Genomic DNA, 142,933 nt, shown 5'->3' on the forward strand with positions numbered 1-142,933 from the left:
TTAGGCCCTGGAAAGGGGCTCTGAGGTCTACCTGGAGCTTTCTCTTCTCCAGGCTGAACAACCCCAACTCTCTCTCAGTTGATCTTCATTGGAGAGATGCTCCAGCCCTTGAATCATATTTGTGGCCTCCCCTGGACTTGCTCCATTTAATTGCCAGAGCAAAGGTCTGAGGGAATGCATGTGGAAATTTAAACTGTAGCACAGCTATCAGTCAAATAGGGAAACATGGAGAGAAAGTGGCCCGTGACGTGTTTAATACCGAGAGCGCTTTCTACACATGGTGCTTCAAGGAAATGGTTTGTAAGAGTACAACTAATCCCACCTGCCAGTGTGTGTCCTTGCAAGTGTTAGCACAGCAAAACCAGAGCCAGAACATAAAGATGAAGGACACTTCAGTATTAAAAACTATTTTTAACATGAGGTAAATTACGTTCCCTGAGATCATTTTTTAATCTTAAATATTTTACCCTATGTGAAAGAGTCACTGCAAAGAAAAACAAGATTTATGGCTGTATGGCAGGACGAATTGTAGTGGTACATGAAGAGATTGTGTTACCAGAGATATGAGTTTAAAATGCTTCAGGAACATGGGCAGGACTGTGCTTGAGTTTTCATGTAGCCAGACTGACATCTTGTGGTTTGTGCAGGACATCTGAACGTGCATCTGAGGGGAATTAACTTGTACTTCGTTAGAGCATTGTAAAGTGACACACTTTTCTTTCAGCAGAACAGTGTGTGGCTCCTCACTGTATCAAGGGTTGCAGCCAGGAAATTTAGAATCATAGAATCACGGAATACCTTGAGTTGGAAGGGGCCCACAAGGATCATCGAGTCCAACTCCTGGTCCTGCACAGGACACCCCGAGAGTCACATTGTGTGTCTAAGGGTACTGAATGTCTCCTGCACTTGCAGTGTTAATTCTTGCAGAAATGGAGGAAAACTGGGGCTCCTGTTATGACCTGAGTTGCTAATGCCATAAAAGCTGTGCACGCTTCCAAACAACAATTCAAAGCAAGAGCATGCCTAAAGCTGCCAAGTATCCAAAGTCATCATCGCCCTCTCTCTCCATGGAGGATGAAGAAGGAGTGAGACCTGTCTCCTAACCCAACACACTTGGGCTGACCCAAACTAAGGGACAAATGTCCCAAAAATCCTTGCAAGACCCTGCAATCCTGATGTCTGGGCAAACGTTCGTGCTCAGGCTTCCCACACCCAGGCGCTGAGAGCTCAGTGTGGGTGTAGTCCCCCGAAGACAAGTGGCACAAGCAGAGCATTCTGCCAACAAAAGCTGGACTTCTTTCCTCCTTATTTTTAACACGAGAATAGAAAGGGAGGAATTAAGGTCACCAGGCTCGAAGAGGTGTTTCTGAGGGCAGACTGGAGCCACATGCCCAAGCACATCAAATTACTCCGGCTGAAGTTACAGGGAATCAGCAGCTTGAGCTGGCCTGGAGCAACAAACTCAGCCAAGTCTCCCACACAGCTCCACTCCTGCACCTCCAGCACAGCCTGGATGCAACATCCTTGCTGCCCCAGCTGGGATCTGCTCTTCATCAACACCTGACATTCACACCAAACTGTAGTTTAATAGCTATCCCTAAACACATAAAGCTCACTAATAAAAATGGACTGGGAGCTATTTGGTTACAGTTACTGTGGCATCTGTAGGCAGGACTAGAAGTTCACATCTCTTGAGCCCCAAGTTGTTCCCATCCTTCCCAGCTCTGTTCCCAAGCCATTTCTCAGCTTCTTTGTATTTTGAACAAACTCTACTATAAAATGTCCCAAGTCCTCCCACAGGAAAGGCAAAGAATGGGAAACCTGTCCCTCAGCATATTCCCTTCTTTATCCCACGAAGACGATTCAAACTTCTGGCCCCCAAAAGGGGCAGATATTTAAAAGCAGGGCATTTAAAGGCAGAGCTGGAGGGCTGTGTGGGTGAGGGGGTACCATGTCTGCATGAGCTCTCCCAGCTCTGCCCTCTCTTCCCAAAGTACTTCTTTCCCAAGAGAAAGAAGAGTAGCTCGCTTTGTTTCTTATTTCCCATTTTTCTTTATAATAAGCCCTTAAAACACAAGCATTTTATAGAGACTGAGAGATTCACCCATCACTATTGTGAGGCAGTGGGCAGTGTTTGGAGATCTCTGAACTTCTGTAAAATCCAGACCAGCTACCCCAGCCAAAGCTGGCAGCACTGGAGCTGCTAAAGCCAAGACAAGGTCACGCTCACAGCACTTCATACCAGGGCTTGAAGCTGCATAGATCAGTTTTAAATGGGATAAATACTCCTGGAAGCATTATTGAAGCTGCTGGGAACTACAGATGCAAGCACAGCAAGGTTTTCAGGGTGAGACAACATCTTGCATTAGACCCACTGATAAAACTGGAATAAACAGGCACAAAGCCGAAACCCTTCTCTCCCAAAAGGGCTTGTGTGTCCTAAATCTTGTCTGATTTTTCCCACATGTATGAACTAGCCCAACAGAGGATCATATTTCTCTCTAGAAACCTTCCCTCAGCCAGGAGCGACCATCACATCCGAAGGGTAAGTGCTGGTGGCACCAACACAGCTCAAGGCCTGCCCCAGATCTGAAGAAGCAGACAAGCCAGCAGCCATGTATTTGTAGCTCTTTTTCAGGAAGATGACTACACGTAAGGCCTCTGCCCTTCTTCCTCTTGCAGTGTTTTCAGTTACTGTGACAGGGAATAGAATCTCTCACCACAGGCACCATCTTGCCTCATTAGGGGAGTCTGTGGTAAAGCTTTGTCTTCTTCGTCTCCCTTGTTAAATGTTACAGCACCATGTGGTAGAGATCATCGTTCTTAGCTGTCCAAACCCATTCTATAATTATCTGCAGAAAGACAATGCTACTGAGAAGTGGCCTCATCAGCAAAGTCAGGGCTTGCACCTTCTCCAGGAGGAAAACAGTCCAAGGAGGAGGACAAAGGCTGGTAAATGTGAGCTTTTCTGGCTCTCAGGGCTTCAGGAAGGGGTTTAGACAGGCTTTGCAGCCTCTGAGATGTAAGCTCATGGCTGCTGTGTCCAATAATGTTGTGCAGCATCGCCTAAGTGAAATTTATGTTTCTTTTGAGCTACCATGAGCTGTAACAGACACCCTAAGTGACAGCACACTGGATTTTTGATCAATGGCTCATCCAAACAGGTGAGGTTCTCCTTTTTCTTGTACTGTAAATGTGCACAGATTTCTCCTCAGGTGGACTTGCAGGCCTTAATATCACATTGGGCCTGGACAAGCGAAGAGGCAAAATGAGGATCTTCAGCTTCCTCTGGCACCAAAATACTTTGTGTTCTTGGAGAGGTCCACCAGCAGTCAGCATCACCTCCGTGCACCTGAAGGAAATCCTCTGAGGGCTGAATTCTTTACAAGCAAAGCCTCAGAGGTAAGACCCAGCCTCCTCTACACTTCCCAGGTAAGTGCTGCTGGTATTTATTTGAGTTGGTTTCCAGCAGCACTCACGTGGAGTTAATTATGCAGCCCACACTGCTGTTAATTACAGTCAAACCTAATCCTCCACTTGAAGCACACCCAAAACGTTACCCCACGGAACTGCAGCTTTGCAGTTCTTGCACTTCATTTTATGCAGTTTCCCTTATGCTAGCCTGGATGGATTTTCATTCTCTGCCCAGGAGCATTCCAATCCCTCCAGTAGCAAACAATAAATGAATCTTAGGAGGCTCTAGTGTACTCAGGAGGCTCTGGTGAACCTATGAAAAGAGGCAATTTATTTCTGAACTTGGCACTAGGCACAGCATGCCTTGTAAGTGTCAATTTGTGTATGTGTGAGCATCTGACACTACTCAGCAGCACATGGCTGAGGCCAAGAATTTGACTGACTGACTGATTTGCAAGCCTAAAAATATTCTCTTTTACCAATATCCACTTTTTTGTGCTGATTTGCATCCTAGCAAAACCCTAGCAGGCAGTGTTTCATGGGACTGTGGGATGACCTGCCATAAGCAGTGTGATGACACAGTTTGCACCACTGCAGACTTTGATTTTTCACTGTCTGTACTAAATCTGCTGGAATCAGAGACATTTTAATATCTTTTACTGTTTTGTCTTCATTTACACGCAGTGCCCAAAGGGCCACTGGCAAGCAGAGATGGCAAAATAAGTCAAATGCATTGTTTTTACTACTGTAGTTCCTACCGTGGGCCCAGTTCTCCTCCCATTGACGTCAACAGTAAATCTTCCAATGGATTCAGTGAGAGCCAAAAATCTCTGGTCACACCCTGTTATGTTTTATACCAGCAGTACTGTGGGCTCCAGCTTCAAATCCTAGGATTTATTACAATGTGGGAAACACGGGGGACTTTAAAAGAGGGTTTGATGATAAATGTGTGCATTTACGTGGCAAGCTGCTTCACTTGTCATTGGAGCATGACAAAGGTGAGTGCCAAAAGAAAATCTTCAGAAATACCAAGAAAAAAACCCAAAATTTCTAACTTTTCTTATAACAACATGATAATAGTGCACTATGATAAAGCAGTACAACACCCAAACGAAACCTTAAGTTTGCAGCTTGGATACACCAATTTTTCTATTTCATCAGTGCTCTTGAGCTGGTGACTCTCACTGCTGCCTTATCACTTCCAATTTCACCCACTGAGCCTCCTAATTTCTCTCTTTATTGTTCATGTTCCTTTCTTTTCCTAGTTCTGTCAGCCTTTTTCCTTCATTTTATGTACTCTTGTCTGCTCACTTCTTTCCTTCTGTGTTTGCTGCTTCTCAAAGCCCACTCTGTTATGAAGGACCCCAGCTTCACACCTGTAAACTGTTTTCTCTCTATTGTCAGCTTTTGTACTTTTTCAAGACCAAAATCACATACTGCTTTCAGGACTGCTCCTTCTCCCTCCACCTTCTTGATTCAGCTTTGCTTCCTCTTCCTTAGCACTTCGACATGTCCCCCCTAAATTAATTGGCTTTCACAGACACCTTCTCCTACACGAGAGTTCAGCCTGCCTTGTCTGAGGGACCTGCAGGCCACAGATCTATGCTGATCAGACCCTTCCTTGTCTCCATTACCCTTCTCTGGACACTCTCCAATGTTCTTCTTGTAGTGAGGGACCCAAAACTGAACCCAGAATTGCAGGTCTGGCCTCACCAGTGCCCAGCACAAGGGACCAAGCACTGCCCAGGTCCTGCTGGCTACACTATTTCTGATCCAGGCCAGGATGCCATTGGCAAGGCACAGACGGGACAATACAACACGGGAGAGGCTCAGGAGAGGAAATGATCTCCACAGGCTCTCCTCCCTGATGAAAGCAGAGCTGGTCTCTGAAATTTGCCTGCACTTAACACAGTATAAGCCAGGAGGTAAACGAGATGTACAAGCTCTCTGGAGAATGCCAGGTCTGTTTGGGAAGCAGCTCTGGGAAGCAGCATCTGAGCATTTGAGGGCTGGGATGTGAAGCCTTCCATCAATGGCTTGTAGCACTGGTTACAAACTGGAGCTGTCACATCCTCTGGAAGCTGATGAGCCAAGCTGCCAACAGCCTTTCAGATCTCACTGTGCTGCTGAAAACACGCTGGAATCTGTGCTTCTGGGGGCCTGAAGCATCATCTTTGGTGGCCCTGAGGCATCTGTACCACCTTAGAGCCAGCAGAGTCAGCTTGTGGATAAAATGTGTGTGGGTTAGTGCAGCCTGAAATTTCTTAAGCTGTGTGAAACGTTATTCTTTATTATTTGGTACTCTTTTACTGATGGAGTTATGCCTGATCCATGCTCTTTTTGTCTTCTCCATTTTTTTTTCTTCTTTTTTTCTGAAAGATCTGCGATCTGCTCATACATAAGCAGACAAGGCAGGCCGCAAAGCAGGGAAAAGGGAGACTGGATTAATGTTGCACAGTGATACCTCAGCACACATCACACTTCAAACTCCTCACCTTCAAGGGATGGCTCCAACAAGTAAACCAAGCCTACAAAAAGGGTTGTATCTAGATTTCAGGTGCTGAGCAATGAGGAGTAAGATGATGTCACATTTTTTGTGGGGCTGCAAACTGTAGGGGACAGTCTGCAAGGTGGCACTCAGCATATCCCATACCCCATTTTCCTGACAGACTACTCTGTGACACTAAAGAAAAATTATGTCCCTCGAGGAGAAGCTGCAGAATCCACCTTCCCATGTGTTAAATACTCGTGCAAATGCTGGCAGGATGTTTAAGGGCATCATTAGTGGAAGTCAGTGTTCAGTCCAGGCAGACTCCTCCAGCAGGGAGGCTGGACCAGCTGACCTCCAGTAGTCCCTTCCAACCTGACCCATTCTGTGATCCTGGGATTTGCAAGAGCCTGAGGATGCAGGAAACACTCGCTTAAAATGCTGTGCAATATCCCTTGCGTTCAGTGATCCAGAAAGTGAAACTTCCTGTACACAGACCAGAATAATCTGTGGCTTTTGAGGAGCAACATCCTGCAGGTCAGGAAAAATCCCAATACCACATAGACCAACCTGCTGCCTGGAAGGAAACACTCTCAGGACAACCACCTCTGAAACACGAATTTTGCAATTTCTGCATGATCATCATCATGCTTTTAACAGGTCCTCTGGAACACTCGACAGAATAAAGGTTATTTGGCATTATAGAGGTGTATAGCCAGACTAGCAAACTTAGTTATTGGTATCCCATTCTTTGGACCACCCCACCTTAGCTCTGAATTACATGCAATTGCAACTCTAACGTGAAACAAGAGCTGCACGTGTGCTCTGGCAAGCAGGTCTGTAAAATTCATATATTTCTGCTGATAATAAGAGCCATAATACCTTTTTCTTCCTGAAGTAGGTATTTATTCTTATTTCTGCCCCTTGTGAGTACTGCAAAGCCACATCCATTAAGGAACAATGAGTTCTGCTCTGCATCATGTTTCCATATGTTCTACTGTTCTGCATCATGAGTTAAAGGATTTCTGCTCTGCCTCACGTATCAATATGTTCCAAATCCAAGGCCATAATCCTGTCTCTCCAGACAGCCTCTGCAAGACAAGGAATGAAAAAGATTAACCAGAAACAGAATCTGAAGAATGTGTGCTTGCATAAATGCAATACAAGACACAGTTTGGCTGGTAGGAAGTTATCGTGACAAGAAGAAGTCGAGGAGAATGCAGCTTGAATTTTGAGAAGATCAGAAGCCTGCAGAGCTGGAAGATGGACAAATATGTCTTGTGGACTCCACAAAATGCCATAAAAGCTGCTGTTACATAGGCATGAAACGATATCATGCCATATTTTCTTGCTGTTGTTCAGGGTATGAGCTCAGAAATGCAGAAGGACTTTCACCAAGTATTTTGTATTTACTTTTTTTCCTTCTGGTAAAAAAAATCCCAGAGAATGGAGGAAGAACAATTCTGATTGTGCATCTAAATGTTTTAATTGCTCTTTCAATGTAAGGGAATAAATTCACACTTTCACAGTTGCAGGTTTTGGAGCAGAGATTTTTTTTCTGCATGGCTGAGCTTTTAGGACAGCAGCACATCTGAAAACCCACTGCAGATGGATACCAGCAGTGGGCAGAGCTGGAAAACTGCATTTGAATGGGTCATGTATAGCCTTACTACTGGCACAACATCAGTCCCATGAGAAAGTCAGAAAAATAAACCAGAGTGTTAATAAAAGATGCAAAAATAGTAGAAGAGAGGACAAGCACTATCCCAAATGCTGTGTTGACCCTAAGGCCAGCTCCTCCATTAGGGACTCTTCAGTTTCATGTCAGTGAGGGCAGTGGAGGAGCGGGAGAAGTAAATATTTATTTGTATTATTTACATCGCTTTCTTTATTAATGAAAACAGTAGGAAACCAGAATAGACACCCTTCAGCTTATGGCTACTGCAAGCAGACTATAAATGGCAATAAACATTGAGTTAGAGGCTTAGTCAGGGGATTTTATGGCAGATGCTCAGTGCAGGAGACACTTCAAACTCTTCACAGTCCTGGAGATGTAGAGTTCCCAGCTCCCACCCCGAGAGTAAAGATTTGCTGGTTTTTACAAGCTAATCAAACCATGGCAGTTTTTTATAAAGATAGCACAGCAACAGGGTAAATTATGTGGAAGTTTTCTTCTGCAAGTAACCACAAATTGCTACACACTACGAGTAACCACAAATTTTAAGTGCCATTTGCAAGTACTTAGAGTACCAGGAGTTCCTTAGACTAAAGAGCACTGAAATATTGAGTCATACATGCTCAAAAATCATCTTTTGCAAAAAAGGAAAAGTAGTTTTTGGATTCAGCCTACAGACACTTAATGTTTTATTATACTTTAATCAAAGCCCAATTAGTCATAAGATAAATTTAAACAGACTTCAGCAATAAAATGTCTGTCTCGGGCTTGTCTTACGCAACTGAAGAGCAAAAGAAGAAGGGTTTTTTAATGGAAAACAGTTTTGTTTGAGTTAAAGAACATTTATAAAATCAGCTGCCAAATCACAGTCTTTGCAAAGGAAAAATATTTTAATTGGCTTTCAACTTTTTCCTGATGAGGCAAATTTGTTATCTTTTCCATCTGTGCACCTAAAAGCATCCTCTGACTGGAAGGAGTTCTTCAGGTACTATGTGAGTGCTGTCATTATTATTCTTAGCATAATATCTGGACTATTGTGGTAGTTCTATAAAATGTTTTCCTGATAGCACACAAATCTTGTCAGCAAATGCACTCCAGTCTGCTCTCAGCTGGTGCATAGTAAAGATAAATAACTAAAGAATTCTACATGTGACTTCACCCAATATCCTTGGTAAACTATTTATTATGTCTGGGGCTATACAATGCCCTGTCTCCCACTCTCCACTTTACACAATTTAGTGATTAATGGTTAAAAAAGGCAAAAGCCCTGCCAGTTTGAACAAAAAGTCCTGGGGACTTGATACAGCTGGGCACGGTTCCAAATTGGAGGAGGCGCCAGTAAACCAGTGCAGAATGTTACTGATCTGCTCCAGCCACGAGAGATCAGGATTTCAGCTTGGAGAAGCTACACAGAGTCAAACACAGTCAGCAGCCAGCTCAGGAGTCGTCAGGATGCCCCTGGATGTTGAGGATCCAGGTCTGGTCCAGTGTCACAGCTTGCTCTGAGGACGCCCTCTGATGGTAGGGGAGATATTGTACTCACAGGGATCCTCTGCTCTGTGTGTCCCTTCTGTCCCTGGGTGTCCCTGGCTGCAGGGAGGGCTCCAAGCAGGGGCCAGGCTCTGCTCCAGGGGCCTAGCAAAGGCACCAGAGAAACGGGCAGGGACTGATCCCAGGAGTTCCCCCTGCACAGGAAGAAGAACTTCTTCTCTGGGCAGTGCCCAGCCCTGAACAGAGACCAGAGAGACTGTGGAGTCTCCCCCTGGGGATATTCTAGAGCTGTGTGCACACACTGCTGTGCCCTGTGCTCTGGGATGGAGCAGGAAGGTGGCACCAGATGAGCCACTGTGGTCCCTTCCAGCCTGACCCATCCTGGAATTCTGTAGGCATCATTTTCTAGGGCCCAATTCAGCAAAAAGCCCAATTCTAGGCCCAATTCAGCAAAAAGTCTCTTGCACGTGGTTAATACGAGCTTGCTGAAAGTTCCTCTGTGCGACCCAAGGCAAAGCTACTCAGTTGGGACAGGGAATAACCCCTCTCTTCAGCAGGAGACATGTAATAAACTGCAGGCAAGGTCTAAGACACTACATCTGCAGAGTTTTCTTTGACCAGTGTGAGATGAACACTTAGTTTGCAAAAACTCTTCTCTTGCACATATGAGCGAAATATGGAACTTCTTTGCAGTCTTCCATGCGCTGCAAATGAGAGGTGGGCCAGAATTCTTGCAGAACAGAATCATAATTCAGAGATATTGAGATTGGCCAGAAAATCTTATGACTGGCACTGCCTAAATCAGGTGCTTAATTTTGCAACTTGATGTCTTAGGATTTTTATAAATAACAGGAAAGGCTTTAGGGAGCTTGTTTAGTTGATTTGGACTTTTTTCCATTTTCATAAGAAATATGAAATACAAACTCCTTTTTTGTATCCCTGCAGAAATTCCTGCCTGTTCAAGCTGCTGCTAAATTCTTGACCCACCTAGGTATATCCTGGTTTCAAATTTCCCTCACCAATCCTGAAACCAAGCCTGGCCAAAAAAACCCAACACAACTTTGTCTTTTGTTATGAAGTGTTCCACTCCACCTCAATCAGAGTGCAGAGCCATCACAGCACTCAGAGAAAGCAGTGCAATGTGCAGGCAGAAACAGGGAAAAAAGCAGTGCTGGAACAGTGAGAAGAGCAGGCAGCTCTCCAGAGACAGGGAAAGGAATAACTTAAAAACCACAAATGTAAGTACAGTCTTTCCCGGAAGACAGAGCTCAAAACCAGAACAAGTAAAGGCACTTTATGTTGGAAAGCCCTATTCTGTGCAAATTCTGTTGTGATTTTATGATCTGCTATTCAGGGGTTGTCAATCCCTTGTTTTGGTAGGGTGACAAAAACAAAGGACAAGGGATGAAGTAGAAAGGGAAGAGCAGGCATAAAAATTAGAAGAAAGGTCACTCCAAGGAACTGGGTGTGCATGTGGGACTGCAGAAATCAGCAAGCAAAGCAGCACAGGAGGCACAAGTCAGAGCCACTGGTGCTGAGGCCCCTATCAGTGATGTATTAATGAGCTAAAAGGGCTGTGAGTTGGCTGAGCTTTCTTAACTGAGGAGCTCACTGCCCAAGAAGCCTGGTCTAGAGTGGAATCTCTCCCTGGCAGCTCTGGCAGAGGAAGTAGGTTCAAAGCCCATGAGAGAGGGTGTGATAACCCTGTGCCCTGGTTATCAGGTGCCTGGATGAAAGGAAGGTGGCACCAGCACTGCCAAGAAGTCCATCTCCACAAGTTCTACAAGCTGACTCCTGCTTTTCATTAGTTGTTGCTAGAGGTGATCCAGGTAGGAACATGTTGCTACAATTCTGCTGAGATTTCTGCAGAACACCTTCTGGGGCTTTTTCAGGTTAGAAAACAAATCACAGAACTTCACGTTCAACACAACTCAAGCCATGCTGGCTTCTGAGTTTTCACTTTTTTACTGAACTGTGCACTCCAGTACAATCCCTCTACCCTGGAATGAAACTCTCAGAGGAAGGCCAGCTCTCTCTTTGTACAGCCACTCAGGAGGCAAGTTCACACTGCACCTGAAACAATCAGCATCACTGTTCCCTCCTCGCTTCAGGAGACTGTAATTTGCCTCCTGTACATCCATCTGCATACAAACATGTGTGGTTTGGCCCTGATCAAGGTCTGGAGAGAACCTTTTCCCTCAGCAAAAACCCAGATCAGCTCTACTCAGAAATATGTGGATGAAGCACTCAAAAGGCTGAATAAACAAAAACATTCTTCTTGCAGATTTGAGGCAGAACAACTTGGCAATATATTTTTGGTGGAATTTAAATCTTAAGCTACTCCTGGAATTCTTACAGCACTACCAATTAAATCCACGAGTCAATAAATAGCAAATTGTTTCTATTAATTAAACACTACAGGTCACTCTGTTGGTATCCTCGCTCTAAAGAACTGTACAAAAACGTTTTGCTTTGGATATTTTTTTTGAAGCTTGTTTTCCAAGGTAAGCAATCAACTGTTAACAAATCCAAACAGCATTTAAAAATAAAATTGAAGAAAAGCAAAGAAACTCTCTTATTAAAAAATAAAAGAATGCCGAGGTATGTAGAGGAACGTCCCTACTTTAAATAAATTCAATAATTAAAATAGAATCATAGAAAGGGGTTCTGAGCTCCCAGAGCATGCAGCCAGGGCATGTCCAGCCTCTCATCCACCTGCAGATATTTTTCAGTTACCCATTTTCAAACAGAGCGAACCCTCAATTTATTTTAAATTAACATTGTTACTTTAGCTCCTCTTAAATTCCTAGGAGTTTTCTCCTGAGTTTAATGAGCTTAGCAGTGCTTTTACAGAGTAAGTGTTTAACATGTGCTGACCATACAACCAGCAGGATAAGTTCCACTGGAGAAAATTATTTCAAGCTCCATAAATCAGAAGAGAATTTACAATGTTCTCCTCTAATTGCTGGGAATAGTTTGAACGCAAGAGGAGAACAAAAATACATGAAAATAAAAAGCATGTTTTAATATATTGCAAACAAAAAAATCTACTGTATTATTGTAGTGACATCAATTCACTCTCTACTGAGTGCCAGGGGAGTCCTAAATTCAGATGTCACATGTGGTAGTTACTGCAAGTTCACTGAGCCAACTGGGTAAAAAGGAATGGGAAAATAAGGAAGAGCCTCTTACAGCACACTTGCACAGCCCCAATGTCCAGATCAGAAATAAAATTATCAGACTTCTTACAGCCCGTCAGAAATTCTTTCCTATAAGAATGCATGTAAAAGCCCTATAAAGGTGAAGGCTCTGGGATTTAAAGAGATTCATGAAGAATGTTTCCTGTAAGGCCAAGATAAACTACAAAATAAATGCATGCATGAGAATGAAAAATCTGCTGAAGCAGCACAGCATCACTGGAATAGATACAACACCCCATCTTAAAACAATAATTGCATCTAGAAGCTTATCCAGAAGTTAAACCTTAAGCCCCAAATAAGCCTGATTGTAATATGAACAAAATAAATTTTCAGGCCAGGAGTGTGGTGGAGAAATAAATCTCCATGGCTTACAGGTGTTAAAAATCAAAAGAACATTCAGCATCCAAGGCTTTTGTTTGGAAATCCATCATGGGCCAAAGCTCTGCATTTTTTATGGATTCATTTACTACTCATTTTGCAATCACTTGCTGCACGCCACATGATTCTGTGAAATCAGCTAACTAATTATAACGTGCTGAACTGGACATACCCAGACCCAGCACAAATCCTGCTCTGCTCATTTTAAACTAAAATTTGGAAAACAGAAACCTGCATTTCTGAGAGACATCAGGGGACTTCCAAGCGCAAATCTAGAGTTTCCAGACGTGAGAATGCAAAGCCTGCCTGTTTTTTGAGATGTCTTAATTATGTCATCAGTGTCTCAGAGGTCACATGCATAAACATTGCCTGGTGGAGCATGGCCAGCAGGTTGTGTTCCTAAGGAAGTGGAACATGAGGTCAAAGGGATCAGGATCCGTGGCATAAATGTGTGTGGGGTTTGCACAGTGCTTGCGTCCTCCTGGCTCCTGTCTGCCTCTGATCGGTGCAGTAATGTCTGCTCATAAATAACATCGTGTGTGGCTCAAAAAGGCCAACGAACCTTCCTGAAACTCCTCTGTCTGCTGCTGGGACAGGATGCACCAGAACCACACTGGTTGCCCAGGCACCTGGATGATGAAAAGAAATCTTCCAGAAATAGGAGGAGGATGCTGGAAGCACAAGACCCAACGTCTGCTGGCAAAGGTGACAGCGAGTGATCTCTGTATCAGACAGAGCTGAGAGGAGCAAGAAGATCAGGAAAATGCCTTGTGACTTGGCAATTACACTTTGTAACATTTGTGCTCTCGACTCTCTGCCCATTTGCCAAAAATATGTCTAAGAAGAAAATGCAGCCTGGCTCTTTTCCCTTGGTGACCATCGGTCCTCTGATGGGGGGTGGGGAGGGAGGTGGCTGGGGGAACACCAGAGCCATTTAAGGAGTGAATTTTGTGAAGGATACACATGGGAAAAAGCAAATGGAAACTGCTGAGAGTGTGGGAACACACTGGTCCCTACTGGTCCTGTCTCTAAGGCAGCAGAAGCAGTGCCCAGTGCATTATTTCCATAAATTCATGCTACTTTAAGCATCAACATAATCTAGTGGAAGGCATCATTGCCCATGGCAGGGGGGTTGGAACCAGCTTATATTTAAGATCTTTTCCAGCCCAAATCATCCTGTGATTTTATCATTCTATGGTAACTTCAACTACTAGAAGATATAATTGCAGTGACTAGGTTTGTAACAAGTGGGATTGTCTTTTAGGAGACAGGGATAATTCTCCAGGTGAATTCATCATTTTTACCCATCACATTTTCTCTGTTCAAATGTTCTGCCAAACAAAGCATCAGGATGTCTGGTGGTACAGTTTGAGGATGTGTGGGTTACTGTGCCAGCTTAAAGGCCAATACTATTAAAGGGATAATATCTCTTTATTGTGCAGAAGAACAGGACAGTTCATTTAGGGAAATGCCTGTTGAATCTGGAATTCTGAGTCTTGCAATGCACCAATTTTTGCTTCAGAAACAACCAACTAGACATATGATCATGCAATTCTACATTTCCTTTTCTTCTTCTTCTTATTTGATTTTTTTTTTTAAATGGAAACCTGTTGGCACAGCTTTTCAGTCATAGCTAATGAGCACAACCGCAGTGGGCTGTAAATAAAGAATCACATTTGAGATGTAAAAGGAAAAAAAAACTTGGTCTTGTGACTTCAAAACATCAGTTTCCTTTTTTCTTCTAAACATTAACAAGTTCTTACATATTAATCCATATGTGTGATGTTTGGGGCTTCTTAAAGCATGTGCCCTTTTGGTTTGTCTGGCTACTAATATTGTCATTAATCATGAAACACTATTGTAAAAGATACCCAAAACAATTTCTTCCTTTAAATTCCAGGAAAAATCTTATGAGCACTTACTCTTCTTCAGACAGGGAATCACCATGAACTATAAAAATCCATAGAAAGGACTTATTTAAAGAATAATTCTAGGAGTACTGGTTTACTGATACTAAGATGAGAGTGAAAACACAGTCATTTCCAGGGCATAGCAAGAATTAAAACAGGCCTTCCCCTAGCAAGTAACAGATGTAAGTTGTTTTAGGCCTTGAAGGGACAATTGAAATTCATCCATTAATGTCTAAAGAAAAATGTTACCATTTTTTTCAAATGTTCCAGCTCACTTAACATGTGTTACTTATCTGTTTCCCTTCCACAGACCTCATTCTGTGACTGCTGAGATCCAACGATGGCAACCAGAAACCACAACAACTGTCCAGTCACAAGGTCCTTTTTCACAATTTCATGCTGTTTTACCTGGGCGTTTGAAAGCACTTGGAAAGCGCCAGCTCTGTTGTAGGTGCAATGCTCAGATAAAAACGGAGGGGATATTAAAACAACTGGAAAACTGTTGAGTTTTCTCCCATTCACCATTAACAGCTGCTCAGGAAAAAGCTCAGCTCCCTTTCCTGAAGACTGCAGGAACAGAATTCCCAATATCTGACACTGTGAAGCAGTAAAAGTTGTTTCACACTCACCTATCCTAATGGATATGTAGGAAAACCATATTTAGTAGAAATTAACTTTTATAATCTATTTAAATAAAGAAATATTCTGCACCATCAGAGCTGTCAGAACTTCCAGGGGTGTGGGATAAACCAGGTGCTGTGGGTATGTGGATAGAGGACTGGAGAAAGTGAGCAAAGCAATGGGGTAAGTCCCCAGACCATGAAGGAATTCTCTCTCTATACACTTCAGTGTGGCTAAAGCTGGCCTTGTTTGATTAAAAACGATCAGGTTGAGCAATCCTTTGGCTCCACGGCTTTTGGAACACAGGGTGCATGAGGGGCAGGAGGATTCTGAGCCCTCACTGGTCAAATCCAGCACCGCTGTTTGCTGTTACAAGAGCACCTTCTACTGCCTGTGCTCTGGCATTGTGTTAGGAATGCTGGAGCTTAACAGAGCTCCCACTGAACTCATCAGTGCCCTCCTAAAAAAATTTCAAGGATGGTCTCGTGTATAGACTGGCAAAGGAAATTATGCAGATTTCAGACTACTTGTATTTTTAAAACTATTCTCTGAGCTTCAATTAAAAATCTCATATATTTCCATGCTTATACTCTCTGACCCATGCAGATGCTTTTTCCCTGCACTCATGTCAAATTTCTAGGTCTTATTTCAGTTCAGGCATAACTGTTGGGACTATTTCCAGTTTTGCTGGAGTGGAGGGTCACATAGCTCACAAACCACCCATTAATAAAACAGCAATTTTAATTACAGTATGTTTCCAGCGTCGAGGCATTTGAATTCCACGTTCTCAAGGAACAACAGTGTCCTGCCAAATTATACACTACAGGAACTATAAACATTGTTTAGCAAAATGCTACTACAACCATCAGATACAATTAGTCACTACAGATTTATCTGCCAGGGAATACTGGAACTTTTCCTTTCTGTTTTTATTTTTCCTTCTCCTTTTTTTTTTTCCTTGGTCCTGTATTCTTGATAAATCTGCCCAAATTAATATTGAATGTCCTCACCTAAATATCTCTTTCAGGGGAAAAATATCCATTCATGAGCTGCATCTGAACTATTACCCTAATCAATTCAGTTGCAACGTGACACCAGAAAGAAGCTCTGACCTTAACAAACCTTATGGACACCAAAAAGGGATGACTCAGCAATTGAATGGAGAAACAGAAATCATCCATTAAATCACTGAGTGGTGACAATCTTTTTTGTGTTAGTAACCTAGTTCTCCACTAATGGAATGGATGGAATCATTGCCACTGAAAAAACCAGTGTATTGTGGGTTCAGACCTCCCTCTCTGCCAGTTTATTTGCAGATAGCCTACTCATTTTTTTTTAAGGAAAAATCGAAACAATCTTGAAAAATCTAACCCAGTACTCTGTTCCAAACAGTTCCTATTTCAGACATGCTATGCAAAAAACCTCCACAAAAACTCAGACAGCTTAAAAACTAATATGAGTGGCCACATGCAAACAAATAGAGATTTTTTGTTCTCTTAGAAGACCCCCTTGGGACTGGCACTGCACTACATCTAAATGATGGTTGCTTTGTTCTGTCCTCTCAGAAGGTAAGGCTTCCAGGAGCTGATCCATGAACGTGCATATTAACCATGTGCATAAGTGCTTGGAATTCATCATATTGTTCAACTAGGATACAAAATGTGTATATACTGCTCTCATGCCTTTGTTTAGCAGTCTCACACTCTACATGAGAAGGCTAAAAAAAAAATTTTTCAGAGATGAATACTCAGCAGAAATCATAGCACCTCATTTTTGCATATTTTCCCTAGCAAAAATTCAGCCCAGTTTAGCTTTTCTCCCTTTTCTAGGAGTGTCTGGATAACATCAAATGCTTGCAGTTAGGCTAATGTTGTTCTTGTGTGAGTGGAATCATTTTGACATCATGCTAGACTTGGCCTCAGTTTTGGGTACATACCAGTGGGGACAGGTGGAATTTCCATAATAACTCTTGTCTCCTTGGCTGTGTTATAAAGCTAACCTGTGGAATCCGAACAGATGAAGCGAAAGTGTGCTGAGGTAAATTTTATTTTATATTGTAAAACTGTATTCATATTGAACTTCTTAATTATTGAGTATATATATCTTCAATCTTACAGACAACACTAGTTTTACCAGTTTTCATGAATAGATCACAAAATAGTGATCTGCTTTTATAACACTTATTTATTGTGCCACTTTCTGAAATTATGTTGTGGGGTCTCAGTCTGTTTTTGCCCCCCGTGTGTTTGGGCATTGTGAGTTGATAACTGTAGCATGTTTGTACTACAAACCATGCTCTGAACAAGGGCTTCAATCTGTTCAAGTTTCCTCATGTGAAAGGAATGTTGGCAGGGCTAGAGAGAAAAAAGAAACCCTTTGAAAAAAAATCGTCCTGCACGAAGAAAGGAAGTTTTCTGCCCAGTAAATGTGATGTGACTAGAGCAGAAGGAGTGATTGTTTTCCTCATGTTCTGGCACATATAGAGTGAATCAGGTGTGATTGTGTTTAATCTTGATCTACTCCAACAGGTTGCTGCTGTTACTGTGCATTTCTCACCCCATTGCTGTTTGCTTTCAGTAAATTATCTTAACCCTCAGTCTCTGCCTTTGTCCCTCTCTAGCAGGAGGGAGCAGGGAGGAAGGGCAGGGGCTTATTGGAGTCGAATTTCCAGCTGGTGTTAAACACCACAGTGCCCAAAGTGGCAGACACGACAACAATCTTTCACTGCAGGACACATTCCACGGAGTTATCTTATTTCTTTGGAGGAAACAAGGAGCCACTGGCTTGAACTGAAAAGAAAGCTGTTTGGAATAGGCATTTTGAAAAGCCCTTTCTAACTTTAAGTGTAGATGTGCAATAGATTGCCTAGAAAACTCTGCAGGCTTTATCACAGATATCTTTACGGACATATCAGGAATGACCACAGTGGCTTTGGTCCTTCCTCGCATGGGAGAAAGGACAGTCCAAACTCCTCAGGTGGATGAAAGTGGGTGGAACGGTAAATTTGAGCATTTTCTCTATTTTCTCACAAGAAAACAGGTCAGAGAAGACCCCTCTAGAGGCCTGTCCAAGACTCAGCTGTGTCAGGCGCTCCATATAGCTTTGATTCAGGCCAGCAGTGTGTGCAGCCCATCCTCACTTCTCCCCCAACTCTCTGTGGACCCCGAATTTGCAGTTTGTGAACCAAAGAGAGTCCGAATCTGTCCTTCCCTGTGCCACAGCAGTGACAGACTTGCTCTCCCACCATCAGGAGGGGAAGGCTGGTCTCTGCCCTGGATGGATGTTGCTTGCTAATTTTGGGAGATCAGAAAATGAAACACTTCCTTCCACGCCTTCCATGTCTTCCATGTCCTGCAAGACAAAGCGTTGTAATGGGAATATCCTCACACTTCTGCCCTGTTCTTCTGCTCTTGTCCACAGTCAGGGATATGGATTGGATTTGATCCAGGGTGTGCCTTCAGGCATGGCCAGAGGCCTCTTGCCAGGTAGCAATGCCCTGCTGCCTTCATCCAGATGGAACTTAACTGTCCTGTCTGGAGCAGACTGCTGAACATCATCATTAACAAAGCAGAAAAATACCGACATCAAGATCTCCACACAAAATGCTTTTATTGCAGAGATATCCACTAACTTTATTGCAGGGATTTTTTTGAATTTTGGAGTATATTAATTTAGTCCCTCTTCTTCCTTTACATGCACATTAGCCATTTTAACTAATAGTTTTTTGTTGCAAAGTGAGGCATTCTAAAGTTAAAGAATATATCTATCTACTAACCTGAGGTCTTCATTAGTATATTCCTTTTCTGGCAGAAAAAAAGAGAGAAATCTCTGATGAGATACCAAAACCATGTATTTCATTGTTGATAGCTCTCCATTCCTCAAAATATTTTTAAGCTGGCTGTTGGTAATCAATAATTAAATATTTGAGGATGCTTGCCTCAGGTATGGGATATTGAGACAGAGCTGGAATAGTATTGAGTGATGAGCCATCCATAACTTTTTGCCCTTAGTTAAGTCATCAATGTTTATTACCCGCACGCTGACATTTATAAAAATACCAATCATATTGCAATGTCAGTGTGACACTAGAACCAATATTTGAAAAAAGAATTTTTAGATAAACTTCATGTTAGTGAAATGCCAGGAGGTCAAAAGAGATATGGAGAACAAAATCTTTCAGTTCGTGTCACAGATCAGCTGAAAAAATAAAGTCCTGTTATTTTCATATTTTCTTAATAAGTTCTTTCAGTCTCCCTTAAAATCTTCCTTCTTCCTCCCCTGCACTGCAAGATACTAAATTTACACTAAAATTAGTGTTTTGACCAACTCCTGAACGTCTCCTTTTATCTCAGTAAAATCCTCTTAGAACTAGAGAAAAACCAAATTGTTTGTACATTTTTGTTATGAAAATGTAGTAGGGAAACTATCAATAAAATGTTCACTTTGTAAAGACTTTACTGGATTTTTGGATACAGCTTATGTTAATGCAAATAGTTCTAATGGAAAGTTTACAAAGTTATTTATAGTGTGGGAAGATGACTTCTTATTGTCATTAAAAAATGCACAACAGTCTTCATGACGTCTTTAAAAAGCATTTTGGTGCCTTTTATTCTCTTGGGAAAACCACTCCTTCACTTGCTCCATCCACATCTGCATAGAGTCAGGAATTGCCCTGAAAATAAAACATTTAGGAGGTGTTTTATTCTTTGTCCTCAGGTATTTGCCTCTCCAGACTGGCAGACATGGGAATGCTGGGAAGACATTGTGATTAATTGTTTATGGGGGAAATAAATTCCTGACATTTTTCATGGGTTATCTCCACTGTTGGTTAAAATACAGCATTTCCAAGGTTTTCATATGATTCCCCTTAGCCAGAATGCTGCTGGGAGGCAATGCAGAGCCTAAGCTGGTAAATAACTGGGACAAGAAAGTCACAAAAAATGGAAGAAGATGGATCTGCCAAGGCCTTCAAAGCCTTTAGTTTTCAAGGAAAAGTGTTATTGCTTAAATAAATTCTACAGACATTAACTGACATGGCTAAAATATTCTAGGATGTCTTCCTACTCAAACTTCTTGTTTGTTCATTTTCAGAAGGAAGAAGTTGTTTAGTTAGATCTGAATTTAACAGTAAGACCTCTGATACAGTGAAGTATTTATGTCTGATTTCAGTCATGGGGTTTGTGTCATTTCTTTTTTTTTTTTTTTTTTTTTTTTCCCCAGAACTGCCAGTTCAAACAACTGTAGAAAGGAGGATCATATCACCTATTTTTCTTCCTATTTGTTTCTGAATCTGGAGCTCTGATGAAATTCTTGGTGCTAGAAAAGGTAACTCTGGTTTGTTCACCATCATCAGGTGAATAAATATCACATCCTTAGCACAGTGAAGAAAAAAGTCTTCAGGAATGAACACCAACATCAGTATTAACTAGAAACATCTCATTTTCTAATTATAACTCTACATATGGTTTTTTGTAAGGTCTTAGGCAAACCCTCTGCCTCATCATCTCCCTCTGCAAGCTGTAGCTAAGTGCAAGAATTAATTATGTGACCCGTGGGTAGTGAAAAAGGCTTGATGAGCCAAAACCTTCCCACTCATTTCATACCTTCAGAAAAGCATTGTTCTGATTTGCACCACTTCCAGCACAAGGAGGATGGATGGTACTTGGAAGAATTGCATCAAGGCAAAATATTGTACTTGGCATTTAAATTCAAAGTTGATGGCAGTTTCAGGAATGCCTGACCCTGATAGTCAATGCCAAGGGCTACATTTTTTGTATTCTGTAATTCTCTTCAATAACTGCTCCAAGACTCATACAGAGAGAGCAGTGCACAGTCAGGGCTGTTACTAATTCTTTGATCAAAATCAGATGATTTGCCTTTCCAATTTTTTTAAAGTTCCAAAGCTGTTCTTGCTTTGGTTTTTGCTGTAAGAGTTTTGATGCAAAGCACAACTTACATGTTTGCCCCAGCTCCTGAGGCTTGGACATGTGTGAGCAATAACAATCAAGATGCAGTAAATTTTCTGAGGATTAATGCCTGGCTGGGAGGAGATGAAGGTCAGCAGCACAGCCAAGGATCATTAACCCAAGCTGGTCACTAGTCTCAAGAAATTACTTCATACCAAGGTCAGTATTGTTACTTTAAGCTGGCAATGAAAAAGCATGGCTGTATGAATTTTTATTTGATAGGTTTCATGGTAATATCTAGCATATTTTAGAAAAAATTAATTTCACTTGGGAGAATTACCTTAACTAATTACACCAGCCCAGCTCCCAGTGATTGATTATTTTTGCTTCCTTTAACACATGTACCGTCATGTTTTTCTTCCATGTGTGATTGCCGTGAACCTATTAAAGAGTGACCTTATTTGTGTATCTATTTACAAGTTTCTGTTCCCTTCCCAAATTTTCACTCCTAGAGCTTACTTACATCTCTCTCTAAATATTTGACTGAACATCTACTCAGGGTATTACATTTCAAAGCGATGTTTCCAAAGGCTGTTGTTTGCAAAGTGAGGCTATAATAGATTTACTCCCTTCAGAAGCAGTACTCCACCTTAGTACTCCCTTTTCCCTTTCCTGAATTAGGTCCCAAAAAGCCCCCAAGATGCTGGCAGCCCTTGTGTTTAGGCACCAAAAGTGCCAAGGAGCTCAAATATCCCCCCCGATCTTCTGGCATATTCCAAAGTACCACTGATATAGGTGACAGCTGATGAAAACCTTTGCAGACTCACCAAAAAAGGAAAAAATGCAATTCATCTTACACAAAACAAGAACTGTTTAGATCTTTCTAAAGCAAAGAGCATTTTTATTGTTTTCTTTGTTTGTTCTATGTTTCTTCTTGCTAGGAAATTTGTCCCTGTGAGTTGCTCCTCAACTTCTCAGCCTTTGCAATTCAAATCCCTCTTTGCTTCCAGATGGGGACTTGCTGCTGAAAGGGACAAAAATCTTTTGAGTTCAGCCCTCCAAGTTTACATGCAGCAGATGCAGATCTCCAGAGCTTTGTCTCAACTCACCATCACATCACAAAATATTTTCCAACATTTCTTGCAACCTTGAACCCCACACTAAGAGACCAAAGTGATGGAATAGGACTGACAAGGATCCATCACAGCAATTTTCCTGGATTCAGCTGAGGTCAACCTGCAGTGCTTTGGAGCATGGCTCACCAACCAGGCACCTTGAAGGTTTCAATTCTAAATCACGTCATTCATTCTTACTGACATATGTTATGTCTCTACTTGTAACATATTTTTAGTATTTCCTTTAAAATATATTAACAGGTGTGAGTGTGAAAACCGCACAACTTAAGGAGCCTGTTGTTGCTGGACAAAGACTCCGTTTGGGTGTAGTCCAATGAAAATGTTACAAGCCAAAAATAAATAAGCTTCATAAATCTCACATTCTGATTGTAGATCAGCCTAACTCAGCCAGGAATATGCTAATCTTCAGGTTCCTTCCCACAATATATTCAGTTTCTTCTTTCAGTTGCGCTTTTCTGTGTCTTCTTCTATTACTTTTCCTTAAAAAAAGCTAAGAAAAGTAATTTGAGTCTTGATATAAAGTTATGGACAGCCATAGAAAACACGGCCTCTCATCCACAGTCCCTTGCACTCAGATTATATTGGTGGCAGTTTGCTTCTGTCTTGTACTGCCATAAAATCCCTCATTATGGGCCAAATTTTGCTGTTCTGTTTTTGACTGAACAATGTATGATTTCAGAATGTCATTATGAAGAACATTTCAAGGGTTGTTTTGAAGCAAAAACCCTTTAAAATATCTCTTTATTAGGTTTTCATACTAAAATACAGACAGGGAAATACAGACAGGGAAATACAGACAGGGAAAACCTTTTTTGTCTTTAATTTTATGAGCTCCCAAGAATTCACTCAGAGTTTCAATTTCTTCCTTTCATACAATGTAATTTTCAACATTCACTATTTTAAAAGCTTCAATCACTTTTTATTCTAACTCTTCCCTTGTCTCCCATCCTAATCTATTCTCCAGAAAGTCAGAGTCTTTTCCTGGCTTCAACAGCTTTCCATCACCTATTTAGGAGCTTCTTTACAAAACCAGGACACAAAAAATATTATATATATATATATATATAAAATATATACATCATTGAGTAACAGATATTACATAAAATAGGATTTTTATTTATAGCCATTACAGATATCTGTATGCTTATATACTTCAAAATCAATATATATAATAGTAGAATAATATTTCCAGTTTTATTTCCTCTCCTGCTAACCTGACTGTGACATTGCTGTTTCTCTGTACAGGCCTGGATAGAACTTACTTTCTTGTGAGTTCCTGGGGAAATCACACATCTTTCCTGCCCACTGAAGGAGGAAATGTTGGTAACCAGTTATAAAAGAAAGCTCCACTACGACCCTGCTGCTTCAGGTGCTGTGGTTTAAAATGCATATGAAAACCAAAGGACTTGGTCATCGGTGACCTAAAAACCCCAATTCCATTTTTGCCATTAGCAGCAAGTTTTTCCCAGGCTTCTGGCCTAAATCCAGTTAAAACAACTATATATGACTACTTACTAAACATTCCTTTCTGCTCAGTTGATTATGGCATTATTCACTTTCTCTTCTGAAGTGCTGAAATACTTTTGTGCACTATTAAAAATTCCCTGCCTTTCCCCTGAGGCAGCTGCATTTCAGCATTGGAGTGATGTAATAATTCCTTCAAGAGCTGGCAATTGGTTTTTAAAGCTTAACATGCACTCTGGGATCTTCTCAGGAAGGGCTGTAAACAAGTGTCCAGCACTCCTGCTCTCGAATATGTCATCCCTGGACCTCTCCTGAGCAGGTCGAATAATCCCACAGCCATGCCATGAGGTATTGCAGCAATGATGTAAGGGCAAGGATTTTCATCAGTCAGGAGGAAAGCAAGGAAGTGAAAAGAGATTGGAGCTATTCACCTGAGCAAAAAACCAGTGTGTAAAACCCAGCACTGATTCACCTGACAGTATCTGTGGAGAATGGGGAGTTTTATTGGAATATAAACTCCATGTTTTGGCTTTTGGTACGTTAGGGAACTCAGAAGGGTAGAAAGAGTAATTGGGAAATGTGACACTTGAAAAAAGTAGTTAATTATCCAAAGACTAGAAATTAGTAACATCCAAGTGGTTTTAACATCAACAGCAGCAAGAGCTCTTCGCTTAATAGCCAGGAAAGCAGTAAAAAGATGATATTTTTTTGGCCTTAGTTTAATGATGAGCCATTATTCAAGTATGCCAAGGTCAGAAGGGAATGAAAATATTTGATTGAGGTAAGAGATGGAAGCAAGAGAATGAATGAGAGCAGGAATAGGCTTCAAAGCTTATTGGTTAAATAACCATCTCAAGCATGATATTGTGTCGAAAAGAAATAGGGTAAAAGACTGATCACTAAAAAAGCTAAGTCTTAGAAGCTATAACATATAATATAAAATAAGAATTATTAAAATTTGAAGTGTTCAAGGCAAGGTTGGACAGGGCTTGGAGTAAGCTGGGTTAGTGGAAGGTGACCCATTTTACAGTTCTACATTTCTATTGAAGATATTAAATACTAGAGCAAAAAGGTCTGGACGTGTTCAAGAGGAGAAGAAAGAAAGGAGCAGGACCTCTGTACTACTGACCTGGGACAACAATTAAAAATAACAGCTGAGTGATTTTGGCCGTGTGGCAGAGGCAGGACAGCTGGCTACATTACTGCAGTGTCTGTCTCCATTTTTAAACACCAAAAATTAATCTACTTAGACTCCCATGCAGCTGGAGATGTCATGCTATATGGAAAAGTATGAACTAAGCTGGAATTGGCAGCAGGAGCATGAAGTGAACAGAAAACTGAATATAAGTTAGTCATACACCATACTGAAAAGGAACAGTGACAGATTCAAAGTTTATGCTGGTGATTCCCTGAAATATCAGTCCTGGGGCTGATTTTGCTTAGTGTTTTTATGAGGATCCTTGGCATCACTGTGATGACAACAAGAAATCAGGAGACATTAATTTAAAATGAAATTATCAGAATGTGAGCAATAGGCATGCAAAAAGGGAACTCTTAGAACCAATAAAATGCTACAGAATTCTCACTTTGCGGTCAGTAATTTGGAAATTATTGAGGAAAACTTAGGAAAACCATCTGATCACAAAAAGGTGAAAAACATTTCTGCAAAGCAAGTGCAGCTGTGATCCTGGGATGTACCATGAAAGTTCCAAAAGAGATAATGAGGCTTGTCAATTCTCCAAAGCATCAGTAAGGCATTATCTGTAATATTTTGTACCAGTCACATTCAGGGTGAAGTCAGACTTGAACCTAAATGCAGAAAGTCTAGAAGTGTGTTAAGAGAAATGAAAATAATGTCTTGTGACAGGAAACTTTTAAGAGCATGTTTTATTTAGCCAAGCAGAACAAGGGCTGACGAGGGCAAAACTACTCTTTGCCTACAAATCCACCAAGAAAATCTGTGAAAAGAATTGCTTAAGTTTACATACTTGCCAGAAGAGTGAGTATAAAACCTATCCCCTCTGTATTTAGGCCATGAACTACAGGGTTTCTAATTATTAGAGCACCAAAGTGTTATCTTCTAATTAGAAATAATGATGGCAAGAAAATTATCTACTTTTAGGAAGATACTCGCTCAGTTGAAGAAAGAATTTATGAGGTTTCTTGCAGCCTTCTCTTAGCAGTTCTGTCTTTGCAGTTATGCTGGTGGCTCCAGTTCCTCAAATGCAGCAAAACAGGAGAATTCACAGGTCCTGCACAGGCCTAGGTCTCTTCCAGGAAATGCATCTGTGAAATGTTTGAGAATTTTACAGAGGAAGCCTTTGAGGGCTGACAGGAAATCATGGGTTAAGGATTCTGTATGAGAGACATGGCACTGAATTACAAATGGGATGAAGCCATACAGCATAGTGTAAACAAATGGTTATGATTCCTGTCAAGACCAATTTTTCATCTCCATAAAGCCCAGTTTAATAACATGGCACAGGCACTGCTGAAAAATGGGAATATCAGCTTTCCAACAATTTCCCAAAATTGAAATAGAATCTGTTTTGGCAAAAACATTACAGTCGTCTACCAAGAAAAACATTTTAGGTAGGTCGTTATATAAGCAGTAAAAATAAATGTTTTATAAAATTCACCCACAAGGACTTAGAAGTATTAAAAAAAAAACCCCACCAATAATAATTAACCAGATTTCATGAAGTATGAAACAGCCCAAAATAATAACCAGTACAGCTGAAGAAGGTGAAGTCATTTCTCCTACTGCACTCCAAAGCTTGACCACCTGGATAGATTAAAAAAATATATCCGAAGAATTAATTTTCCTAATATGGGCACAATGCAAAATTCTGTCTTCTAACATGACTTCATTTGGCCAAAGGAATGGAATTTTATGCAAGCTTAATATGTTTTACAAGTACTTGTTTCTCTGGCACAGCAGCAAATCTTTGGGAAGGCAGATGAAATGGAGCATCTACTATGTTTCCTTTGGAGCTAAAAAAACCTGGTATTGTGTCCTGAAGAGAAAGTAACATTTTAAATTAAAAGGTAATATTAGTACAAGATCAGGGCCATGAATAAATTTACTCTGGAAACTGACATTTTCTGAACTTCTGAGTTTCTAGAATTGCTTTTTTTAGATAGTGGAGCCTATTTTAAGATAAAGCTTGGTAGTTTCATTTCCATGACAGGACAAAAACAATCCTTGAGTTAAAACCTCATCTTTAGATCTGTGAATAATAATCTCTGAATATCTGATTGCACTGATTTGGTTAACATCACCTTTTTCCTTCATTGACCTAGACAGTCACCTCATTCAAAATTTGAGTCTTCAGTGCATTAATAACCCAACACAGATATTTAATGGGGATATTTCATGGGAATTAGAATCTGCTCAGTTCTTTCTTCTGCTTTTGATCAGAATTTTTTGGGGTTTTGTTGTGTAGAGAAAATTATTAATCTCATCTGTGCCCTGAAATTTTTCCTCAATTCTTAATTTTGCAGAGCCTCATTTTTGTTAGAGCACTGCCTCCAGCTCTGGAGTCCCAGCACAGCAAGGACCTGGAGCTGTTGGAGAGTCCAGAGCAGACACCAGGATGATCAGAGGGCTGGAGAAGCTCCGCTGGGAGGAAAGGCTGGGAGAATTGGGATTATTCAGCCTGGAAAAGGCTTCGGGATGATCTAATTGCAGCCTTCCAGTACCTGAAGGAGCCTGCAAGAAGGATGGAGACAGTTTACAAGGGCCTGGAGTGACAGGACAGGGAATGGCTTCAAATGGACAGAGAGCAGGTTTAGAGTGAATATTCTTTATGGAGTGAGGGTGGGGAGGCCCTGGCACAGGCTGCCCAGAGAAGCTGTGACTGCCCCTGAATCCCTGGAAGCGTCCAGGGCCAGGGTGGACACTGGGACTTGGAGCAACCTGGGATAGAGGAAGGTGTCCCTGCCCATGGCAGGGTGCAATAGGATGAGCTTTAAGGTCCCTTCCACCCCAAAGCATTCCGGGGTTCTGTGACTCTGAAGTTCACAGGGTCGATATATAAAGATGCTGTCGAGTGTTGCTGGCTAAGAATCACAGAAATGTAGTCTTTTTATGACAAGAAAATAGAGCTTTTTTGGTTAAGGGTTTCCCCCGTGCGTTTCAGAACCTTCCTCAGCACCTCCTTCCCTTGGGTTTGTGCTGACTCCCTGTGGCCGTTCTCGTGATGGAAACCCCATTCGTGCAGCCGACGCCGACATGAGGAGCGGGAGCAGCAGCGCCCTCCCTGTCCGCCCTCAGGGGCCCCCGCGGGGGGACCGCTGGGCACGCTGACACACTGACGGTGTTTAACACACTGTCAATGTGACCAGATGCCACCACACCTGCCGGAATTTTAGGGCCAGCACATCTGAGCGCCACCGAGCAACGCTGAGGAGGGGCGGGCACATCGCGCCCTGTTCCTCCCCTTGTCCCTCCCCTTCCCCCGGATGCGGGCCCGGGCGGGCCGGGATGGCGCTGCCCACCCCGCGGTACGGGCACCTGGGCCCGCGGGGTCCCTTTCGGGACGTGTACGAGCCGGCCGAGGACACCTTCCTGCTGCTCGATGCGCTGGAGCGGGACGCGGGCAGCCTGCGGGAGGCTCGGTACGGCTGGGCAGGCAGGGGAGCCGGGGAGGGGTGAGCTGAGGGGGGATTGCTGTCACAGGGGCGTCAGAGCCATTAGAGAGCGTCCAGAGGGGCTGCGGAGATGGGGAAGGGCTGCAGGGGAAGCCGTGTGAGGAGGGGCTGAGGGCGCTTGGCTTCTTGAGCCTGGAGAAGAGGAAACCTCATCGCTGCCTGCAGCTTCGTCATGAGAGGCAGCGGAGGAGCCAGCACTGATCCTGCTCTCTGTGACCTGAGGGAACGGCCCGAAGCTGTGTCAGGAAGGGTTAGGGTGGATATCAGGAAAAGGTTCTTCTCCCAGAGGCTGCTGGGGCACTGGAAAAGGATCCCCAGGGAATGGTCGCAGCACCAGCCTGACAGAGCTCAAGAAGTGTTTGGACAGCGCTGCCAGGGATGCACGGGGTGGGACTGTTGGGGTGTCTGTGCAGGGCCAGGGGTTGGACTGGATGATCCCTGTGCATCCCTCCCAGCTCAGGATAGTCTATGATTCTGTACTTTAGCTTGTTTGGGAGGACAGCGTGATCTGTAACACTGTTTTCACCAATTCTGTATCTGTCTCAGTGCTCTTGTATGTTACAAACAAAAGTCATCCAGAGTTTTCTCTCTTTAGAGTCGAGATCTGCCTTGAAATAGGATCTGGATCTGGTGTGGTTTCAACATTTCTGGCTTCTTCCATCCTTGGACCCAGTGCACTGTACATGTAAGTATAACAGCACCTAAACTGTTGCATGAAATAATAAAGGATGCTTAGCCCTCTCATATATATTTCTCATTTTCACATTTTAAAAACTATTCTTTTCTCAATTCTGTAGATACACAAATCAAAGCAAAGAGAGTCTGTTGAGCATTTCTGAGATTATGGTGCAGCCTGAATTATTTACTTCGGGTTCTGTAACAAATAAGTAGTGCTGTGACTAGAAATCCATTTTCCCATTTCTCAGACAAATTGCTAAGCCTACACTTGTGTTTGCTCGGTGGAATCCTTGTGGGTCCCTTTTAACTCAGAGTATTCTGTGATTCTATAAATTAGGTTGTGGTTCATAGGGTTAAACTTCCAGGTACAGTAGCCTACAGCTTACACTTTGTAATATTTCCCTTTTAGATGCACAGATATCAACCCCATGGCAGCTTACTGTACCCAGGAGACAGCTCTGCTTAACAATGTTCACCTGCAGCCTGTCATTACTGACTTGGTAAGAGAGATGTTTCAATAGTATCCCCTTCATAGTTTGTGTAATTTTTTATACTTACTGGAGATCATGGAGTCACACAATAGTTAGGGTTGGAAGGGACCTCCGGACATCACCCCCTGCCAAGGCAAAAAAACCCCAGCAAACTACTTAAGCTCTAAAATTCAAAATTAAGCTCTGAACATTTATTGAATTACTTTAAAAAAAAATCTGTAGATATAGTTTGGAAAATCCTGGATAAGGAATTCTGTAGTGGCCTGACATTATAGACCTTTGTCTAAAGTTATGCAGTTCTTGGTTCTCAGCCTTTTCTGATTTAATGAGAACTTACATATATTGTTACTTTTGATTTCTCACAACATTTGATATGGAGAAAAGATAATTTTCTCATCTCTTTAATCCTGAATATATATGTTTATAAAAGATTATATAGATAGGCAACAATAAATGGGATTTAAAATGGCTGACCAACTGCACTATGTAACTGCATTTTTACAAAATATTTGCATTCTTCATGTTTCCAAAAAGAAACTCCACACAAAAGAATCATCAACTTCACCTACAGGTCAAAGGATTATCTCCAAGGTTAAATGGGAAGGTTGATCTACTGCTGTTTAACCCACCATATGTGGTAACACCTTCTGAAGAGGTAGGAAAAATTTGAAATACATAGTAAAAATGGTATTGCTACTGTCACTTGTTGGGACAGTTCAATCATTTGGTATTATGACAGTCTTTGCTTTCCTTCTTGCTAGGTGAAAAGCCGTGGAATAGAGGCATCCTGGGCTGGTGGCAAACAGGGCAGAGAAGTAATGGATAGAGTTTTCCCATTAGTACCAGACCTGCTTTCACCAGGAGGATTATTCTACTTGGTAACAATTAAAGAAAATAATCCAGGTGATCACTGCCCTAGGATATTGAAATGTGCCAAACCAGGTTTAACATGGTATAAATCAAAATGCTGATCACAGCTAGACCCAAAATGCAAGCACATTTATCAAAACTAAGAACTCCCCAAGCTAGTTTGGAAAATGAAAGTGTGTAGGACCCCAGCAACTCTGCAAGAGTTCAGTTCCAAGTCTGAATGGTGAGTTAATTAAGCCTAAACTAATTAATGAAACCAGGCCAATTCTTTCTTATGGAAGAAAATGGTGGTGTTAACCTAAAAGGCTTAGTTGGAAATGTGATTTTCATTTTACAGGTGTAGAGAAAAGATTTGGATTTGTTCCTTCTGATCTAATGCTTAATGGCCACAAGTGATCATGTAATGTCAAGATTATTGTTCACACCTGATTTATTAGGCAGCTTTTGTGAGAAGGTGCTACAAATGTCACTTTCTCCTATGGTTTAGCTTCATACAGAATTCTAGCAAAATACTAAACTTCAGTTTGTAAATTATGAGCTTTATTTGTTCTTGGTGGGAGATTATTTTGCATAAAAATTCCTGTCTGAAAGGGTAAGAGGACAGTTTATAAACTTTGCTTTACAGCTTGAGGGATTACCTTAGAACTGTCTTTTATAAGCAATTTCTACTCATTTATAAACAGTGCACTTTCCATTACAGATGAAATTCTGGAAACAATGAAGAAAAGTGGCTTGAAAGGCACACGAGTACTTTCCAGGCAAGCAGGACAAGAGATGCTGACTATCCTTAGATTTAGGAAGTCTTGATAACTTCTCTTCACCTTCCAGGTAGTAGGCATGAAGAAGATTGAACACAGAGTTGTCAGCTGGGAAACACTGAAGTGAATGCAATCTGCCCTCTATTAATGGCAGAAACCTATTCATATAAGCAAAACATCAAGAAAGAAATGAACCCCAAAACTGAACTAGGGAACAAAATATCAATGGGTTCATAATGATCTAATATCCTCTGACATAACCAATCCCACACACCAAACAGAGTCTCACTTTTACATGCCATGCACATGTATCACTTTTAATTTGTAGTCTTCAGTTGTCATTGGTCAGAATCATGGTCATTTTACATCATCAACATTCACAACAAACTGCAAGTTTGCAAGCAGTAATATTAAGATATCCTTCTGTTGGCCTAGAAAGTTCTTTCCTCTCCCAGGATCAGCATTCTCAGCACAGATTACTTTGGCCATGGTTAAGAACCAGAGTCTTCCACCTCCCTCTGACCTTCAAAGAAGAAGAAAGAGCCTGGTTAAAATACACAGATGGTCAGAGTTCACCACAAAAGCATTTGGTGGAAGTTTGGATCAATGCACAGATGGAAATACAGTGGCACTTGTTACAATGCAAAATGTGAAGACAGAATTAAGAGCTGTTTCATTTGTTCTCACATACCTGTTTGATACTTTGCTGCTGTACTATTCAGGGTACTGAACTTCTCATCTCTCCCAACATACAAAGATATTGCAGCAGCAGGTAAGGAGGATTCTCCAGTTCTTCCTTGTAATGAGCACAACAGTTCTGCAACTCATTAAACACCTTCCCCGAACTTCAGAGAAGGCTCCTCAAGGAATGTTGGAAAATTTTATTTTAGTAATTGTACATATGTATATCACCACTGGGATTTTTTTGAGGAATGTAATTTTGCAAATAGAAATTGAATTATATTCCTTTTCACTTCTTTTCCCCCCATTTTAAAGAAGCAGTAATGTAGTTTTTCTGGTGTACACCTGTGGGTTTTCTGGGGCTCTCGTTGTTTTGTCTCTGGATAGCTCTGCAACATACAAAGCTTAAATAAGTTGGCTTCAACTCCCAGCTTACTTTTGATCAAAATAAAACCCAAACAAGATTGGAAAAACTTAGGGATAAAATGGATGTACACTGAAAAAAAATATTTCCATCATGGTTCTGTAGAGACTGATTTGCAAGAGTTTTCTCTCTGATGCTCCCATAAACATCATTTTGGTATTTGTAGTAATTTGTATCATTTTAGCAGTGCTTTATCAGTGTTGACCAATTCATCAGTGGATGTATCTGAGATGTTTGAACAGCAGTTGAGTGCATCCATTGCAGCAGCTCTAAGCTTTTTTGTAGGATTTCCTTCCTTTCCATGGTAACACTTATGTCTCCTGGACGACAGCAGCCAAGAAGAACTTGAAACAAAATAATCTCATTAAACAAAAGAAAATAAAAATTATATTAGGAGTATACTGGGCAAATACAGTCCTCACATCAGTCCAAATTAGCAGACCCTCTTACTCAAAAACTGCTGCAGACCCTTTATAGGAAGAGCCTTTGGCCATGATGCAAAATGTATTTGGTCCTCAGGTGCTGGAGTTCTTATCTGCACAGTTACTGAGTATTTCTCAATTATTATCATTATCATCCTCTTCAATTAAATTAGGAGGCTCTGCTATGGTAATAAAGTAAGACATATTATCTCCAGGGTGCACTGAGCACTGCTTTGGTTTCTGTTCTCCACATGTAATGTTTAATAGCTATAGACAGGTTTAATTATGAGGCCACATCTTATTGTAAACTTAATTGCTCTGAGCCAGCATTACCAGAAGAATGTTCAGGAATATCCTTTTTATCAGCATGACTGGAGAGACCTTTATTCTCTAGGGATTGGAAAGAGAAGATGGTCTTGGGGGTTTAAGAAACATCTTTTTTCCTTCTCTGACTCCTGGGTCCCCTCAGTGCAATGAACAAAGCTGCAGATTTTTTTGATTTTTGAAAGATGCTCCTGCAAGTGAGACTTTGATTTTACAAGAAGCAATATAGCAGAGAGGAGAGATGCACAGCAGGTTTTTAAAACTTGTTCACTGCTTCTGTATGATTAATTCAACATTAATGAGCTAAGAAGCTGAAAAACACTATTCACAAGCTGGTAGATGTCAAACACATCTGAATTGTCTCAATTTGCATTAATGCCTTAATTTATAATAATCTGTAATATAAGGGATGATTGTTTCTGCTGCTTGTTCTCAGCATCTTCATAAGGAGAAGTAATTTGTATTTTGTGTGTTGCGTTTTCAGCATGTCCTTAAGACTTTTTCCCCCTAAATATTTTTAAGACGTTGAAGCACTTAGCTGAACCTTCCCAAAAACCTCTGCCCATGCAAAGTTTCTTCATAAAGTTAGAACCAAACTGAAGTCAAACAGGAATTTTGTATATAGCAATTATCACTTCTGCTTAAAATGCAAATGCCTACCAAAGTCTAAATTACCAGGTTTTTTTTCCCAGAGTAATATTTTGGAGAAAACAAAAGAGAACAACTTTCTGAAATGTTATGTTTGGATTTCTTTTTTTCTATCAAAATTTTTGTGTTTGGATTGAGTGCATGATGATCAGGACAATAATACTGATGTTTGTGAGGAACTGAAAAAGCTGACAAAAATTCCAATCCAGCCTATATGCAAAATATTTATGGAAGAAAACTTGAGTGTAACTGCACACACAGCAGGGCTCCACTTGAGCCAAAACACTCCTACCACAAATTGCATTTTTGTGCAGTGAAGACACCTGATGGCTGCATCCACAGCCAGCTCAGAGAGAAAAATTGGTTATTCAGGGAAGTTATTCTCTTGTTGAGACTTAACTACCACCTTGAGCCATTCTATTTTTATTATATCATTAAGATACAAATGAGATATTTTCGATCTCCAAATGGTAATTTAGATTTTTTAATTCTGTTTTTAACTCAGTCCATGGATTTGAGGCACTGCAAGAGTCTAGTTTTGCTTTAAAAGCATATTTCAAGGGATAGTAAATGGTAAATAAATATAAAATTAGTATTTGTCAAAGGAAGGAATGAGAGTTCTAATCCTAAATTAGGAAAGGGAATTGGCAGAAAAAGATGTCACCAGCTGGGCACTGATTTGCACTGCCTGTAGTAACTCAGTAACTTTGCAGAACCCTAACAGCCCCCAGGTATTGAAAAAACCTCATTCAGTGCAATTGAATTTAAAGAACCAATTCAATTTAAACATAACAACTAGCACAGTTCTCTGTGTTGGATACTATTATTTTGGAGGAAGAGGCTCCAAAAACACAGGGTGAAATTCAGACCTGAGTATTGCTATAGGGAGAAACTGTCTTCACCGGATGCAGTCCCCTTTCTCATGCCTGTTGCTACTTTACTGAATGCAAGTGAAAAGAAAAAATCCCAACCATAATCTATGCAATGTTCTTTCTGTCCCACCTCAGTTTTTCTTCTGACAAGACCAAAGTTCTATTTCGGGGCTGCATTTTTCCTGTTTGCAGGAAACCACAGAGTGAGACACAGCATTCTGAGAGTGGGCTGCAGGAAGTCTGCTGAAAATTACCTTTTAATACTGCATGAAGGAGGTTTTAGTGCCTTAAAGGAGCAGCAGCGTTTCAGTGTCCCATCAGCTCCTTTTCTGTCACTGGTGATCACAGAGCTCTCAGGATTTGCTGCTGCACCAGCCAAGGTGGCCCCTGCAGCCCATTCCAGGCCTTACTCCTGTCATTCCCTGTTAAAAGAGGGATCAGCTCCTTCATTTCAATACAAGTCCTTTCCTCCTTCAGAACATGAGATTGTCTGCATCTCCCTGCTTTTCCCTCAGCAATTTCAGTTTCAGGAGATGAGCTGAGCCTTGCTGAACCAAAGCACACATCTTGAGCCAGGTTCTGAACTGTAGGCTGAGCTTGGGTGCTCTCACAAGGGGGGGGGGTCAGTTCATTCAATCCAGAGCTGGGTAAAGCTCCACTCGGGGGTTTGCTGTCTGTAAAACACTTCCCTTAGGGCAACCATGGGTATTGTAGCTGTTGGATTTATCTTGAGGTAATGACAGGCTTCAGAAAGAAGGGGAGGGAGGAAGCAATTTAAAACTAATTATAGAAGAATTAAGGTGAGAAGGTCTCAATTACTGCGGTGAAATCCAATGCTGAATTTGAGAGCTATTTTGTACACTGGAGGACAGATAAAAAACCACTTGAGGCAAACCAATATACATACCCCTCCTAAGAACCTCTAAAGCCCCTAATTACTTTTCTTCCAGCTCTGAACAGAACTACTGAACAGTATCTTCAGCTGAGCTGCAGTAGCTCCTGTATCCCAACTCTCATCCTGCACTTTCTGCTTCTACCTGAGATGTGCTCCCTGCTGTTGGATATGAAAGAGGAGGTCTCTACCACCACATGAGCCACAAATTCCAAACCCCTTGTAAAAAAGTGGTGGGATGAGAAAAAAAAAAGCAGAACTGCCACAGGCTGTCTGTTCTCCAGCCTGTGCAAATAACAAATGTCAAACCTAATTATCAATATCACTGTGGCTTGAAAGTTATGTGTACTTGATCCTACTGCATCCTGGATATGGGTTGAACTGCCTTGATTCAGTTAAAAAAGTAAAATGTCACCATAAAAATGTAGCATAGCCGAATTACTTTAAATATTTGCTTCACCTGGTTCTGCATCAGCTTCCACACAAATCCTTACTGATGTATTGATTTTGCAAGTGTGCACATGCTGTTTCATACAGGAATTGTCCACACAAGAAAACTTTACAAAGGGTATGTTTATTCTGCTTTTCCACTTCACAACAAAAAGCACTTATCTTAATGTGCTGTGACCTGGAAATGACTGAAAATGAGAAAGTAATGATTCATAAATTCATCAGTCAAGAGGTTGCCTGAATTTATCATTGATCCATTATGAGATGTCAAGACAAGTCAGAATTCAGGAATATAAATGTGTAAACAATCAAACCCACACTTGATGATAATTTTTGATGGGTTGATGTTATTTGCTCAATTTTCATGAAGTCCCCAAGGGAGAGGGATCAAACTGTGACCTTTTTGGATTCTTCCACATTGCAGAAGCCCTTCCTGAAAAGATCTGAGGCCTTGGACAGCTGCAAGAACCTGTACCTACAAATCGTTTACTGAAGTGTCAAAATGCACAGTGATCGTTCCACCTGGTGTTCACTTGGAGCAGAAGGCATCCTTAGGGAATTTCTGTCACCATGAAGAAAATTCAGGAATTGACAGGAAACAGAAGATTTGTACAACCAGTCCTGAAACAGACTTCAGTGTCATTGCACAGATAAATCAACCAGCTGCTTCAATATTTGATACAACCTTAAGCTACAAGAGCAGCTCCTTAATTTTTCCTGTCCCCATCCATTTCTTCTGTCTTACATTACACCACACTGTGTGAACTACCACATGTTCTTGATGCACTTGATTGGTAAAATAAGAGATCATGCATAAATTCTATAAAAAAGGAATACCTTTATTTCTTTTAAAGAGACCGTTTTTTCATTACCAAGTGAAAACTTTACAATGTAAAGTATTTCTCTTCAGTATTGTTTTAATATAAAAACTTAAATCACTTACTCTGGTCTTACTGTTCCTACAGGAAGTCTTGTGGCACTGCAGGACCCAGATATCTTCAGCCTCACTCTAGTACCTAATCTTAAGTTCATTACTTTTTTTTTTTAAATAAAACCATTTCTGTGGCCACTCACCATCAACAAAACATCCCTACCACCAAAACAAAAATAAAGCATCTTCATTAGACCGAAAGAGACTAAACTCTAATAGCACTATTACAGTGAGAAGCTTTGTTAAAATAAAAATATTTTGAAAGTTAGACACGACTTTAAAATTGTACAAAGACAACAAGCACTCAAATTACACAAAGTAGCAGTGAGTACAATGTGAATGCAACAACAGTGAGCCTTGCCTCTCTTTATATGTAAATATAAATAGAGATTATCCTTGCCAAACTTCCAGCTTTTTTTTCCTTTTTCCTGAAAACCAGCTCATTATGCTGCAAAACCTAACAGGGAGCATCTCACTCTTCAGCTCAACAGAATTGCTTAGAGGGGCTCTGGCTCAAAACAGCCCTTCTATCATGAGAATATCCCATACTTTGCAGAACAAGTTTCTCTCTCTGTTGAAAAACAGATTTCCCTTTCATTATGCTGAATGCTTCACCTTCCCATGGGACCTGCCAAATTACAGGCTTCAAAATGATTAAAAATTTTGAAGCTTGCTCATGTTTTTTCAAGAACATGCAAGCTGAAACTATCATGGTGTGTCCATGTAAGGAGTCAAACAACAAAGAATGCTCCTGTTTGTATTTTACTCTTTGCAAGTGTTGTTTCAAGGAAAACACTTGGCAGTAATTTTAGCTAATTTGGCTAAATTTAAGTATTGGTTAGAGAAGAAGATATCTCTTCTTTTAATTATTTTACTATTACATTTAGAGTCCAAATATATTCATAAAGCCACCTGACAAAAAGTATCCCTTAGAGCTTGTCCCTACATATGGATGTAAAGTGAAAAGCAGACATCATCCTCCCTTTACTTCTGAGAGTTTTCTTCTTTATAGGAAATACATTCTTGCACAAGAAATTAAACCCCCACGGAGACTGTTCAAACAACTTCACCACAGCCTCTAAACTAGGATTTAGTTATTACTTAGCTTTAGATAGATGAGAAAACTACTGCTGTAAATCTTCCCTGAGATCAACAGCAGTTAAAAGAAAGTTGTTTTATCCAACTGCAGCCATACTGGCAAAATGATGCTCTGAATGTGAATGTTTGCAGGACTCTTGTTTCATGACAGAATGCAACCCCTTCCTCTTATTTTCTCTGAAAGATGATTTGGGTTATGTTCATGATTCTAAACTCACTTACTCATTATTCTTTCTAGATTACATGGAAGTGCTTTCTTTTTCATAGTTTTACTCCATTATTAAAGTTTGTTGCAATGGGTCAAGATCATGATTTCCAAAAAAGCTTGAAAAGTGTTGTGGCTTCATTTTTAAATGAAAACATCCTATTATTAAGACAGCAGTGTCCTGCAAACTGAGTTCATTACACTTGCCAACTTTTTAATGTAAAACTGTAAATCTGAAAGTAACCTGATTTTTTTTTTAGTTATGCAAGAGCCTATTTAATGTTCCCATGAAGCATTTCAAAATGTCTATCAGTTTGTCAGTCAAGGGAAGAACATACAGCATCAAATCCTGTATAAAATCATTATGCATGCAGCCTGGAAAATCCCATGTTAGCAAAAACTGAGTGAAGTAGCCCAAATTCCTACCTTTTAATCATCCCATTTCTCTAGCTGTTTTTGTTTTCTCAATATGCCATTATTTTCCATTTGCTTCAATTCTAAGATAGCACTGCTAAGGTTTCAAAAAAGACTAAAAATTAAAGCACGTTGTTTCACTGTAAGGAAACAGCAGCTGTGAGAAAATACCTTCAGTTCTTGTCAGGACAGAAAAGGCTATTGGCAGTTTACTTTTCACTTGGCTTCAGAAGATTTATTAAACAGTTCTAGCCCAAGGCAGTTAAGGATTTTAAGCTAAACCCAAGCTTGTGCAATAAAAAATGATACTAGGAAGGCATATCTTGATCTCTAGGATTAGATTAAAAAATTGCTACTGTTATTTCTGTCTGAAGTCCTAGACCAGCAGTGGGCTGAGCACCCCTGGACTGGTGCACATGGATAAGAAACCACCTGCTTCTTAGCTTTGTCCATTTATTCCAGCAGGTTTCATTGCAGGAGGCTGCAGGACATGGAACACAAGTGCATTTCTGCAGAGCTAATTGCACAAAAGCCCAGTTGTTACTAAGTACGTAAGTCTCTCTCAGCCCAGCAAAGGAGACTGCTCTAGATACAGCTGGGGAAATAGCTCCAAACCCAAAATAACCTGGTCATTTTGTCTCTTTTCAGCAATTCCTTGGTATTGCTGTAAATAAACTGCTGTGAAACTCTACTGGGGAAAGGAAGCTGGACAACTGGCTCCACCCTTGGGAGTTAAAGCATTCTTATGCCATTGTACCCATTGAGAAGGAGGATTCCTGTGCTCCCAGGAGATGCTTGGCACCTCTGAACCCAGAGCATCTCCAGGAGATCTAGAGCAGGCAGAGGTCAGTTGTATTCCAGCACTTTGCACAATACTCCCTCATTTCCTTCAAAACCTTCATAGAACACTTGCATGAGGTGAACTATTTGTCATCATAATTTGGAATAGCTCAGTAAGAGTTTACTAGGTTTTTGGAGAGGGTAACATTATTGAAATTCTTCAATTTCCCATTTTAATTTTTGCCAGTCCAATAGATGTGGCCATGGCACAGAGTAAGAAATACAGCCCGTGTCTGTAATTCCAGTATAAGTTCAAAGTGTATGTGCCTTCCTACTTGTGCTTACAAGTACTGAAAAGCCTTTGCAGTAACTGCTTTAAAAACTGTTTTAATCCCTTTACGTCCCTTGACTGAAAGGCTGATGACAAGGCCAGAGGTGCAAAGGACCTTCAGGGAGAGATGGAGCAGCCTCTTCTCCTGTGCACAATGAAAATCCTTCCCATCTCCTCAATTTAGTGCCTCTGTCATCCCCAGTTTAGATTTAGCTTAGTCCTGTTAGTAGGAAAAAGGCATTAATCCTCTCTGCTAAGGACTTGGTCCAGCATAAGTTTCCCTTGACAGCAACTGCACTGCAAACCACACTCGGTTACTGGTTTGTCTACTCAGCTTTCAAATATTGGCACTGAAATGGAAGGAGGCATGTGAAATCAAGACAAGGGAACAATGATTTTAGAAAAGCAGACATGGCAAACCTGCAGAACTCCCAGCCTTATGAGAATAGTGGAGTTCAGAGGTCAGTACAAGAGACTGGCTGGTTAAGCTGGATAATGAATACATCCACAGTTGCACCAAACAGCATAAGAGTGTTCTAGAAGAAAAATGTTTCCTGTTTCAAAACGTAAACCAAGCTTGAATAGAAAGTTGCAATAGTCCTCCCCCAACAGAGCAGTGATACTTTAACTAACCATCCTAGAGCTTCTTGCATTTCACAGGTGCAGCACCTCTTCTTGGTCACTCAGGGACAGGATACCGGACAAAGCAATCCACTGCCATGATTAGCAATCCCTACCACACCATCTTCTTGGATGCACTGTGAAGTGGGGTCCTCCATTCAAGTGCCTTTTTCTCAGCCTCAGTTACAGCTGGATTGAACAGAGATCAGGTGTATGCCAGGGATGCTCCCTACATTCCTCACGAGCTCTACATCAATGTAGCTCTGAAGTCCACAGCAGGGTTAGCAACAATCTGTGGCACACCACTAAGTTCAGGAGCAGATTGTCATTTCTACAAGAATACAAAATAGCTTGTAAAATCAATATGTAACACTGTATATATGCATGAATATAAAAATAAACCACACCATCAATATGTAAAACTTCACGACAAGGATGAAAACAGTTCTCTTCTCAACGGTCTTCAGTGTTGATGAGCTGGTTCTCATTGTCATAGCCATCAGGCAGATATGCTTTCCTCAGCTGCTCCGACTTGGGTATGGAGCTGCCGTTCTTAACGTAGCGGGACAGGAAGGCTCGCACAGAGGGGTGATCAGCCTTCTCCAGGGGGATATTGGCTTCCAGGCACATTTTCACAAAGTCCTGGATCACGCTGCTTTTCTCTGTCTGGGCAGTGCTGTTGCACTGGAGGGAGGCAGTCAGAGTCCTTTGCTTCTTCCTGACGTTCTGCTCCTCAAACTCTGCCTTCCTCTTGGTGTGCGTTTTGGACTTGAGGTGGTCGTTGATGGCGGATTTGCGGACGTGGTTCAGCACCACGTTGCAGGAGGTGCAGAAGAGCTTCCCCCCGTCCTCGTGCAGCTCGCTGCCGAACTCCGTCACGCGGTCCTGCGGCGTCACGTACAGAGCAGTCTTGGAGCGGTTCCGCGACGGAGCCGACTTCACCCCAAAGCGCTCCATCGCTGCCTCCGAGCAGGCAAAGCTGGGAAACAAAGCAATGATTACATTCAATATCCAGCCTAGCGCCTACTGACACCTAAAATATAATTAAGACACATTCGTGGCACTATTATTGAAAGGCTCTTAATTTAGAATTCCAGAGAAATTGGGAAGAGGAATTTCCTTGTGGGTCAGAGTAAAACACTTGTAAGTTTCTCAACAGAACCCTCAAAATTCAATCTGTTCATCACTTAAAGTCAAACAAAAAGGGTTTTTGCTTTTCTTGAAGACTTTTATGTTGTGTTGAGTCAGTATTTTTCGTTTCCATCTTGAAAATGTGTATTTTGTCCGTAGCAAGCAAGAAAACCATTACTGTCACTTATAAAAGCCAGTAACCCCCAACATAAAAAAAAACCCAAACCAAAACCAAACCAAAGCTTTGCCAGCACTTGTTTGGAAACAGCCCTGGTTTTTAAACCACAACTATTAGATTGAACCTAAACTTGGAGCTTAGAGCAAATAATTTTGTCACTGCAATTACTGCTGGAAGAGCCTAATGGGAACATAAAATTGCATATATTGCAATGTAAAACAAGAAACTGTATTTTCAAAGAGGACCACAACCATGAGAGCTGGACACTTTTTAACATCACTCTTAACTAGACCATGTCACCAAAGCAAGGAATAACCCAGTCAAGTGCACTGAAATAAAACAGGACCTGTGTCCTTTTGTTGATGAGGTATGGGGTAGCTACTGCAAATCTCAGCTAAGGTAATTTATCTCCTTTTTAAAGGAAAGTTGAAGTGAAGTAATAGCTCTGTTCAGGTTTGAGGTTTTCTGAGCAAAACGAATGGTCATCACAGTAACTACCCATTTCCTTAAAAAAAAAAAACCCAAAAGGCAACAAATGTTTCTTCTAAGTATCCAGATATACTCCGGATACACTTCACTGTACTTGTTTTCTTTTGTTATTCAGTTTGCTGTTGCAACATCTTCAAAAAAAAAAAAAAAATATTAAATACAGTTTCTGCTGTCCAGAATGTCTTTTGCCTGCCCTGGAACTAAAGGAATAGAGAATTCTGTTTTCAACATAGTCTTTTTTTCTTAAGCCATTGCTACATGAAGAGATTACAGTCTTCTACAAAAGAAGGAAACAAAGATCCTGGTATTAGCTACCTTCCTAGTGATATTTTTTCGCTCTCACTGCTACTTTTCAGAACTCTAAGTCTTTGACTGATGCAAGTTAAACAATCTTTATCCAGCATCAATGTAACTTTCTGCATTCTTTTTGTTGCTTTATACATGAGTTTCCTAAGCAACCATTTCCTGAAATCAAGCAGAAAACCAGTCTTAACCCAACACAAACTTGTTGCTTCGGCTCCTGAAAGGCCAAAAACACCCCCACCCCACCAAACTAGCTGTTTGCAGTTCTACTGCAGCAAAATTCCTGGGGATTCTGAGAACAACACAACACAACACAAGATTTCTGGTAGGCCTTTTTTTTGGGGTGTCAAGTTTTGGCGTGGGTTGCTCGCTGAGGGCTGCTGCCTGCCCCACCTCGGGGTGCCCGGCGCACCCGGATCCGCTCTCCGGGACACTCCCGGCGAGGCGGCGGCCTCGGGGGCCTGGACTGCGAGCACTGTCACCGCACCCCGGCCCTGCTGCCAGCCCCACGAGCCGCTCGGGCGAGGAGCACAACAAGTCTGGCTCTCCAAGCACCGGGCGGGCTCCGCCCGGTAGCCAGCACCAGAACTCGATGCGTTCCTTGCCCGGGTTTGTTCCCCGGGCCGCCGGCGCCCTGTGCCCCGCGCGGGTTGAACGCGCCCCTCCCCGGCCCGGGGGGCTGCGCAGAGCCCGGCCCGGCACACCCCAGGCCCCGCAGCTGCGGCCCTTCCCCGCACCGCGGGTGTTTCCCTGGGAGGCCCCGCAGCCCCCTCCTCACTCCCGGGTGCGCGCAGGCCCCGTGCCGGCCGCCATTACCCGCAGCGGCCGCGCCACCGCCCGGCCCGGGGCCGCCCCGGGGCTGCGCCGCCGCCCGCTCCGCGCTGGGCCCCGCCGGGCCGGACGCGCCGCTCCGCCGCAGACACACGGCCCCGCCCACCCCGCCGGACCGCCCCCGCTGCTCACCGCCCCGCCCAGCGCCGGAAGTCGCTCGCTGATTGGTTCGGCGCGGAGATGGGCGGTGCTTTTGCCCAATTAAAATTGGGGGGAGGGCGTGAGAGCGCTGATGGAGGCGTGCACCGGCCAGTCAGAGCGCGGGCGGCGGCGCGCAGCGGACGGGGGCTCGGGCGGGCGGCAGCGGAGGGGGGCGTGACAGACGGGGCAAGCAGCCAATGGAAAGGCGGGGCTGAAGTAACGGCGAGACTTTTTCACCAATCGCAGGGCGCTTATGCCGAGGGGCGGAGCCAGAGGTGAGAGCGGCGTTGATGGGCAGGGCAGACGGGCCAATTGGAGCGCGACGCGGCGGGGGCGTGGCCGGACGCGCGGCGGCGCGGCGGGGGTGGCCCTTCCGGCGCGGCGGGGCGGGGCGGGGGCGCTCGGTACGCGCGGGGCGGCGGGGCCGCCATGGCGGAAGACGAGAGCGACCAGGAGTCGGAGCGGCTCAGCGAGGAGCTGGAGGCGCTGGCGGCGCCAGGGCTTCCGGCCGGGCTGCCCGCTCTTCTCCGCAGCCAGTACTACTGCCGCCGCTTTTGCCAGGTGGGCGCCGCGGCGCGGGGGGCAGCGCCGGGGGCAGCGGCGGCGGGAGCCGGGCCGGGCCCGCCGGGCCGCGAGGAGCGGGGTGCGGGGCGCGGCCCGGGCCGCGGCGCTGCCGGGGGAGCGGGGGCCGGGCCGGGCGCGCAGGGAGGCTCCCGGAGGAGAGAGAAGGGAGGGGAAGGCGGCTCCCGGTGCGAGGCCGGAGCGGGCAGGGAGAGCCGGGGGCGGCTGCGGGAACACGCGTGGTGCGGCCGGTGCTGCGGACAGAGCAATTCCGGGTGGCTTCGCCTGGGTGGCGGAGGGAGGCAGAGAGAGAAGAAGGGCCTCGGGAACAGTTCCCGTCTCGCTGACCGAATTAGACCAGGGTGTTTTATAATTTTTTTTCTCCTTTGGAAAGCAGTGTTGTCTTGATGTGGGTCCGGAATTGTTGTGCTCCTCGCAAGCCCTTTAGGTGTGTCTTGCAAAGTAACAAGCACCAACAGGTTGCTTTTCCTGATTGCTTCCATCAGCAGGTGTGGATGGAACGATAGTTACCTTTGGTGTATCCCAGCCACGCCACTTGCTGCTTCCCGAAACACAGCCCAGAGGTCATTTTATATAGAATTGCTTCATTTTATCAACTTTTTGACTTACCTCACCACTACGATTGTCTTCTGCCATCCAAAGAAATGTGCTGCCATGTTGTCACTTTGTTCCTGTTTTAATATTCAGTCAAACACTCTGTTTGAAATATTATTTACTGTTATATGTGCTTATAGTAATCTCGGGGGGTGTTGTGTTCACTAAGCCCGTAGGTTGCTTCTTGAGGCTGTTGATCCATTTATGTTTTTTCTGTTTCATGATTTCTCAAGACTTAGGTACTTGAAAAAAATTGTGGAGCCAGTAAAAGGGGAAAAGAATGTTTTTGAAAGTATGGCATTTTCTACTACTGTCAGGAATGACAATCATGTTTGGTTACATTGACTGGTTGGCAAGACGTTTACTTCTGCTCAACACTGAGGGCTTTGTCTTAAATTTTTTTCTCTGTGCTTACTGTATGTTGAATTTATTGTGTTAAGGAGGGAGTGCAGGCAGGATGATAGCTTCATATACTGATGCCAATGCCAGGGAAGGTAGGAATTAGTAGGAAACAGAAGATGATAAGAGCAGGGGAAGAATTTTACTGTGAAAAGAGTTGTGATACAACTATTTTATGTGGTATGTATCTAGTATTGACTTCTGCAGTTTCTTTTGTGCAGAAAGGTTGCCAAGTCCTCTCCCCTACTTTGAGTTGATGAACTCTCCACATAAGCAGCCAATGTTCTGAGTGTGTAAAGGGCTCTGCTCCTTTTCTCTTCAACTTTCTTTTTAACAATGTGCAACATAAATAATCCTGATGAGAGTAAGTTAATATATTAACAATTTGTCTCCAGGGATTTTTTTTTTTTTTTTTTTTTTTGCTTGTTTTGTGTAAATTTGGCCTGGTGTGAACAGCAGTCATGTGTTCACTCAATGTAATCAGTATTTTGTTTAAGCATGTTTTTTAGTAATGGGTTTTTCTACTGTTTTAACTACACAAACACAAGATCTTTAGGGGGGTGTACTGGTGTGAAAAGCCTGTTGCTGTGTGACATTTATGGATTGACAACAAATGCAGTTGTATGTGCTCCACACGAGCTCATTATCCCTCATGGGATTGACAGTGTGTAATTATACACATAATACATATTTGTACTTTTCTATCCAGATCTTCTGAAGGATGTATTTGGCTGCTGTGCAGACTGAGCCTTTCTGCCTCACTCCACTTTGCTCTGATAACACAGTTTTGCTTGTCTTAATACTCATTTGGACTTTCCAAAACTCCTCCTTTGCCTCCTGCTCTCCTGTCTTTTTGTCGGAAGTGCAGTAGGAGTTGTAGAAATAGTTGCGTAGCGATGGTGCCTGGAGTTTGGACTGCCCAAAAGAAACATTGTTATTTTCAGAATAACAGCCTATCAAAACACATGGCCGTGCTTCAGGCATGGTGCTGAAGCTTGCTGTCTCCTGAAAATAACACTTTTTGGATTGCTTGTAGTTAAGCTGGTGAAGTCTGTGAGCATCACTCAGTAAGAACTATCGGAGAAATGAAGCAAGGTGTAAATAAAGCCTTTTTCAGTCTGTAGATCAGTTTTCTGTAGACAGAAAATCTTACTGATCTTTAAGAGAGTGGCTGGGACCTTGAAAAGCATTGGTGTGCACATCTTTAGTCCTTGAATTATGTTAGAAAGGTAAAAAACCTGCTGTAAACAGCCAGATCCAGTTCTCTTGAGACCTGGAGCATTGTAGCTCAACTTCACTTTTGGATTGATTAAGTACCAGTTAAAAAAGATGAGATGTCAGGATTATGAGGGCATTTTCCATAAATTTATGGGTAGTCACAATTCAGTGATACAAGATGAAGTTGGAATGTGCCATCTTGAAGCCCATGTGTAGTTTTGGGATCTGTGTCTTGTAGGTGTTCAGGGTCATAGAGAGTTGTTACAGCCTGAGTCTTTCAAGGCAAAATGGAATGAAATGTTTTCTTGGAATGTTGTTTGAGATTGATGACATGGGCGAAGCAAAAATCAAGATGCCTGTGGCTGGAAGGGAAAAAAGACAGTTGGAAGATGAGTCAAGTGCCCAGCTTATACATCTCACCAGCTGTTTCTGTGTTACTTACTACAATTTGCTGATGTGGCTTTTCTTCTTATTTGTGAAGTTCCAAACCCACTTGGATGTTGGGAAAAGCAAATCTGCTGCTCCCAGCTTTGGCAGGCAAAAGAACAGTGCATCTGTAACTACTTTGTAAGTTAAAGAAATTTGAAAGGTGGTACCTTGAAGAAACTCCCTCAGCCTAAACATTTGGAAGAGTTTCAGCTTGTGTTTGTGTGCAGAATTTGAATTTTTTCTGTGAGGTTTCTCAGGAACCAGAGCCATTGAGAGGTCCCTGTGACACTGAAATACAAATGGGGGTGGGCAGCAGAAATAGAGGAGATGGTGACTTTTTTGGTCTGAGAATGAAAGGGAATATTTTTTAATTAGAAGGATGAATTTCCAAGTTTACTTGATTTAAAAACAAGCTGGAAAATGGATATAGCTTCCTTCATTGCACTGGAAGTGGGTACAATTTTACTAACTAGAAAAAGAAATTCATTTCTGTTTCAAGGTATGTTCTCATAACATTAAATGCTATCAAAACATTACAAGTTGCTTCCAGCATTTCTGTAATTGTCCACAGGGCTGCATAACTGTACTTGATGTTATTTTATGTTGTTGGTACTGACTGGGATAAACACAAGGTGAGTTCATCTCAAGTAACAAGGTGATGCTGTGAGGGGTAAACACTCCTTGATCTGTTCTTCCTGTAGCAACAACTTACAGCCTTCCAGGATGATCCCACTCCTGAAAGGAAGATTACATCCTTTGCTTACATTAATTGGTGGAAAACCAATTCTTGGGTTTATAAAAAAGTTAAGTAGTAAAATATAGTAACACGCTAGAGAAGACAGCGTTTCCTGGATTTATTTGAGCAGGCAGAAAAAAGGGGTGTATGACTCAACTGTTTTTTGTCTTGCTTTGTGGTGCTGGAAGTAAAAAAATACACAGCTTCGGATGTTTGTTCTTCTGATTTTGGGCTTAATATATTTTCACACTTATTGGGCTTAAATTCGAAAGTATTTGCTTTTGTCTCTTACTTTGGACTTCAAATCAATAGCGGTTTGTTGGTTTTGTATTAAGAAAAACCCAAAAAACAGCCAAAGCTACTGCAAACAAACCAATTCCAAACCTTTAGGTTATGCCATGCTTTTATTTTGTTAAATTTTGGACCTCTGGGATTCAGATTTGATCTACATACACCATTTTAAGGCTCAGCTATAAAAATGTTGCTCACATGAATACTAGTAGTGAATAGTGATTTCTTCAGCATCCTTGAAGCTTATTTCTCTGGGAAGGCGGAATCTGTAATTTGTCACCACCCATTTTCTCATGTAATAATTTGTGATGTTGATATTTTGGGGTTTCTGTACCTTCCTGAATAAATATGCTTTATCCTTGTTCATGGCTCAAATTTTAAGAGCACTGTTGTAAGTTATATTGGACTTTTTCATGTTTTTGAATGGTGATATTGCTTGTTACATGAAAGCTTGCAAAGGGCCAATCATACATTGCAGTAACTAAATGTCAAAGAGTACCATAACTACTTGAAACCCGTTAAATTTAAAAATGAACCTGTTATGGTGTTTTTTACACGTGGGACTGGTGGAAACCAGTGTGTTCAATTTACTTAGTAGTAGTTTAGTATTGTGCTGCTGGAGATTCAAGTGGATTCATGTTTAAATGGAAATCCTTACAAAACAGATGTGGCAAAACCATGTTTTGTTTACTTCCAAGTTGGATGCCAAGGGTGAGCTTCCATTTGTGGTGAGGATATGCCTGTGTGTGGAGAAGGGTGTCCTTGGCCTGGATTAGGTGGTGTCACTCCTTCCTCTGACACTTGATGGGAAAACTGATAAGGGTCTATCATGCACAACTGGGCTGTGGTGAATGAAGTGCACTTGGCTTCTCAGTCAGCTTATGACAATTCACAATAGCAGTTGATTTGCAACCCCTTTATGTGAAGATTGACTTCTCCAGGCTTCCAATCCTCAGTGCTCTTTCATTAACATCATAAAATCTTTTCTTATTCATGGTGGTTCTCATCAGCTTTTGTGCTTGCTGAGCCTAGCTTTACCCAGGGAAATAATTTCCCTGTTTTACAGGTGGAATTAAGGAGTTACTATTTTCCAAAAAAACCCATTTGTACAATGTATTGTAGACTTTTCTTGATCTTTGTTGCATCTTTTTACTTCTCTGAAACTTTCCTGTTTGACACTTTCAAAATTCTTGGTATTGCTACTTCTCCAGGTTTTAATGGCTTTTCATTAAGTATACCTTTTGTATGAAAATAAGCTCGTGATTTTTCCTTGGAAAAATGTATCAGGAATATTACTTGTAAAAGAGTTGCAGGTTTTTATACCTAAAGGAAGGATCTCCATTGAGTGATGCTTGTCTGTTTGATAGCCTTGCTACCCAGGCTTGTTCAAGTTAGAGAAGGCACACTTAGTGCAGTAGGTAAAGCAAAAATCCAAAAGTTATGTCCTTTTGTTTAGATGAGAAGAAGAAATATTGGTACTTCTTCACTGAAACATGTAGTAAATTGTATTTTACTGGTTGCCAGTGATGTGGATGTAAGCGTGTCGTTGTTCAGAAGATTGGCAGTTCTTGCTTTCATGTGTAATCAAAACAATTCCTTTCTTTAGCTGACTTTCATTTGGGGCGTGAGGTGCTAATCAAAAGATGAGGAGGAATATTTCTAATTTTCAGTATATGTTTATCTCTCAGTCATAAATCATATATAGGAACATTTTCTACAGTGCTCCAATCAGCCCAAACTGCTTTTCTAGAATTAGTGTATAGTTTTCACTGTTGTGCAAGTGACAGACTGTAAATATACATGACTTTTTGGGCTGCTAAATGCAATGGGCATATGGAAGCCAGTCTTGGGAATTGTTCTTGCCTCAAGCAGGCTGAGGAGATGGATGAGATTTTGGTGATTAAGAGTAGGGGGAAGCATTTAGCTTTAAGGGTAGAAACTTGTCTCATAGGATGTGTCATGCTGTTGCTGGGTGATGTGTTTTCTTTTGCCAGAAGTGTGATTATGTTTGGTTGCTCCTTATGTAATATTTACATGTGAATTGCAGTAAAGCCATTGCTTAACATTTTTTAATATAAAGCCATTTTCAACTTTTACATGTTAAATAATATTTCATATTACCCATAAGTCATAAGGCTTTTCCTATTCTCTATTTGGTTAATAAAATCCTTGTTTGTATGGACATGTTTGCTTGTTTGTATTTGGAAACAGAACAAAATGCTCTTCATCCACTGAACAGGTCCAAAAGACAGTAAAAAAGCTGTGATTATTTTTTATGGTATTTCCAGGTAGAGTAAATTTGCTATTACTCAAGTTCTCTTCTAGAGCTGAACTTTGGTATCTGAGCTGCTCTGGTATTTCTGCTGATCAGGCAACTGTGGTGGGTGTTACTTTAATTATGGATTTTAATTTTCAGGAAACTTTGGTTTTTCTAAGCTTGTCCCTTTTTGGTTTGTCCTCTTCTGTGACAACCCCTACATATGTTTGTTATGATGAATAACAACCACTATATTTGCCAACAGGCTTTCCTTGCCTGAGAACTGTAAGCAGAAAAACTCACAGAACTGTTGTAGTTTTAATCCTATGGTGACTTCCTTTACTGTTAAATCTCACAAGAAGCTATGGGAGTAACTTTGTTGTGGGATTTGTAGTTTCTATTTTTGTTGTGTGGAGGAACAGGAAAAGCTGTAGCAACTTCAGGCCTAGCACCGCATAAAACATTTGGTTTTTGTGTCCTGTGCATTTGCAAGTCTAATTGTTTGCAATACTGTTTCTCTTAACTCTTTGGAATATAGCCAAATAACTTTATGTGTGTATATTTAATCAGTTAAAATATAATATTACAGGAAAAGCTATTGTTTCACTGGTCCAGGTTTTTAATTACTACCTTGTTATTTTTGGGGTTAGCTGCCTTAGCTGTGTGCTCAGAAATTTTTTTATAAGTCTGGTCTTGATTTTGTTTTAATAGGACACATCTGAGTCTTGTATTTTCTTCTGAGTTATTAGAACACATTATAGAAGGGGAAGTAGTGTATTGGTGTGGGAGAAAGGTGGAGCTGAATGGGGGGGTTGGTGTCAGGAAGGTGCTTCAGCTTCCCTTTCAGTGCCTTTATCTGCTCCAAATGAGAAAGGGGAAACAAAAAGGCCCAGTCCCTTCATGGTTATTAGCAATGGCAGGTACAGACAGACTGGGGGGTGATGCTTTAAGGATATTCAAGATTGCACCCTAACAGAGGCTTTGAAAGCAGGTGTTGCAGGAAGTCACATTAAAAAGGTTGCTTCCCTTCTGGTTTTCTCTCCTGTGTATTGGACAAGGAGCAGGCCACCTAAAAGGTTATGTTCTAGTTTGGCTGAGTTCATTATACTGAAATTAGTGTGACTGTTCAAAATGTGCTGATAAACTTCTACTTGTCCTCTGCTTTGCAGTCCTGTTTCAAAGCATGGCATCTTGAGTATTTTGTACAAAAAAAGAGCTTGCTTTCTGTTACAGAAAAAGTTATTCCATGAGATTATTTAAAAACAGACACTGAAGGATACATGGAATTGTAAAACATACATTATTCCCTGCCCCTCCTTCTGTATAGAATGTGTGTGAAGCGTGGTTTGGAATTTATTTTATACTTAGTTTATCTTTTTGCCCACATATTCCCCAAGCCCCCATCTTTTCCTGGTAGCCGCAAATCTTCTGAGAATTGATCAGTTGGACTTCTCTTTTCCTGATGAATTCATGGTTTCAGGTACATTCAGGAAAAAGTTTGCTATTCCTATTCTTCCTGAGCAGTTTGGGATGGGGGGGACTGTTGCTGTGAATTTTTTTTTTGGTACATTTGAGTTGCAGACCAGCTGGCCAAGGTGGTGTTGCTGTTGTGTTCCTTTCTCTGCTGGCTCTGATATTTGTGTGACAGGGGAGCTGGTGCCGACTGGAACTGATGGATTTTTTGGGGGAGAGGATGTTCCCTGTCCTTAAATTCCTATTGAGCTTATACTGGGTTCAGATGAGTGCTGAAGGTGCAGTGAGGGTGTACAGTAGGACACAAAGTTTTGTTTTTATTGCTTGAAATCAGTTTTGAACGTATCTATACTGTGCCCATCAGGTGCAAGCATGGTGTGACATCGTGGTGGGAAGTGATGCTTTATCTCTACCTTTGCTTCACGTTTTGGAGGCTCACACCTCTAAAGGATGTTTGTTCTTTCTGTCTACTTTGTTTCTTCTCAGGCTTTTGTGGTTTTCTATAAAAGGGACTTGGCTAAAACTATTTTGGGGAACTCTTGATAGGTCTGTGAGGCAAAATGTTTAGTCTTCTTAAGGAGAAAAGTATTTATCTACAAGTCTGCTAATTCTGCTTCAGTTGACCTAGATATTTGCTGCATTAAGCTAGCAGTTTTTCAAACAAATTAATAAAGTAAGTTTGATGGAAAAGTTATAATGGACATACAAATATGAGTCCAGCTCAGGTGCTGTTGCCTTAGATTGATCCTATGGTTAAAAAAAGCCAAATTTACTCGTTTGATCAGATAAGGAAGAGTGGCTGGAATGTTTGTGACTTTGTGTGCTGACACAAAGGCTGGAAGAGTGCAGGTTACTCTTTCACCTCTTGGAAGGTTTTTAGGCTAGAACTTCTGGATGTTGTTACAGACGCTCTAATTTGCATCCTTTTGCATTTAAAAACACAAGTTTTCGTTTTGCAGAGTGCAGTGTCTACTGTGGTACAGCATAAGGAAAAAGTATTTCCTGTCTTACCCTCTGAAAAAACAGTCCCTTGTGATATTCCTTTTATGATGTAGGTCATAAACCAGAGAACAGTCACATTTTTTAGGTTACAAATTCTGGTCCTGAGGGAGAGGGAGGGGAGATAAAGCAGGTACAGTGTTAACTACTTCCTCTTTCTGGCTCAAGAGAATGTCTTGGATAATAATCTGTATTTCCATGTTTTTGTCTAGGTTGTTGAAGACTATGCTGGAAGGTGGCAGGTCCCTTTGCCTCAGCTCCAGGTGCTGCAGACGGCGCTGTGCTGTTTCACGTCTGCCTGTGTGTCATTCCCAGCTGAATGTGAGCATGTACAATATGTACTGAGTAGCCTTGCTTTGTGAGTACTTCTTCATTTTTATTGTTTCTTCCTTTACAATATCACAGCAAAAGGGTTTCAGATCCTCACAGCTCACAAAAGAGGCTTTGCAGGTGGTGTAGCTATACAGAACCAGGAATTGCTAAGTAGAATTTAGTCTTTCTTGCATCCTTGTCAAATATTCAGGTTGGCTATGACAGTGTTTTGTCATGAGGGATGTCTGGCAAAATGAATAATCTAGGAAATGAGTGATCACCATAAACTTATTTTGGAGTATTTGAAGACCAACCTGTGCCAGTAGATCATTTAAAATGATTTATCTCACATTTTTACTTCTGTACCTCTAGTGATATCATAAGCTAAGTACTTCTTAAGAGAAATTTCTTAAGAAAGAAGTCAATTACTTTAAAATTGCATGGATTTTTATGTTTGAGTCATCAAAATGCTTATGGGAATTATTTGTTATGCAGTTAACTGACCCAAAGTCACATTCAGCTTCAAGAATTGCAGAATGTTGTGACATAAATCTTGCTGTAATTTTGATTTTTTTTAATGCATTGGTCATTTTCCCACATGAAGACTGGACATAAGGAAAAACAAAAGCTGTCTTTAAATGTTGGTCGAACTTCACTGTAAACATTTCCTGGTTTGTTTATGTGAAACTGTTTGACAGAGAATTATTTATGGCTTCATAAGACCACACTTTCCAAACCCAAAATTCTCAGGTCTTGGAGAATATTGGAGCAGCTGCATCAAAACATGGTGACATCTGTTGCTGTGAGTTTTTTCACTAGTTTTAAGGAAAAAACCTCAAAATGCAAACCATGCTCGTATGTACTTTTAAATAGCAAAGCTTGGGCGAGTAAAAGGTGGAAATTGAGGTGTTTTTTTGGGTGGATGCATTCTGATAATTAAGAAGTATATCGGTCACTGAGTTCCTGTCACCCTTGTCTGTTTTGATTTTTGGAACTGGGTTTACTCCATGAGATTTGCTTCCATTCTAGGAGGTCAGATTATTTATTCTTCTGCCTGGCTGGCACAGTTTTGCATGTGATGTGATATAAAGGGATCCCAGGGCTTAGTAGCTGCAGTTACCTGGGCAACCTTGCTCGAATCTCTTTTGAAAATTCAGTGTATATTAAATCTTAGTTCTTGGAGAGCAAAACTCTGCCTGACTGTATTGTCATCCTCAAGTAAGACTTCCTTGGTAACCAGACAATAAACTGTTAACAGGAACAACTGGTTTATTTCCTATGCTTAATAACCTTGCTATTCATATCAAATCAAGCAGCATTTGCATTAATATCAGGAAGTCTTAATAATGGTGCCATGCTGGTGTTTTTAGGCAATCTTCTGATGCCAAAGCAGTGATGTGATCAATCTACATGGATATAAATGTGGATGTGCAATGCTGCAGACAGTTCTGAGATAAACAGATTTGGAACTGACTAGTAATTTTAACTGGAGACTGGTGATGAGGAAATAAAAATATTTTGATGGCTTCCTTTATTAGACCATGAGCAAGTGCATTGATAAAACAGAAGATCATAGTTTACTCTTGTTCACTGTTGATTTCCAGATTTTTTTTGCAAGATCCTCCTTTTTTTAAATCAGTCAAAGCAAATTTAAATGCATGCATCACTTGCTCTAACTAGTTTTGTCTTACTATTTAAGTTCAGTTTGGCTGCTTGCCACATCATGACATGACTCATGGCTGACCTTTCCTGAGAGTCAAGTATGCTGCAAAATTTTGTTTAATGTGAAAAGAGATAATATTTTTTCAGAACCAAGTACTTATTTGGGTTGGGATTGTTTTTTCATTGCGTATTTGAGTTGAGATTCAAAGACCTAGCCTTGAGAGAAATTTTGTCACTGAACATAATGAATTTGTATCTTTATTTCTGTAGGCCTGTTTTTGGCACAGTTAATCACTGGTTAAAAAAAAAATTGATTCAGTGTAATCTATTGGAAATCTTGATTTTATGGTACTTGTCAATTATTCCTATAGAACATTTAATTATGCCTATGTGAGTATTAAGACTTTTTTAATGCACAGTGTTTCTGAAAATGTTACTGAGGTGAAAAAACTGCCTTTAATTTGCACAGTATTTCTTGAAGTCTTGCCTGTCCCTCTGAGAGTTGCTCAGTTCTTGTCTGCTGCTCATGACTTTCTCAATCAGCAATTGCAGCTCATTAGTCCAATTCCTGCTTGGTACTTTTTCCAAGTAGAAATGGAATTTCTCAGAATCTTCAGGCAGCACAGTAACAGTTGCACTGCGGATCCACGAACTCTGACTGCCAAGTTTTTGATTGAATTGACTCAACTGCATTATCTGGAGGGAGGCTTTTGCAATTGAAAGCCTGAATTGAAAGCTGCTTTTTACCAACCTCTCTGATTCTGCCACCAGGATTTAAAAGAAATGAAATGCTAGACCAGGATTTTAAGATGATAAAAACCATGGAGGCCACAAGCCAGGTTGAATCTAAGCAGGTGTTGAAAGTATCAGTCCTTTCTTCTGCCATTTCTGCAGAAATGCATTTCTGCATTTCGGGGTAACACCTGTTAATTCATCTTGCTGGAGATAGACCTGATCTGCTTAAAAACTTGGTGGTGGTAAAATTCAAGTTGTATGAATTTGAATGCCACACGGAAGGTGAATGTAGTTTTGTTTGCATGTTTGCACCAAAGCTGTCCCTTTCCAAATAATCTTCAAAAGCATTTTTTTGAAAAGATAAAATAATTAACACCTTTAAACCACCATCTTCATAGAGGGACTTCAGTTACAGCAAGACAGGCTGAAATAAAATAAAGTGTGTTTGTAGAAAGTGCTTGAAAACATGAATTGGCGGGCACCAAAAACCTTTGAGTGACTTTACATGGACACAAGTCTAGAATACACAAAATTCCTAATTTTGATTTGAGTGCTGTGAAAAGTAAGACTTACAGTAGTTTCGTGTTTTTGAATAAATGTTTTTGGTTTGACTTGTCACTACTTCTGTTTTTTAGGAGTTTTTTTGAATTGCTGCTGTTCTTTGGAAAGGATGAGTTCTATGAAGATCCTTTGAAAGATATTTTAGGTTCAATCCAGGTAGCGTTGCCTACTTTCGTATAAACTTTTAATATTATTTCAGTAGATGTAAAGACAGTTTTTGTGACTATATGACCTGGAGGAATCATGCCATTATATTGAAAGAAACTCGGCTTGTTTATGTTTATTTAGGGCTTAATGACATTCAGTTCATGACATGGCATCTCATGTTTCCCCTCTGGTTTTAAACAGTAAATTTGAAACTGAAGCTTCATCTCAATGAAGTCTTCAAGTCAGCACAAACATGGATAGTTTAAATTTTTCTATTCTTGGGTAGATTGGGACAGAGTTTTGTTTATCTATGTACAACTGCATAAGATGAATGACCCTGGATTAAAAACTTGTTTTGCCAGGTAAGTGTGGGGTTTGGTTTGTTTGGGTTTTTTTAATACCCAAATTGATTTTTAGGGTTGTGCCACCATGAGAGGAAACTTTGCAGGGAAAGAAGGGATGAAAAGGATGAAAACCAGGGTTGTGTCTCTATTAATACTGCTCATGGAACTACAGTTTGAGAAATGGTTCTTCCCTTGTTATTTTTATGGTGATACCTATTACTGCTTCTACAAATTGATGTGCCAGCACTGTTTCTGCATCAGTTGTGTAATCGAACTGGCAGTGAAAAGCAGGTAATTGTATGTGGATGGAAGCCATTCTTCTGCTGCATTTTTTGTTTCAATATTGGATAACTTCCTCGCTACTAAAATTTTCTGTTAATTAATGGTGTTGTTGACACTTTTACAACAAATAAGGTACAGGGATTAGAGGGAACTTGACGTGTGAAAATCATGGCTGGCTAAATCATTCCATGATATTACAGGCAAACGTAATTCCTGTTATGTGGAAATCTGGAGAAAAATGGTTGCTTGAGGGCTGGTGACTCATGGCTTAATTCAGTTTTTCCCTCAGAAATCACAAATCCAGCTCAACATGTCTAAATCTGTGGAGGCTGCCATGAGGTGAAGACTTGTCTCAGTGTGTACCAGTAATGGTCTCAATCCAAGGAAAGGTGTTTTTGCTTTGTTATCCACATGGAAGGCTCTTTCTCAGTGCTGTAGAAGTCATGAATTTGGCCTTCAACAGTTCTGTATTGCTGTTTTTAGATAATATCAGTTGTTGCTTTAGGACTTTCTGTATGGTCAATGAAAGACTTAGTAGCTCAAATTACTGACTGAGGAAATACTCAGCCATGCATGGGTTTCTTGGTTTGTATTTTTGGGAGAGCCTAACTATTTTTAGACAACATCATCTTCTTTCTAATTGTTTCTCTTTTTACACATAGGAATGTCAGAACCTTCTAAATAAATACAGAAATCTGAACCTGGAACTAGTGACTCGAATCATTCGAGATGGTGGACCATGGGAGGATCCAGTATTACAAGCAATTCTTAAAGCAAAGCCTGTGTCACAGGAATTAGGTACTTCCTTTATCACAGTAGTTTTCTAGAGTACTGAAAAATGTGTTCAAATATGGTTTATTTTAATATACAGGGTGAGGTGTTGTAGCTGGCATTGCACAGAGTTTTAACTATTTTTCTGTAGTAAAATGTGCTGGTCCCTTTTTTGTTTGACAGAAAGCTGAATTTCTTTGCTGATTTAAGTCTGCTTTTATAATGTAGAGATCAGATTGGTCAGACACAGGCAGCTCCTAAATAGTTAATAAAATTCATAGGGTGGGTTTACCAGATCTAAGTGTACACTTAGAGCATGGAGACCAACTTGGCTTCAGTTAGACTCCTGAAATAACACGACTGGAGAGGATCTGATGTGTATTTGTCTCCTGGCACTCTGACTCATTTAATTTTTCTCTTCAGTTGTAAATACTTGGTCTTGTGGCTTTCCTTGGTTCTGTTTCCAATGATGCCCATGGCTACATGTGACAGCTGCTTTCTGTTTATGGATATGTAATTCCTGGAGCTGGGAAAGGTGCAGTGCATGGGAACAAAATCACTGGAATGTTAATGAAAGTTCCTAAGAGGAAAAATACTCAAGCTGCAGTAAAGTCTTTACTAGCATCTTAAGCAACTTATTGACCAGCAGTGTTCACAGGGGAGCTCTTAAAAGTTGTTTTTGTCTGATAGTGATGGAAAATGCCAGTTCTTCTCTAGTTATTATGGTGAAGTGCATGATACAAACTCACCATTGTGTTTGTGACAATGTGCTCATTCTGGAGAGAGAGGAAGAGCACTGAAGTCAGAAGAGCTCAGTGAGCTGCCTCCTTAACCAGAACAAGGGTTTTGATAGCAAATTAACAGCATTGTCTTTGTTGTTCTGTCTCTTTTGTGAAGCAACTGCTTGAGCAACAGATTTACCCATGATTTTTAGTAGCTATCTCAAAGTTCTGGTGAAATACCTACAGAAACAAAATGAAAACTAAGATGAACCTTGTTTTGTTCTGCATTGCATGATTTTGGTGATTATGATGTGGAATTAGGTCTCTATCTCCATCTCTCCAGCAAAGAATTGGTTTAGTCCTTTGCTATAGTGATTCTCTTGATCACCATGACGCCTCTCTATGATGGGTAACAGTTTGAGGCTGTTTGTTTTTAACCTGGCAGAGCAGGAATGAGGCCTGTTGTCATGAGATGAGCACTTTGTTACCTTTTGTTTCAGGCTGCATCTCCTTCCCCTCTGCTGAGAGGTTTTTTCTCCTTTTATCTTCTGATATCCTCACACACACCCTTGACACATCTCATCTGTGCTGACAAACGTTTCATTTTAGATAAATATATTTTGGAAGCTCACTCTTTCTTCCTCTCACTTCCTCTAAAATTTGCTTCTTGTGGAGTCTTACACAAAGCAAACATCCTGTGCTGCTTTATAGGCTAGCAGTGTTTGGTGTATATTTTGAAACTTGGCCATGTAGTTCCCTCAGGGGTTATTTTAAATAGGAAAAACTGCCTATTATTGCTGAATCACCAACCATTCCTTGCAAAAATCAGTTTGTGTGAACTACCTAATCCTGTCTTGGGTTCATTAACTCCATGGAGAAGCTTAGGCCAAGACAAACCTCTCTGTGCCTACCTTTACATGAGTTGTAGTAAACTTTGAGATGTCACAGTCTGTTTGGAGGTGGCTGGAAACAAAGGCAGTCATTGAAAGAAAGAGTAGGGTTGAAACATAGGAGCAATGAACTTGTGATAGACTAGGGAGAATAAGGTGAGCATCTAGAAGAGAACAGTATGGAGGTGCAGTCAGATGGAGCAGGTGATGAGTTGCTGAGGTGGGAGTTGATGTCTGTTGCTCTAAAGCAAAGCATCACTGCCTGGATAAGATTAAATGTTGTTCGTTAGTGTATCACAGACTCGGCCAAATGCTGCTGTAGCTGGCAGTTGTCTTTGGCTTGGGGGCTAGAAGAGCTCTGTGTGCTGCCCTGGGAAAACAGGACATTCCAGGGCAGGAAGGAAGCACTGCCCTGCTAGCAGCATCACTGGAACTCTGCTTGAAAACAGCGTGTGGAGGCTATAGGAACCCACATCCTTGGGAGCTCCTGCTGGCAGTGGTGTAGGGTGTGGGAGATCTCCTTCCCTGGGAGAGGAGGCTGGCAGAGGACAGAGTCTCATTTATGGAGCAGAAGGGACCTAAGAGTTCCCTGCACCAAATGGGAATGGTAGAACAGGGTGAGCTGTGCTGTGGAGTGCAATTCTCCCTCCTTTAAGGGAAAAGGATGTTACAGCCACTTGTTAGATGGGCAGCATTTCCTTACCATTAGCACTTATCCAAAGCTGAGTATTTCCAGCCTAATTTTTCAGTAATCTGTTGGGTAATGTTTGCATACAAAACAGAGGATGTGGTTTGTTATCCTGAGGAAGGTAATTCAAAAAAGGAGAGGCCTTTACTTGCTTTAAGGACTTTTCTGTATAATCACTTTTTCTTGCAGTTCATTGCCACCATTAGATACTGGCTTTCTCAAAAGTGCTGATGGATAGTGGGAATGAGATGGTTTTTTTTTACAGTGCATCTGTTAACAAATCAAACTGAAACCTGATACCTTGAATAACAATTCCTAAGTGTTCATTAGCATGGGACACTACTAGCTTGCATAAAAATAAAGATGCTAGAGAAATCCTGGGTTTGAGTATAAGGAATGATTAAAAAAAAAAAAAAAAGTTTTAGCTGAAAGCTTGTTGTGCAAGTATTCTCTTCATTTTGGGGGAAAAATTCTTTGTTGAGAGTGTGGTTTTCAGTAACCATTTCTTAAGTTTCACTTTAAGTTGCTTGCAATTAATACTGATTCCTTCTAAGGTATAAACTTTCAGCCTTCACTGACTTTAAATTGACAATCTCATTCTTTCTTTCTTTAAAACATGAAACACTAGAGTACTGCAGTTGTAGCCTTGAGTGATATTTTAACTTTTAATCCAAAGAGATACTACAATCTATATGAACTTTTATAGTAGAGGTACAAAGCATGTGTTCTAGGTATTTCTGAATTTCCAGTTACTTCAATGTTGAGTATTTTCAGTATCTCCCTTGAGCTGATTTCATTCAAATATTAGTGTTAAGATTGTCTTTCAGAGCCAAAAACCAGATTTCCAGAACTGAGGAGCTAGAATTTAAATGTATTTAGATAGGAGTTGTGCCCAGTAGCACTTTCAGAGGAAGAAAAGGTGTGTTTTCCAATTTGGCAAGGAAAATCAAGGCATTCAAAGCTTCTTGAGGCAACAGCATGTGAATTGTAGTTAACATTTTTCACCACTTTGAGGTCTTACATTTTAATGGATAATGAGTATCTTGAGGTTTTTTTTGAATATTTATAATTATGGCTTTGGAAGTGATGTCAGTCCTGTGCTTCTGGCAGTCACACAGATTCCGCTGCTGAGAAAGGAGGGAATTTTCTTTCTCTAAAATGTTCACATCTGCTTCTATATAATATATATTTTACTAATCCTTTGCAGCACCTTGTGTTAACTTGTTAGAAACAAAATACTGAATTAGATTACTGGTTTAAGAAAAATAACAATTTCTGTTTGCAAGCAGAAGGACAGATTTCTTATGGTATTTAATTTAATATTTGATAGGTATTTTAGCAGAGCCTTTATTTTTTCTTAATATTATTTGTTATTAAAAACAACATTACATTTAGATATATTTGTTGTTTGGACTTCATATTCTAATTGCCTTTAAATCTTTCTTTTCTGTGCAGTTAACAAATATTTAAGCTCTGAAAATCCACTGTTCTTTGAACTCCGTGCCAGATACCTTATTGCCTGTGAACGCATCCCTGAGGCAATGGCTCTTATCAAATCTTGCATAAATCATCCAGATATCAGTAAAGATCTGTATTTCCATCAAGCTCTTTTCACCTGTCTTTATATGTCACCATTAGAAGATCAGCTATTCCAGGAGGTATTGTTTGTCAGTATACATTTCTTTTTTAAAATGAAGTGGTGCTTTATACTTGCTTTGTACGAGTTGTCAAGAGGAGCATGTGGAACTCTGATTTTGTGGAACCAAATGTCTTAAAATCAGGCAGCCACCCTGATGTTGCTTAACTTAGTGCTGACTTAAGCTTTGAAAAGTTAAATGTGCAGTGCCTACAAATCTTGTTGACCTAAATGTTATTTTTTGGTCAAGTGTTCTTGTAGATATAGTCCCTAAATATTTTGTAACTTCAGTGTATTGATTATTTTACTATTGACTATTATTTTAGTAAAAGCACTTGAGCCTAATGGATATTAATCGTACATTATATAGTTTTGTTGAAGTTTTTAAATGATGCCCCAGTATGTAAAATGACACTTGAGCTGAATGTGGCCCTATTTTACCACTGATTGCACTTACTAGATTACAGTGTTTTTCTTAACCTTGTTTTAAGAACAAGCTACCATCATGCAAAAAAGTGATTTTGTGTAGTATTTTAATTTCTCAGACAATTACTCTGATGGTCATTTCTCTAAGAAATATGAAAGAGCTCGAAATACCTCCAAACTCTTTATTTGTAGATGTACACAAAAGCCATTCCAAAGACATCCTGTGTTAATATCAATTCCTGAAGTTTTTAGTAGAGCAAGGTCTGATAGGTTTTGATTTCATGTCAGCCAATTGATCTAAATCAATTTTATTTTAATTGTATAGCACTTGTTGAGGACTGATTGCAAGAGTGGAATTGAGATCATCTGCAACACTGAAAAAGAAGGGAAGACTACCTTAGCCTTACAGCTTTGTGAATCCTTCCTAGTCCCACAGCTCCAAAATGGGGACATGTATTGTATATGGTAAATACTTTATTTCTGGGGAAGCAGCTGAGCAGAAAATACATGCTTATTGCCAAAATGAAACTCACCTAACTTTAAAATACCAGATAAAAACGATTTTGAAATGTTCCTGGTGCTTCTGTTGTGCCTGTTTGCCTTTTTACACACAGCCATGTACAGGGGTAGCCTACATAGTGCAAAACACTTCTTTAATGTTTCAAAGTAACAGAAAAGTGAGCCCTTTACACTCCTCAGGCTAGAAATACCTAGAAATGTAGCATTTATTATTAGCAAAATGCAGTCTGTAGACTTTAGCCATGTAGATATTTTGCTCTGTAACTGTAGTGTGTCACCAAAGTGCCTAAAAAGAGAATGTATGGTTCTGAAAATGTGCTATTAATTATGGAAACTTTGATGTCATAAACAGAGCTACCACCTAGATGGGGTTCTCTAGAAAACACATTCAGTCATCTTGATACTTGGATGAGAGTTGTCAACAAATTTTGTCATTCTGGGGACTGAAAGATGGCAAGGAATATAATACTTCTGTTGAGCTTGTATAATTTCTGTACCTCAAGGAGCATCTGCATTCCTTGATAAAATATGCTTTATTTGTTTGGTTATGTAGTTAAAGCAAAACATTTTATCAAGGATTTGATAGAGGTCAAGTTATTAATCTGCCTAACTAATTTTAGTATGGAGTTCAGAAGCTACCTTGGATTTCTGTGTTCCCAGATTCCAGGAAATCAAAAAGCTTTGTTGTCTTGAGACACTAATGAAAGTTAGATATGATAATGTTTGGTTTGTTATTAACTTTTTTCCTTAACTATTGGACTGTTGGATGAGTAATTGTTCAATTGAAAGCATTGGGATTATGATTATGGCATCCATTTGTAGTACAATGTATTGGCATTAGCTATTGGCATTTTTCATCCAGTCTGTCCAGGAAAAGATGGACTGGACTGTCCCCATAGGACAGGTGAAGTTCAACCAAAAAGGTAGAGTTTGTGTCAGCCCACTGGGAATTGAATCCATCTTTGCTGATTCCTGCCTAAATGCTGCATCTCCCTGCTTCTTACTAGGAAATTACAGGTGTAGCCTCTATGGATTAGTGCTTTCTGTTTGGGGGATTCAGTCTTTAAAGAAATGCATTTTGAATATTGTAATTAAACCTCCTTTTGCTGTAGTAATATGTTAACCTCGCTCTTAATCAGCTGATCATTGAGTTTTGCATCATCCATTTTGAAATTGCTGTTCAAAGCAAGATATCTATCTCTTTCTGTTCTGGCAAAGCAGATGTCAAAGATGAAACTCCAGAAGAGGCTCAAGGACTGTTTGATACCTGGTTTTTAGGAAATAATCTTGGCATCTCTCAGTATTTTAATCTATTCAGAATATAGAACTTGAGGATCTTTGGAACAGAGTTCAGAGCACTTATGTCTGTGCATCTCAGACAGATGTTTCATTCTTTACAGATACTGAGCCTTAACAATTGTGTTCCCAACAAGAGCTCTGTGTAATACTTAATAGATCATGTAAACTGCAGCAAAGCTTGTGAAGGCATGGCTGTGCTGTAATCCAATTTTTTGAAGAAGTAAGAGCTGGGTTAAATTAACCCACAGAGTGTTTTTCTCCCCAGGGAAGATTTTAATGTCTCCAGCACAGTATAAATCATCTCACCTTGTCTGGAACTGAGGGCCTTGCAGATCTAACAGAGATCTAGCAGCTAACCCTACTAGCAAAGATAAGACAACGAAATAGATTAGAAAGCTGTAAATAGCAGATATTTGCTACAGCCTATATGAAATCTTCAAGCTAAAACCATTAGCTGTCATCTTGGAGGAACATGAACTTCAAGCAGCTTTGTCACAAAACTCTTACTTTTCACTGATGTTAAGAATAAATTCTAGATTCTGATGAACAGAATTATTTTTCTGAAATGAAATCAAGCAAGCTGTGGTTGGTCATACTAAAAAAAATTTTGCACGAAGTATTGGTAAGAAATCCATTCAGAACACTTCAATACAAAGTGTTGTCTCTTCAGGAAGACACACAATATTTTGATGCAGCAGGCATAAATGGCCTTCCTTTTCTGCCAGATGATTTTTTTTAGTAGTATTTTGGCTGTTTTCAGATGATTCCTATGCAGTAAATTCAGTAAGTCAAGGAATTTTCACCACAGGTTTGGTCAGTCTTTTGGCAAGTGTGTTCCCTAGACCTACTTCTTAAGAGTAGCAAAGGGATTAGATCCGGCTAAGTTAGGGAGGGTTTAGCCATCATCTTATATTGCTGGTGGAGGCACACAGTGGTTTTGGTATTTTGGAGGTAGTTAAGAGTCTGGAATGCATGGTTGCCTCTGGTCAAGAGGTGCTGAGTTCTGTGATCTCCCAGTAACAATCTAAATTGTCCCAAAAAAGTCAGAGATGGACTTGAAGAAGCTGCCATATCAACACAGAAAAATAAAACTAAAAGACTAAAATACTGTTTCATGTCAGGGTCTAGGCAAATGATGGGTAACACCTTGTTCTTCACCCATGGAGCTCTTCCTTCTGCTTCCAGTTTTGTGCATTCCTTTTTCAGCTCTTTCCTTGTGCCAGCCTAGCACTTGTCTGAACACACAGCAAGCCCCTTTAATCACTAATCTCTTAGAAGAATAATTTAATTTTTCTCACATTCTCTGGGATTAGTATTGAAGTGGCTTGTTCTGAAATGGTGTGAGGCAAAGCAGAGAATAACATGGCTTATTGAATTGTAACACATAACAGCAAAAATACTCAGTTCTTACTTCTGTACTTCATGTTGAGACTTCTACTGAGTTGTTGTGAATGGTTTAGTGCATGAAGACACTTAATTTCAAACTTGTAGATGAAATTTGCAAATATGTGGAGTTCAGATTTCCAGCCTGGTAAAGGCAGAGGTGAACAGTTTATATCTTTGGAAAACCAGTAAGACTAATTTTTCATGTGTAGAGCTGCCTATAGGTCTCCCTTTTCACAGTTTCCTCTGTAAGTTTGATCTTCCTTTCAGCTTTAGTTCTCTTGGGTTCTGTATGAAAGAAAACAACCAAGGTCTCAATGTCAAGCAGAGCTGTAGAGCTGAATTCAATTGTAGAGCTGTCCTGAATTCAAAAGTGGTGTTGGTTTTGTCATGGGCAGTTCTGTCGCTTCCCTTCATTCAGGCTCTGAGCTCACTAAGAGAAGCTTCATCTCAAAAGGTTTGTCTGACTTTGGAAAATCAGCCAAATATTTTGTCAGTAACCAGGTTTGTTTTCTGAGGGAGGAGGCTGCTGGAATAAAGAAGTGTCTTCCTTCAGAAAATGAAAGTCAATGGGTTCTGCTTTCATTGTAATGTTATGGTGGGATTTCTCCTGATTCGTAGCCAGAGCTACCCCTGTGTGAAATCTTTGTGCTGGCAAATCATCTTATGACTAAAAGTTAATCCAGTTGCTTTCCTGAGTCTCTGAATTAAAGTGCACAGAACTTCTATGCTTTAAAACTTCAATTAGCTCTATTTTATAGGCTAAGCACATCACTTGTGCAGAGTTCAGCCCTAATCTGATCTTACATTTCCTTGTCTCAGGCAGAAATGTATTTGACTGCAGATCATGAAGATGTAGGATAGCTGTAGAGCCTGAAACTGTGGTATAACTGCTGTGGGCAGAAAATTGTGCTAACTGGAGAACATCACTATTTCCTGCCACATCAGAAGTTTCCTATGCTGCTTCCACTTTCCGTGTTCAAAAGCTTCTTTTCCTGAAGGACTCTTCATCGTTGCACTGGAAGTGACTTAATCCCAAGAGCACACAGATGTTTATTGCCTGTGGTGTTGAGGGCTAGGTGCTGTTCCATCTGATTTTATTGTGCACTTCTCTGAAACTAAGCTGAATACATGAATGTTTTGTTGAATATTTCATTGGCTGAGTGATAGGAGATACCCTGAATACTTTAACCAAGTAATTAAGTTGCATTTTCCATTGTGCACGTTGTGTGCAGTTGTGGTGTTAATTAGGTCAGTATTACACCCTCAAATACGATTTTAGTCACAGAACATGCAAATAATTGTCTTTAGGAATGCATCATGCTTAGTGGTAGAGTTCTAAAACTCAACCTAATTGGAATGTTTTCTTCTCTACCTAATAGGGACCTGATCTTCATTTGGAGTAAACTGCAGCTCAAATCTAACCCATCAAAACAAGTATTTGTGGACCAGTGCTACCAGCTTCTAAGAATTGCTACAAATGTCAGAGTAATTTTCCCTTTCATGAAAGTCATTAAGGATGAAGTAAGTTCTGTTTGTTTTTACCTCATCCACCATTCTTTTGGTAACCAGTTAAAGTAAAGAGAAGTGATGTTTGTATTGTGTAATGACCATTTTTTGTGGAAAGTTAAAAAAGAGGGAGTAGGGAAGGACACAGTATTATCTTGAAAATTTTGTCAGGTTCTAGAATGGGCTTCAATATTATGATTGCTTTTGTGGTTTTAAGTTTGTTTTTTGGTTTTTTTCGGAATGGTGGGTTGTTCTGTTTCTGCAGCAAGTTTGAGGAATAAGTCTATGGAATAAATGTGAATGATTTATTGCTTGGAGTTTCTTTTTCAGCCTGATCCCTTAAGGAAATAGACCTCGTGTAATTGTATGCAGCTTTCATCCTTGTTAAATTCTGAATCCTTTTACCAGTTCTAATCAAATCTGAAAAAAGTGCTTAATATAACATAAAGGAAAATGCAGAATACTGCAGGAGGAGACATGATTTTGCTTCAGAAGATTGTGCTGTATTTCTTGCTTCAGGTCTTAGGCTTGTTCTGTCCCATCTGCAAAAGGTGTCACGTGCAATGCTTTGCACACAGGCCTGTGAGTTGTTTCCCAACAAATGTTATTTATCATTGACCTGACTTAACAGAGCTCCTTCATATTTTATGCCCTTAAGGAATTCTAAATTATTTTGTCAGATCTAAATGCAATAATTTGCTGCTGTTCAAGGGTATGTGTTCTAAAATGCTTCTGGTGTTATTAATAATTCTATTTGCATCTGAGTAGTCTTATTTTTTTAATAACCCCCTACTTCTGGAGTATTGTCTGTATTTGTTAAAACACATTTAAATATAGGAGGTATTAATTATTTCTAAATTTCCTATACCTCTTTTGACTGTAATCTGCTGCCTGTTGGGCAGTGTATTTCTGATCATCCCTCTGAGTTCCATGTTCACGACAGGGCCTGCAGCTTGAAGTGTGGAATAGGAATTCTGCTCATTGGAAGGATGGGTCATCACTTTTGGCAAATGAGGCCTGTTAGAATTCTTGGCCATGGGTTGTTACGGTTCCCCTGGTGGTTGTTCAAAACTGTGAGCAATATTACCATGGTTTTTATGTAATTCAAGCTAAAAAAGTTAGAACAGGGCTAAAATAGAGAAGAATCATTCAATTATGGTGTGAAACAGCCAAGGCAATGAAGAAGCAGGAAGAAGATACTGATAGATCAGATATGATCTCTTGCAGTCTTGGTTTATATCCCCAAATAATTACCTTTAACTATAGAACTGCATGGAGCGGAGCTGAAGCTTTGTTGACAGTAGCTGTACAGCTTTCGGTGCAAACCATTTTTGTATCTGTATTTATAGCCTTGTTTGAGCAATATTTAAAGATGTTCATGCCCTTGGGTGAAGTTTAGTTAGGAGGATGCTTTCTGAACTCCTGCTTTGCAATAGATGAATATAAATACTGGGATGTTTGGGAGTTGTTTATGTACTCTGTCATTTCCTTCCTGCAGGTTGGCGAGGATGGCCTTCAGATCTGTGTTGAGATATGTGGATGTGCCCTACAGCTGGACCTCCGTGAAGATCCCAACATGAAAAGTCTTATTTATAAAGCAATCGCTCATTTTCTGCCAAATGACTTGGAGATCCTCAGAATTTGTGCTCTCTCCATCTTTTTCCTGGAGCGCACCTTGGAATCGTACTACACTGTTGAACATTTGTATAAATGTGCAGATGAAGAATACAATGAGTGCACTAGTTCTGTTCAAAACCGTGTGCGGTTTGAGCTGCTTCCCATCTTGAAGAAAGGATTGTTTTTCGATCCTGAGTTCTGGAATTTCTTGATGATCAAGCAGAATTGTTTAGCGTTGTTGGGCGATAAAGCCTTGGATGGCTTGAGTGAAAGTACACTGGAAAACTCTCCTGCAAACACCGAGAAAACAGCAGAGTGCAGGGCTCTGGGTGAGGAACGTGGCTGTCTGACAGATGTCAGCAATGGGGAGCTCGACCCTGGAAATTGCTCCGGAGCCTGGTCCAAAGGGAGTGCCAAAAAGAACCACCAGGCTCTTGAGGCATCCAAAACATTGGATCAGACTGAACCAAGGCACCGCTGTGTGATCTGCAACAAGGAGTTCCTTGGGGATCACATAGTGAAACACGCACAAGCTCACCAAAAAAAGGGCAGCTTCTCCTGTGTGCTTTGCACCAGGAAGTTCAGGCAGAAAGGACTCATGCTGAAGCACTTAAGGAATCATGTCAGGAAGATAGAAAGGCAACATCTTGCTGCAGCTCTTGAGGCTGGTCAGGAGGCTCCTGCGCTTCATGAAGTGCAGTGTTCTAGTGTTTCTGTGTCTCTTGAAAATGGGAATTCTGAGGGTTCCAAAGATACCGAACCAGAGGCTGCAGTAGCCCCAAGTTCTGACCAGGTCCAAGAGGAGGCTGAGAATGCAGAACAGGTTTTTGATGCAGTGGAAAACCATCTAAGTGACCAGGATGATGCTACTGAAAACAGTAGTGACAGCTGTTTTAATAATGTTCCTGATGCTTTAAGTACAGAGAGTTTGCCTGAGGACGATGAGAGCTCCAGTAAAGAGTCACCCATTCTGCATAAAGTGAATGGAGTGTTTTGCCCTCAAAAAGACATTGATGCCTTGGATGAGGAAGGAACATTTAAGTGCCCTGCGAATGGTTGTGCTAGAGTGTTTAAAAAAATAAGATTCCTCAACAAACATGCCAGGAAAACTCATCCAACTGATCTGAAGGTGCAGCAGCATATAATGAAATGGAATAAAGGAAAATGCCGCTTCTGCCAGAGGAAATTCGCTGATTCCCAACATTTTATAGACCACCTGAAGAGACATGTGTATCCAAATGTTTACTTTTGTTTACACTTTAATTGTAATCAGAGATTTAAGCTGTCGACTGAGCTTGCAGAACATACAAAAAGTCACAGTGTGTTTAAAGCTCAGTGCAATTTCTCAGACTGCTGTGAGCTATTTGAGGAGCTCCCTTTGCTGTATGAACACGAGGCTCAGCATTATTTAAATAAAACCCCAGAATGTTCAGAAGATGTAAGTGAAAAAGATTCTTCAGATGATCCTTCAGAACCTTGTAGTTACCAAGATGAAGATGAATCCGTTAATGAAAAAGAAACTGTAGATTTACCAATTCCAACCTGGAAGTCAAGGAAGGATTCTGCAGAACCAAAGACATATATTCAAAGCGTGGAGAAGAAAGCAAATAATGTAATTCACAATGGAAATGAAAGTTCATCTGAGAGTAGTGCTCCAGTTTTAAGTTTGATAGACCAAAAGACACCTGTGTTGCAGCCAAATCCTGAAAACTGTAACGTTGTTAGTGACCAACTGGTCAATGGGCACAGTGACCTAGATCAGACATCATCCAAGGCATCCCAGATACCTTTGGACAGAGTAGCAGATGAAACAAGGACAGAAAATGGGTCAGTGTTACCAGTTTTACAGAATTGTCACGATGCACCACAAAATAATGCTCCTGCTGCCTCACAAGTACCTTCTAAACCAAATCAGACAACAGAGACTACTTCATATGGTGTCATCTTAACAAAACCCTACGTCAGACCATTGCCTCCAAGTTACCTTGATGAACGTTACATTAGCATGCCAAAACGGAGAAAAATTTTGGCTGATGAAGTAGATGCTTGTTCTGAACAAGATAAAATTTGTAGCAAATCAACAGAAAGATTTAGATGTGGCAACTGCTTGACCATCTACTGTAATTCAGAAGCACTTGAGGCTCACCTTGCACAAAAGAAGTGTCAGACGCTCTTTGGATTCGATTCAGATGATGAAAGTAAGTCCTGCAGTCCTTCTGTGTTGGTCTCTTTGGCAGTAAATACCAATTGGGAAATGGTCTTTGAAAACAGGAATAGATAAGACAGACACTAATTAAATCACAGTACTCTGCTAAATTGGAGGTTTAAATTAGATGTGCTGTTCAGAATAAGAAAGAGGTGGTCAGAATTTGTAGGCAACTAATGGAAAAAGACTTCTGATAAAACAGAGTGGGGAAATTCAGTCAGTCTTTCCTTGCATGTTTGAATCTAAATATGGTGAAAAACATAAGCAGCGTTCTAGATTAAGGAACCATTTACGTTTGGATCTTTTCTCTTTTACAGGTGCCTGATTCAATGTTGTGGAGAAAGTATCAGATGAGGAGTGGTGTAAGGAAACACTACATGAAGAAGCATCAGTTTGTTTCCCAGTTGGCCTTAATCATGAAGCAGTCTCAAATTCCTATAGAAAAACATGACCTTGATAAAGACAAAGCACATTTTCTAGAAAAAAAAAACTCAGAGAGGAGTAATAGGAGCTCTGCAGGTCTTGAGTCCAGAAAAGTTGCTACAAAATCCCCAAAGTACCAGTTATCCAAAAAGCCATGTTCATTCCAAATGTATGATTGAAGCTCAGTGGCGTAGCTTTTCTAGCATGAAAGTTGAAGGACAATAAGGCATAGAGGTGAGCAGGCAGAGAAAGCAGAGGTGTTCATTGCCTTGTGGAAATCCAACCTGCCAGTTCTGAAAGCTGCTTTAGTTTGTGTGGTTCAAGGGTATCTATCCACACAGCTGGGAAGGAATCATTCAAGGAGGTGTTACATTCTTACCCTATGGATAAATACATAAAGAAACCACGCATTCTTTTTATTCAAAGTTAGAGTGTGTGAGTCCATTATCTGCTCAAAAGCATGGAGCTCATTTCATAAACTTCTACTCAGAATCCAAAGAGGAATGTGGAAAGAAATATTGAGATAGATGGAATGCTGGAATAGCCAAAAACTTGAAATACAGAACAAGCAGGAAAAAGTGAGTTGTTGTGGTATTGTGTGAGTCTTACACACAGTGGAAATCAGATCCATGCAAGAGAAGCCCTTTGCAAGGTGTCCTGTAAAACATCTGCTGTAGGTGTGGGAAGAGCAACACAAGTGATACATGCACAGATTGTGTGCATGTTAACAGCAGCTGATGGAAACAAATCCAGAATATTAAGGGGTTAAACTTGCATGACAGAGCAGAGTTAAATTGATATTCTGCAAGTACAGAATCTTGTACTTGACAGAAGAAGGTCCCTCAGCTGTTGGTAGGACTGACAAGAACTTGAGAAGGCAAATAAAAGCAGAGCACATCAGGTTGGGGTGAACAAAAAGGTCAGGAAGGGCCTGTTTCACATTTGTGGTGTTGCTTAATGGTGGTGGGCCACAACTCAGTGCTGTCACTACTTACTTGCTGTCTAGAAAGGAGAAAACAGGGATCCTCTCAACCTTGAAGACACACTGCAACCCTGTTCAGTAGCATCCCTTGAAAGGAGAGGCTTTCCCAGAGGCTGGTGAAGGAGTTATTTCAATGTTAAGCACTTTATTCACGATTCACTGCTCCTAGGAACAATGAGAATGCGAAGACAGGAAGTAGGAGTCCTTCAGCTCTATATGGAAAACTGAAGTACAGATTTTGAAACCAAAAAGATGCCGTTGTAATTTTTGGTCTTCCTACCCTAAAGCAGACGTGTGGCAAACATGCACATTGTCCAATTACTGTGCTAATTTGTCCTCTAATTTATCTTACACTGTCTTGCCACATCATATTTTTTTTTTTATTTGGGATCCTGTTCTATGAAATTTGTAATGGGACTGTAGGCAGGGGAGGCAGAGTGGTGAAAACTGGTGTTCATCCAGAGTCATCCCAGAAATGTAGGACAGCACAGAGTAACTGTTCCTGCTCAGCTGTCACTGAAGAGTTCATCCCAGTGTGTGTAGGGCTTGAATCAACAGGTGGGTGAAAATTAATGAGTAAAAATCAGGGGGTGCATAAAGCCCCCTGTTCATTGTAGGAATGGCTCACCCTTGCAAACCCAAGGGTTTCTCTGTAAGACAGCCTGTGAAGCAGTTCTGGAACATAAACTCAGTAGTTCAGCAATGCCTCTGCTAATAATCCTCTGTGGAAGTAAACAGATATTTGCATTAGTTCTGCTTTCTTTCCCCTTTCTGTGAGGTGGAAAGAATGCAAATTCAAAATCATGCTCTTGAATTCTAGAAGATTTTGCCTTAACTTTGAGTTGGATTAACATAAAAGGTTATAAAATTATGATCACAGGTATGTGTGCATTACAGGAATCCCAATTATGGCCCACTTCCAGAGATTTGTACGACGTTTGAGGCACCAAAGAATTTTTTTTGCAGTTGCAAAAAACCTGATTTAAATGTTTAAATGCATCATTCATTATATATACATATATACACACTTTATATATATTTACATGTATAAATACATTAAAAGTTTTAAACATAAAGTTAATGGGGTCCTTATCAGACAAATGCACTTTCACATTTTTTTACTTTAAAGATACCAACTAATTTTTAAGGACCCAGTTACTGTGTTGAATGTTCCCAGGCTCCCCCTTCTTTGCTTGACATTGCTTAAATATATTTGGGAAAAAAAAGGTTCATTTTAAAGTATTACAGTTCTGAAAATTGGAAAACTGAGTCAACAAAGATACAACAAAGATGTTTGTGTAAATCTTTTTAATGTACCTTTTAATCTTTGGTGCTTTTTTGCCTTTTCCCTGGAGCTCCATGTGTTTGAAGATGCTTTAAAAACATGACTGAGACTTGTATTATCTTTGGTTTAGGTGTGTAGATAAATGCATCTGTGTACATGCATAAACTGTGACCATAATTTTTTGTACCTGCATTAAAGTAATTTTTGTTCAAAGATGCTTTTCTGGAACACCACCATTTGTTTCTATCATGTATTCAGTGTGTACACTCTGGAGAACAGGAAATAGGAATTCTTACGTAGGTGAAGATGAGCATCACCTAACAATTATCAGGAATCTCTTAAATTGACTTAAAGTAGCAAATGGGTGGTAACATTTTAAAATTATTATTTTCGCTTCAAAAGACATTGCATTTTCTTTAAGCTACTCTCTGAAACCTGTTGGTATTCTCAGATAGTTGCAGTATTGAGCAACTTTAATCAGAAGCAAAAAGATACTTGGATCACACGTGGAATAATTCTAATAATGTGTGGAATAATTCTCCATGCTTTTTAAGGATTCTTTAATATCTTGAGTATTACCTCATACTAAGCCTGCAGCTTCTAGGGCTGAAACCAGGTTACAAATCTTGAAAGTTGAGGTTTTCTGGTTGATTTTTTTTCCCCAGGCATTAAGCATTGTGTGATATAATTGGAAACTCTTCAAGATGTATCCCTTTGATTCGATAAATCCTGAAGTACATGTGTAATGTAAGCCTCCAGCCACCCTAAAGCGGCCTGAAGTTATACATGAGCTTAGGAGCTTTGTTGGATCAAAATTCGTGCAATTCACTGCTGATAATTGTATTTAGTAACATTCCTCCAGTTGGATTTGGACTTTCTTTTTCAGACTGTCTCCTCTAACCCCATCATGTTTCACTGGAAAGGTCATGTAATTTCTAATTTCAAAAAGCTGCCGCTTGGTGTAGGCACCTTTCATGAAAAAAGGAATACTGAAAATAGGTTGCAAGTGGTCATATCTGTGGGGCAAGGTCACTGGTACTTTGGTTATTTAGCCATATTCATTAAAATTATATGAATTGTATAGTTTGGATAATTTATAACATTAAACTTTGTGATTTTAATATCACATGGAAGGTTCAGCTGTACTCATTTCTTTTATTGTTTAACACCAGTGCTATGGACAAAAGACCCAAAGGGGGTGGTAGTGTTACTATTTTCTTAATTTATTTGGTACTGTATAACACCTTTCTGATTAAATGCAGTGTATGCATTTTGGGACTCTTAATTTGTAAAAGCTGTTACAGGTTCAGCAAGAAAGGAAATTTGTGCTTCCTTGTTGAATGTTAAATTATTTTACTTTGCATTTTATATAAGAGTACAAATTAAAACTGAGCCATCAAACTGCAATAAATCTACAGTAGTGTTTCATTTTAAAAACCTTTTGTACTGTACATAGATTTGTTCAATAAAACATTGTCTTTGTTGTTGATAGAAACTGATTTTGTGTTTTGGAGAATCACTCTGGAAATGCTGCTGTGATGTTCAGTGCTACTGTGTTACATTTGGTACGTGAGGGTTGTGTGGCACCTATGTGAAGATGCCAGGTCTTGATGCTCTGGGTGTGTGGATATTTGGATTTGAATAGACCAAGCTTCTAAATGGGGGCAGCAGTTAATTCCTAGGGCTCAAAATCCAAATTTGGGGCCACAGCCAGGTCTGGGTGCAGCTGTTTTAAGGTACCTCTGCTTCTGGTTGGCTGTCAACTCCAGACACAAAGACAGTGTAGTTGCTTCTTCTTCTGTTTTTTTTTTTTTTTTTTTCCTTTGGAGAGTTCAATACTGCCCTCTAAAATTACTGGATAATTTAGATTTATGATTCACAGTCCTGTAAATTCCTAACTTTCTTTAATTGCAGATTTTGACTTTTTCGGCAAAGTTTTGGACGGTGATTTTTTTTGTATGTGTAACTTGAAACTTACCTTTATTTTCTACTTTGGATAATTTTGACAAGGCCCTTGCCTGAGGAATTTAAGTGTGGGTGTAAGGGTAAGGGGCCTCAGGTACATTTTGCCAGCAAAAATATTTCTCAAAATGGCAGTGTGTACATTAGCCATTTAATAAATTCATTGTTGACTGTATTAACACCAAATGTAAACTTCTATGCCCCTCCTCAGTTGGACAGGAGACAGAAAATACAACAAAAGCTCTTGTAGGGACTCCTTGAATTACAACAGCAATTTAATGTTACAAGAGTTCTATTCACCTTTTGGTTTCTATAGGCTAATAATTTTCCTGTTTCTTCCCCTTTGGGAATGCCAAGTGCTCAAGTCAATTAAAAGTTTGAATAACAACTCTAAAGGGAATTGTGAGTTATGAGAAAGAGAGGAAAAAAATGAAACCTACTTCTGAGATTATCCCCTTCCCACCCCCCACCCACCTCCAAAGGGGAAGCACTTACAAAGTAAAGTAAAATATAAATATATTATAAATAGTTATAAATCATTCTGCTGCAAAGGCTGGTCTTGGTTTAGAACAAGAAACGGGCTGTGGAGAGACATCAGTCCTGAATATTGAAAAGTCTCTCCAATCGCCCTGATGCCAGTGCACTTTTCCTCTCTAAAGATTAATGGGAATGTTACCATTCTGAGGCAACCTGCCCTTCCCTTCCCCTCCCATCCCCTCAAGTGTTACAGAAAACAGCAAACATCTCAATCTAATTTTTAAAATGGCATCTTGATGGTTGTTTTTGTTCTTCCCCCTGAATTCCAGAAGTTTTGGATAGGTATAACTCCCTTGAAGGCTGTAAATCTAAATAAAGGTTTATTGAAATACAAGCAAAATGAAGCAAAGATAATTTATATTTCTCAGATGCATTGTCTAATTTGTAGTTTGCAGGATTGATAGTAATCAAAAATATTAAATCAATGTACACGTGAGGGGAAGTTTAGCACTGCAGACAATAAGCATTATCATGTTAAAGCCTTCCAGATGCTTCAAGACTAAATTTTTATTTGAATGTTGAACTTAAAATTCATGGGCAAAATTGTTTCCGCTGTTTCTGGCTTATATGGAATTCATTGCTCCAGCTCGAGAACAGCTGTCACCCAAGCTGAATGTCTGTTGGTTTTCCTTCTGATCAACCTGGGAGATCTGCATAGACTTCTTTTAGATCTCAAAGAAGAAACCATCGTCTAAAACACAGGAACATGTTCTCTGCTCCCATCTGTGTTCCCTGGTAAGTTTACAAGGTCTTGAGGGCAGGCATTCCTTACTACAGCTCTGAGCAGAGCCCACCCGTAATGATGAGTCCAGTTGCTTGTGCAAAAGAAGCACCATCAGTAATTCTAACATCTTCTGTGTGTCTCTACAGAATCTGGGTCTTCCTGGTTTTGAATTCCAGGCAGTTTCATCACGAAAATGTGGCCTCCTTACACATCCATGTTAAAGCATGGGGCGGAGGAGTGTTGGCTTTTTTTGCCACAGAGAGGTCAAGCACTCGTTGCACCTTTATGTTTCTTGGCATGTAGTTCATGATGTTTAGCTCAGCTGAAGTTTCTGCTGTCTTCTATTCCTTTTTTTGTTCATCTTTCCTCCTTTCTATTTTCTCTCTCTTTTATGAAGTGTCCATCACTGGTTGTGCTGCCCCTGACAGAGAAAATAGTGCCAAGCGGAAGAGCAACATGAGGTTGAGACCTTGCATTTAGTAAAAAAGAATCTTTGTCTAATAGGACTTCATTTCCTTGAGCAGGTGCTGTGCTGTTGGATTTCCCAGTCCTGGGGACATGCATCACTTGGTTGCATGCAGGTCTTGCCTCAGTCACAAGTGGATGACTTGCTTGCTGCCCATGGGGGCTGCATCTCAGATGTTCAGAGATGGCTTGGTCCAGATGAAGTGACCGGCGGTAGGAATCACAGAATGACATGAGGGAATATTGTGAGCTGGACAGGACGCACAAGGATCATCGAGTCCAACTCCTGGCCCTGCACAGGACAGCCTGAGAGTCACACCTGGTGCTAACAGCATTGTCTAGACGCTGTTTGAACTCTGCCAGGCTAGCGCTGGAGAGAAGAACCTTTTTCTAATATCCAACTTAAAGCTGCCCCGATACAGCTTCAGGCCATTCCCTCGTGTCCTGTCACTGTCACCACGGCGAGGAGGTCAGTGCCTGTCCCTCCTCTTCCCCTCACGAGGATGTTGTAACTGCAGTGAGGTCTCCTCTTGTCCCGCTGAAGAGACCAAACCCTCCTCGTACAGCTTCTCCTCAAGGCCCTTCTTTGTTGCCCTCCTTTGGACACTCTAATGGCTTTATAGCCTTCTGGTATTGTGGTGCCCAGAGGTGCCCCAGCACTGGAGGTGAGGCCGCCTCAGCGCAGAGCAGAGCAGGACAGTGCCCTCCCTGTCCCGGCTGGCCATGCTTTCCCTGATGTCCCTAGGACAGGAATGTCGCCCCTGGCTCCAGGGCACTGCTGGCTCACAACCAGCTGGCCACGGACCAGGACCCACACATCCCTTTCCATGGTGCCGCTCTCCAGCATCTCACTCCCTGGAGCTCAGCACGACAACTTCACGACGCGATGGAAGGGAAGGATACACTCAATTATAAAGTCTCCCTGTGTATAATACATAATCTATACCTTTAAGCCCGCCTCCTCGCGGCTTTGCTCCCCCCGCGGCCGTTCCTCCGTGCGGAACCTCGGTGCCGGCCGCTCTTTCCAGCCGGCGCCCAGCGCTGCACCGGGCGCGGCCCGGCGGGGCGGTCATGGCGGGCCCGGGGCTGAGCGAGCGGGAGCGGGCGGGGTGCCGGGACCTGCTGGAGCTCCTGCACACCGAGGAGCTGCTGGCGCTCACCGACACCGTCACCAACCGCCTGGTGCACCCGGAGAGCCGCCAAGGTGCGCGGGCAGCGCCGGCCCCGCCGGCCCGGGGCCTGCCGAGCGGATTCCGGGCCCTGCCCCGAGCCCCGCGCCCGCTTGCCCGGGCCCGGCGGCTGCGGCGGTCGGGGCTGCCCGGAGTGGGGGGCCGGGGCTCGCAGGGCTGCGCTGGTGCGGGGGTCGCTGCCGGGAGCCTTCTCCTGCACAGCCCAGCAGCTCCGGGGGTTGGCTGCTCGGAGCTTGGGCTTGTTCAGACCGAGGAGGTTGCGGTGGTGAGGGGCTCGTGGCAGATCTTCAGCTCTCAAGCGCATCTTTTCCCTCTCTTAGAGCCCTGCAGCGAGCTGTGCCCTGTTAGTGGTTAAAAATACCGAAAGCTCAAGAGTCTCTCGCTTTTGGCGTCCATCACATTTACTTTCAGGTTTTGAAAGGGCAAAACACAAATTTAAGAGTGAACTTATTTTTTGCAGAACACTTGCAGTTGTGACTAACCCCCATCACTGTTGAGATTTGTTTCATAAAACTTAATTTTTTATGTGAGTTACCTGAAGCCACTCAGTTGCCCTGAAATACACTCATCCCAAAGCCTTGAGCATGTTTCCTGTGATGGAACTAAGACCTATGAGATTTGCCCCGCACATTTCTTTAGAAGGTCTTTTGCCTGTAGTTTTCCCTTACTTTTCTAATCTACTTTTTTGCAGTGGTTGTAGGTTACATTAAAAGATTTTTGTGTTTTACTTTAGCTATTTCTTTCTGGTTAGATTTAGGGTTTTTATAGGTCCCACATTAAGTACCAGCCTCAGTTCAGGTGGGAACTGTTTGCTGGAACTGCTTTAAAAGTGAATTTAAGTTTGTCAGGTTTCCCGATTCTGACACAGAGCCTTTTAGCTGAATTTTTTTATTGTTGCCTTTCAGTGCACTGTTGTTGTGTTAGGTTGCATTTTTTTATGAACATGGGAGTTGTAATCACATTTGTGTGGAAATAAAACAGATTTCATTCCATTTCCAGCAGCCTTGAGAAAGGAGGTGGAACCTCGCTTCCACAAACTGCTGTACATTGCTGAAACACTTCACTAGAACTCTTGTTCAAGAAATATGTTTGCAAGCCTTTGGGTGTATTCTGTGTCTGATATGATGAGGGCAGATTGCAGTTTACAAATAAATTTTCAGTCTCTTCATGTCATGCCACCTTGTCTTGTACTGTGTTTGGAGGTCAGGGGTTTAAGAAATGGCACAGGTTTGGGGTTTTATTTTGAAAGAAGCTACCACTAACTTCAATTTCTTTCCTTGCAGAGGCCATTCATGCCATTCTGGTGTACAGCCAGAACGTGGAAGAGCTTCTGAGGCGCAGGAAAGTCTACAGAGAAATCATCTTTAAGTATCTGGCAGCGCAGGGAGTTGCAGTGCCTCCTTCCTCAGAGAAACACCTCCTCATCGAGCGTGTGAAGCAGCTCTGGAGTGGGCAGCTCACAGCACGAGCCTTGGAGCCAGGGCACAGAAAACCTCCTGCACAGGTGAGTGCTGCTGCTGGAAATCCTCAGGGTGCTCGGCATTGCTTTCAGCATGACCAGTGGAAATGTGGCTCTGCACCTGTAGGAAGGTCCCAAATCTTTTTGACTCCGGGTCGGTTTGGTATTTTGGGTTTATTTGTTTTTGAAATGACAACTTCTAAAGGTGTCTGCTCTGTTTTCCACATTATTTGAACTCTAACGTGTGGGGTCTTCTTCATGCTTTGAATTTTTAAATTGTCCTATAAGCTAAAACAGAGGATATTCACAAATAGTTTTGTGGGTTCAGGGACAGCTGAAAACAGTATGAATGGCCCAGAAACCCTGCAGAGACCCTTGTGATTTTAGTGAGTTTATATATTGTTAAAACGTGCTGTTTCCAGCCGCGCCAGGTCGGTGCCGTTTGTTTTCCCTTGGTATTTGTAACAATTAATACAGTGTCAGCAAATGTGTTTTGGCAATAATGCGTTATTTTGAAGTTCAAAGCTTTGCCGTGTAGCAAATTCTCGTGGTGTAATGGACTTGCAGGGTTTTATTTGTAGTTCTAATTGGCCACCTTGCTGTGGTTCAGAGCCCTCGTGGGCAACAGCCCCACCTCCTGGGCTGTGAGAGCTCCGTCCCTGTTGAGAACCTGCTGCACTGAGCTTTCTCTCAGGGATTAATTGATGACAGTTAGGATTTAGCTGAGAATTGTTTTCAAAACAATTTTCTGTATGTGCATAATTCGGGGAAAAAAAGGTTTCTCTTAGCAAAGTTCTGTGGTTGATGGTACATAAATGAAGTACTTAAAACTCATCCACAGATTAAAAGAAAGTAAATTAATTTATTTGTCTCATACATCTTTCTTTGAGTTTGTTTTCTCTCAATTCTTGTGACCCTCACCACTTTGAAGAAATGGGAAACCTGAACCTATGTAACAGAATTGGAAATTAATTGTGGTGAACCAAATACAGCATTTCTTTATAGAAATCTCCAAACTTTCCATGCTTAATTACTTAATATTTGTAACACAATTTAATACTTTCTAGACTTTGGTGTTAGCAAACTTGACATTTGATTTACTTCTAAAAAAAAGTCTTGCTGTCAAGTCACAAAAACTGAGAAGTCCTACAAAGTAATTGTACATTTAGTTCCAAAAAATGTCAGTTTACATCCTTCCCCTGCCCTTTTTCAGTAGAACCAGGATTTTCCTCATTGTTTATAAAGAGCCCAAGACACTGAAGCACGTTCTAGGTGTAATTCAAGGAACTTGTCCTGGTTCTCTAGATAAGATAATCATGTTTATAAAAATAAATGAGATTTTATTTTGGTGTTTCTCTTCAGGCACTCTTGCTCAGAACACTTAAAAGGTTCAGTATAAGTCTGTGCATGATTTGATATTTTTCTAAGCGATAGTCTTGCTAAATAGTTCTAAGAATAAAATTTGCTTGATTGCAGAGTCATGGAAATGGACAGAAGTCACCACAAGATGACATTGGTGGTCTAGGAGGAGAATTCTGCCAGTGGTACTTTGAACTCTTGAATTCTCAGCATCCTTTGAGAATAAAATCCGAAGCCACATGGGGACCACAGCATTTTTGGGAGGACGCCAAGCTGAAGTTCTGCTACAACACGTTGGAAAAAAATGTGGAGCAGTACGTGGGGGCAGACATGGTGAGCCTGCGCCTGCTGTCCTTGGTTAAGGAAGAATGTCTCCTCTTCAACCCCAATCTGCACTCCAATGGCCTGAAGTGTGCCATGTCCCCTCATGGACTGGTGCTGGTGGCAGTGGCTGGTACAGTGCACAGAGACAACGCTTGTTTGGGTGTCTTTGAGCAAATCTTTGGGCTCATCAGCTGTCCCACGAGGAATAACACCTGGAAAATAAAAGTGGTGAACCTTAAAATAGTGGGACAGAACGCTCTGGAGCCCGGGATGCAAATTGCAGAACCTTCCATAAAATACGAGTCAAACCAGCTGCGAGAGTTCTACGATGGGAACGAGCTGACTGTGTTTGAGCCTCAGAAGTTCTGAGCATTTTGCCACAGCTGGGTGAGGGGCTGGGTTGTTGCTGCCTTGCATTTTCTCTTGTCTGAGTTAAGATTTGCTGGGAGGCAAGCTGAGATACAGGGTATTAACACGGGTGATGCTTGTGGGCACTTTCCAAGAGCTCTCAAATATTTCAAGGGTATTACTTCAGGTTTTGCACGGTCATTAGAGTGGAGTGTGGTTATTCATGGTTACATTTAAATATGGATTGGCAGCAGTGTGTAATGAGCGTTCACAAATTGCAAATGCTCTTCAGGACACCAGTTCAAACTCTTACCTGAGCTATAGCAGGAGGTCATTGCTTTTGGAACTTGGGAGGGCAAGGTGTCTAAATGGACCTCTGAGTCCCAAGAAGACCAATGCAAAACCCAGAACAAAACACTGTGAGTGGAGGCAGCTGCTGTGGATGTTCTAAATGTGGTTTAATGGGATGGTGCAGGGGACTTGGCATTGTGGAAGTCTTTTTGTTAACTTTTTGCATTAATTGCTTCCTGTCCTTTTGCCTTACAGTTCCAACTTTGTCATGGTTACACACAAATTGTTCTGTCTGTGTCCCCAAGCAGACAAGATTGAGATGGTTGCCCATTTCTAGCACTGACTGTCTTGGATCAAGAAGTGAATTTCAAAACTTGCAGCAACACTGTATGAACCAAATGCTCTGACAGTTATTTTGTATATAATTATACAAAACAGAGTATACAATAGAGTATACAACAAGAGTATAGAAGTGTTATATTAAGAATAGAGTTCTTGATATAATAGTTGTGAGTTTTGTATGTTTTCTCAAAATAACTATTTTGTTTACTCTGAGCTGCTCTATTACAGGTACTGAAAGTCAGTTTATTACCACTGGGTGGTTACAATGATAGGTCACACTAAGAAAAGTATCCAATTACAACTTAATAACTGAAATTTTTGCCAGTGTAAAACTTGGGGGGTTTTTTTATTCTATTTATTTATAGGGGATTAAGGGTGAAAAGAGGTGAAAACTTCTTCTCTTGCATCTTGTTTGGATGGTCTGGGAGTTCTGTTTTAATTTTCTAGCTTCACCATTTCAAGTTGTGAAACCATAACCATTCCTCATAATGTATCAAAACCAAAAGAACTGGTCCCAGGTTTTTCATGGTAAAGTATGGCTGGGTGAGTGGAAATAAGAAGTTTCAGATATGCACAGAACTGATTTTTATGAACTGATTTTGCTTTCTCCTTAAAGTTTTCTAAAAATAATTTCTTTCCTAAGCAAAAGTTGAAATGCTGTGTTGGAATGTTCTTTCTCAATAAACAGCTGAGTCATGGCTTCTTCAGCTACTGATGCTTAATAATTAAAAAACAACCAAAATTTAAAATTCAGAAGAAGAGTTTCCTCATCCATGTTGAAATTTGCTGCCTGGAATTCCACTAAATATTTTGTTGTTTTGATTTGTAACTGGCAGCAGAGCTGTTCCTTTAGTCAGTGTGTTAAATATAAAGTCATTCCAATTCTTTATGCTTGATAAATTCAGAATGCAGAATACAAGGAGCAGTGTGGAAAATCAGCTTTTTACTGAGGCTGGTACCTCATGGACTTGTCCTGACCCTTCAGTTACACAGAGTGCACAGGAAAATGTTAAATTGTCCCAGCCTTGTGACCCCTGTAAATTCTGTGGCAGTGGAGTGGGTGCTCTGTGATGTAGTGCTGACCTGTTGTGCAGCTGATCAGGCTGTTCAGAACCTGCCTGTGCTCATTAGCTGCTGCATGATAACTGCTTTCTTCACAGGCTATCTTGGATATTTTTCCAATTTTTCTGTTGTTCAGAGTAAATATCCTTACCGAGGGTTCCAAATTCAATTTTCAAATCTTTGTCACAAGCAGAATTTTTTAAGAGTAGAAAAACATTGACTGTGGGGCAAATGTGAGAAGGTACTTTTAGCTTAACCTTGACTTTAAGGAAAAAGTTAGGACTTGTTTAAATGGAGCTGAAATTGTTTCTGGACTTGTTTGAATGGAGCTGGACTTGTTTCAGAAAGCTGAAATATTTAGAGGAGTGATTTCATTCCTCTTTCTAGACGCTGCTGTTCAGAGCTGAAGTAATTAATTGTTGATTTACCCTTGGAAGCACTGGACATTTTAGTTGTATTTAGGAGATTGAAAAAAATTAAGTAGAATTTCTTCAAAACTGTTCTCATCCATTTTCCTCTGTTTCCTATCACTACAAATATTTTCAATAACAGTTTCTTATCTCCATCACTACCACTTAAGCTGCAGTGCTAAATTTGTGCTTTCTAGATCTCTCTCTGGTGAATAATTTGATAAAAAGCAAAATTCTGATTTGCAGCAAAGCATGTGGAACTTTCTGAATATTAAACAGTGGAAATCGTGTCCCTGTGTGCCTTCTTTGGATGCTCCCCGTGAAATGAAGTTTTTAAGTGTATTCAGGAATTTGTAAAAGGTGTCTAATAGTCTTAATCTGTTTAGACTTTGTCATTTTTTATTCTGCTGGATTTTTCCCCTGTTATAATTGTCTTCATTATGACAGGAAATCTCTTATGTTTCCTTGTCACAAGGTGCTTCTGCTTCTTTCTGCATTGCTTGCTGTTTTCTTGCAATCCATTATCTATCTTGATAGCTTGTTCTTTTCCCCCTAAGAGTTAGATAAGGGTAAACTCTGCAAGGTGATCAAATTCTGTAAAAAGAGAAGTGCAGGCCTTCGGTAAAGATATCAACAACCATAGGATTTTGCTTTTAGCTCATGCAATGTACTTCCCTTTTCAAGGCATTTTGAAGACTTACTGCACTTTGAAAGTTTCTTTTTCAGGGCACAAAGTAGAAATCTGAAGTTAAGTGTGGGTGTAACTGCAGGAGTGATGACAGTGCTGTGGCCATCCCTGATGCCTGCCGGAAATCCAGGGGCTTGCTCGAGTCTCAGCAGGCGGCAGGAGTGGCCTCTGGGTGACATCTGGTGGCAGATTCATCACTTGCCTGGAGCCGCAGTCCCGATGAGACTGTGTAGAACAGGCTGCTTTATCGCACTCCTTGCTGGCCACAAAAGACCCTAAAATTGTCAGGTTCCCCCATGCCTTGATCTAAAGGAAAGCTTGAAGGAAATCCCTCAGCCCTTGAGAAGCATCTGAAAGGATGTTTGAGGATTTCAACCCATCTGAGACATCAAGCTGGGATTTTCAGGATATCTGTTGTTCTAGGGTTGTAGAGGAATGATGATAAGGAGGCTTCCTGGTGATAAAATCCCAGCTGCCTTGTTAACAAATACATTTCTTTTGGCATCTGCTTCCCTTACTTGTTTTTTTTTTGTTTTGTTTTGTTTTTATTTCTACTATATACCCGGCTCTAGTGACTGGGATTGTTAAGGCAGCATAGCTGCTTTTTCTAAATGTTGCTTGTAACTGCAAATCTTAATCACAGGCCCAAGGAGAGGAGGATTGCCTTCATTCAGAGGTGCATCATGCTGTGTTCCCAGTGTACATTCTTTTTCTTCCCTGGTTCTTACTGAAAATGCCAAGGAAACAGCCAAATAAAATACATTAGAAATCGTGTTTGAACAGAGCAGCTGGACATGCCCAACCTGTAACATTTTGTATAGAGCAGAATGAAAACTGAGAAATTTCCGATCTTTCTTGCATAAACTTCCAGAAAGAACAAAAATACAACATTTATTGGGCTTGTTGTCAGTAGTAGTTGCCCTTGCAGAAGCTCTTTAGAGACAGGGGTTAGAAAAAAGCAGAGATTTTTGTGAAAGTGGTGTTTGTGCAAAGAGGCATCTGCGCAAGAGCGAGGGATGTGTAATTCCTGCCCAGCCACCTCTTCTCTGCCCTCTGAGAGCATAAATTGCAAGGGAAATAACATCATGTCATACATGCTGCCATAAATCAATCATTTTATAACCAGTAAGAGCCAGAGCTGCTCGTCTAGATGAAGTTTGGGTGCCTTGCCAGCATTTTCCCACATAAGACTATTGAAAGGAAATGGTGATTTTCAGTAACTTGACTGTGATTTAACAAAACAGAGGCTCATCTTTGATAGCTGAGCTTTCTTCCTCCTCAGCTGCTGAAGTCTGTTGTCCCTAATAGTGGACAGGAGCAGCTTTCAGGTAAGGAATGAGTGAACAAACTGGGGATTCTCCACCAGGAGAGGTGGTTTTGCTGTAAGAACTCTGGAAATGAGTAAAACTAGCAGGTACCATACCCACACCTTGTTGAACACTTCCGGGGCTGGCGATTGCACCAGTTCCCTGAGCAGCCTGTTTCAATGCCTGACCATCCTTGCAGTGAGGAAATTCTTCATAATACCTAATCTAAACCTCCCCTGGCACAACTTGAGACCATTTCCTCCCTTCCTGTCTCTTACCTGGGAGAAGAGAATGATCCCCGACCTCACTACACCCTCCTTTCAGGGAGATGTAGAGAGTGATAATGTCCCCCTGAGCCTTCTCCAGGCTAAACAACCCCAGTTCCCTCAGTTGATCCACATCAAACTTGTGCTCCTGACCGTTCCCAACTCTGTTCCCTTCTCTGGACACACCTCAGCCCCTCAATGTCTTTCGTTTCAGAAGCCTAAAGAAAATTACTGCTAGTGTCCTGGATAACTCCAAGTGTGCTGCTTGAATACCATGTTATAATTTCAAAGTACCAAACCAAATGCTTTGATTTTTCCTCTTGGCAAATTCCAGAACCTCCCAAGCACAAGGAGGAACATGTTCTTGGGTTCTGTCTTGACAGCTCTCCCAGGCCTGACTGAAAAGACTATTTTAGATACCCCTGCCTGTCACTGGGTCATTTGGGTTGTGTGAGTGAGTGTTCGCACTGAGGTTTCTGCTGTGTCTGGCAGTTTTGTCCTACAGAGAGCCCTTTACAGTGCCCTGAGTGCTTCTGCTGCAGGAAACATTTTAGTGCCAGTCAGGAGGCTGCTTTTGAAGAAAATGCTGTGTTTGCTGCCACACCCACAATCACTGTGATCTGATTAATGCTACAGAGCACTCACTCTGGAGTTCCCTTGGGACAAAACTGGACGAGGGAGATCCTGCAGCCCTGTGGCCGGGATACCCTGCTCTCTGTGAGGCAGTCAGGCTGCAGGACCACCCTGGAGCTGGCTGGCAGCAGCGCACCAACACATTTAGAGTTGCTGTGCTGGCAGCATCTCAGCAACAGCTGTTTCATGCTCCTGTTGCACAGCACTGTTTGGTAAGGTAAACACAGCCTAAGGGTGATGAAAATGGTAATATGGCCTCCTTAGGATGAAATTAAATTAGTTTTCATCCTAATGCCTTCTTAAAATGTGTGTGTATATATGTACATACGTATTTTTAACAAGTCTTTCACTCACTTTCTAGCATTTCCCTTGCAGGATTTATATTTCAAGTGGAGTAATTGTCAGCTCCTCTTTAACAGCAATAAGCCATAAGACATGTCAGTACTTGTTCATCTATTCCTTTTTCTCAGTTCATTAGTGTTATTTATTGCCTGGCTGGATTTTGAGTATTAATGAATTCTCCCCAAAGTTTGCATTTTTTATTGAAATAAATCGATCCGTTTAATATCTCTTCAGTAATTACGTGTTTAGATGTATTTGCACAGTGCCCCAGCTCTAACGAGATTAGTGGCAGGAAAATCCCATTCTGCAGATTAGCGTGATGTATTGAGTTGAACTTTAGGATTTTCCTCTGGTGCTTCATTATGAAGGTTTATTACAGAAAAACACTTTGTCTTCAATTACTTGCTGGCTGATGTGCATCTGAAAGGCTCAGATGAGCAGTCATTTTTTTCCTCTGAAATTAGAAACATCAGTTTATGAGATACAAACTCTTTAAATGCTGCCATTAGAAAGGCATCTTATGATACTAAAAGGTTCTCAGTATTTTCAGTTTACAATTCAATTTTCCATTTTGTCACATCTGGGACATTCTGCAGTGACCAAACCATGAGCTCTCTGCATGGGCAGTGTCTGCATGGCCCAGCAGCAACGTGGCTTGACCTGAGGAACTTTCATGTGGCTGAATTTACTGCCAATTAACACAAAGTTTCAATTGCTGATTTGAGGGGTGAGAATAAAGGAAACAAATTAAGAAACCCACTTAGAGAAACGCCATTTCTCTCCCTTCCCCAGGGACAGCTTCAGTCAAACACCTTCCTGGTCTCCTCATCCTTTGCTTTTGCTGGGTGCTACCTTCAGTCCCTTGGGAGCACCCCTGCCCTGCCCTGGGGATCCGGGAGTTGCAGTCCCTCAGGGATGTCACTTAGCCCAGTGTGGCTTGGCTGTGGTCCCTCAGGATTGTCCCCGCCTCAGCTGTGCCCCCCTTTGGCATGAAGTACCTTCTTCCAGCTGTGGCCCAACAATGTCTCCTGCATCTTCCAGGGGATTGTCAGCCCCTTGCAGCTGCCCCTCTCTTGAAACCTGGCAGGGCTGGGGTGCTGTGGGTTCCCCTGGCTTCCTGCAGACCATTTCTACATTAAAAACTTGTGTTGGTGACAGAAACTGATAAATATCCAAGTGCTACCACGGCACAGATGACTTTGCAGCTACTGTAATATCATGAAAGTCTCCTCCCAGCTGTCCCCAGCAGCTGCTTTCCCCAGATACAATGGGCAAGGACTCTGCTGGAGGCAGGAGAACATTACACAATTTACTTTGAAGTCAGTGAGGCGTTAACAGCGAGGACAAAGGCTTTTAGAGCAACAGAAGGGCAAATTCTTCCCCAGGTGAGCTGAATTTCAGTGCTGGTTTGTCTTCCATATTAGTGACCCAAGCTGGGATTGTGTCATGGATCTGCCAGGTTTTGTAGGAGCCCAGGAGAGCTGGTTTGTCACTGACAAGGCAGCTCCTGTTTCACCCCAGGAAGCCACCCCTTTACAGCTGGCTGGGAACATGAGCAGTGTCACTGGTGACAATAAAGCCACTAGATCATAAAAATACCGCGTTAAAACATTCTAATTCAAACACTGTTAAAGAGTTTTTGCATCGGGGGAGAAAACCACCCACAAGCAATTTTGCACTGCAAGTGCAAACACTGTGTTTGCCCTGAAGCTTTTACATATGGAAGAGAGGGCTTGGATTCCAACCTAAAAAAGTTGGATACTTCCAGGCTATGGCTGACAAACTTTGGCAGTGGGCTGACATTGCTAAGCGTGATGGAGAGAAGTTTTTTAAACCCTGCCATGGAAAATATCTGGCTGTGTGTTCCACAGGGAGAAGCTGGTGTGTGGATGACTCCTGTGGCACAAAGAGAGAGCTCTGCAGCACTTGGGAAAAGGCCACCCACCCTGTCCTCCACAGACCTGGGAAGAGGTAAAAATGCCTGCTTATCCTATAAAGTGGTTTTGGGACTGGTGATTCCACATGTAGGAAGTTGCTGAGCAGAAGTGTCCTGCCTCTTGCTTGCATGATGTCAGCTGTGATTTCTCATGTCCTGGAAACCATAAGCATTCTATAAATGTGTAAATTTAAATAATAACTATGTCATGTTTCAGTTGCATGGATGCATGGAGGTGGTGCAGTTACCTGGGACAGTTCCTTCTGTCTAATCCACTTGGAGTGCCCTAAATCGGGACTTTTCATCAGGAAGCACATGTTCTATCTCCCTGTGTGCTTCCCATGGCCTCCTGTAGCCTGGGCAGGGCTGGAGAGAACGAGAGGCTTTGTGTTTCCATATCTGCTCACAGTAACTGGAGCATTACAAATTAGGAAATGGGCTTAAAATTAGTTTTACTTCTTTTATCTTTTAGTTCTCACCCTTTCACTTTGAAATTCTGAGCTCCTTGCTTCACTTGCAGATTCTTTCTGCTCCCAGTGTCCCCACAAGATAATAATCCAGTCCATGCTGGAAATCCCTAACATTTCCACTGTGCAAAAGGGAAATGGTGCTGCTGGAAGGTTGTTTCCCTTCTCCCAGCCCCAGTGGTTGTTTAAACAACAGTTTAATCAGAAAAATTTAAACAAAACCTCTTCAATGTCTGTTTTTAACCTGAGAAATGCTGGATCTACTGTCTCTAGATATGATTTTTGTAGTATTCCAGTTTTTAAACAGAAGTCAAATTGGGCCAGAAAAGTATGGCTTCAGGCCCCAAGTTGAAAGTGAAGGGCTGCTGGATTGGATTTCTGTTTGTAACTACTTTTTTTGAGGTGTAGCTTGATCTCTGCAGGTAAAAATTATCAGATGAACTGTGTGCTTCTGAATGGTACTCAGGATGTTTTAATTCCAAATTCTTGCCTTCTTTTCTTTGAATGTATATGTGGCCTGTGTGCTCTTCTATATCTTTTCTGTCTTCCTGTCTCTTTCTTCCTTCCTCTTCTAATTCCCGCTTCTTGGAACATTTTGAGTAACTTAACTGCAAAAGGGCTTAAAGTTTGCCAAGTGGAATGGGCCAAGTTAATGCTCTGAGAAGTGCTTTATGTAGACTGGATGTTGTAGTAAACCCTTTGCCAAAGTCCCTTGATTTTTCTGGAGTGCCAGTAAAGTTGTTTTGACCTCTTGAGAGAATATCTTGACACTATTTTCTCAACTACTGAGTGCACACTAGGAAATACCCTCGAGGAACAATGCCAGGTTGAATATTGCAAGCTCATTAGGGTTCTTCTTTCCTCCTTTTTTTTTTTCTCTTTTTTTTTCCCCATTTTAAATCCAGATGTGTTTCCCAAAGCCTGAGGTGAGTAGAAAGGAAGTTGTCTCTTGGAGCAGTGCTGGGGATTGCTCTCTTGCTTGTGGCAGATGTTGCACCCGAATGCATTTATTCTTTTATTTAATGTACAGACAGAAGTGTCCCTTTTCCTTTTCAGCTGAAGTAACATTTCACATTGATCAAGTCACTTTCTTTATCTAATTTGGTGCCATCCCCAAGGAGTTATTCACAAAACTTTGGGGGCTGGTGATGTATCCCTGACAGCACCATTACCTCTGTATTTCCTTAAAGGGAAGATTTGGGATGAAGCAAGGAGCTCTGTTCCTGTTCCTGAGCAGAATTAGGGATGGTTTCTATATGCACCCAGAGCAGGTTGCTTGTTCAGTGTGTTGGTCACTCTAAATGTCCGGAAGGAAACAAAGTGGCAGATTAATTGTGAGGGGACAGTGACCCACCTGAGGGCGAGGGGTTGTCCCCTCTGCTCTGAGCCCTGGGGAAAGGCAGGGCCAGGGAGGTTTATCTGCTGGTGACAGGTCCATGAGGAGAACATGCAATCATATAAAAAACTCCAGCAAGCACTTAGGACCTTGATTTTGAGAAATCAGGGAAAAGAATATTTCCCAGCACTTCCTTCCCTGTGGCTTTTTTCATACTTTTGAATTGAGCCGTGGTTTGGAATCCATAACGTGTGGGAGGAGTGTGGTAGGCTTTTTTCTTCTTGGTTTTTTTTTCCTCTGTTTTGAAGCTTTATTTTGTGTCAGGACATTGTACAGTCTCCAGAGACACAACTCAGACCTGGCAAAGCCGTGCTGATGCCTTTGGCTGGTGTTAGCTCCAGCCGAAGGATGGGAAGGGGATGAACTGTTTGCTGAGAAAACAGGTTTTTCAGGCAAAGTTCTGTAGGAAGAGCTGTGAGTTAGGAACGCTGAGCTCAAATGTTTTATTCTATTTTTCTTTGGCAAACCCCAACCAAAGAAAGGTGATAGCTTCCAGCAGTGTTGATGTGTAGGAGCAGAGGAGAAATAGTCAGTGCTCTTCTCCTCTACCTCCAAGGAAAAATGGGATCAGAGGGAGCACGCTAGCCTGTTTTGCTCTGCTCCAACCTCTGTTCATGGGTGTGTAGATGAAAATAAAAGGGTTTTAATTTGTTGTTGGACTGTAGATACAAACTTGCAGCTCTGTTCTGTTAGAATGATAGAAAGTGCGTGGCTGTTGTTGTGAGGAAAGCTTTTCTAAAAGCTTCACGTCTGAGAAATGGCACTTGGAAAATCAAACTGCAATCCAATGCAGGCAACTCTATAATGTAGCTATAACTCATTATGAAAAACACAAAATAAATCAATAGGGTCATCAGCTGATACTAAACCATGTCTCAGAGCTGGGCAGGTTTCTGTGTTGTATTTGCCTGGTAATACAGATGGCTGAATTCTGCTGTGATCAGAGACCTTGCTCGAAATTTACACTACAAATTGCTGTACAGCACAGACCCTCCTCAAATCTGCTTCCTTTGGCAGGAGGTGGTGATAGCAACAAAGGATTAAAAAAAAGGTAAAAGTAAATCAGTCATTTACTAGGCTTCTTTCTTGACATTATTTTCAATGACATTATTTTCCTTGACATTATTTTCAATGACTGTGGCATCAGTGGCACTGAATGTGGCTCTTGGGGCCACGGTAATGGCAATACAGAAGCAGAAGCAGCTGCACAGGGAGTTGGTGCTGAGGAATTGAGGCAATTAGGAAAAGGTGGTGCTAGAGCTGGGTTGAGTCAGGTGTGAAAAAATGGCATCCCCTCATCACCCTGAAATGTGGTGATATCAGTGATCACAGGCAGAAGAAATGGTTTTCTCAAACCGGGCACCTTCTGAAAGAAGGGAAAATATTCAGAGGTAAAAATCAGAATTCCAGCCAGCATTCAGCTAGCTACACAGTTATTCAGAGCTGAACTTCACAACAGCTGCACTTATAATGCTGTTTTGCAGATCTAACACTTGCAAGATGTGGAAAATAAAATTCAGGATGAATTTTAAGAACGCAACAGGAATAAGCAGCGTGGCAGATGTAGATTTAGGGTATTCTGCACTTTCTGAAGGATTTGTTTTTAATGTGAAGCATGTACCTTCACACTCTGTAACATGTGCTCTGATTCCCTGACAGATTCGTTCTGCACAGTCCCACTGGAATATTGGCGCTCACACCATCTATAAACAGACAGTCAAGGTTTGTGTCTTTCAGGATTGGACTTCATTTTATTTACTGCATGGTCTGTGGGGGTGGCAAGAAAGGGAATTCATCAAAAGAAGCATGCAATTCTCCCTTCCTCCTTCCCTTTATTTATTTATTTTTGGAACTTGAAAGCTTTCAGAACTCTTCATTATTCCCAGGGTTCATTTTTTATTCTTTTTTCCCAGTAGGAAAGCAGCTAATCTCAGCAGGTGAGGGGCAGGGCGATGAGCTGTTGGAGACAAAAGGCATTCCCAGAGATCATCACAAGAGATAAGGGGTCCTCTGGTGATTACCAGGGCTGATGGGGTGAAGGGGACAGGCTGCAGAGGAACTGGGGGGCTGAGGAGCAGCTGGGTACCTGCGGGCTGGGGGAGTAGGCGGGGGATAGGTACCCTGCTGAGCAGGAATAGGCACAGGGCATGGGCTTCCAGGGGTCACAGTGGGGAAATTTGCCTTTCCCCATGGAATGTATTATCCCTGAGTGCTGTGTAGGTATTTGTGGGATTGCCTCCCATCTGGCAGATTTAATGCTGGTGGAAACCCCCGTGTATGTGATGCACTAGCGGTGTTTCCTTGTGGGATACTCCATTTGCTCCAGCCTGTCTGTAAGGAAAAACTCTACAAGCAGGAGTCCCTTAGTATTAAGTGGTAGAGTTGGAAGTGATACCAAGTTTAAAATATTTTGATGTAATTTAATCAGGAGTTTTGTTGGTCTTTGCCCCGGGGAAGGGAATTTTCAGTTTCTTTTCAAAGGACTGTTTCAGCACTCAAAGCCTGATGAGCTGAACATCTCAGCAGACTGGGAGTAGCAGAAGATACACAAAAGATAACGGCCATCAACGACCATCAGCTCCAAACATCACCCCTGGCATGGTCAGAGACACCTGGTCCGGAAAAGGCTGATAAGAGAACCAAGGAATGAGAACCTAATTAACATCGAAGGCGAAGAGATAACCAGTAGGAAGCCAAATCCTAAGAACTCTGTGACTTGGGACCAATGAATATTGAACCAATGAATTTCTACGGGTTTTTGACTGTATAAAGTATGTGAAAAATCTAGTAAAATTGACGTGTGATGGAATGATTTCCTCTCCACAACCCGGGCCATGTGTGGAAGAAACGATTTCTGTTGCACATCCTGGCCAGAGCAACATCCTGGACCGAATAAAGTAATGCCTTGATTCTCTTACACTAAATTGTTGTAGGAGAGTTTTTGTTTTTCCCGCAGTTTCGGTGATAGTAGGAGGTCGCTCAAAATGACGCATGTTACAGAAGACTGGGAAACTCTTTCAGGTGCACTGCCACCCATAGTTCGTGACCAGCAGCACAGAACATTGTCAGACATTCACTTTGAGGACACGGCGAAGCAACTGCCCGCAGAACGCTTGTGACAATCACATTTCTTTCACAGAAAAACCTCTTTCCAGCTACAACTAAACACGAGCAGGATTACAAAACTGCGATGAGAGCGTTAAAGCTGGAATAAGGAACTTCAGTGGGAATGAGAAAGCGAGGGGTGGCTCGCAGAGAGCAGGATGGAGAAGGGAGCGGTCCCCTCCGCTCAGGGTGATGCTTATGCGGAATTTAGTGACCGGAGCCATAAAACCTGGGCCATAAACCCGGTCAGAGCTGCGAGCCGTGGCAGGGAGGGCTCGGGAGGAGCGGGCTGAGCCCCCGGCCCCGCTCCATCCGCAGTGCGCGCAGCGGCCGCGTTGCGGAGCTGTTGCCCCGCGGTGGCGGCGCGGCCACCGCGCTCCCGTCCCGCGGCCGCCGCGCATCCCACGGGGAAAAGGCAGGAAAGGGAGCTCGCCCGTGTCAGGGCGGGTCCCGGCAAGAGGGGGCGAGCTCCACAGGCGAGTGCCACGGGATCAGTCGTGGGTACCGTGCTCTCCTCCGCCCGCCCGGGAGGGATCCCGGCGCTGCATCCCGAGCGCACCGCGCGCATCGTCCGTGCGGCTGCCAGCCCCGCCTTGCCCGGCCAGGTGGCACCTGGCGGTGTGGGCCCTGTCCCCGAGGCTCTGCAGCTGCGCCGGGCTGGTTTAGCATCGCGGAGCCTGCGGGAGCTGGGAGGGCACTGCCTTCCTCCCCTGCCTCGCTTCACGTAAAGCAGGGAGCCACTGCGGTCCTGCAAGGAGCGGGTGGCTGAAGCAGTCAGATTTAGTGACTAAAACCCCACAGTTCTGCCCTAGAGTCTGGGGACAAACTCCTGGATGGGGTTTGCCTGGGGTACAGCCGTGTTGTAATGGAGCAACAGGTATCGGATGGGTTGAGGAGGCGGCAGGAGAGCAGACGGTGACGCTCGTGGTGTGCTGTGATGAAAGCCAAGAGAGGAGGTTTGGTGCTGAGGTGACTGGGAAGGGCTTGAGATGGCCACTGAAGTTGAAGTGTGAAGACATTCCCGACACCAGTGCCCGCTTCCCCTCTTGAGGGGTGCTGTGGGCAAGACTCCAAACCCAGCTCATGGCTCGAGCTGGAAGGGCAGCAGTACCAATATTGGTCATTTCATTCGCGCTGAAACCCTGGCTCTACAAAGCTTCATTCTTATGCACTGCTCGCTCTGTGCAAGGCTTTTTGCAGCTCAACAAGCCTTGCCCAGGTCTGCAGTAACTTGTGATGCAGGGAAGGCACCATAATCTTGATCTGAAAAATTTAAACAAAACACAAACCACCCAGCTTCATCCCTTGGCAGTTCATTTCAGGGGGTAGCTGTTGAAAATGTGTACTTTGCTTTTCATTTTCAATGACCTGGATTTAGCTGTCAGCCCCTGCCTGGGGTTATTCCTGTCCCTGCTAGGCCCAGCCACCCTTCCTAGAGTGAAGGGACCGAGGGCTGTTTGCATTAGGGATGTGTTGCCGGCCAAAACCTCGGGCTGGAGTTTGTTTCCTTTGTGAAGAAACAATGTCTGTGCTGTTGGCGATCCCCATCCCACTGAAAAACCCTCTTCCTACTCCTGCTGTGATGGTGACAGGCTCCAACCTGGGACAAGTCCATGGGAACAGTGGTTGGGAGGGCAGTGGCTCAACACTTTCACACTGGAAAAGCAGCATTTGGAGAGAGTGAGGAGCTTTTACCTTGGCTCAGGCCCACAGGCTTTCTTCAAAATATCCCTTTCACATGGAAATTCCTACCAAGTGAAGATTGCTGGCTCTGGCTGGCATGTCAGCCACGGCAAGAGACACAAAGGTTGTGTATCAGTGGAAATACGTGACACAAAGGAAGGGGAAGGGGCTTGTTTTTGTGCTGGATACTGTAATCGGCCAGCAGCATGCAGGGAGTCTTTGTGGCAGGGCTGGGAGAAGGGGGAGTGGGTATAGGAAAAGAGAGCTAGATTTATTAACAATAATTCCAAATAATCAGTTTTCTGCTGGAGGCAGCACCATTGATCTCAAATTTCCCTGTCTCAGAGTCACTTCTTGAGTCCCTTGCCTGCTCCACGTACAGCCCCAGCCAAGAAAGCACACCTGCATTAACTCTGCTGCACGTAATTTATTGAGCCACTGTTACCACAATGCTTTTTTTGTTCCCTATCACCAGCAAAGCAAAAGTAACTTCTAGCATGGCCATCCTGCACATTGGTTTCTAGTCAGCATTGCACTGTGCAAACAAGGCAGGTGCTGCTCTGTGGTCCAGCAGTCTCTGCATTGTGACTTTCTTTGGAGATTGGCCTATGCCAAATTCCCAGATTTTTCTAGGAAATCAAATCATACTTTTGTGAAAGAAAATTAAAGACGGAGAGGCACCACTTGATCTCATCTTTCTTACCCCAAGCCAGACAATCAGGCACTGAGCATCAAAAGCATACTCCAAATTCCCACCTGAGGTGTCTGGTGTCTGCAACATCTCACAGGAACCTTGAAATTTCCTTGGAAAAGACAAGTTATGTCTCAAGGGAAGAAATACAGTCCGTGGTGGACCCTCACAATGCACCTGACAGTGTAGAACTACTGCAGCATGAGCAAGGGTGAAACTAAGAGTGATTCACCCCTTCTAAACCTGCTCAGAGATTCTGGGGATCTGGTATCACCAGCTGGACTTTCTCTGTATTTTGTTGTATGGTCACTTCCATCAGGCTACCAGGCGGGAGCTGTTGCAGTAGAGCTTTCTCATCATCTTGCTTGAGAGGCTTTTTGAGAACATCACTTTTCTTAGAAACTTCCAAATGGTTGATTAAAATTTATTCATAAATTAGTGAAGGTGATAAAGAAGTGCAAGGTGATGGACTCGGGCTGTGGGAATTGCAGATATGTGAACCTCAGAGCCCCTTCCAGTGCCTAAAGGGGGCTTATATAAAAAAGGCAGAAAGTGCGTTGGACAAAGGGAAGTGCTTTCAAACTAAAATAAGAGAGATTTAGATGGGATATTAGAAATAAATTCTTGACTGTGATGGGGGTGAGGCCCTGGCACAGGGTGCCCAGAGAAACTGTGCCTGTCCCTGGATCCCTGAGAGTGTCCAAGGCCAGGTTGGATGGGGCATGGAACAGCCTGGGATAGTGGAAGGTGTCCCTGCTGCCCGTGGCAGGGGTGGGACTGGATGGCCTTTGAGATCCCTTCCAACCCAAACCATTCTATTAAATTATTATAATCTGATTTCATGCACTGATTTCATGCACACATTGACTTCAAATTAAATTATTCTCTCCTTGAAATTTCTATTGTGATTTTATTTTTTTTTAGTCATTCTGAACAGAAAGAAAAAGACTTATTTTGAAACTTTGGTATTTATTGTATAATTTTCATTTCTTCTTCCTGGAATATAAAGTGAACTTTATGCATATCTCACTTCAATTCTGTGGATATCTGGAAATTTAGGGAGAATGAAACAAGAGCTATTGAATTTCAGTGCATTTTAAGTATCTGTCAGCATCAGCTGCTGCTCTTTCCTACAGGCCTACGTGGTGCTGTGTCTCCATGGGCAGCTTGCAACAGGAGAATTCACCACACCTGAAACCTTCTTGATAAGAAAAGACAAATGTTAATGGGCTTGGTTCTTTTCCTCTTTTCTGCTTATTCTCTCCTTTTTGTAGCTCTCTGCTGTCCTCACTTTTAGGCAAACATGCCTCACCCTGTTTCTGTCACTCACATTTCCTTTCCTCTGTGCTGCTCACCTCCTAGTGAAGCCTTCAATATCTCTTTTGCTGCATCTCACTGTTCATTAGGATATTTAGGCATCTTCCAGCTGCTCCATCTGGGGTTTTTAATTGGAACAAGGTTGCCTGAGGGTGAGAAGAGGAAAAGAGAAGATGAGGGAGTGAGTAAGGTGTGGGTAGGGCAGAATACCGATTTTTCACAGCTGGGAGAGGAAGGAGCTTCCCTGCAAGCAAGCAAGAGGAGGGGGAAGAGATAGGAGGGAGCCAGGTGAGAGACAGGTGAAAGGAGATTAGGAAACCCTGATTAGTTAATGTTTGTAAGGTGCTGCTGAGATGGCAAAGTCATCTGTATATCCTAATCCACTAATCGGTATTTTGTGGGTGATTAGTCACAGCTGACTTGTCAATAGCAAGGGCTGATGGGAGTGTAATATAAAAATTAGGCACCAGGGAGGGTTAAACTTTTTTCTGGAGCTGAAGGAGATTTTACTTTGAGGCTTACTGGGAATTGTTGGAAGAGTTCCTGTTTGAGTGGAGGGAGACCTTCCCCCAGCAGAAGGACCCCCTGGTTGACCCTGGTGTGTTCCCTGCCCTGGTGCAGAGAAGGTTGGTGAAAGTTCTTCTCGTTTCTGTAATGCTTTACAACACTATCCGATGGAACTGATAAAAATAACAGGGCAAAGAACAGCATTGCAAGAACTCTCAGACAACCCTGTCTTGTGGCACAGGTCTCACTTCAGGTGGTATAAAAATCTCATCCCCTATGGCTTGTGTGAATTGAAGATGGAGATCTTCAATTCCTCCCCCCACAGCCTGTTTGAGCTGGTATTTCAGGTCTCCAGCTGGGTCTGGTATCCAGAACTGACATGATGGCAACAATGATGGCCAGGGAGAGAGACATTATTGCTAGAAGGAGCCTGTTTGGTCATTTTTGGAACTTGAGTTTGTTTGTGGTGGGATATTGGAGCAAAAATTAAAAGTGTAGCACAATAAGCTGTTGATGATGCTGGATGGAGGGATGAAGTTGCTTCGTGGTCATGGTGAAAGTTGTATTCTCTCAGAAGAGAAGACACCTGGCAATCAACTGCTGCAACAGCTTTTGTTCTCCCTCTGGGAGGCCGGTGGCACTGAGCTAAGGTATTCTGAAATTATTTAGAAATTAATCTTTGTCTTGAAGTCTTAATTCTAGTGTATCCTAAACACAAAATACTGTGCTTTAAAGTGCTCTGAAATGGAGAGATCTGAAGGCATGCTGTGAGAGATACCTGCCTTGGAGTAATGACAGTAAAGGTGGTGCTTTTGAATGCAATAAAGTTCTGTCTTTGCTACTTGGTGGCTGCTGAGTTTTCTGCTTTTGTCATAGTGTTGGTGAGTGTGAGGCAGTTTTTGGTTACCTGCTTTCTTTCTTTGGAAATGAATGTTCCTCTGTTTGTGTTAGTGCTTTAACACAGCTGGGGACCCTTCTGTAAAACCTCAATGCTTCATGTCTGGTCTATGATAAGTGTCCTCAAAAAGTTCTGGTGCTCTCTTCAGCTCTCCTGCTCCCACACCTTAGTTTATCTACTCTCTGTGTAACTGTAATTACAAGTGGTATCACTCAAGAGCAAATCAGTCTCCTTTTTAAACACAGACAGGACAGAGAATCACTTCTTGTTTTGAAAGAGAAATCAGAGCTGAAACTTGCATGCTAACAGGGCAGTTAGAAACCGTGCTGACCTTTATCTGCTGCTTTAGTGTTTAAAGCACAGGAATAATGTGCAACTTCAGTGGCAACGAGGTGAAAACAAACCCCAACCCTTGCTCCTGTCTGTGACTTTCTGTTCAGGCTTTCTTCATTCCTGCAATTCCAGTAGCACTGCTTCCTTGTGTGATTCCAAGGAGATGTGGAAGGAAAGGTGTGTGCTTGGGATATGATGGTGATTGAGGTTCTTCTACTGCCCCCGAATAAAACTTGGTTCTCTGGGGGAAAATCCTAAATATGTCAAAGAAATAATCTGTGGATAACACAGTTTTCAGAAGGGATGTGGCAGAGCTGTTTCAGGGTGCATAAAGGTGAAGGATTGACATAATTTTGAGGGAGTGGAGAGAGAGAGAGAATGACTATTCCTCTTTGGAAATAATGCAGGACTCCTGCATGATGATCAGAGCAAGGATATTTGGAGCCTCCTCAGCCTCCTTGCTGGGGAACAGCACAGCCTCCTCAGGTCTCTGTGTCCACTGGCAAAGGGCACGTGAGGAGTCCCAAAAGCCTGAGATACCCTGTTATGCCAGAAAGGCCTTCCCCTGCTGCAGCTCCTGCTTAGCAAATAAACAGCACTGCAGAGAAACACTCACTGGTGTCCTGCTAATTTTCTGAGTTAGGCACTGCAGAAGGGAACCCTCAGCTGGCAGTCTGGCAAATAAACATCAGCTGAAGGATCTTCATTTCATTTGTTTGGGAAATAAAACTGGGAGGTGTCCAGTGGGTTTCTCTGTCTGTGGTGCTGTGGAAATGCTCATGGATGGTTTTGTCCTCTTGAAGTGCTGGTGTTGTAAAATGCAACATAAAATATTCTTCTGCTATACAGTGATACAAGGCTCTGTGGGTTTAGCAGTAGTGTTTTGAGCTTTATTTTTTCCAAGGAAAAAAATTATAAGATGCCTGTTCTAGCTGGTATTGTTGGGAAGGTCTCTGGGTTAACTCTTGTTTCTATGGCTAGTATCCAAGCCTGAGAGAGTAATTTTCAATTTTCAAAAATGTTTTTGTCTTTGGAAGCCACTATTTCCTTTTCCCTCCATACCAAAGGCAATATAGGGCAAGGACAAAACCGAGCATGCTGGGCTGGTGGCAAACAGGGAGCATTTGGACACAGGTGCCCAAACATGAATGTTAAGGTGAGTTGGGGTGCAGGAGCTTAACCTAAGCAATCTATCTGAGAAACCTTTGGGATGGGCTGGCTGCTGGAAAAAATGAGTTGCTGCAGGTAGATTTTGTAGTGGCACCTCTGGTGTCACAGGGATCTGCCTCACAAGTTGCCTGCCCTACATACTCTGACCTATATAGGAAAAGCTGAACCAGGTTGTACACAGAACATGCTTTTCCCTATCATGTGGGAAAACAGATTCTTCTCCAAGTTCTGTTTGTCTGGAAAACCTCAATTGTTTGTGTTCTGTTTGCCAGTTGCTTCTGTGGTTTCCTGGAGCTGAAGTCAACCTGACTCCTGACCTTCAGCAGATCCTTTAGGACTTTCCTAGGAGGGATTTAACTGAGATAGTTTAAGATCATGTGTTTACAAACGTGCTGACAAACGTGCAGTTTATTCTCACTGACCATCCCCCTATCCCTTCTCCCACTCTTTTATGTCAAAGCAAAATACTGCTAAAATAGCAAAATCTGTAGAGTTTGACTTGGAAGGTGGTTTGTCTGCTGTGCTTGGGAAAAACACCTTTAGACTTGTGTTTTTCCTGACATCTTCTGGAAAATTATTCTTACCTCAAAATATATATTTATTGATAGAAATACTCTTCCTGATTAATTTCTGAACTGGAAATAAATGTCACCAGAGTTTCTGTACATCAAAATATTCACACAGGCATTTTAACTGTTGCTTTACATACTTGTGCTATTTTGGGGGAAATACTGTTTTAATTGAGTATGGATTTGAGGTTTTTTTCTTTTGGGGAGGGCTGTTTTGCAGGAATGCTTCAGGATTTTTTTTCTTTAAACCTTTTTTTATATTTAGTTTCATAAAAATGGAGGGGGAATATAATAAAGCAGAAGGGGCAAATCTATGGACTTGTTCCTATTCTTACAGATTCTTCTCTAGGTTTAAAAAAACAGTTAGTGAATTTCCTCTTGGTTCTGTAGGTTCTTTCTTCAAGTTTCTCCTTGTCTTATTCCACTGAGGGAGGAAGGGAGCAGAATCATTTTGGTCTTAGTGGAAAGATAACAGTTTCAGGACCAAAAAAACGGACCTCAGTAATCTGCTTTCCCCCCCCCCCCCTCCAATATTTCACAGGGAAATATCCCTGTAATGTATTTTTCTCAGAAAAAATTAATTTAAACCTAAGTCGAACTTCTTTTGTAGTATTGGTAAGTGATCCAAGGAGCTGATCATTGTCTGTCTGCACTGCCAACAATCTTGGTCAGCCCAGACCTGCAGTTTCACTTATTTCAGGTTATTTGCCTGGTCTGCCTTATAACTCATTCTATTTCAATTACACAGGACAGCGAAAAATTAAAGTCTCTCAGCCCAGTCAGGCCGGTGCAGAACAAGTAAAAGAATAAAAAAAATGCTGCCTGTGAAACTTAGTTTAATTTTTTTTCAGCTTAATTTTTTTTGCAGTGAATTTCATGTACTTTTTCTGGATTCAGCATTAGTAGCAAGGTCTGAAGCTGGCCTCTACTCAGGCTTTAAGGATGATGCAGCCTCAAGCCTCTTTCAAAAATCTGTTGCAGTGTTAGGGCTGTTTGATTTTGCAGTAGTAACTTTTTTTTTTTTTTTTAAATTGATATATGTAGGTGGATTTCTGGGACCAACAAACCAAGCTAAGAGAAAAATGTCTAGGCAAATTTCAGGAACTCAGAATATATTTTAGCAGCTCATGGATATGAATGTTCAGCTGCTCATCAGTAATTTTGCGTGACTTAGGACACATAATTGCTTTAAGTCTTTGCTTCTCTGGGCAACTCTTTCCTAAAGCACCCCTGATGTGCCACCTTGTAGGTTTGTCTGGTTTTTCATTCTGGCCGTGTTACGAGGATATCTTCTGTGTAATTTGTTGTCTGCTCTAATCTTCAAACACCATCAATGTAGTAGGGCACAAAAGGAAATTCTACCTCATCTTCAGTTTCATAATGATTAAGCTTTTTGACCTTCCTAATATCTAACTTCTGTCTTTTCCCTTGGATTTCTTCAGTGAAATAGTGAAAAGTGAATAGTGAAAGCTGTTTTCTTCTGGGAGAGAATAGGGAGGGAGGGAAGGCTATCTTGAAATTAAGACCAACGCCCCCCCCCCCCCCCCCCCCCCCCCATCTAAACCTGTGTATTAAATGCTAAAACAGAAAAGAATTAATTGCTTTAAGATAAAATTGGTATTTGACTGAAGACATGTTTATCATACACTCCTTAAGTCACCAGAGCACCATTTATTGATGGGAAGTGATGAAAGACAAGGTTAGTCAGTGCAGACTTGATCACGAAATTGCAATTTTATTAATGGATGCAGAACCTTATTATTGTTTTCCAGAATATGAAAAAGAGGCAGGGTATCTGTGGCTGTGAGTGATGGATAGCTCACTAAGCTTTCATATAATTTGCTTAAATTCAGTCGGTTTTGTACAGTAAACATCAGTGTTTACAGGTATGTGAGCCTCTGAGCTTGGTACTTGGAGGACAATAATACACTTATAAGCAATTTCTCTTTGGGAAAGGCCAAAAAAAAAAAAGTGTATTGAGAATTGCATGAAAATGCCAGGAACTTGAAAAAACATAGGCATTTTGTGGCTTTTGAGCTACAAGGTAACATCATCTCTAAAGCCTTAAGTCCCAAAGCATAATATTAAAAAAGGGGATTTGCCTAATGGGAATTAAAAAAAAAAAAAAAAAAAAAAAAAAAAAAAAAAAAAAAAAAAAAATTCGTGCTCTGTCACAGATTGGACCAGAAGCAAATGCTGAAGAAGGTGCTCATCATTATTCTCTCTTCTAAAAGAAGAGAAAATTGAGGGACAGCACCCTTGATCTCATTGAGAAGAAGATTGAAATGAAAGACAAGGTTGGTTGTTCTCGCTTCAGAAGGGTCTGAAAGCTAAATTGCAAAATCAATTTACTGTGGTTACTGTAACAATTAAACTGACGGGATGAAAAGATGGAGGAGGAGGATGGATCAGAGAATCCACCCCCACGAAATATCTGTGTGTGCAGGTGGCAAGTGTTGGCGCTGCCAAGGGTAGAGCTGCCATGACTGCCTTTCCTCTAATGTGACAGGCGGCTGTCTCCTCCCCTTTCCCCATCTCCTCCCAAGGTCTGTGCTGCTTTCCCTGCTCACATTTCCCTCCTGTGACGATTTTTGGGGGGGTTTAACACCCTAGTTCTGGTTTTTTTTGGGTGTCCCTCAAACAGGCAGCTATCTCCTCCCCAGGTCCGTGCTGGTTTATCTGCTCAGCTTCCCCTCCTGTGGCAATTTTTGGGGGTTTTCAACCCTAATTCTGGGGTTATTTTTGGTGTCCCTCAAACAGTCAGCCATCTCCTTCCGAGGTCTGTGTTGGTTTTTCTGCTCAGCTTCCCGTTCTGTGGCAATTTTGGTGATTTTTCCCACCCCCTAGTTCTGGGGTTTTTTTGGGTGTCCCTCAAACAGGTGGCCATCTCCTCCCTTTCCCCCATCTCCTCCGAAGGTCTGTGCTGGTTTCCCTGCTCGGAACAGCCCTTGTGGGGTTTTTCACCCCTTAGTCCTGTTGGTTTGGGGTGTTCCTCAGCCCCGCTGCCATCCTGCTGGTGCTCGCAGGGCGCACGGAGCCCTCAGCTGCCCGCCAGCCCCGGCGGAGCGCCGCAGCCGCCTGCTCTCCCGTTTATATTAATTGAACATGCTGTATTCTGCCTCCGCTGCTGATTACCCTCATTTATTTCGGCTCCTAAAGACCCGAGGATTTCTGTTGCTTTGCCCTCCCTGCATTGTTTTACTCATTTGGCTCCAATTAGCCTCGGCTAATGAAAATACATTACACCGAACCCCTTGTTACCCCGTTGCCGTTTCTAATGACATAATTTGTGAGTTTTGAGCCTTTTCAAGTAGAGACATTAGGAATTGCATTATAGTTTCTTCGGTGGAGTGGAGAAATATTAATTGCAGGCATCTGGGCTCCTTCCTTTAAAGAAGGCTGGTGATTTTTACTTAACTAATAAATGTTGACATAATCAGGGAGCTATCAGCACCATATGTTGGCCTTTTGTGAGATGCAGATCTTATCCCTGCCCGGCTGGGTAAGGAAATGCTTCAGTGTTAGCACCATGTCTTGGTATATTTTTAAAGCATCACTCAGCACAGGCAGATTGCTGTGAGAGAAGAGATGAAACCTATTTTTAAAGAACAGGTGGGCCATTTCCCCAGCCATCCAGGTGAGGTTATCTTTAATGATAAACAGATGCCAAAAGCTGCGTGTGCTACCGTGCTTATCTCGCGTGGTATTTGCAAAGCCCCTTTTTGTTAGCAGAGCTTTGCCCTGGGGACTCTGAGGGAGGGGTGGAAGGGAGCCCCATCGAGCAGTCAGCCGTCTGCTCGTGTGGGGTGCGTTCATCTCTCCCTCCCTTCTCCTTTTGGGGACGTCGTGTGCAAACACCGGGCCCTGAGGATGCTGCTGCAATTAATGAGATTTGAGGGTTAAAGCTGAAGGAGAGGTGTGCTCCTGCCCTTCACGGAGGGATAGATGTGACTCTCCTGCCTCACCATGCTATGGAATTAATTCAGGAAAAAAATTGTATGAAGACTGAAAAGAAAAAAATTCATGGATGCGTGCTGCCAAAAAGCAACAATAATACTTCATTGTGTCTAGTCCAAGCTGGGTTTTGACACAGCACACTTCAGCCCTGTAATCTGTGCACATACTCCCTCCTTTTCCTTTGTTACCTGTCGACTAACTTTGTCTCAACAAGGAAGCTTCCCTCCATCTGCCTCTTTTATTTGGAAGAATTTCTTTGGCCTGGACTCCTCTCAATTATTCTGAAAACTTTTCATGGCCTTGTTTCTGAGAGAAAGTGGGATGTGATCTGGGGGCAGCTGGGTGGATAAGGCTGCCATACCTCAGGGATGTTTTTCCACCATCGGTCTTCAAAACGTGTAGAAAAAGAGGTTGTTTAGTGCATAAGTAGCTGTTAAAAAGGAAGGGGGAAGGTATGGGGAGGCATTATAAACTGTGGCATGATTTGAGTGGCTGCCTGGTAGCATTCCACATAGACCTCTTTGTCTGAGGCAGCAGTTGGCTGCCTGACAAGGACTGGGAGGATCAATTCTTCTCCATTAATCACTCTCTCCTCAGCATCGGTGCTGCAGGGGATTGGGCCTCTACTGCCAGCGAGAAGGATCGGTTTCCCCCAGCATGAGGTGTTCCATTTCCCCATTAATGGGGTAAGTCAGGCCTCCCCAGCCTCGTGGCCATGGGGAAGTTGTGTGGGGTGGCAGTGGCTGGCTGGGTCTCCTCCAGCTGGACATGGGCTCAATGGCAGCACCTTGTCCTTACCCCGAGGAGCTGCAGCTGGCACAGCTTCCAGGGGGACAAGGACTTTTGGGAAGGACAAGTGCTCCTGCTGGAGCAACATCCAGATTCATGAAGTGTCACCTTGTTGTCACCACTCTTGGTTTCAGGTGTTTATGTTCTCTTGCTGAATTTTTCACCATAGGTTTTATGGAACAGAGAAGCCCAATACTTTGCTCCTGAGTCCCTTTCAATCCCTGTGCATGCTCAGAAGAGGTGAGATGGGCTGCTGCTATATTTATCCTTCTTTTGGTTTGGCACCAGCAAATGCGAGAACTATTTAGGATACCCATTATCATGTTGCACTCCAAAAGCAGCACACAAAATGTGTTTATTTGATTTGTTGCTTAATATTCTTTATTTCTTGCCTGGAGGCAACATGGGAATTGGTACATCAAGAAGACAAGCTGAGAAGAACTTTTTTGTTTATATATTTAATAAAATGGTGCCCCCTCCAGTAGCTTGTCCCATTTTAGCATTAATTGCGGGTATTTACTCCGCACACATCAGCAACCCGGGTGGATGCAAGCCTGTGCTGTCCCTGGAGGTAACAAAATGTTTTTCAGCAAATGAAAAATAAGGGCTAGAGTTAGGACTGTTCCCTAACCAGCCATGTGGCACGTTCCACGTCCCCAAAAAGAAGTGCCAGAGAGAGTTGTGAGACATAAAAGCACATTTTTATCTCAAGAAGCTTTTAGGAGGAAGAACCTTGCTCTAATGGGTAAACTTGTGTTTTCCTGAGGGTGAGAGGACAGAGAGGCATTGCTCACCTCTTCTGCACTGATTGTTTGAAGAAGAATAATAGTAAATTTTGTTGTCTTTTGTGATTGGGGTTGTCCCTGGCCGAGGTGGGTTAGAGTCTCATAGCAGGGGTCCTGGTGGCCTGTGTGGAAGGTGGGGATGTGCTGGGGTGGGTCTCAGTGGCAGCTCTGGCTTTGGAGCTGGGGGTACTTTTTGCTTTGCTGGCTCTGCTGGTGGATTTGCAGAGAAGGGAGTGGCTGGAGCCATGCAAGGAAGAAAAGGAGAAGGTGGCTGAGGTGCCACAGGAGGAGATTTGGCATGTGGAGGGGGCAGGGAGCCAGAAGGACTTGTTCTCCTCTGCTGGCAGGGTGACTCTGAGCATGTGAAGCGAGGAAAATCTGCTTGAAAAATGAATTTTTAGATGAGAAGTGTCATTTATGTAGGAAAGCAGAATGTGACTGCTCTTCTCTATCAAGGTGTGGCACACAGATATACAAGCACTCTTTGGGGTGTCCAGAGCACCATGACCCAGTTTCTTCTTTGTTTCCTTCCCTGCTTCTTTTTTTTTTTTTATTTTTCATTTTGGAGACATAGTGCTAGAATACACGATGAGAACAGAAATTGTTGGGCAGTCTTCAGTTAAGAAGACTTTTATCCTTTAAATAAATCCACCCTACTACAGAGAGGAAAGCTAAATGGGGCAAGAGGAAAAGAGCTCCTGAGAGGACAGGCTTATTGATCCCATAATGAATAGTCTTGTGTTAATCTTGCTGAGACAGTGTCTCAAGACTTATGGCGTTTGGCTGGACGTAAAAGACGTGTGTGTGTGTAAATTCATGTTTTCATGAAGTGTTCCAGCCATGTTTTGATGTGCTGGCTGAAATATTATGGCCAGGCTAAATCAAAGCTGGCTGCTTTGGTTTGCCTGCTCAAATCCTGCCTCCACCTGTCTTTGTGGACAACAGGAGATTCTTGTGAAGGATGTGTGATTCTCCCTAACAACAGGAGGGTGTGGGCCATGGTTGTAACTGTGTTTGAATAAGATGGCTGAAGAGACATTTTTAGACATTTAACCAGAATAAAAGGCTCAGCCAGCTATAGAAGCTCTCACTGGTGTACCCTGGAGCCCACTTTTTGGTGACAAGCCCGTGTGTGCATCTGGGCCAAGACCTGATGTCTGTGCAATGTCCCACATGACAGCTGCTGAGTCCAGCCACGGAGTTAAGATTGTGTCCTCTCTGCTCTTTATTAAGAATGTTGGCAAAATCTTGCCTTTATTAATTAACTAAACCCACAGCCACTGTAACTGGTGGTAAATCAAATAATTTTGTGGAGTTGATTTGTTTATTTGAGGTTAAAATCTGGCCTGGTGGCCTTTTTTTGAATGGGAATTGAGTAATGTCACCAACAAGTTTAAGTGCAAATGTCCTGGGGTCATCTCCTTGTTTAGATGTTGCATTATCCCTCCCTATTTTTAATTGAGGTTGGCTCTGTCTGGGCCCACTTTACATTCTTCAGTGTACGAATGGAAAAGTTTTGAAGAGTTTATTTTTCAGTGGTTCAGTGTCACTGTTCTTGCTGGATTGATAATCTTAATGGGTTATGTTTGGAATGGTTCCAAATTCTAATTTTGGAAATTGAATTGTTTTAGTGATTAAACAAAGTAAGTGAGGGCATCGCCCTATTAAATAAGATATTTCATGCATATGATTAATTGTAATCTCAATGTAAATCGTTTTGTTTTAGAGATTAATGTTGATTCTTTGCTTCAAATTTACTGTCCATTTGTTTTCTTAATTAAAATTAAAGGTAGAAGACAGATAGCATAAGAACCTCTTCAGGATGTTGATGTTCACTTTGTTAAATAGAACATTTTTCATTAGGAGGCTCAGAAGTAATAGGCTTGGTATAACTATATTAACCCTCAGACAATAGTGGATAGATTGCATGGGTTTTCTATTGCTGGCTAAGCTTGTCATGCTTTACATCACTTAAAAAATATTGGTAGCTGATCTTCTGGCTTGAATGCAGTCTCTTTCAAAATTAAAAAGGTAGCCTTTGAAAAATAGCTTCCTGCTTTTTGGAGAAGAAATTTCTCTACCACGTTACTTGAAGAGAGTGTCTTTAAAAGTATATCATGTTCCCAAGTCAAAACAAGAGTGTGTGGGGGTAGAGGGAATGTCTCCTGTTCCCCATCACACAGGGCATCTATACCTGGTCCTGGTCCAAATGGATCCAGCATCATATCAAGTTTTATAAATGGTTATATTTTCATTCTTCAGCTGTTAAACTAAATCCAGTGGAGTGTGTTAATGCACTGTGTTATCACTGGATATGAAAGCCAGAAACAGTACAAGGGCAGTATTCACACAGCACTTGTACTTCCAATATACGCTGAGCAAAATGTACATGAAATACTTTATAACACATAGAGAAGCCATAGAAAGGATTTGTTGTGCTCATGCAGTGAAAATGTAGAAAGGTAACAACACTAAAAGCTTTTTAGTGCAAGGATGTTGGGCTTTGGGGGAAAATGCATTTCACTGATAAATCTCCAAAGCTGCTTTGTACTAATGGGGTTTGTTATGATACAACATGATGATCTTAATTCATCTTAATAAGAATGCAAATTATTGCCACAGCAAAGCAGTATTGAAAATCATTGGAGATCAAATAATAGCAGCCAATTCCCCTACTTCACCACTCTGGTGCCTAATTGTGGTTTGCAGCAGCAGCATCCTGTGCTTGGTTTCTAGGAGATCTTGAGATAAGATTGATCAAACTACAAAGGCAGAGGAAACTTGAAAAGAAGTTGTGCACTTGAGAGCAATCAAGTACACTGAAGTCATCTGTGGTGGATGTCTGACTGATCTGATCCTTGGCTGCTGCTTGTTTTCCTGTGCTGTTCCTTCCCAAGGTGTGTTTTGTATGGCTTTTGATGCAAATGAAAGCTTCTCTGCCCTTTAATGTGTAGACCACCTTTCCTGTAGCAAGGTAGAAATCATCTGGCTCATGTCTTCAGCCTCTTTCAGGGAGCCAAAGTCCTTCCGATCCTCTCTTTGCATAGCTACTCGTGATCAGATGATATCCAGCCATTTTCTGTTGTAAGCTTTTGGAGTTGGGGTTTGTGAGATACAGCTCTAATGAAATAGCTTACTTTCCCTACAAAATGGAAAATTCATTCAATGTGAAGACTATGGTTACCATTTTAATAACAACCATTTAAAATGTAACATCTATTAAACTGTGAATGGTTCAAAACTCGGTTCTGGTGCATTCCTGACATCGCTCGTGCAGTGAGCGCTGTTAAACACGCTGAGAACATCAACTCAAGCTAGTATTTCCTAGTGTACTCTCCTATGAAAACTGATTTAAGCCAAAGTTAATATAGGGAGATCCTTCATCAGTTTAATTTTCTAAAGAGTTTGCTTGTTTAAAATTTAAGGGGCATTTTCAGAAATCCTCCTGTAATGTTTGTTGGACATGCAGTGTATCAGCACAACACATCAGTGAGATACAAGATTAAAGGCAGCTTCCGTTGTCTCAAAATGTGCTTCCTCACGTGGCCTGTAGGGCCAGCTTGTTCTCAAGATCTGTTACTGGCTGTAGTTTACCTCCCAACACTGTTTAAAATTTCCTTCTTTTCCGGATGTGCACATCCTTTCGTTTTGAGGCAAGCAGGGTTTGGGCTCTGGCCCTGACTGCTCTGGGTCCCTGTCAGTTGTGCAACCACAGCTGGGTTGGAGAGGGCAGTTCAATGTTCCCTCTCTGCTATTTGGTTTCCCAGAGAAGTCAGAGATAATGATAGAGGATTGCTGTCCTAATTCAGGTTTTATTGGAGCCAACCTACCACTTTGTAGCCACTACAGACAGTGCTGTGTGCTCCTACTGATCTTAGCAGCGTGCAATTCCCTAATTATCCCCTAGCAATGGAGAACGTCCCATGGAGATCAAGGAGGCACTGAAGAACTGCAGAGAAGTGCCTGTCTATCTATCCTTTCAAAGAGCTTCTAAGGGAGGGAAAGGAAGCCCTTGGGCTGCTCTCCCATTAGTTACCCCAGGAGGATGGGGACACTTCCCCTTTTGGTGAAGTCTTTACACAAGGGAGTAAATGCATCATCTTCTCCTTAGGAACAAGGTCTTGCTTTCCTTTGCTTCCTCTTGTAATATGTGAACCAATTTGTTCCTGATGCATTTTGTTCCTTTCTAGTTAGCTTTGTGTCTTGTCTTTAATGCACTGTGATTAATGTTGGTTCTTTTGTATTCCTCAGTCATGTAAACTTGTTTTTGACATATGATTTATGTTTCTTTCTGTTTTCAAGTGCCTCTTTCTAGCACAGCCGTGATGGTCTTGCTATGCATTCTGTTCCTCTCTATCAGAAGAAAAGCTGTTTTGCTTAAAATAATTATGTATGTATATACACATGCTTTTTTTTTTTTTTTTGACTGCTTTAATCCACAGTGTTATTTATTACTCCCATATGTCAAATTCTCAATTGCTTCTCTTCTATTCTCCTGTTAGTCAGGACTGGAGCAGAAATAACTCCTCTCTAGTACCTTCTCTAAATTTTTTTGTTGTTGTTTTTTTGGTAGCTGCTGGTGGTTAGGGGAGGTTATGCACAGATTATCCTGTTGAATTCCAAATGGTCAGTGTGGGTCTCTGCTGCTTTTTCAACATCCCTAGATGAACTTCTCTCCCCTATGCATCAGTGGCTTCTTTTCTGGGGGGCTTTTCACCTAGCAGTAGCAAAATGTCTAAAATGACATCACCCTTGGGGTCTTTTTTTCCTTTTTTTGGTCTTTTTTTCTTCATTTCACATTGAATTACTCTTGACATTTAATTCAGTAAATTGTGCTTTCTTCCTACAGAGTGAGTGGTGCTCAGCTGTACAGAGTTTGCCCAGGAAAATCTCCTCTAGTGCTGGTTCAAGTATGAGAGCTCCTATTTGTTCCTCCCCCTCTCCTCTGCTCAGAGGGTTGCTGTATAGATATCTGAGTGAGTTTCCCTAAGTGTCAGGCTGCTGCCGCCTCTGATAGACTCTCTTACAGCTCCTTATCACTTCCCAGATTTCAGTCCTCTGGGCCAGATCGTTGCTTTTAGAACGCGCGCATTTTGTTATCCTCCGCTATTCAATCTGCCTTCAGATCTCTCCCACTTGATAGGCAAGCTGATACTTTCCCCCCTGCTCTTCTTATCTCTGCTCTCACTTCGTAGTGGGATAACATCCCCTAGTTGGAGGAGCCAGAGATGCCTTGCTGGTGCCATCTGCACAGCTACAGAGAGGCATCTGTCTCTGTCACTGCCAGCCCACGGGCTTGGTGCCTGCGCTCCAGCCTGGCCCCCACCCAGCCACCATCAGTCTCAGGTGAGCGGGGGCCTGGCGCCCTCCAGCTCCTCTGCAAAATCGGGGACCTGCTCTGAAAGAAATGGGGAGGGGGAGAGGAAAAAAACCTAGCAAAAGCTTGCTTCAAATATGGCTTCTGTTCAGTGTCAAAATTTGGAAGTGGAGGCGGTTTAATATTAACACAATGGAATTAGGAAAGGTTTATCAGAATGTTAAATCATAAAGGAAATGAAACTCTTCTCAACTGCCTTGCTGTGGAGGGCCTAATCACTGCAGGGGATAGTGCTTAATCTGAAACCCTTCTTGATGCTGCTTTTTTTGCATGGTTGGGAGATCACCTAGGATAGCAAAGCAGGTTTTTCAATCAATTAAGCACAGTAAATTTACTTTACATATATACATATATATTTTATTCCTTATGTCACTGCTTATTAAACAGCAATCCATCATCATGGTTTTTCAATGACTTATAATTTAACCTTTTGCTCTACATAAATATTCAGTTCTCCATATAGCAATCAGAAGAAAGCCTGGTGAACTTAATAGTGCAGGATTTAATACAAAATATGTGCAGGAGATAATTGGTGAAATGACCTTTCATTTGTGGCAGTAACTTCATACTCCTGATTCAGAATTATTCCCCTGCCTTCTACCTCTTTGAGCTTGTTGTTTTGAATAATGACATCTCTCGATGGGCAGATATCAGATCTGAAGGAAGGGATTTTCAGGAGGTGAGTTACACCCTGTGGACACACTTCTGCCTAGGGTGGAAATGTCTGAGAGCCTGTCAGTAAATGAACCTGGGCTGCTGTGAGCACTCTTGGAATTGCCCAGGCTGGCATTTCACACTGAGCATGCCCCAGGACACTGTCTAAACCTTTCTTAGCTTTCAAATGTTAGTAATGAGAGGACCCAAAGGTGCTTATGGTGTTTCAAGGGTTGCAAGTGCTGCTTGAAATCCAGGTTTTTCAGGGCTGTCAGTGAAGTAACCGTGACAAGGAGTTAAATCCCAAGTGTGGAGACTCTTGCATGGGCACGATCTGTGGATCGGGGTGAGCTGGGAGATGTGAAGCGTGGCTGGAGGTGGCTTCCAGCAACAACAGCTTGGGGATTTAGCCTGTCATAGGAGTCCTTCTTCACAGGACCCATCTCTTGCAGATGCTTTGCCGCATAATTGTGCTTGTGTGGCAGGAAGTGAACGTTTCTCTCCATTTCTGCCAGTGTGGAGGGGGCACAGCTGTCTAGGAGTCAACATCTGAGGACAACAGTTTGTTTCTTGTTTCTGCAGAAGAAAAGGAACTACCTCACCTCCTTGGTGTGCTTGGCACCGTCAGCTGAAGTCACAGCAGTGAGAAATGGCAGCTCATGAGACAATTTAATGTTTCAATGCTGGATGAAAATTGTGTGTGCCTAAGGAAAGGCTGCTCTCTGTATCCCTGCTTTTGTAGGGAGAGAACTCCTGTCACTATTTCCCAAGAGCCAACTGTGACCATGGGCAGCACCCCCTGCAGCCCACCCTGCTGTTGGAGGGCATAGATGCTGTTTAAAACCAGAATATTTTCATTTTTCTCTCCTCCAGCTGCTCCATATTCCAGTTCCCTAGCACTTGGACACCGCAGCTTGAGGAGTTGAAGCTTAATTGTTCATTCTTACCTGAATATATCTTATTGGAAAACATATTTATGAATGGCTGTAGGAGGCTGGATTTTTATAAACATTCCAGAAACAAAAGTCTGAGTACCAAATGCTATCAGGACCCAAATGATTACTTGCAAGACTAGAAATGTGGTTGAGATAATAGAAAATACCCCAAATTGTCCAGTTGGCCTGTATGCTAACACTATTTTTTTTTTAAGATGAAAGGTAAAAATGTGTGTGTTTTCAGCCTATTTTTTCCTTGCCTTTCTATTCCCATCTATGTAACAAATAACTTATTTGCTGAAGGGGAATTTAAAATTCATTTCATGGTGGACAGAGGAGACCAGAAAGCTTCCTTAAAATACCTCTCTTCACTTTACATCTTAGCTGTTCCTGGACACTGTGAATACCCATTCTCATGTCACAAGCAGCCAAGAATTGAGGCCAAGTGCCAGCAACAGTGGATGGTGCTACAGAAACTTCCATCCCCTGCCTGCTCAGCCCCAGAGGAGCATTAGGTGGGGAAAGGCATCCTAACTCAGACTATTTAAAGTACTTTGCAGCCTGAGGACTGTTTGGTTTTCCTTGTGAGGCATTGCTTGTCGAAGGAAGCCATCCATTTCCATGCAAATATTTGGTGGAGGGGTTTCTCCTTGATTTTGTCTAATATATATGAAATTATGGGGTCTGATAGAGACAACATCTCAGTTTTCTGCTCCGTGGGAGCTCTGAGCACCCCTTCTTGCAGGAGAAGTCACAGACCATGCTACAAAGGCTGTGTGCCCCAGAAAAAGGTTTGAAGCTGTGCATCACCTTGGTAAAAACTGGCCTTCAGAGCATAGTTTTTAGCCCATCTGGTGTTCTGTGTAGAAAAATGGTCCTTGCCTTTTGTGTCCATGAAAAAGAAATGGGGGAGGTCCTATGGCACAACAGTTGAATGATTTCTGTGTCACTTGCTTTGTTTTAATAAATCATGTTTGTCTAGCCTGAGACCTGTTTTACTTTGCACAGTGTTTGGGATCTTTAAAGCTGTATTCTTCATAATTTTTCCTGCTATAAACTTTTGTCATTAGGAGCCCAAACAGATTTAGAAGTGTGTGATGAACATGAAACTGGCCATGTGGTCATGGAATATGAATTTTGTGTGCAGTTTACCCTTGATGTTTGAAGAGAGAAGCTAAAGGTATTTGCTCATGGGTGATTAATTTTCCATGAGAGCGTTAGCAGATTACTGCTGTGTTTCAAAATAAATGAAGTTTCCGTAATATGTATAATTCCCATAAAAATATGTATTAACTACCCATAGATTAACAGCAGGGGAGAAATAAATGTGAAAAAACCCCACCACATTATAAAGATTTTTGTGGAAATTTGCCCAGAGGAAAAGGACTTGGTGGTGCTGGTGGCCAAGAAGGCCAGTGGCATCCTGGCCTGGATCAGGGCTAGAGTGGCCAGCAGGACCAGGGCAGTGATTGCCACCTGTACTGGACACTGGTGAGGCCACAACTCAAGTGCTGTGTCCAGTTCTGGGCCCCTGACAGCAAGAAAGACATTGAGGGGCTGGAGTGTGTCCAGGGAAGCATCTTGGAGGTCTCTTCCAACCTAAATGATTCTGTGATAGATCTTTTTTTGGCCAACTCTTTGAGAAGAGACATTTGTGGAGGCAGGGAATGGTGAAAGCCCACTGCTGGGAATGGTTTAGGAGGGAATTGATTCAAACAGCATTTATTGTGCATTTCAGAGAGTAGTTGAGATCATACTGAACATGTGGGGGAAGGGCTCTGGGTTATTTACCAGAAGAAAATGCAGACCTAAAATGGCACAGCCATTGATTCTTACCTCATGACTGGTGGCTGTCTCATAACCTCAACTTGCAAGTTGTGTTTCCTGTCCTGTGTTCTCCCCTGTGCTGTGCCCCCTCAGGAAAGCACTTTGGAGGAACGTGAAAACCTTGACCACTTTTGTCCAGGTTTGGATGAGACTGGTGAATGTAGAGAGCAGCATTTGGTTTGTAGCATTACACCAGGGACTTCAGCAGCACCACCCTCTGCTGATAGAACAGGGACCTAATCTGGCTGGATGGGGGTAGGAGGAAAATGATTTTAAAGTTGCTTTCATACACATCTGTTCTGTTTGAAATGATATGGTACCCATTGTTTCCTCCCTTCCCACATCCCCAAAGTGTGTGGATGCCACTTCATTTACTAAAGGGAAGAATAGTTTATTATAACATCTGTACTTGTTCTTGGTGTTTCTTTGCTAGTAAGATGTGTGGCTGGAAAGTTTAAGGTTACTGCTATAAAAATGTCATCCTTTATTTAAAAAAACCCCCCACCAATAAAAGTGATACATTGCTATATGATAATGCAGCACTTTGATTAAAAGCATCCAACAGCCCATGATGTATGGGAGCTGGCTGGAAGACCATTGGAGTGTAATTAATTACTAGCTGCTCTGGTTGCTCTTCGCAGAATTGATTTTGAATAGTGACAGAGAAGCAGGCTCTTGTTTGGAGTGCTGCACAATGAATGCCTGGATGCTGGCAGGAGCAGGTGCTGGGTGATGGGTGATGGAGTGCAGAGCCTTTCACCTGCAGCCTCTTGCTCAGGATGAAGCCAGACAAGTTGTTGAGGCAATGAAGTTGCTGCTCATGGACTGGTTGGGAGCCAGCCCAGCTCCTGCGTGGTGGGTGTGGATCTGTATCTTAAAAATCGTGGTGGAGGACAGTGGGACTCTGCTCGGGCTCTCAGCTTTGCCGCACACTGTACCACAAGGTTTTTTGTGCTGGACCCCATGCCATCCCCTCTGCTCTGGGGTTAAATTGAGGAGTTAACATAATTTATCCCCTCTTATGACAACTGTATATGCTTTAAATGTAGGTTTTCAGAAAGAAATAACACTAGTTTGCTTGAAGAGACTTGTTAGAAGTTGATCATCTGAAAAGTTGTTATTACTGCAAAGGATTTTCATAATCCTTCATTCAATAATTTGAGTTAATGAAACTAAAGTGAAATAATAAAATATGCTTCCCCTTTATTCTCCCCTCTACAACACAAAAATCTCTGTTTCCTGTGAATGCTGCTCTCTGCAAAGGGTAAAACATTTTAGGCTATCACTAAGTCTGGAAGCATCAAAAAAAAATTAATACATTTTTTGCATAGATAAGACCCTCAGAAGGAGTTAGAGGTTTGTCTTACTGTGGTTGGTTGGCTAATTTGGCCACCTGAACTCTTGGGAGAAAGAGCCTGAGATGTTTCTGGGATCTTGTTTCAAGTGCAGATGAGAAACTTAATCTGCTATTTTTATTATTTCAATCTGAACTTGTTGGAAGTTGTCAAATGATTTTTCAGGTGTGCTTTTCTGAATGGAACTTGAAGAAACAAATCTGATGCTAGAAATGCATCCTGCTGCTGAATTTCATGAAAAGCAAAAAATCAAAAGCCCTCAAAGCAACAAAATAACCCCAACCCTAAAAGCATTTAGTGATAATTTGAAAAGCAAACAGAAAACCTTGATGAATTGGATTGGATCCTGGGAAGCATGAAGCAAACCATATTGAGTATATGGTTATCCCATGAGGCAAGAGGTTAAATCTGAAAATGTTGAAACTCTGTCCCAGCACTTTGTAACCTTACTCTAGGGTTAAACTTTAGTCAAAATGTTACTTTTTACTAAAAACTGCTCTTATATTATGCTCTGGTGTACAAAAAGAAAAGAATGGTGCAATTAGGTTTCGACGTTGCTCTCTTACTTTTGAATTAGAAACTTTGTATTCGAACAGTTTTCTTGAAGGCTAATGTTTGCTGGAGCAATCAAGAAAATCATGGGTGGTATTTGCCCAACCAGTCCTTTGCACAACCAGTAATAGAGAGCAGTGGATGGCAGTCAGGGTTGGGATTTTTTTTTTCCTTTTTCTGGAAACATCTATTTGGGGCAGCTGCAAGGAACAGAGTCCAGGGAGGAGCAAGGGCAAGCATGGCTGGGAATGGTTTTTATTAAATATGTGAAGGAATGAAAGGCCAAGCACCAACTGCCTGAAAGGCCCCAGCCTGCACTGACAATGTGAGAACGAGGGGAAGGTGTCAGGACTCTGTTGAACAGCCCAGGGCTGCAGCTCTGCGTGTGGCTCTCCTGGATGCGGCCAGGAGCTCCCAGTCCTTGAGCTAAAACCTGGAAGCACTTGGGCTGCAGATCTCCAGCAGTGGTTCCTGTAGGTCCAGCCTTGGGGAAGGATGATGTTGGGAGGTGAGGATTTCTTTCCCTCCCTCTGGATGGGAAGGGGATCTGTGCTTGGAGGGGGGTCTCTTCCTTATTATTCATTTGGGAGATAAACAGGATCCAGCTATGGTCGTACTCAATGTCTTTTCCTCCTGAAATGAAGTCTTTTTTAGTGCAGTCCCACTGCCACTTACTCTGTAGCTTATTTCATATATGAAAATAATAGTTTATAAATTACATTTGTGGTTAACTTTTGCTTATACGTCATAAAGGGAAACATCCTGTAATTATTATGGTCCCCTAGTAAATGCACTGTTATTACCTAGTTATTTTGGCCATATGGGTTACACCATATTTAAGGTCCCAGTTCAATAAAAGTACATCTGGTTCCTGTGCTGCAAAAACCTATTAAGGATTGAGGAAACCATGCAAATAGATTTATATGGTCTTTTGTAGGATTTTACAGTGTTTAATTGGCCTTTCTATTGAGAGTAACCATGAAAAACTTGAAATTCTGGGAGTAGCTACTCCGAGCAATATTCTTTTAGTTACTGCAGAGTTAATGCCTGCCATTCTCCTGCTAGGACATGTTTTAAGGGTCTCACTTGTTAGAGTCTCCTCCACTTCCTTTGGGAGAATATCCCACAGCCTCATAGATCTCCATGTCAGAAAGTCTTTGACCACAATTTATGTAACTGCATATGTTTCATATGGGTTTCTCTTCAGCCTATGCAAAATATGACACAGGGCTTTAGCAGTGATTAAAAAATAAAAAGGACTTGAACATGAGTGGTATTAGGAACACTTTCTGCGTAGTCTATGAAGCTGGTTGGTTAAACAACCTGAAGGGCTGAAAGGATGTTTTTGGGGGAGGGATTCCACAGCTGGTGTGAGCAGCATTTCTGCTCAGGGAAATAAGTTTACCAGGAGCAATGTAATAGCTGAAATGTTTTTGCTTCCTCTCCACTGACAGGCTCCTGGCCACACAGACTTTGTAGTGCTACCACAGTTTTCTGAAGTTCTTGCACTTCAAACAACCATCATCTGCAGATTTCAGACTTTTTCCCTGTATTTTATTTTAATTTACATATTTCCCCCCTTTTAAACTACTTAACATGTCTAAATTGGTCGGACATATTTACAGCAAATTTAAGACTTACTCCTGGTTTAGGTCAAGACATTGAGTGCTTGGCCCCTACCAGAAGTGTTTAGGCTCAGGTGAACTGACAATGCCTGTGAAATTGTGTGTGGTCTTTTGTCAGCTGTGAAATCCATGCTAGAGCCCAGAACCAGCACTTCTGTTGTAGATGGGAGAGAAGGCTGCTCTTCCTTAGGCTTTAATCTGCTGCTGAAAGTTTCTTTGAAACATTACTGAAACTTTTTGCCTTGGCTCTTTTCTTCCCCCTCCTTCCTCCTGAGTAAATCTTTAATGAGGATCTGAGTAATTTAGTGTATCTCTGTTTCTGAAGCGAAAGGGCAAAAGTTTTGCTTTCCTTATTAAGATATTTTTCTAAGATCGTTCTGGATCATTTTCTTGTTGGCATGATGATGACTTTTTTAGCTTTGGGCTGGCACTCTCAGCTGTTATTAAAGTGTGAAGTGATAAACTCCTCTTATCTGAAAAGATGTTTGAGACTTAATCACAAAGCATACCCAGATAACATTAATTTCTGCTAACCACTTTTAAGGAGTGAAAGTTGAAACTTTTTATGACATTTTTCATCTTTCTGTAAGGAAAAATAACTTTGGAGGGAGCTTTATCTGGTAACCCATGCAGGAATTAAAATTACAGTGCATGAAGGATACCTGGCATAACAGAGCTGAGTTCCTATGCAGTCAGCTTACTTAAAAGGGGGGCAAAATAAGATTGATGTGCTTAGAAGTCACTGGATCTCTTTTTGGGACCGTGCATTTCCTTGGGGCTGCCTCCCAGGGGTATGGGCTATGCTGTAAACTCGGGAGGATAAAAACCCTTCTCTTTTTCCTCTGAAAACAAAACTTCAGACCACGTGTATCTGACCTTTGGTTGTGCTGGAGCCAAAAGCATAGCTTCTGTGTACAGAGGGCTGGGACACATTTTTAACCTGAAAACACATTTATTTTATTATTAATTATCTGAACTGTTTTGAGGGAGACGTAGTGAACAGAGACTGGTTTTGCTGTGTGAGGGCACATTCCACTTTACAGCTACAGGGTGCTGTGAGGGGGAAGAGGGTGAGAGAGGAGCTGCAGTCAGAGACTTAAAGGAAGGGTGGGAGAAAGTTTTGTAGGAAATCCATCTTCCTAGCAAGAGAGGCAGAGGAGAGGGCTCTAGCAGCAGGTTGCCCAGGGTCCAGGCTGGGTGAACAGCTGTGAGGAAGGGAAAGGAGCAGAGACGGGCAGGAGAAGGAGCTCCCACCTGGGAATGAAGCCACCAGGAGCAGCTGCTTACCCCACTCCTGCTCCAGCATTTGTGGGGGCATATCCAGGCCAGGAGAGGGGAAGGGGGAGCATCCAACATCTGCCACATTCCTGGTTTCAGTGCCTCCCACAAACTGCCTTTCATGGGAGCACACCAATGCTCCCTCCCCTCTGTGTGGTGTCGTGGCAGGGATGATGGGAAATAACAATACCAGACCAAAAATCCCCATCCAAATATGTTATTTGGCTAAAATGTAAATAAAGGTCTTGCAAAACTGATGACCTATTTCCTGCCCTCCAGCTTCCCAGATATGTCTGGAACTAAATGTTTGAGTTTGAATGATTTTGCAAATCAGGCCCCTTATTTGGGTGAAAGAAAAGGGTAAGGCAAACGAGTAGAATAAAATTCCCCATTAAAATGAGCACGTGAAAATTTGTCTTTGTGGCAGTGTTGTCACTGTCTTTACATTCAAAACAGCAACTTTGAAGCATCCAGCTTCAGCTGAAATCTGTTGATCTCCTTAGAGTCACCTGTTTCATGCACAAGAAATAAAAGATAATACCAGATTTTTTTTTTCCTTTTTTTTTTTTTTTTTTTTTTTTTTTACTTTGTGTGAAATGTACAGGTATGCCTGACAGACTAAGCCAAAAAAATGTTCCTTAGGAAAGGAATATGCTCAGGGCCAGAACATCTGTCCTTAATGTAAGTTGGACCATCTTCAGGCATTTTCTCGTGTGCTGTGTTTGCACGTTTTTGTTTATTATTGTCAGACGAGCTGCCTTTATAGAAAGGACATGATCTATTAACTATTTACCTACACACATCTGCCTTGTAGGGAAACCTACTGGCACAGGAAAATGTGTCATGGCTTGTAAGGATGCAGGCTCAGTACACTGCTGCTCCTGTGAACTGCACAAGCATCTCTTCAGTAGCTCTCACAAGCCGTGTTTGCTCAGCTTTGCAGCTGTCTCAGCCTCACACATGCATCCTCCTGGGCTGTAGCTGTAGTTTTCACTCTTTCCAGGAGAATGTTTACATTAAGATGCTAAAAAAAATGAAGTAGAATCAAATTGACAAATGAAATAAATCCTGACCAGATGTAACCATGCAGAAGTCTGGGTCAGTAATTCTGGGTTTGGAGTCCAGGAGCTACAAGAGTCTCTTACATTTCTGTTTATCCTTTGAGTAGGTTTCTAGCACTGTTCCAGATCATGTTTTTCCGATTTTTCATTGAAATAACACAACCAAGAGAAACTAAAAAGAAAATAAATTGTATTTTCAATTGAGCACAGAATTCCAGGTAGGTCTACCTGATGCTTCATTAACATTTGGGTTTGACAGTAGTGTGGAGAGTGAATTGCAGAATATGAAAATCAATATTAGATGATTTTTTAAGGGAATGTGCTTGTTGCTCCATGGTAGACATAATTTTATGCATATATATCTGCACTCACTGGGCAATAAACGTTCTGTGTGTGGGGGAATAACAATGAGGAGAGCAAGTTGGAAGGGTCTCACTGATATTCAGAGTAGAAACAGCAGCAGCATATCCATTTGTGTAGAAACTTGACAAAGATCAAGGCAAGAGATCTCCAAGTTGTCTCCTCCCTCAGCACCATGGATCCAGAGCTGCCTGACAGGTGTGCCAAGACACAAATTCATCTTTCCTTCAGATTTGAAAACTACAGAGAGCAGTTTGCTGGGGTTGCATTGTCACACTTTGTTCTTCTTACTGACCTCTGCACCAAGGGATGTAGCTCTGGCTTCTCATAATCATGAATAGAAAACTTGTCTGGTTTTTCCCCTGAAATTTTTTTCTTGTCTTGCAAAAGTTCATTTTATGTTCACACCTCCCCTTTCTTGTGGTCGTTTTCTAGCAAGCTACTTGGATTTTCCTTATTTCTGTGTGCCTTTTACTTTAGAGACAAACCAAAATTATGTATCTGGGAAGCTATTCTTGGTGGGTTCCTTCCCAGGCTTTCCTTGTAGTGGTGCTTGTAGTAAAAATTTTACTTTTTCTTGTGCATTAACACTAAAATGCACAGAGGGCTGATATTATTTGAATGCAGGATTTCCTGTAAAGAGAATTCAGCTTGGATTTCAAATTCAGAACTCACATGCAAGACTCACAGGGACAAATCTGTATTCCAGCACCTTCAGTCTCTGCTCTGGACTTGTGTGGTGTCTGGTTACAGGACACATTAAATCTTTGTGTGACCATCTTGTGTCTTTATTCTTTTTTCTCGTGCGTGTGAGGGGTTGTTTTTTTTTTTTTTTTGTGTATGGTTGGATTTTTAGGTTTAGTTGGGGTTTTTCTGTTGTGTGTGTTTTCAATTCAGGTTTAGATGTTTCTAACTGTGTGTGGGGTGTTATTTTTTCCTTCCATTGTTCCTACTTAGATGATATCTCAGCTTTGGAAGCTTTTTCTGAATTGAAATTTGGCACAGATATCTTAATCCCAAGCAAATTTGAAAAAAATCATGGTTGTAAAATCTGCTCATGTTTTTAAGCAGAGGTTCCAGCACAGTGTGATCTGCTGACCTGCTGAGCACATGACCAAAAATGCTATATTTTAGATGAGTGGATTTTTCCTCAAGTTGTTCATATCTGGTGATGTTTTCATTCTGCATGATTGTGTGAAATATTTAACATTGGAAGCTCATATTGGTGAAGATGTGCTGGTTAGGAATATCAGTCTTTACAGCTGATGTCAGGAATGTTTATGGGGTGGGATTTGAATCCCTGGGATTAACCAGTGTGGATTAACCCCAGATGTTTTGACTGCACTCACACCTAGGCTGATGAGTTAGAGTGTTCTGGCTGGTGCATGTAGCAAAAAGCCGGGTGTGATATTTGTAGCATATTGGCTCAAAAACCTTCTTTTGTTTTTGAATGGAATTGTACAAACATGTCTTTTTTAACTGGGGAACAAGCAGGATGAAAAAATATCTGTTTTCATTAGGCTTTTTACCATCCCATGCCATTGCTGGTTAATAGTTATTTATTTTATAATGGCTTGGGTTGGAAGGGAGCTTAGAGATCACCTCATTCCAACCCAAGTCCCGTGAACTGCCTGGTAAAATCAAATCCTGGGTGTCGGTGCCTCCATAGGTTTGGAGCAGCCTGCACAACCCTACCCATCCCCATTTCTGGAACTGCCAACCCTGATTTCTTGTGCTTGCCTCTACCAGTAAGTAAAATGCTGCCAGCAAGATATTCTGCCTTCTTAATCTCCAGTCTTTTCTTGTTTGCTGGTAGCTTGAAAGCCAAAGTTAGATAATGATATATTGATTTTTATGTCAGGCTATCAATTTTCTGTATTTCCTATTTTAAAATAATATACAATATCTAATTATGTGATACGTTTTGGAAGGAAGATTAAAAATATTTTAAGAAATCAATTGAATTTAGGTCTGTATATTTTTGAAATGTGGATTGAATGCAGCTGGCTCTAGTTGGGCTTTTTTGGCTTGCTATCACCCTTTAGAATGTCACTGTTTTAAAGATGAATAAATACCTAAGAATCAAGAGGTAATAAAAATGTTATTTAGTGTTCTATTTCCAGTGGCTTAGGAAAGGTTACAAACCCTGATATCTGGTTGGTGGTCCTAGGGGTTTTCCAGCAAGTTATTTAGCTCTCCATTTATTAATTTTAATTTATAGTTAATGAGAGCTAAAATGCAGGCACAGGATTCAGGATCCCAGAAAAACAGACACAAATTATTAATAAGTTTAAAGAACATGATGTATCAAGTGATCATCCTCGTAAACCACCAGGGGTTTGGTCTCTGTACCACAGATATTTATGGTAATCCAGCTCTGCCTTCTAGGACAGAGATTTCTTTTAGTCTTCATTGCTGCTCTGCCAGTTCCCACTCATCTTGTCTCCAAGACAGGCAAAGATTTCAAAGCTGATGTTAAAAGGAACATATGAAGTGCAATTAAAAATGCAGGGGGTGTTGGCAAATGGGTGGGGTAATTCAGTATGGCATTCTTACTGTCTGGTATAAAACTACAGGCACCTCTATGTGCTGTTTGGAAAAGAAAATAAAAAAACCTCTTTGTTATGTTCTAGTAGCCTAGATCAAAGCTGGTTCACAAGTTCTTAGTGTTATGGAACATCTTTCCTAAATCTTAATAAAATTCCGTCCGCTCTTTGCTGGGTTTTAAGGTCCAGATGGCTCAGGCATGTATTTATTCTGAAGGGAAGGATGCTAATCCATCTTAATAGTCTTGTAGTAATCACCAAAAATGTTGTAGGGTCTTGGGGCTGGTTCCTTCGAAATCTTAGATGTGCTAATAGGTGTTTGTCAAAGCGAGGTCCTTGTGGACTCAGACCCTCAAAAGTTGGTTGAGTCAATGTTTATTTTTCAAGGCATACAGGGATGCAGAGGTTTATATAAGATTATGTATATAGAAGTTAGTGGTGTAGAGTTATGAGCCATTTGATTAAATGGGTGCTGAAGTGTTCAACTCCTTAAAGACCGGTTTAGCCTGGGTATTTGAAAACAAGCATCCTTAATCTAAGTCATTACAGTTTTGGCATTGTAACCAAGTATAACTGCTCATAGCAGTTGTGGAATAAAATGGAAAGTGAAAATTAAACAGGGGAAAATTTACTGCTCTTTCAATCATGCTGAGTTATTGTAGTCATGTAAGAACACTTAGAAAAGCATGAAGCAGTTAGAATGCCAAGTTTCTATAATATTATCTGGCAAGCAAAATGGTGCAGTATTATATAAGTTAATATTTCTTGACACATGCTGACATTTTAGTTAAAGCTTCTAAATTATTTTAGACTTTAAGGAGAACATGCATATTTTTTCTGCGCTCCTGGCAAACTCTTCAAGTTGTTTGGTGTGGAGCTTGCTTGATTCCGATCTGCCCTGTACACTTGTAACTAAGACATTTTTAAGCTTAACTTGGGAAGTTGTTGGTTCTGTGCAGAGGTTGAGTGGGAAGTTCTCTGCTCTAGAGTGTGTGCCCCAGTTTTAATATTTTATAGTTTGGAGCTAACACCTTCATCTAGTGACAGGATCACAGTCCTTTTAAACTGTGGGAATAGCATTGTAGGGAACAATTATGCTGAGCTCTGGAAGAAATAGAGAAGCTGTTTCAGGAAGTACAATTAGATTTCAGTTAGATTGCAAGATGCCAGTGATGTGCTTGGGTGTGAGAGGAACTTCAAGCTTGTTATCTTGATGCTGTCTTGCTTAAACCTGATTTTAGCAGGGTGTTGCAGAGGTACCTGGGGTATCCTAATGGAATACCAGTAGTTTGTGCACTAAATGCAGGGTGTATGCAACAGACACTCTGCATGGACTGCACAGAAAGTGGTCAATAAGGTCCGTGTGGCTACAGCCAGGCTGATTCCACCTTGATACAATTCAGACATCAACCAGATAGGGGACAACCTGCTGTCATCCCTTCTGGGCCCTCTGAGGGAAAGAAAGGAGAGGAGAGACTCCTCAGCTAGCTCTGGAGGGGCCAGAAGTGGGACATGATAATTTGCCATGGAGTGGGACATGATAATCCAATTCTTTCCCTTTTCTATTAAAGAGAAAATTACCCAAGCTAGCCAGATACGATGCAAGGCAGAGAAAGTGAGCAAACACCCAGAGAGCATCCTTAGAGTGCTTTCTCCCTGTTGGTTTTCTAAGGGCTTCCACCTCGAAGCAGAGAGGGTGAGGAATGAACCCTGCCTTCAGGGGCAGATTGAGGTGTTCCTGCTTTGTGTGGGGAAGGGTCTGTTGGGTGATGTGCGGGGTGCGTGAGAGAAGTGGAGAGTGCAATTTTAGCAGCTGTGTTTGTGACAACCAGCATGCCCATGGCAGCTCTCTGGAGCCTGAATCCTGCTGGCCAAAGAGGCAATCAGTGGAGATTAATTTTAGAGGGTATACTGTTCACTAGGATTTGAGGAGGGAATGGAGGGTTGAATTAGGTGTGAAGGAAATAGGCTGAGTCAAGTTCCAAAATTGTTTCATTATGGTCACCACTCACTGTCTGGTCGATAAACTCAACCACCTTAATAAATTTTGGGGCTGCAGTACACTGAACTTGCTGTAGGAAAACTTGGAGACACAGTAACTACACCTCACAGAAACATTCAAATCATATACCAGAGGCTGCATTTCACAGTTCCAGCTGCTGGCCTGTGGGTCACTGAAGCTTTACAGCGCTTGTTCTGAATTCTAAACATTATCTTATAAGCTCTTGAGTGGAGTTGGCTTTGGTCTATTGCTTGGTGCTTCATGAGAAGCTCTACTAAAATATATAAAATATATGATAGTATAAACCTTGGAAGATGATGATAGAAGTTCAAATCTTTGTGGTGTCATGTACATGATTTAGCTGCTTTGGTTATGTGAGATAATAAGTATTAGAACTAATTATTTACATCCATATGAGCTCCTCCAGTAACAGTGCAGGAAAAGAGCAAAGAGGAAGGTTTTTTTGGAGCAATTTCTGTGTCAGCCTGCATTGTTTCCTAAGCCATGAAACAAGCTGAGCCACACACAGTCGCTGCTGTGAGTTCTCTGCTCTTGTACTGCTGCTTTGCCGAACACCCGCATCTGACCACCTGTTCTCACTCAGCCCAAAACATCCAAAAAAGAACTTTGAGGCACAAAAATGCCTTGAAAACAGCTGCCCTGTCCCATCCAGGCACAAAGTCATTCCCAAGCTGTTCTCTAAAATAGGCCTTGTCATGAATAATGGGGAAGGGCAGGTGGGTAGGAGGCCAGATGCCCTGGAGATCTTTCTTCCTTGTAAATCAACGTTGGAAAAGTTATCTTTAATTTAGAGTGGGGATTCAAAAGACAATCTGCATTCTCACCTATTTCTAGTTATATTGCAGATGTTTTCTGCTGGAAATCTTCATGGTTTCAGGTATGACTGCATCTCAAGTTATCCTCTACTGATTTGACCTCACCTCACTAGAAAAAATGTGTCTTTATTCTCTCATTAGAAGACCTGGTTCCAATACTGTGAAGTGAAGATTTGCTTTTCTTGTGCTTACTTTTTTGGTAAAGTTAATTAATTATTTTCTGAAACACGTGTAAAATACAAATAGTAATATATTTTACTGTGTTAGTTTTGAAAACAGGCAGATAATTACCTTCAAAAAATTACCGATTTTAATCTAAATAAGTATCTAAATTATAGTCGTTGAGCTGTAAAGAAAAACAAATTCAGCTAATCCTTATTTGCATGTGCCAATTAGCTAAGTGTTAATCAATCTCCTATATAAATGAAAATGAGAAGACTCAGCTCTCTGGTAAGATAATGTTTCTCATTAACAACAAGTAAAACCTCCTATTGCTATTACAGGAGGAAAAAATTCCACTTCTCTTCCTGTTTAAAATGCCAATAAAACACAACAATAAACCACTTTTAAAAAAAAAAAATCAATTTTTGCATACCTGTATGTTGAGAAATTTTCAGTCAAAATGTTATGATAGTTTTTATGACTTGTGAACACCAAAAAGAATGCAGGAATAGTTCAATAGACAAGAACTCTTATTCTCTACCTTCTTTTCCCAGTGTTACATCTTTGTTTTGAAGAATATACCTTAGTATGGGCACCATTGTCCTGGAAGTATGAGCCCAGTAAAAAAATTCCCATGTGGGGAATTGTGATGCTGAGAGTACAGTGTTTTCCTTTATGGAGAAGCCAGGAACAAGTATTTTTATTTATTTAATTTTTTAGATATCATGGATGTGAATGGGAAAATAACTACGTATGTGCACTGCAAAGGTGTGTGTGACTCTGTTTGTCCAAGATTTATTTGTTTTCACAGGCTGTGGGATGATAATTCCCTTGGAAGTAAAAAAAACCCCAAAAGATGATTCCACTCCTTGCAAGGGCAAGAGATGCTAACCAGGATTTAATAACAGCTCTGTGAGGATAAATGTCAGCTTACTCTGCTAATCTCTGGATATTCCAGAGACACCACTGCAAGGAAAACAGGACTCTGTCTAGCAGCCATGAGGAATTTCTGCACATGGCAGCAATTGTCTGCATAAGCATGGTCATATCAAACTTCCCATGCTGGAAGCACTGCCTGGTTTGTCAAACCACTTCAATAAATGTCACTGTAAGCACATGGACATCCCCAGGACTGCTGAAACAAACAACATTTCCGTGCTAACATGTGTATCTGTATAATCTTCACATTGAGATTAGTATAATGTTTGGGTTTTGGTGTTTGTGGGGGAGAATTTTTTGTGGCTTGGTTGTTGGTTTTCCCAACTTTTAGATGCGTGGGTCCTTTCAAAGCCGAAAAATGAAGCAGCAGGTCTGTGATGTGGAAAGTGAGCCTTTTCAGCAAGGTGTGCAGTGATCATGAAGTGATCACCACACATCACTTTTGGAAGGATTTTTCTATATGGTTTCTTGATGATTTCAGGCAGAGTGTGATTTCATCTGTACTTTTAAGTGCTTTAAAAGACAAAACTGAAACACTTTAATTCGCTTTTTATTGTCTATATCAGTATATAATTTTGCACAAGAGTATACATACTTTTAGCATAAATGTTAGTGTTTTAAATATCATTGTAATTTGTACACTAAATTACAATTCCATGTACAGAGGGTGGACAGCGGACCCCATAATGTTATTAGGCAAAAGGTAAAATTTGTGTGATACTTCTGTGATGAGGGCAAATGTATTTTGCCAAAATGAATTTTATTTAAAAAGCAAACAAAAATTTTCTAGCCTATTTAAAATTTCAGGTTCTTCAAGGTACAGCTTTAACATGCAAAACTATTCTCTGAAAATGTCATCCCGAAAATTTGTTGACAGGTGTCAGGATTTTGAGGAGTAAATGTATGCTCATGTAGCAGTTTAAAATTCAGGTGTCTGTTGTGGCAAGCTATTCACTTAAAAAAAAAAAAATACAGACCAAAACCAAAAAGATGCAACCCCCAAAAGAGGAAAAAGAAAGAAGAAACTGTGAGAAACAGCACACTCTCACTCCCCTCTGTAACTAGACAGGGGAGAGAAAACAAAGGGTTCATGGGTTAAGGACAGAGAGATGGACCAAATACCATCACAGGCAAAACAGACTCAACCTGGGGATATTAACTGAATTTATCACTAAAAAAATCAGAGCAGGATAATGAGAAGTGAAATAAATCCTAAAGACAATGCTAAGGAATAAAAGCTTTATTAATATCAGTATTTAAATCCTCAGGCTAGACAACATTTTCTTAAATTTTCTGTTTCATTCTAAAATGGTGTAAAATTCCAGAGTTTCTATTAAAAATACCTGTGCAACCATTCACCCCCATCAAATGTAACAAAATTTCGGCAAGGACCCCAAAACAACACTGAAAAATTCGTGGTACTTTGAGACATCAACTTTCCTGTTGGTATTTTATGGGGAAAGAAGGACTGAAATTGAGCTAGGTTTTATATGCTGACAATAAACCCCTCCCTCTCTGCCTGTGGCCTTCTTTCTTAGGAACAAAAGACCCTACAAAAACTCTCCACTAGGTTTCATTAGTTCTTGAACTGGGTATTGATCTCACACCAATTTCCACTCAGTCCATTTGACTAACTTGAACAGAATTGCTCTTGATTGAGGGCAGTGGAGAGCTGGAGACCAGAGTTATCACCAATGAGTTAAGTATAATTACTCATTCTCTTCTCAATGGCCTGCAGTTAATGTCCAAGTTAACCTGCTGCATGGTATGCCTATTATTTTTACTTTTTTTTTCTTTCTTTCTGTGTTTTAAGATGAGTTAAAGCAGTAAAATAATCTCACGTATCTCATAGCAAAGATAGATGTGGTCATTTTAGCCAATTTCTTACAAAGGGTTCTTAAGACACTGAAATAAGACATTCTTCAAGTTTATGTGTATTTTCTGGTGCAGGGATGGAGTCCCAGTTAATGCTGAACGAAGCCATTTTTTGAGCTGATTGTTGTGCTCACAGGAGTCTTTGTTTACTAACCTGAATTTGTTTTGTTGCTGTACAATGTGAAGTGTGAGTAGGTGATAATCCAACACTTGTAATTTCCTTCTGACCACTCAAGTATTCTTCATTTGCTGCTGTTAGAGAGGTGAAAATGTGGAACAGCCTTGGGAAGATTTTCCAGTGCTGAACTCTCTGAACAGCTTTCCACACTTCCTTGAGACTTGGGTTTCCATTAATTATTTTTGCAGACAGCAAGTTGCTTTCAGAAGTATTTGTGAGGGAAAACTTTCAGTTTTAGAATAATATAGAAGAATATGTAAGGAATTTCAGCAGGTGCCCACATATAAAATACTTGTTCATGGAAAAGTGTGATCTCTTTTTCAAATTCATGCAGAATGTCAATGACTGAATTGCAAGTATTACCGCAAAAATGAACCCCACATATTTTGTATGAGTCACTTCAAGCATTGCCTTGGTACCTGAAGTAAACACAAAGAAAAGTGAGATAGCTTTTTACCCTTCCTACTTAAATTACAAGTGAATAACCAACTTCTTCAGCTCCCCCAAATGCCATTTTCTTTTCCCACTAGATTGGAGAAGGCCATTGGTTTTGAGCTTTCTTCCTGTGGTTGCCATCAGCCTCATGATGTTTGGATCTCAGAAATGATTTGATGTGTGGAGATGATGAGTTATGGAGTCCATAATTCCTTTCTTTCTGAGGGATAGAGCTTTGCAAAACTAAATTTTCCCAAATATTATTCCATACTATCTGGATTTCTTGGAATAAGGGTGTACTAAAGAGAAAGCCTCTGTTTCCCACCAAGTACCACAACTGGATATTTGCAGTGATTAGGAGTTAATGAGAAGGGAGCTGTGCTTCAAGATTGACTCTTGTTCTGTGGTTGGCTGACTTGGACCTGCTGGTTAACAGAGAGGTCCTGATTTGTTCTAAATGTCATGGCTAGGAAGGTGGCACCATAATTATCATAAGTTCGTCTAATATTGGGAATAAAAGGTGATCTAACAGTATTTAAAACGTCTTGCACACTCATATTCAAAATAGCATAAATAAATTATTGTCAGATCCATGTGCTGTGGGGAAGAGAGGTGAATCTTTAATCATTGTATCATATGAATAAATTAGAAAAGAATGGTTTGTTCTTTATGGACAGGGAACTGCCATAGCTGTCATGTATTTGAATTCTTTTCAGTGCTGAATCTCTGTTATATTTGCCTTTGTGGTGAAGGGCTCCCTTCAGCTGACCTGTGAGCATGTGGATTTTAACTGTGGTAGTAACCAGAGCCTCAGAAGTCCTTTTGTGTCCTGGCAACACACTGCTCTGTTTTGGAAATAACCTTAATTCTTTAGATATAGTATTTCTCAAATTTTACAAAGCTCAGGTATTATTTATGTGAGGCATGAAATTTTCCTCACTGGAATACTCTCTCCTTTCTTTTCTGAAATTTCTCAGCAATCCAGGTTTCACTGGCAGCAGCAGAACTGACAATATAGACAGGGACTTTCTTGTCCTTGCATCTTCTGTGAGCAGAAGACAGTGGATGGCACAGCTGCTAAAGATTTGCACCTTTATTTTGACCATTATTACAAATAGAAAAGGACTTGTAGGGAGCACATTCTGTCTGAATGTGCTACTAAATGGGAAGTTATGACAGACTACACTGCGTGCTTGTGCCAGGGCATGGGAATGACTGAGGCTGAAGGAAATAATCCATTTACCTGCCTGGAGTGTTCAGCCTCACGGAGAGGAAATGCAGAAAGTCCAAGAGTTCCCATCTCAGTTAATGTATTGGTGAGGCATATTTTTCCATCCTTCCATTTCCTCACACACAGTGCAAGCTATTTTTTAAGTTTTCATATATAGCTATGAGGATGCTAAACTATTCCTACCACCATATTGCATCGACGTGGATAAATGTGCTCCATAGATGCATTTCATATGTCTCATTTAAACAACATGTATTTAATATATCTCACAATGCCAAAACAAGTTGCTGCTTTTGTGTTGTTCTGCATGGCAAAGCAGGCTTAGAAGAATCCTATGGCCACCTGGAAGCAAATTGTAGTGAGGCTGTAATGTTGGTCTCTTCTCCAAATTAACAAACAACAGGACAAGTGGAAATGGCCTCAAGGCTGCTCCAGGGGATATTTAGATGGCTTGTTAGAAAAAACATCTTCACCGAAAAGCTTGTCAAGCCCTGGGATGGGCTGCCCGGGGCAGTGGCTGAGTCCCCATGCTGGAGGGATTTAAAGGAATGGAGGATGAGGTGCTCAGGGAAATGGTTTAGTGGTGGCCTTGGCAGCCTGAGGTTAATGGTTGCACTTGATGATCTCAGAAGTCTTTTCAAACCTAAATGATTCTATGACTCTGTGAAATTAAGTCAATTAAAATTTCACACCAAAAATTTATGGAGGGCTGGAAAAATGAAAGCTCAGCAAGACCCAAGCTGTCAACCAAGATCAAGTCTTGTGCCTCCACTAGAAGGATGGCTGCCCAGAAATGGTGGTAGAAAATAGAATTTATGATGTCTTTTTATCAACCTTTAGTATCTTAATATTAAGGGCGTACCTGAGCTAGATTTTAAATATTTTCTTCTTAAAAAAGGTACCTAGAAACGCAGTAAATGAACTAGTCAACTGCTCATTTTCTTTTTTTTTTTTTTAACTCCCAAGACCAGGGAATCTCAAAAAACCTCTGTTCTGATGTCATGTGTCTGCAGCAATGGGTATAAAACCCAAAGTGAAGGCATGTTTTCCTTTTGCTTATGCATATTGAATTTCTGCTGTATTTGGAGGTTGTTTGTTAAGAGAGCTGAATCTTTCTTTCAAATATTGTTATTTGCAGGTCAAATTACGCTGTACACTCTATCTGGAGACCTGATCCTAGTTAGAAATAACAGTTAAAAAGTTTGCTTTTGACTATCAACCCTATTTTTGGTCAAGATATGACATGTGAATTTTATATCTTTTAAATAAATCTGCTGATTTCTGCCCAAATTCCAATTTTTTTTTAATCCAGAGGTATAGCCAGGAAGGAAATATTTCTGTCATTTGGGCAAAGTGGTGAAAAAAAATTTGCCTTAGGTAAAAAGTGATAAAGATCACGAAGTCTTAATATTTGCAATTACTGTCTATTTTTGCACCTAAGTATTCAAGTAAAATTCACTGGGCTACCCTCAAAGCATATTAAAAGGGCCAACAAATAAGAGAAAGAAATGCAATATTTTGTCAAAGGAATTTAATCCAGCAGCCTTTCTGTATTATGATGCCATCCTTGTACTTGTGTTCAGCAAATCTTTTTTAAAGACGGAACAGCATGAGACAGCTTTTACCCCAGAGGCGCACTAACTGATGATTTGAGAGAAATGTTAAGTATTTCCTCCATTCTTTAGTTCTATTTTCCTGCTTCTGCAGTAAAAACATGAGGAGGGGATACCTGACAAAGGAGGAACCCACAGTTAGTAAACTCTTCACTGCTGGTATGTCTGTCAGGAAATTAGATCAATGAAAATTAATTCACTCCTATAACAGTCATTTCCTCACTTAATGTCTTCATCTAGCATGAGGGTGCCTTCTCCCCTGCCTGCTTTAAGAGCAGTAAATCAGTTGAGCTCTCTATTCCAAACAGTGCTACAGAGGTCCTTAAATTCTCAGAATTATATGGTAATGTTTGCCTTTCCTTTTTGGTTTTTTTTTTGAGGCTGAAAATATCCCATGAGCTCAGCAAGAAGTTGTGATTCTGTGGCCATCTCTGTGCAGAGAGCACATGGAAGATTTTTCTAATTAACTGCTGCTGCTTGAGCCAAAAGAGGCAGCTTTTCAGTTTCTTTAGACCATAAACTGTGCTTTATATCATTCCACACTTCTTCCCTTTTGCCCTGTGTGGGGCAGCAGGGTTCTCTAGCAGGACTTGTCCCCTTTAGTGAACATACAAGTAATGAGAGGGAGAAGGGGATATTTTGTGCTGTGATTCGCCTGTTGAGCAGTACTAGGGCAACATGTGCTGTCTAAGTTACTGTGACTGCCTTTCTTCCCCAGCTACTGCTTTCTGTTGATGGGATGGCAGTGATATCCTGGGGCTGGAATTGTGGTTTTATCACCTGCTCAATGGGTCAGTTCCGCTTTCTGAAGTCTTATGGTAGCATGTGGGTGCATGAGCTTTTCCTTTAGTGTAAAACCAGGGGGCAATGATATGACAACGTCTAAGGCAATTGGTTTGTTCTCAAGTAATAAATAGTATTCATATGGCCTCAAACCATCTTTTCTTAAGCTCTCCACCATTTTCTTGAGAACTTTCATGCAATGCTTTTGGCTGTTATTAAAGCCTGAAGAAACTGAGAGGATTCCGGGAAATAACTCTTTGCTGCACAAGTTTTCCCACACACAGTAATTTGTGCTGTAACTGCTGCAGTCAGAAGGCCGGGAAAAGCAGACTCCCGAGGAATATGGAACATCCAGATCACTTCCAAACGCAGTTGGTACTGCTTTGCAAGGGCTGTTTGGGAGCTGGGCATCAAATGTTTTCTTCCAGCCCATAAAAATGGTGAGGACTATGATTAAGTGTTGACATTTCTGCTCCTCAATTACTTTTTTCTCCTAAGCTATCTCAGCGCAGCCCCCTCGGTGTTATTTGGCTATCCTGACCTATAGGGCTTTCTTAACCTTTCTGTAAACTCAACTGCCAGTCACAGGCTGGATATAATTACTCTTTGGTGCTGAAATAGACCTTTTCTCCAACTTTGAAGGCTGAAAGATTGCCTCAGGTATTTAGTTAACTGGCTGAACTTTTTAAATTGGTACAAACTGTCTATAACAATTTCTGTTTGCCTGCCACGCAGCAGCTTTGCTATTGTAAGTTTATACGCTCATTCTGATTATATCCACTGATACAGGATATCAGGATATGATCAATGAAGCCTGACAACATTCTGAAACGTCCCTGGAGGCCATCAAGCCAGAATTAAATACTAATGCATAAATTGGTATCAATTCATCTAGAATTTATATGATAGATTGGCCGAGTTAATGCTTAAAATTGGATTATCTTTTAAATGCTGCTGTAAAGTTTATTTCCCCTTACTAGTTCACATGAAAACCACGTTAAGGAATTCTCTATTAACTTTGGAGTTAAGTGATAAAACTGAAAAAAGCAAATGTAACTAAGGTTTGTATGAGATAGAAAATAATAACAATGTTCTTTTCCATAAATAATGTGTTTGCTTATATAGCAACAAATTTACTTCAATTCTATGGCATTCTGTCCCCACAAAAAATGCAGTAAATTTTTGTTGATCAGTTCAAATGCACAGAATCCAGTAAATTTAGAGATTAGCAACTTTGTCCAGCTTGATAAAGACTCCACAAACACTTATGAAAAATAAAAGGAAGGCAAAGCCTTATAACAAAGGGAGCTTTAGATGTCTAAAACATCCTTTTGTTGTATCTGCTTTGAATTGAATAACACCATACCTTTTCAGAAAACTTATTTTGCTTTTCTAAACAGTTAAATTCTCATTAGGAAGGATAGAATCACATGGCTCTGGTATTCAGAAACAACCTAATCCATAGAAATGTCTGAGTTATGCTTCTGTTCCGAACATCCATCATTCTCCTTAAGAGGAATTTTGGCTGTCTCAATAAGCAAATGGCTTGTGGCTTACAGGATTGAATGTGTCATTTAATTCACAGGTCATTCATAGACAAGTTCTGCTGATGGGGCAGGTCCCTTAAGTGCTCCTTACTCCCATTTAATTTCCTTTCTGTAAGGTGGATTTGTGCACTCTGCTCTCTTCCCATCTTTATTTTGTCCATTCAGATCGAAACTGATCTTGTGTTTACTGGCTGTGCTTCCCCTTCCACAGCCAGACTTGAAGGGCGTTTCTGAAACGGGCTGAAACCTGGGTGGAAGGAGTCAAGGGACGTCATGATGTCAGTCTGTCACTGCGGTCCTCGTGCAGGAACCTGAACAGCTCTGGGTTTCTTCTCTATGGGGGCACTCATCCCACTGCTGAGGTGATGCTTCCAAATGTCCAGAATCTCCAGGCTTTTTGTGTAGTTAAAGCTATCATGATGGGCTGGCAAGGAAGTGCATTCCCAGCTTCAGATCTCAATGTTCCTGCACACAACTCCTCTCTGCACGTTCTTACAGTGAGTGGCAGCTCTGGAGCAGTTTTTCCTCACATAAGCAGTTATTTTTTTCATTCAAAATGTCTGAAAGCCCAGTTTTTGGCAAAGAGAAAGCACACACCCTTTAGGACTATGTGAGGTACTCAGGATTTGAGAGCAGACTATCTTAAACCCCAGCTACCAACACTCCTAGGGGGACATTTAGTTTTGACTTTCAAGTTATTAATGAGATATTTTTATTTGTGTATTTTGTACCTGTACACATACTTTTATATCCATGGTGTGTGTACCCACACAAACACACAGATGTTTACTTTGCAATCTTTTTGCTGCAAGTAAATATAACTCTTTTTTTGTGAAAGGTGTCATCGACTGACTGACTCCTGTTTTCCCTTGAGAAGAAATGGAGCAGTTTCAGGTGCTGAATTACCTTCAGAAGCAGTGCATGAATTTCAAGAGGATTAAAACCTCAATCAGACGAGACAGGCAGGCACTTCTTGACAAGTCTCATAGGAAAGAAAACCCCAACCTATAATCCCAACTGAAACTGCTTTAAGACTTCTATCAAACTAATATTTATCAGAAAAAGCTTTCTTTCACTGGATCCTTTGGCTAGCCGTACATATTCGAGTTTGTGTAAGTGTTTTAATACTTTGATCCATTTACAATTCTAAAGCAGCTTGACATGACGGGGCTATTTTTTTATTGCACACATTATAAAGTGCATTTATTCAGAAAATTTATGGGTTGCAATTTTATGCTGGTTATACACCTGCATAACTTTTTTTTTTCCTACAGTAGATGTAGCAAAAAGAAAAAAAAATTAGTCTGAGAAAGATATGGTCAGAGAGAATGAAAGCAAGACTTAAATTGAAAGCGTGCATATAGAAAGTAGAAGAAACAAACACAATTACAAAAAATGGTTTGTGTGTGTATGATAGCCTAGAGAAATTAAACTACTGCAGGACAGAATGGTTACAGGAACTGAGAGTGCTTTTAATCTGCTAAACTCTAGATCACTGGCTCTGGCTCCGTGGGCTGTAATGGTAGAAAGTATTTAATGGATGACTAATGAAGTGCTGGCTGTACCAGCCCATTTCTTTCAGGGAGTGCAGGGAAGGAGTTTATGGCTGCAGCCACTGCATTTGGCTTTCCAGACAATACAGAAAATATAGTGGTTTGTGGCTTCATTTTAAAATTTGTATTATTTTAAAATTTCATTGTACTGTGAGTGTTCCTGGGGCACCACAGCAGGATTTTGTTGCTCATCCAATGCATGCTGCCCATCCATGGGACCTAAAGTCTGCAGATTTTGCTGTGGTATCAGAGGTGACAGGCAGGTGAAAGTATTTCAGGGAGCAGCAGTGGCGGGTGAACATGGCCATGGTGCAGGCAGGGGCAGTGCTGCCACTGGGCACAGACCTGCAGGACGCCAGTGAGGTGATGGCAGGGCCACAGTGGCACTAAGCTGCTTTGGGCAATGGGTCTGTTCCTTCCAGACCATCCCAAAAAATGCAGTGGATCCAGCGAGTCAGGATCAGCAAGGCACAAGACCTACCTAGGCACAGACTTGCTCATGGTGCAGCTCAGGCAAAGATCAGGCTCACTCACTGGCAAGGCAAGGAAAAGAGAGTGAGGAAGGCTGGGAATATCTCCAAATGTGGCTTGAGGAAGGTTTTGAAACGTGGGAGGACAAAGCCTCTGGGTCTTTTTGTAAGCCAATTTTAGTAGCCCACGAATATGAGGCACCTGTGCAGGCTGAACTTCTCCCATCAATCCAGAGTTCATCCTTTCATCTTAAGTGATAACAGAAGCATTATAATCCAGTGATTTCCACTGGGAGCACCATATGGGCCCTCCCAGTGACCTAAACAAGTCCCATAGCCCAACATTTCTATGGTTACTGCATGCCCCATATACAGGTTCCTCTGCTGTCAGGGGCCCCTCACGGCAGCTATCTCCTTGAAAAGTCACTATGAGATCTCCTTGGTAGAAGGAAGGGATTTATTTTCATCACCTGCTTTTTATATTTTCGTCTCCATTCTTTATTCCCTGCCTAGTCCCTCATGCCTGAGTGGAGCTCTTCCTAGTAATTCACAGAGCTACTTCATTATTGTCCCTTGAAAATGTCTTTATAACTCCTACGGTGCAGTGCTGCCTGGCAGTTGTTAGGCAGCACTTTGAGAGCAGCTCTGATGAAGGGCTGAAGGTGTGCTCTGTCACACTGACCAGCTCTGCCTGCCACCCAGCCGTGTGTCCGAGCCTCGGACAGACGGACAGGGCGGTTCCTTAGCGGCTCTGCGTGCTCGTACCGCGCGTTGCTGCCTCCCTCGCATCAGCACTAACGCCCGGGACCGTTTTTGCCACTCATAATTGAGCTTTCAGAGTGTTTTGTTGCTGTGCCGAGGCTTTTTGGCCAGGTGCCACATCTTTCTTGGCAGTATCGCTGACCAGACAAAGCACATGTTGGGCCATGAGTGCCCATACATATTTTTCCTTTTGTGGCCACTCGGAGGTTGTTTTTCTCCCGGATGAACAATGAGGATGTTGTGTGGCAGCCTGTTGGGTTTTGTCAGTGCAGCAGAAGGATGAATACCCCCGATCCAAGCTGTGCCTGGGAAGCCCATGTGCTGGATCTAGCCTTGCCAGGATGCTCTGGCCCTCCCAGCTCGTCTCCTGTGAGCTGCCAGGTGCTGTGCTGGTGATGAGTACACTGCCTGCAGCAAAGAGGGGATGGTGGGGCAGGAGGGAAATGTGGCTGGTCCTGGAGATGCACCAGGAGAACCACTCTGGTGGTCTAGAGCTCTGTCCCAGCCAGCCCCTACTGTCTGACTGTGTTCTCAGCTGATCTTTGTGCACAGCTGCAAAAGAGGAATCTGTGTCTTGTTTTAAAGGGATGCATGGCTGAAAAAGTAGTAAGTTGTGAGACCAATTCTTCCCCAGCTGTTGGGAAGCTGAGCAAGGATATTGGCCATTGCTGTGCACAAAGGATGCAGCAAATCCAACCCCTGCAAAGCTCTGGGCAGCACGAATTACCTGTGGCATGGCTTACCAAGGTCCTTGGCAAACTTCTTCCTCTCTGGTTAGCATGAGGCAGCTTATGGGGACTTCTTGTTCCCCCTGACAAAATAGGCGGTGTCAGGGATCTGCAACTGCACCAGATGGACCCAGTGAACATAATGGGAGAAGCCAGCTTGTCTGGGAGTTGAAAGTGATGCACAGGACAAAGACATTTCCATTCAGAAGTGTCAGATAGCAGGGACTGTTCCTAGAAATTGCTCCAGAGCACTTGGATGAGTTCCAAAAACTTTTCCCAGTCTGCTGTAAGTTAATTTCTGGGTCAAAATCTCCCTCTACCTAAAATTAGGTGTTAAAGCTGGATAAGCATTTACTTTTGTTCTTTGGAGCTGTACTGATGCTGCAAGGAATGACAATACTGTTCCCAGCCACTGGGGAAGGAAGGACATCCCTGTGAGCTGGCAGAGTGGCACCTGGTAAAGGGATCCAGCTGCTGGGAGCAGGGACACTCAGGAGTGCTGGCACACCCCTCTGGCTGCACACTGCTGAGCCTCCCTGCATTTCAGATCAGAGAGGAAAATGGCACATGACATCCAAAAGCCCAATCCTATAAGGTTTTGTAGCAGAGCTGCCTGATTGAGAGCGAGGCATCTCAACTCTGTGAGCAAAAGTACATCTGATATCTTAGAGCTGAGGGAACAGGCTGGTCATGCATCAAACCAGAGTGGGGACAGAGGCTGGGGAGGATTTGAGAGGTTAAACAATATCTGTGACTTGGAAAACCAACCCCAGCTCAGGGTTTCTTGGGCTGTTCAATCCTACGTGGCAGGTGGTTAATTAACACCACAGCCCCAGGCACTCTGGATAGGCTCCTCTCAAAGGAAGGCATGGTCCTGTCTCAGAAATTACCATTTCCAGAGCTGGGCCAGTTTCTGCACAGGCCACCAGAGGCCAGTGTTAGTTGTCCCATCTCTGAGTATCTCTTGTGTGTGTCTCCTTTATTTTGTGTTTCTGTAACACCGAGGATGAAGGGATCCTGCCTTGCAAAGGCTCATCAGTGTAAAATAAGATGTAGAGTAATCCATTTACAGCCCTTTGTGCTCTGAGAGACCTCAAGGCTGTAAGGAGACTAGCAGGGCATCAATTCCCAAAAAAACCCCTTTTAATAGTGTGTATAAATTCCGAGCTCAGCAATATGAGGTGGCAATAGCAGTGGGTGTATTGTGTATCTGCCTAATGAATGCTTTTCTTTGTGAGCAGTGATCTTTTTCTCCCTTTATCCTCACTATTCCCTGTTGTATGTGATAAGAGGTATTAAAAATAAGTGAGCGTGATATAACCTTTTTCCATTTTAAGAAGGCTAATTGCATCCTGATAATTTGATTCCAAGTGAACCAAATAAAAGCTTCTAGATTTAGGAGATATAGATATGAAAGCAGGAAAGGATCACTTTCAGCTGTTTGCTTCATCTTGGCCTAAGATGCAGTTGGATTTAATAACTTTTTTTACCAAACCCAGTGAATGACAAGGGCAGCACAGCACCTCTTTTAGGGAGAAAGTTAGATCTTGCAGTCTTGATTAAAAATCTTCTGTTGAAGGATAATTTTTATCTCTCTTCAGTAATGTCTGTGTCATTACTGTTTTTGAAACACAGGAAAGCTTGAGCCTTTCCCAAAAATGTTTAAAAGCACGTTATTTGTCTATTTCTTTTTCAACAACCAAAAAACTCTTTCTGTTCTTTCTTTGATCTTTCTAATGCTCTTTATTTATGTTGGGGCTAGTTTGCAAGGCTGGTTAAAGCAATATATGACCATCTCCAGATATAAAAGATGAATCAAGACATCTCAATATTAGAGCTCTATTTAGGACATGTAATGAAGCAGTACTCAAGATTCTATAAATTCGAATGATGCAGCAAAGAGACTTCTGACACAGCTGTGGTTCAAGGCTGTTTTGGGGTGGGTGGTGGGGTCTGCAGCATGATTCTTGCTCTTGGCCATGTGTGCTCCAGTCCCTTCCCAGAGGTAAGCGTGGGCCTTTGGATGCAGCCAGAGCTGGGAGCAGGAAGACATCTCCCCAAATTGGACGAAGCTGTGGGATTTCCCCTCAGATCTCTGTGTATGCTTGGTCCTTCCTGGGTCAGGTCCTTTGAGCCAGCCCCGTAAGGCAAATCCTGCCCCTGTCCCAGCTGAGCCTTGCATGAATCAGAAAAGGAAAGAAATAAAGCGTGGCCCCCAAATTTTATGCATACAAAAAGAGAGGAGAAAGTTTGATTTAAAAGGCAGAAACTTCCAGAAAACTGACATTCATTTTAGAGTAGTTCATTGCTCATATTCATTACATTAAAAGTATTGATGTCATCACTGAGATCACCTTCAGTCTGTGCATCATATTTTCCTAGGGTATTGACAGGGAAACCTAATTGAGCAAGCATTAGAGGTAGGCATTAAGAGTGGAAGAAAGAGGAGCTCTGTTGTACGTGGCATGATTCACAAGGACTCCTCCCCAGTCGTTAATCTGTGGTGTGTCTGCAATGGTGTATCCATAATTAAATATGGAAGGGATGTGTTAGTGCCAAAGGGATGTTACTCACAGGCAGGAGAAGAACCCAAAATAATCATTGTTTCAGTACCACTTACTTTCTCTTAATATTTAGATGCCACCCTAAGAGTAGTAAATCCTGAGGCTATCTTGATAAATCTTATTCTTAAATAGTGTTACTGCACTCACCTGGTGTGGAACTACTTGAATTCTCAGTTTCAGGGATAAACCCACAGTTTTTCTCACACCTGATCTGTAACAGGTTAAAAGGTTCTGTGCCAAGTGTTTCTGCAGACTGCAGAACTTGCTCAAACTGGTGGGTTGAGAATGAGTGTACTGGGACTCATAATGAATTTTAATCAGTGTTTTATATCTTTGTTCTGAAGGATTTGGAAGTCTTCTCATACTGTCTCCACAAGGTTCAGTTGCACAGATTTTTTTTTTTTTTTTTTTTTTTTTTTTTTTTTTTGTGGTGAAATTTGAGCAGATGGTGATGGATTGTCAAAGGTTCCCTATCCTACACCTTCCACTTCTCTTGTCATTGTCATCTCTGATTTTGATTGCAAACAAGACATCTTTACTTAGCCAAATGAATGCCTATATTTGAGCAGACAAAAGTTTCAATGTTACATTGGGGGATGGTTTTTTTTCTTCTCCTCGTAAGTTTATTGGAAAATTTTTAACAGGACATAATGTTTAGTTTAATTAAAAAAAAAAAGAAAGAAAACAAACCCAAACTACAGCTCTTAGAGGAAGCCCAACAAAACAACAGAGATGAGCCCTCAAAATCCCTAATACCAGACAACTGCCAACCCCTTAAAAAACCAGAATCCAAAAGCAAAACCTCCCAAGCCACTTGTGCTTGTTAGCTGCACACAATAATTTATCTGAAGGTAGCTATAAATGAAGTAGTACTAAAACCTGTTTCAACATGTTTGTCAAGGAGCAGGTCACCTCAGCTGTGAAAATGCAATTTCTTACTTGTTAGTTTCTTCAGAAATAGGACACTTTCTTCCATTCTTCTGTCTCCCTCTAGGTAAATTCTTTTATTATGCTGTGCATTTTAATGAGTGACTGCTGTGAGGTTTTCAGTGTGGTCATCATTTAGAGAGGAATATCATACGGCTTTCATTTATAGCACAGCAAAGCTTCAGATGGCAATGCCCGAATTATCTGGGGTCGGGGCAGAGAAAACCCAAACTGAAACTTGCTGGCTGGTCTGGTGCCTTTTTGGAGGTGTTGTTCCAAGATTCCCCATGCTGGAGAGCAAGGCTGGAGTCTCCTTGGGCAGTAAGGAGAGGCAGAAAGCTCCCACTAGACCCCTTCCCTCAGCACTGTGCCCCAGCCTGAAGGCTTCCCCTGACTGACAAGTTCCTCTCTTCCAGCTGCCGTCAAATGTCTGTGGCACTCAAGATGCCTCAGCTCATTTTCTGCAGCCTGCCTGCTTGAGAGAGCCTACTTGTATTAGTGTGAGCTGTCCAGGAGCCTGACAGGCCTCTTTCCCTGCAGCTTAGTGAAGGGAAGGGGGGACATTAGCATACAGTTGTCCTTTGTGCGTGGAAAACATAATAATCCTTTTTTCAGACCCGGCGCTGCGCAAACATTCAGAGCGAGGGGTTCATTCTGTCATTTCTTTGCCTGAATAATTGCTATTGCTAATAATGGAAATAACATACTAGGTGACTGGGTTACCACGCTGATCATCTGGGATTTGTGCAAACTGTTCCTATGGCTCATTT

At 41.7% G+C, this 142,933-nt stretch overlaps 4 protein-coding genes across 9 annotated transcripts; 3 read left to right on the forward strand and 1 right to left on the reverse strand.

The window, feature by feature from the left end:
- The first annotated feature begins 28,159 nt into the window (after nt 1-28,159).
- HEMK2 (HemK methyltransferase 2, ETF1 glutamine and histone H4 lysine) lies at nt 28,160-37,181 on the forward strand. 3 transcript variants are annotated; one of them, XM_082279389.1, is made up of 7 exons: nt 28,160-28,303; nt 28,932-29,021; nt 29,424-29,514; nt 30,077-30,160; nt 30,267-30,408; nt 31,076-31,203; nt 36,271-37,181. In XM_082279389.1, the coding sequence occupies exons 1-6, from the start codon at nt 28,170-28,172 to the stop codon at nt 31,180-31,182; spliced, it is 648 nt and encodes a 215-aa protein (XP_082135515.1). In that variant the 5' UTR covers nt 28,160-28,169; the 3' UTR covers nt 31,183-31,203; nt 36,271-37,181. The 3 variants fall into 3 exon arrangements, with proteins under 3 accessions (XP_082135515.1, XP_082135514.1, XP_082135516.1); XM_082279388.1 differs by having other exon boundaries at nt 31,076-37,181; XM_082279390.1 differs by having other exon boundaries at nt 30,267-30,383; nt 31,076-37,181.
- Nucleotides 31,531-43,230, reverse strand: CGGBP1 (CGG triplet repeat binding protein 1). 3 transcript variants are annotated; one of them, XR_014226315.1, is made up of 3 exons: nt 43,144-43,230; nt 40,239-41,205; nt 31,531-31,656 (listed from the first exon to the last, which is right to left on the reverse strand). XR_014226315.1 is itself a non-coding variant. In XM_082279391.1 (2 exons), the coding sequence occupies exon 2, from the start codon at nt 41,181-41,183 to the stop codon at nt 40,680-40,682; it is 504 nt and encodes a 167-aa protein (XP_082135517.1). In that variant the 5' UTR covers nt 41,184-41,205; nt 43,144-43,230; the 3' UTR covers nt 37,328-40,679. The 3 variants fall into 3 exon arrangements, 1 of the variants encoding a protein (XP_082135517.1); XR_014226316.1 differs by lacking the exon at nt 31,531-31,656 and adding an exon at nt 31,868-31,993; XM_082279391.1 differs by lacking the exon at nt 31,531-31,656 and having other exon boundaries at nt 37,328-41,205.
- Nucleotides 43,231-43,701: 471 nt separating this feature from the next.
- On the forward strand, nt 43,702-74,030 carry ZNF654 (zinc finger protein 654). The gene is made up of 9 exons (XM_082277580.1): nt 43,702-43,860; nt 52,490-52,635; nt 55,622-55,703; nt 56,983-57,118; nt 60,847-61,049; nt 61,779-61,918; nt 66,037-66,178; nt 67,662-69,978; nt 70,304-74,030. The coding sequence occupies exons 1-9, from the start codon at nt 43,729-43,731 to the stop codon at nt 70,309-70,311; spliced, it is 3,306 nt and encodes a 1,101-aa protein (XP_082133706.1). The 5' UTR covers nt 43,702-43,728; the 3' UTR covers nt 70,312-74,030.
- A 3,405-nt stretch (nt 74,031-77,435) lies between these two features.
- LOC309571175 (uncharacterized protein C3orf38 homolog) lies at nt 77,436-92,089 on the forward strand (the record flags this gene model as incomplete). 2 transcript variants are annotated; one of them, XR_014226290.1, is made up of 5 exons in its annotated part: nt 77,436-77,568; nt 78,838-79,058; nt 80,490-81,083; nt 88,257-88,356; nt 91,844-92,089. XR_014226290.1 is itself a non-coding variant. In XM_082278454.1 (3 exons), the coding sequence occupies 3 exons, from the start codon at nt 77,436-77,438 to the stop codon at nt 81,063-81,065; spliced, it is 930 nt and encodes a 309-aa protein (XP_082134580.1). In that variant the 3' UTR covers nt 81,066-82,238. The 2 variants fall into 2 exon arrangements, 1 of the variants encoding a protein (XP_082134580.1); XM_082278454.1 differs by lacking the exons at nt 88,257-88,356; nt 91,844-92,089 and having other exon boundaries at nt 80,490-82,238.
- Nucleotides 92,090-142,933: the final 50,844 nt, after the last annotated feature.

Source organism: Coloeus monedula (genome assembly GCF_965178545.1).
Source record: "Coloeus monedula genome assembly, chromosome: 3".
Classification (NCBI taxonomy): domain Eukaryota; kingdom Metazoa; phylum Chordata; class Aves; order Passeriformes; family Corvidae; genus Coloeus; species Coloeus monedula.

What these genes read in the sequence shown, in the direction of transcription:
- ZNF654 (XM_082277580.1), top strand. Translation starts at nt 43,729, where the DNA reads ATGGCGGAAGACGAGAGCGACCAGGAGTCGGAGCGGCTCAGCGAGGAG. An exon ending in ACTGCCGCCGCTTTTGCCAG is followed by an intron (nt 43,861 to 52,489) that starts GTGGGCGCCGCG and finishes GTTTTTGTCTAG; the next exon opens with GTTGTTGAAGACTATGCTGG. An exon ending in AAGATCAGCTATTCCAGGAG is followed by an intron (nt 61,050 to 61,778) that starts GTATTGTTTGTC and finishes TTAATTGTATAG; the next exon opens with CACTTGTTGAGGACTGATTG.
- CGGBP1 (XM_082279391.1), bottom strand. Translation starts at nt 41,183, where the DNA reads ATGGAGCGCTTTGGGGTGAAGTCGGCTCCGTCGCGGAACCGCTCCAAG.
- HEMK2 (XM_082279388.1), top strand. Translation starts at nt 28,170, where the DNA reads ATGGCGCTGCCCACCCCGCGGTACGGGCACCTGGGCCCGCGGGGTCCC. An exon ending in GGCAGCCTGCGGGAGGCTCG is followed by an intron (nt 28,304 to 28,931) that starts GTACGGCTGGGC and finishes TTCTCTCTTTAG; the next exon opens with AGTCGAGATCTGCCTTGAAA. An exon ending in GGACCCAGTGCACTGTACAT is followed by an intron (nt 29,022 to 29,423) that starts GTAAGTATAACA and finishes TTTCCCTTTTAG; the next exon opens with ATGCACAGATATCAACCCCA.